The sequence below is a fragment of the Manis pentadactyla genome, chromosome 3, assembly GCF_030020395.1.
Source record: "Manis pentadactyla isolate mManPen7 chromosome 3, mManPen7.hap1, whole genome shotgun sequence".
Classification (NCBI taxonomy): Eukaryota; Metazoa; Chordata; class Mammalia; order Pholidota; family Manidae; genus Manis; species Manis pentadactyla.
Window position 1 is genome coordinate 111208152 of NC_080021.1, and position 142240 is coordinate 111350391.

The following is a 142240-nucleotide window of genomic DNA, read 5'->3' on the forward strand; positions in this document are numbered from 1 at the left end:
TTGCTATATACTTTCCTCTTAAGACTGCTTTTGCTGTGTCCCACAGAAGTTGGGGCTTAGTGTTGTTGTTGTCATTTGTTTCCATATATTGCTGGATCTCCATTTTGATTTGGTCATTGATCCATTGATTATTTAGGAGCGTGTTGTTAAGCCTCCATGTGTTTGTGAGCCTCTTTGCTTTCTTTGTACAGTTTATTTCTAGTTTTATGCCTTTGTGGTCTGAAAAGTTGGTTGGTAGGATTTCAATCTTTTGGAATTTTCTGAGGCTCTTTTTGTGGCCTAGTATGTGGTCTATTCTAGAGAATGTTCCATGTGCACTTGAGAAGAATGTATATCCTGTTGCTTTTGGATGTAGAGTTCTATAGATGTCTATTAGGTCCATCTGCTCTACTGTATTGTTCAGTGCTTCCGTGTCCTTACTTATTTTCTGCCCAGTTGATCTATCCTTTTGGGTGAGTGGTGTGTTGAAGACTCCTAGAATGAATGCATTGCAGTCTATATCCCCCTTTAGTTCTGTTAGTATTTGTTTCACATATGCTGGTGCTCCTGTGTTGGGTGCATATATATTTAGAATGGTTATATCCTCTTGTTTGACTGAGCCCTTTATCATTATGTAGTGTCCTTCTTTATCTCTTGTTACTTTCTTAGTTTTGAAGTCTATTTTGTGTGATATTAGTACTGCAACCCCTGCTTTCTTCTCACTGTTGTTTGCTTGAAATATGTTTTTCCATCCCTTGACTTTTAGTCTGTACATGTCTTTGGGTTTGAGGTGAGTTTCTTGTAAGCAGCATATAGATGGGTCTTGCTTTTTTATCCATTCTGTTACTCTGTGTCTTTTGATTGGTGCATTCAATCCATTAACATTTAGGGTGACTATTGAAAGATATGTACTTATTGCCATTGCAGGCTTTAAATTTGTGGTTACCAAAGGTTCAAGGTTAGCCTCTTTAGTATCTTACTGCCTAACTTAGCTCACTTATTGAGCTTTTATATACACTGTCTGGAGATTCTTTTCTTCTCTCCCTTCTTGTTCCTCCTCCTCGATTCTTCATATGTTGGGTGTTTTGTGCTGTGCTCTTTCTAGGAGTGCTCCCATCCAGAGCAGTCCCTGTAAGATGTTCTGTAGAGGTGGTTTGTGGAAAGCAAATTCCCTCAGCTTTTGTTTGTCTGGGAATTGTTTAATCCCACTGTCATATTTGAATGATAGTCGTGCTGGATACAGTATCCTTGGTTCAAGGCCCTTCTGTTTCATTGTATTAAATATATCATGCCATTCTCTTCTGGCCTGTAGGGTTTCTGTTGAGAAATCTGACGTTAGCCTGATGGGTTTCCCTTTATAGGTGACCTTTTTCTCTCTAGCTGCCTTTAACACTCTTTCCTTGTCCTTGATCTTTGCCATTTTAATTATTATGTGTCTTGGTGTTGCCCTTCTTGGATCCTTTCTGTTGGGGGTTCTGTGTATTTCCGTGGTCTGTTTGATTACTTCCTCCCCCAGTGTGGGGAAGTTTTCAGCAATTATTTCTTCTAAGATACTTTCCATCTCTTTTCCTCTCTCTTCTTCTTCTGGGACCCCTATAATACAGATATTGTTCCTTTTGGATTGGTCACACAGTTCTCTTAATATTGTTTCATTCCTGGAGATCCTTTTGTCTCTCTCTATGTCAGCTTCTATGCGTTCCTGTTCTCTGATTTCAATTCCATCAATGGCCTCTTGCATTCTATCCATTCTGCTTATAAACCCTTCCAGAGTTTGTTTCATTTCTGCGATCTCCTTTCTGGCATCTGTGATCTCCTTCCGGACTTCATCCCATTTCTCTTGCGTATTTCTCTGCATCTCTGTCAGCATGTTTATGATTCTTATTTTGAACTCTTTTTCAGGGAGACTGGTTAGGTCTGTCTCCTTCTCTGGTGTTGTCTCTGTGATCTTTGTCTGCCTGTAGCTTTGCCTTTTCATGGTGATAGGAATAGTCTGCAGAACTGGGACGAGTGGCGGCTGGAAGGACTTCCTTTCTTGTTGGTTTGTGGCCCTCCTCTCCTGGGAGAACAGCGACCTCTAGTGGCTTGTGCTGTGCAGCTGCGCGCAGACAGGGTGTCTGCTTCCTGCCCGGCTGCTATGGAGTTAATCTCCGCTGTTGCTGTGGGCGTGGCCTGGCTCGGGCAGCTACTCCAAAATGGTGGAGTCGCGTTGGAGCAGGAGCTGCTGGGAGGCTATTTATCTCCGTAAGGGGCCTCCGTGCTCCCTGCAGCCCAGGGGTTAGGGTGCCCAGAGATCCCGGATTCCCTACCTCTGGATTAAGTGACCCGCCCTGCCCCTTTAAGACTTCCAAAAAGCACCCGCCAAAACAAAACAACGCCCACCAAAAAAAAAAAGAAAAAAGAAAGTTTTTAATTAAAAAAAAAAAAAGTTTTTAATTAAAAAAAAAAAAAAGGTGGTCATTCGTTTTTCTTTATTCTCTGGTGCCAGTCTCAGGCCTCTGCTCACCGGTCTTTCTGCCCTGTTTCCCTAGTATTGGGGTCCCTATCCCTTTAAGACTTCCAAAAAGCGCTCGCCAAAACAGAACAGCAAAAAAGCAAAAAAAAAATGATCGCGCGCTTTTCTTATGTCCTCTGTCGCCCAGCCTCCAGTGCCTGCTCACTGTTCTTGCTGCCCTGTTTTCCTAGTATCGAGCGCCCTGCACTCTGGCCCGGATGGCTGGGGCTGGGTGTTCGGCAGTCCTGGGCTCCGTCTGCCTCCCGCTCTGCCTGCTCTTCTCCCGCTGGGAGCTGGGGGGAGGGGCGCTCGGCTCCCGCGGGGCCGGGGCTTGTATCTTACCCCCTTCGGGCGGCGCTGGGTTCTCTCAGGTGCGGATGTGGTCTGGATATTGTCCTGTGTCCTCTGGTCTTTATTCTAGGAAGGGTTGTCTTTGTTATATTTTCATAGATATATGTTGTTTTGGGAGGAGATTTCCGCTGCTCTACTCACGCCGCCATCTTCCGCCCCTGAATTGAAAGTGAAAAATGTTGAAAAAATTTTTTAAAGAAAGTGATTTTAGATTGTAGGCCTCTTGAAACAAGAGACTATATTTATATTTCTTGTGACCTTTCCAACACACCTGACTTGTCCCCAGAACACTTGGCATCATAGCAGATGCTCAAGAGTGTTTATGGCATGTTAATTCACTTACTATTTAAAATTTATTGGATATATATTTCTACACTTGGCATCATTGACCTTTACAATTATAACTCCTGAATGAAAACATTAAGTAAACAGGTTAGAAGAATCAACTAATTTTAGAACTGGGCTTTATCTGCAGGTGACTTCTACTGTGAAAAATAATGGCTTTGATCAGTAGATGAATGGATAAAGAAGATGTGGACATATACACAATGAGATACTATTCAGCCATAAGAAACAAATCCTACCATTTGCAACAACATGGATGGAGCTGGAGGACATCATGCTTAGTCAAATAACCCAGGAGGAGAAAGACGAATGCCAAATGATTTCCCTCATTTGTGGAGTATAACAACGAAGCAAAACTGAAGGAACAAAACAGCATCAGATTCACAGACTCCAAGAAGGGACTAGCGGTTACCAAAGGGGAGGGGTGGGGGAGGGTGGATGGGGAGGGAGGGAGAAGGAGATTGAGGGGTATTATATTTGCCACACATAGTGTTGGGGGGATAATGAGGAAGGCAGTGTTGCACAGAGAAGGCAAATAGTGACTCTGTGGCATCTTACTACACTGATAGACAGTGACTGCAATGGGGTATGGGGTGGATTCGATAATATGGGTGAATGTAATAACCACATTGCTTTTCATGTGAAACCTTCATAAGAGTGTATATCAGTAATACCTTAATAAAAAAATAATAAAATAATGGCTTGGTACAAGGAACAGATTCTTTTACTTTCTTTTTCCTTTTGGAAATGACTGGCTGCTTGAATTTTGAGCTCTGATGTCTCCCTATATTCCATCTATGGCCACCAATGGTCAGACTGACAGATAGTTCCCAGCTAGAATAAGTCTCCCCTCCTCTGATATTTTCACTTGCTCCTATTATAGCTCAAGCATACTGCATTGTAACAGTTTGTTTACATATCTGTATCTCACACCAGTTTGAGCTCTTTGGGTTCAGGCACTCTGTTTTATGCCCTCAGAGTCTAGCAGAGTGACTGTCATATAAGATCTCCAGGGCCTGTAATGACAGGAGTTTAAAAACAGTTAAATAAGAACAGAAAGACCTGCACAGATATCATCAAAGAGACAAACAGCATCTGCACATCATATGTACTTACAGTATAATTGAAGGATGTGTCAGCAAGCACAGCATACTGGCGATACAATGTGTGCCTTGTAAACATCTCATCCTTAAGGGCATGGAAGCTGAAATAAAAGAAACAGTGGAATTAAAATGCTTAAGAATCATAGGACAAAGCAAGCCAGTATTATGTTTCTGTGATTAGGAGCTAGAAATTTCAGTGTAAGAGAAAAGAGATGCAAGTAAAAAACTGAAAATATTGGTATGAACTTATTGTTCCTTTCACTTCTAAAATGACATACCTCCTATCAGGCCCAGACTGTGGTTTTAAAAACATTTTCCCTAGAAAAGACTGGGGCATTTTTCAGAAATGGCTGTTTCTAGGTCTAAGGCATAAATGTCCAAGTTGAGCCAAGACATTTTATTTTTAGGAGAGTCATAAAAGATTATGTCAAAAGAACACAGCAGTCAACTCTGAAGGGCTCCCACTGACTTAAGATTGTAGAAATTAAGCATCAAAATTAATGATGACAATGTTTTGAAACAGAACAAATATATTAAAAATTTGGGAAATTCCAGCCTACCCAGATTACAAATGATGCTAAAATTAGGAGATTCAACTATCAGGTAAGCAAGCTCTGGAGAGAACGTCAAGAGTATGCTGGACAACCTTTGGCAAACAACTAGGAAGAAAGAAAAACATCAAAATCATAGTATTCAGTCAGATAGAAGGCTCTCAGAAGAGATTAGATGTGAGACTCATGGATCAAAATCTCAGTGAGGTGCCATGACAAAGCTACTAGGATGACTGAAAGACAGACAATAGCAAATGTCAGAAAGGATATAGAGAAATTAGAGCCTGTATTCACTGTTAGTGAATTGTAAAATGGTGCGGCCACTTTGGAAAACAATTTGACAGTGTCACACACACACACTCACATGGCCAAATCCAGAATGTGGAACATTCTACATAGCAAATGAGAAAATCAATGGCTTGGAAAGAATGGGGAGGTAAGTAAGACCATTATAGAAAAAAAAGATTTGAGGCACATACCCCCAAATGCATGAGATAATCAAGATATTTGAATATGATTGGGTCATTAAATAATACTAAAGAATTTATATGGATAATTTTAGTAGGTGTGATAATGGCATACCAGGTATGTAAAAGAGAACATATTTTTATCAATTAAATAAAAACTCCTAGTGATTTCCCATTTCAGAGCAAAGCTCCAAATCTACTTCACTGGTCTCTTAAACCACTCTCCCCTCCTCACTCCATCCCAGCCCCCAGGCTTCCTCACTGTCCTTGAAAACACAAGCCAGCTTCCACCCTAGGGCCTTTGCACATGGTGTTCATTCTGCCTGGAATGCTCTTCTAGATAATCACACCACTTTGTCCCTCATTCATTCAGGTATCTGCTCTACTACCACTTGGCTAGAAAGGTCTTTCTTCCCTGACCACCATCTCTAAACTAGCAACTCCTGCCCAGTCTGCAGAGGCACAATGTGTCATCTAATATGACATATTGCATCATATAATATGTCATGACCCCACATATTATACATTTACTTGTTAACTGTGTTTCCTCCCAATAAAAGGTAAGTTCCACGAGGGCAGGGACTTGATGCATTTTGTTTACTGTTCTATCTCCAGTTTCTAGAAAAATGACATAGTAACCTAATGGGCTGCTTTTGAGAGTGTAAACTGTTACAACCTTGCTGGAGAACAATCTAGGATGCATACTGTGACATTTTTCACATAATGGAATTTACTAGAGGAAGACGTTTGCTTGAGAAAGAATCTATTTCCAAATAACTATAAGTGATCTTTTGGGGAGTAGGCTGGCTGAACTGGGAAGAGTACAGTGGCAACCACTGATCTTTTAATTGCCTTCATAGTTTTGCCTTTTCTAAAAATGTCACATAATTGGAATCATACAGTATAGAGCCTTTTCAGATTGGCCTCTTTCACTTAGTAATATGCATGTAAATTTCCACCATGTCTTTTCATGGCTTGATAGCTCATGTCTTTTTAGTGCTAAATAATATTCCATTGTCTGGATGCACCACAGTTTATCCTTCTGCCTTCTGAAGGACAACTTGGTTGCATCGGTTTTGGCAATCATGAATAATGCTGCTACAAACCTCCGTGTCTGCTTGGCTTTTGATTCCAGCTCCCTCACTTTCCACCCTGGGCGACGGCCTCGGAGCACCATTGGCTGGGCACTCCGAACCTCCTGCGTCAGCCCCTCACCTGCCCACGCCCTCGCCCCGAGAAGCCTTGATGAGAGGGAGGGACAAAACTCCAGGAAAACACCACATGCCCAAAATGTCAGACTTACTTTGATTTGGCTTTGGCATTTCTTGTAAAATTTGAATTTCATTGCAGATGAAAATTTAAGTTTTGTGGGTATTCTCATGGGGCAATGAGCTACATAGAGGATTTTTACATTATCAACAAGCTATCAAATGTTGAATTCTCTCTCTCTCTCTTTTTTTTTACACTATACCCTGACCTGGACTGAAAACAAAGATGCAGGTCTAAACATGTCAGGAGTGAAACTGAAGAGCCAGGCGAGGGCAGGTGTACCGGGACAACCACTGCAGCCCTCTGACGGGACAAGAGACGGAATGAATCTCAGAGTGAGCCTGAGCCTCACACACCCTGTCTTCATCCTCCGTCGTTGGCAATCTCACTGCCGTGGGAGCTGAGTGCTACCCAACGAGCCGGGAGAGCAGTGGAGGCCGGCAGCAGCGTCCGTGCCTCTTCTAGATCCGTTCATTCCAGACTAGTGCGGACGCCGCGAGTAGGCTGCCTCTGACTTGGGAAGCACGGGGGGCGAAGGTGAGTCCCGCAGCCCCAGGAGCTCACCTGGTGGGACGGGGAGGCTCAGGTGGGTGTCGGCGGACCAGTGCCTGGGTTTGGAGTGGGAATGGCTACATCCCTGTGGCATCAGCCAGGTGGCAATCTCTTCCCAAGCTGCTGTGTCACACCTGCACAACTCTTGTGCCCAGGAAATGTTGACAATGACGTCAGCAGCTCTACTAGGTGGGCCACGCCGAGGGAAAGGACTAGCCCGCTCTTGCCAGCGCTGCTTAAGTTCAATATTTCTGGAAACAGAGCACACTCAGCAGAGATGGAAAAGCAGCTGAGAGATGAAGCTCTGAATTGGACTGAGACTGAATATAAATCATGAGTTGGCTCAGAAATCACTGGGGTTGCTGTACTTCCTCGAACAGCTAAAGTGAAGTTTGTCCTCTACTCAACTGAAATGACTGCTCCTGATCTAAGATCTGTTACAGTGAAATGAAATGACCACTTTAGCACACCCACGTCTGCACTGTATGATTAGTCTCCATACCACAGCAGGATGCAGTCCGCGGCACCCACACTCTATGTTGTTGTGTGTGTCACCCTGAATTAACACTTGGTGAGGCAACCAAGACAAAGAGACAATGTATTATGTCCCAACATTGTGTCCCAGTTAGTCCGCCAAAGAGAAAACACAGAAAGTATGTACAGATATTTCCTGCTGTCCTAAATATGTAAATAAAGTCTGCAGAGACCAGTGAATATAATTGTCAACACCTTGACTAACAGCAAATCAACCTGAAGTCAAATTGAGACATTGTTGTAAATGGTCACTGAAGGACAGGATGAATCCCATAGGGACAGACACAAGGTACATCTTAAGGATGAAAGTGAACTGCACAGAAAAACCTAAGGGAAATACATTCCACTCAGTTTCAGAGATAGTCCAAAATCCACGGGCAGGGAAATGAAATTAAGCACATGATGAAGCTTCCTTTGTCCTCAGTCTCTTGTGTCACTTGATTCTATATTCTACCCTTGCAGTAACTGTGTGAGGTAGTTAGGGTTGGTATAAACATGCATATTTTTCAGAGCACAGATGTGCAACCCAAGCAGAAGCACAAAGCAGAACATTTTACCACAAGGAGGAGATCTTTCACTCACCATCGCGTGGTGTTTGTGGTACCATGTGGATTCTCAGTGTGCCCCTTGGGATTAGTTCGGTGTCATATATACAGCAATGTACAGAATTTCATACACACACAAACATGCAATGTACAGTGTATCCTGAGGAAATGCTGTGCAAATGTAGGGCATTGTCACTTTGTCAAGTTATGTGTGAGCCTCAAGCCTGACCTATAAAATCAGACCAATATTGGATCCATCCTGTCTTGAATGATCCTTGACTACGAAAAAGTCTTGCAAAGGAGCTTCTAAAAGGTGATAAAGAACAGAACATTATATAAGGAAATAACAATTTTTAACATTAACCTGTTAAGACAAGGAAAAAATAGGCATTTCCTCTGCTTGGCATAGCTGTTAGCTTTTTCAGAATTGCAGTGTTGCATTCTCCATTTCTGTTTTTTTTTTTTTGGAAGAAAAGGGAGGGGTTTTATTCTCAAGCATCTAAGGATTTATAAACATGGGTGTTTTGTTTTTAAAAGGGACAGGGTGATACTGGTGGCCTGAGAAGGGGCTGAGTCATTCTCCATTTTTAAAAAGATGAAGATAACATAGGGAAGAGAAATTAAAGTGATCATGTAAGTGAAAAACAGACCTGACAGATTAAGGGGTTAGAGCTATTTTGTCTGGAAAAGGCTAGAAGACCTAGTATTTAAAGCAATTTTACAAAGAAGATATAGACCAGTTAGATATTATCAAATGCAAATGAGCAGGGAAATGTTTTAATAGCTTTATGGAGGAAGATGACCATTGTAGGTTTGCTAAATCAAGTATCAAGAGAGTCTGTCCTGTTGATCCTTGAAAGTTGAAGCACTGAGATAGGGAGTCTTGAAATTACTTTTCAAGAAAGTCTTGAATTTTTTTTTCTCTGAAGTGACTTTGCCAACTCTTCTATTTTAGGCTAATTATTTTGCATTTCTTGTTAAAAGTGTATGAGGCCATTTTATATCAATTAAAATGTACAGAAAAGTGCAATTAATATGTACAGAAAAATTCATCCTTTACTCCCAATTTCCTTTAAAATATGATTAGTCACATTTTTATAAATAGAATTTGTGTATATCACACTGTACCTTTTCCTGAGAATAAAGAATTTCTTATCCCAGGTTTTGCCTATATGTTCTAATTCCTTCTTAAATCTGTAATAAATTTATAGATGGTTAAATACTGTATTAGCTATAAATTATGAATAATTATAAATCATTAATACCAGTACCTTTTTGTCTTCTTTTTCTCATCCTCTAGCTCAGCCTTTAATATTTCTATTTGCTTCTCCAAAACATGTTTGTCTTTAGTCTTTTAATAGAAAATAAATAAAAAAGTTAATAACATGAACAGTACACCCTGTTTCTCCACAAATCTGAAAGGCTATTCCTATTAAATAGCATGCATACACCAACTACTATCAAAAATTATTTGACGGAACAGTGAGTTATAGTTACTTGCAAATCCCCATGAACTGGAAGAAGTTAAGATCCCATGCTTCCATTTCCTGTAAATGATTCACCTTAAGGCAGCCAGCTCTAGACAATATCATGAAGCAACCAAAATGTACCTTTATCACCCCTCTCCCTACCAGGTATCCCTTTTTTTTACATCTTGTTTTACCTATCTTAATGTGGCCTCTCCAGCTCTTCATCATAATCAGCAGTTTTCCCCAGTTACTCTATTTCCTCTTTTTATCAGAACTGTTCTCAGGAAAGGATCTGATCAAATCAATTATATCAGAGTTTTATGTCATATCTCAGTATTGTTTATAGTTCACAAGGGGACAAAGTTTTAGCAAAAGGAACAAATCTCTAACAGTGGAATTTTAGGCATGTCATGGAGCTTTAGGTGCATCAGTAATGTGCCTCAGAATCATACTATAGAGGCAAAACAGGTCCTCTGTCTCTTAATCAAACTGATTCTCAGTGCAGCTTTCAAAGTCACTCCTACTTTCTAATAATAGCCAGAATTAATATAAACAATAATTAGGCTAATAATAATGGTAATATTAGTCATTATTATACCTTATCCACTGGTAGTTCCACCTTCTTTTCTTTATGTACCATAACTGGTGTTATATCTCTAGCCTGGCAAGAAAACAAACCATGGTAAATATAACATTTCAAATCAATGCATAAAGATGTGGTATACCTGCAGCTTAGAGAAAGGCAACTGAGGCTTAATATATGCCAGCCATAGTCCCACAGGAGTCTTCTCTGCCTTATCTAATTTATAAAGCTCGATGTTTATACATTGCATCTGTAAATGGGCAATTACCATCCATTAAAACCAATTTTCCCACTACTTTTTTGCTTATAATGCATTACTCTTTAGTTACTGGTCAAATTTTACTATTTTAGTTAAAAAAAATAAAGTGGGCAGTTATCATCCAGTAAAGTCACAAGCTTTAAAAATTTTTATTTTAAATGATAATTAAGATGAGTTTTCTATATCTCTCTGATGATGATGAGAGCAGATGGCAGTGGGAAATATATACTGGATATAAAAATCTACTTGGCGAGCTATCCCTAAATTCCTATATCATAGACAGAAAAAGGTGCTCCTTATTACCACTGTTACCCTCTCTAGTGACACAAACAGCCTTGATCTGTTCCCCGTATTAGTGGGTGGGCTCTGCCAAGGAGGGTATTGGAGCCAGGTCTGGGAGCAGGAGTTAGAGTTCTGAAGAATAAAGTAACAGCAACTGAGACCTCCCCCGAGCAGTGGCGGTGAGGTCTTGGAAGTGAGACAGAGAGAACCAGCAGGCAAGACCAAAGGCTGGAGGTGCCAGTGTGCGGTGAAGCTGCGGGTGACCAGTGCCTGGGGTGGTGTCCAATCTTCAATCTGAAAAGGCATCTTAGTGATATAAACTGTCCCTGTCGCTTATTATCTTCAACCTCCTTGAACTTACATATACAAAGGTGTTGTGCGAGTGGGTGGTTTTAGTAGAAATCACAGAATTGAATTGAATTTAGTGTCTAAACAAAACTGGGATTGCATGCAGAGTGCAGTGAGACTCAGGAACTGCCTTAGTTCAGTGGAAGAAGGGCTCAGACATAGCAGCCAGCACTAGGAGATGCCACGGGCATCTGCAGAAACCCTCAGACACAGTTTAGGCTGCTGCAAAGCATAGAATGTGGGTTTGAGGCAATTTTATGCATATCTGAAGGGGCAGAGAGAACATAGCTGACATCAGCTGCCACATATAAAAATAACAAACTTGTCATTTTGTTGTTATATTGTTACATTTGTTATATTGTTATTTTATTGTTAATAAAATCTATAATTTGAGAGCTTACTCTGTCAGACACTTCATATATATTACTATTTATTTCTATTTTTCTACTTATTGATCCTCTTTCATATTACTTTAGATTTTTAATGATAATGCAGGCATACCTTTTAAAAATAAATGGCAAATAGTATACAGGAACATAAAACTCACTTTCCAGAAGCTAAGGGTTTTTGTCTTGCTTAGTTTTTCTCATCGTTATCATTATAAACAAATAATAGCCATTATTGATTTGGGCTCCTCACAAACAAAACTTAGGAATTCAGAGCATTCATATTACCTTCCTCTTTCCCTCTCTCTCATATGCCCAATTTTTTATTTGCAAATGTTTAGCTCTTATCATGGTTGCTTTTATTATGATTTCAATATGTAAACTTTTATATCTTGATTTATTAACTCCCTGCTATGAGAAATGAGAAATTTTAGGTTTTTTTTTTCAACACGTTTGACTCCCACAACCTGACAATTTTTGGAAAGAATTCCATTTTTGCATTGTTGATATCTGTAGGATTGTTCCCTAACTGTAATTAAGTCCTCCATGCTTTACCTACACCATTTTTTATCTGCATAATTCTAAACACTGAAATCTAGTAAACAGCATTTACAATATGTTTATGTACATATTATCTACCACAGGAGCACACAGTGTAACTGGACCGTAGGAAAGGAAATGTAAACCTGATACTAATGCCACTGAAAGGAATCTCTTCAAACTTAATTCAATGTTTCAGTTTTTCTCTATCTTTCCTCACTTCTGAGTCATATTTAATTTCTCCTTTTCCTTGTGTCCCTATCATCCCTTGTATTGGATTCCTCTTATGTTTGGTTAGAGTATTTCCCAATCAATTTTTTTTTCAGACAGGTTCTGTGAATGATAAACTCTGAGTTTTTACATATTCAAAATATCTTTATTTTTCTTACATATCAATAGGGACTTCAGCTGGATATAAGAATTAGGGTTCAAACTCTTTTTTTTTTCTTTTGAAAACTTTGCTGTATTTTCTTGTAGAAACTAATGGTGCTAATGAGAAAATTAATATGTTTCCTTTTTTTGTTCCATTGTAGACAAACTTGGGTTGTTTTTTTCCTCTTAATTGTTAGACCTAAAATCGCACCAGGTTGTACCAACTCTTTTCATCACTCTAAGACACATATTTCCTGTTTCACTCAGCATTCTATCATCTTTGAAATGGAGATGTCTTACAACTGGTGTGTGTCATAATTTCATTGGTAGCAGTTTTCCCTTGCTACGGGTACATAAATAATGGATGGTCTTACAACCTGTGGCATCTGAGATCTGATAAAATACAGTAGATATTTTGCTCTTCTTTTTAATCCTGCTTAGCACTTAGTAGGTTTTTCCATCTCAATATGAATGGTTTTTCCTGTTAGCTCATGGAAATTTTCTTTTATTATTGTCTTACTTTTATTCCATATGTTTTGCTTTTTGAAAACTCTGTTAGGAAGGTATGAGACCTTTTTGATCTATCCTCCATATTTTAACTTCTCTAAAAAATTTCTGTTAGTCAGTAGCAGACTCACAGACTCCACGAAGGGACTAGTGGTTACCAAAGGGGAACAGGGTGGAGACGCTGGGGAGGGAGGGAGGGAGAAGGAGACTAAAGGGCATTATGATTAGCACACATAATGTAGCGGGGGCACAGGGAGGGCAGTGTAGTGCAGAGAAGACAAGTAATGACTCTATAGCATCTTACTACACTGACGGACAGTGACTGTAATGGGTATGTGGTGGGCACTTGATAATAGGGGGGAATGGAGTAACCACAATGTTGCTCATGTGAAACCTTCATAAGATTGTATATCAATGATACCTTAATTAATTTTGCACTATGTTCTAAGAGACATTTTTCACTTTATCTTCCAGAGTGTTCAATAGGTCTTCAGTGGTGTCAATTTTATTATTCAGTCTGCCTGTTGCTGGTTTTTTGGTTGGTAGTGTTACTTCCAAAAAATTGTTCTTTTCCTCAGACTATTCCTTTTTCATAGCAGCCTGTGTTTGTTTAATGGATAAAGGTTTCTCTCGAGTGTTCTCTAGAATATATTTATTTTAAAAATGTCTGTTCCCTGAATTAACTATTTTCTTTAGGGCCAACACTTTGTTCTTTTATTCACTAAATATTTGCTGAATTCCTGCTATGTGACAGGAAACATTCTATGCACTGGAGATACAGTAGAAAACAAAACAGGGCTGAAGAAGGGGGGACATATTTGAGAGGAATTATGAAAAAGGCAGAATTTAGGGTACTTTCTGAGTGAAGAGATAATTGCCTATAATTTCTTACTTCAGCAACTGGATGATGAATTGTCCTGTTCACTAAGATAAGTAAAAACAATAGGATTAGGGACAATTTTGTATGCTAGTTTTCTTTTTTTTTAATGAGGAAGAATTTGATAAATTCAGATTCAGACCTTCTGAGACTGAAGTACCCATGGCATATTCACATGAAGACATACAACAGGCAACTGGGACAAAGGCCTGGAATTTGGAAATGGGGTTGATCCTAAAGATGCAGTTTAGAGTAATCAGTGTATTAGTTGAAGCTGACAACTTGGATGAAGTCATGCATGAAATGTATAGAAATAGAAAAGCAGAAGGTCAGGGATGGAAGCCTGTGTCCAGATGTGACTGACCTCACTGATGCAAGGAGCCTCAGGATTCACCCAGCCCTGAACCTGGACCCTAAACCAGTGCTCTTGCCTTAGTTCTTCAAACTCTAACTTCAACTCTATCTGTCCCCATAGTCCTAGAGAGCCCTTTAATGGTCCTAGAACTACCCAAATAATTGTTCCCTGAGTTGTCTATATAGTATCTCAAACTTCCTAGAGGAAACCACCTACCACCCCAATATTGTGACTCAGTTTTCCTAAGTCCCATGTAACAGGAAGCTAGTCAAAAACAAAACCTAAGGCATAATAACAGCAATTTAACAAAAATAATGAAAAGTCTTTATTATCATTAACCTTCCTTGGGTTCAAAAAATGAGGATCACCAAAGTGACGAGGCATGCCCTTTTCAGACATCTTACACCTATTTGTTCACAGACAAGGAGCATAGTACACTTGAGCCACCTCTCTGCCCAGACACAGGGAGTATAGAGTGATTCACAGCCATCTGGCTAACAGCAGAAGGACCCTGCCCCAAGCTTTGGGCACTTGCCCCTATGCTAATGGGCAAAAACCCAAATTGAAAAAATTAATCCACAGAAAGTTAAGAAAACAAATTGGTGAAACAAAACAAATTTCCATGTAGAAAGACATTTCTATTGATTTATTTCCCTATCTCAAAGTCATATCAGTAATTTAGTTTATAAAAATAAACACTGGGTTTAAATTCATGTACAGTAATATCAGTTCCAATTTTCAAAGCTCCCTTCCTGGCTCTCATATAATGTTCAACTCTCAATAACTAGAGATAAGACTGTGCTGAAGCATATCTCCTATAAAGCAAATAATTATTCAATCTCTCCAAAGGACAATAATCTTACAATAAGGAAGATAGCTTCTCTTTTCATTAAAAAAGGAAAAAAAGCATTGCCACATGTAGACTAGAGTGTTTGCTCTCTGGTTTGAGCTGAATTTTCAACTTTGCTACAGCATGTATATTGAATCCTGGGTCTGTCCACATTAAACTGTCATTTTGTTTTGTCAGCTGTTGACATTTTACTTTCTCTGGAATACACATGCTGGTCTTTATATGGCTACTTCATTGACAGGTGCAAACATCGGACTGTTAAACAATAGATAGAGGTGAAGATGAATGGTAATATTAATATAAAAATGGATAACTTCCTAAGTGGGAAACTGTACAATAAATAATTATAAAGATAATAAAAACTTATGATTAGAAATAATTAATTATAAATATTTCTTTTGCATTTGTATATATACTTATAACTAAAATTTCACAAAATTAAGAAATATGGTTCATTTATAATAGGTTATGATTCTTAACATTATTTCCCATTTTTGAGCACTCAGAACATGTTTAAAAAGCCAACATTTAATAAACATAATTAACCATATTCCTTATCATATCCCTTTTCTTCTTGTCTTGTCAGTGAGAGTCAATGCTTTCCTTTATTCCTCCTATTTCCACAAACATTCCTCTTCTGAAACTTTGGCCATTCTTTCTGGGTTTAATGGCTCCTTGCCTCTCCTTTAAACCATTAAACATATTACTATCAAAACAATCATTCGGACTCACCATGAAGGAAGATAATCATCTGTCCCTAAAATTTCATTAATCTTTGTTTTCTTTGTTTTTATTGAAGCATCATTGATATACAATCTTATATTGGTTTCAAATGTACAGCACAGTGGTTCAACAGCTACCCCTCTAGTGCAGTTATTATCTATTGACATAGAAAGATGTTACAAAATCATTGATTATATTCTCCATGCTGTACTACCATCCCCATAAACAACTATATTGTGATTGTGAATTATTGTGCCCCTTTATCTCCTTCAACCTCTCTCTCATCTGACCCCAACCACTCCTCCTTTGTAACCACTAGTCATTTCTCAGTGTCTGAGTCTACTGCTGTTTTGTTCTTTCTGTTTTGCTTTGTTTTATATTCTACAAATAAGTGAAATCATATGGTATCTCCACCTGGCTTATTTCACTGAGCATAATACCCTCTAGATCCATCCATGTTTTTGCAAAGGACAAAGTTTCTTTTCTTTTTAAGGCTGAATAATATTCCATTGTGAATATGTACCACATCTTCTTTATCCAGTCATCTGTTGATGGACCCTTAGGTTGCTTCCATATCTTGGCTATTGTAAATAGTGCGGTGATAAGCATAGGGGTGCATATATATTTTCAAATCAGGGATTTTGTTTCCTTCCAGTAAATTCCTAGAAGTGGGATTACTAGATCAAATGGTATTTCTATTTTTAGTTTTTTGAGGAACCTCCATACTGCTTTTCACAGCAGTTGCACCAATTTACATTCCCACCAACAGTGGAGGAAGGTTTCCATTTCTCTGCATCCTTGCCAACATATGTTATTTCTTCTTTTGGATAGTGGCCATTCTAACTAGTGTGAAATGATATCTCACTGTGGTTTTAATTTGCATCTCCCTGATGATTAGCAATGTGGAGCATCAGTTTCATTAATCTTAACTTTCATATTAACATTCTTTTTATTTTCACCTTCTAAGCAAACAACTATTTTTAATCACCAGCAATGTGCTAGTGGGTGGTTGGTTGGGAAGAGGAGGGCAGGTGAAGAGAAGAAAACCTGCCTGGGTGCTTGCAATTTGGAGAGAAGAGACCAGAGAATCAAGAACATTAAGAATAAAATATGAAACCGTATGCAATCAAGTACTAATCATTGTGTAGGCCAAAAGCCAAAATGAAACATTTGTCTACATACACTATTAGTGATTTTTCTTCTAACAAAATTAATAAGCTAGAGTATTCTTTCAAAAATAGAGTAAGACTCCTCATCTTATGTGCCCCAAGGATGCCACTCTATGTCTGTCAAAAGGGTCTGAAACATCTTGACTGACAATTGGACTATGAAGCCCTACTGAATCCAGGCTGATGCAGGCTATGTGAAAATCTCAAGCATGTCTTCTCAAAGGCTCCAAAGGCTATAAAAGCCTATGTGGGCTTGGCCTCTTCACCTGGTTCCAAATCATCCTAGACTTTATGCTCACTGCAGGAAGTTAGGTATGTGGAAGCAGAATACATGTTGTCTATTAAAATATCCAATCTAAAGAATTTGTAATCAAAATTCTTCCATCATGGAAATGTCTCTATTAAAGATGATGAAGCCATTGTTTATAAGAGCAAAAGCATAGAAACAGTATCTCAGAAAGGCACTAGTAAATTGACAGAAATTGATTAAGTAAATAGTGCTACTTCTATGACATGAAATATTGTATATAACTGATTATATATATTCAGTGACATTGAATAATCTTCCCTGTGTCTTGTGTGGGCAAATTTGTATCAAGATTTATCTGAAAGGATGGTCACAAGATGTTTTCAATAATTATTCCTGGGTGGCAGGATTCTTTTTTACTTTTTTTGACATTTCTTTATTGAGCAAGTTATTATTTATATAATAAGTATGAATCCATTTTATTAAAAAAAAATCAGACTTCTGGCTCCCACATAGGATGCAAAAAAAAAAATGCCACTCCCACAGTAACAACAATAAAATCACAAATTTTCTTGAATCTGTCAGAAAACTGAGGTCATAACCAGGTAGCTGGAATTCCAAAGAGGAGTGGGACGCATGGAGAGATGGGACTCATGAACAGTCTCATCTACAGCAGAAGCAGTGCCATGCCAGTTGCAATACAAGTACTGAAGAGCAAGTATGCGTTAGCAAAGCAGTCTAAAGAAGCTGGGGCACATAGAGAGGGGAGTTCACCCTCATTCGTAGCTTTCTTTCTTCTCTCCTACTGATGCTCATGAGGAAAACTAAGGGCAGGGCAGAGACATGTTGATGGTGCAGGCTTGAGGAGGGAATCAGCTGCTGCTCGGAGAAAATCACCTTCCTTGGGCCCTTCTATCCTAGGAGGTAAGTCTTAAGCCCTCAAGAGGGAGGAATGCTGCCAAGTTTCTCACCAATTAGACTCGAGAAAGGTATCAGTGGAGAAGTACTAGGCACCAAGCCCCACCTTTTTTCTCCCAGGGCTTTCCTTCCTGCTGGGAAGGGCAGCAAAGCCTCTTGCTTATAGGACATAGGTGAAGATATGACAGGGGAAAAAGAAAAGAAAAGGAAGCCCTCTGAGTGAGGGGGTCAGTAATTGTTTTAGGCCTTAGAGTCTGAATGATACCAAGCAGAGGTTTCCCACTACTGCAAGAGGGACAGGGAACTCCTGCCCAAGGTCATCTTCAGATACAAGGTGGAGGTAGACTGCCGCAGGGAGGAAGGACAGAAGTCCTGAGAAAGCCCACCTCTGAGACCCAGGCACACAGCAATTCCCAAAGACAGAGTCTTTAGATTAGATTAGATTAGATTAGATTAGGGATTAGAACAACAGACAACCCTTTCTGCCCTCATTTATGAAGTAACAAGCAATAGCACTCTACCACTCAGCAGGGATGGGAGCAACAGGCCAGATTCAAAGATGACTCGAATCTTGGAACTATCAGATGGAGACTTTAAAATAGCTATGATTAAAATATTAAAGAATCAAGGAGAAAAGGTGAACAACATGGATGATAAACAATAGGTAGGAAATTTCAGCAGAGAGAAAATACAAAAACAAGTCAAATTTAAATACTAGAAATGAAAAAGACAATTATACCAAGGATGAAGAATTTTTTTGATTGACACATCAGTAGACTCAATACAGCTGAGGAAAACATTAGTGAATTTGAAGTTAGGTCAAAAGAAATCCTCAAACTGAAACACAAGAGGAAAAATAAATTCAAAATTAATTAGCAGAATATTCAAGAGTTATAGGACAATATCAAAGAGTCCAACATATGGGCAATTGGAGTTTCAAAAGCAGGAGGAAAGAGAATGGAGCAAAAGAAATAATTAAAGATATGGTCATTATCTGTGGTTAATAAAAGATACCATAAGTGGTTAATGAAAGATTTCAAAGCACAAATTCAAGAAGCTCAATCAGGAGAGAAAGAGAAAGAGGGAGTAGGGGATGGAGGCAGAGAAAGATACACACAAAAAAAATACCCAAAGACACCTTGTAGTCTAACTGTTGAAAAGCAAAGATAAACTTTTTAAAGGCATTCCAAAATGGAAGACAACTTACAGAGAAACAAAGTTAAAATTTACAGTAGATATTTCCTCAGAAACTATGCAAGATGAAAGACAGTGGCCTAGAATTGTCAAAGTACTGAAACTGTCAACCAGCCTTCTAAATGCAGAAAAAAATCTGTCAAAATAGAAGCCAAAATAAATATTTTTTTTCAGAAAAAAAAAAGCTGACAGAATTCATTGCAAGCAGACCTAACTATAAGAAATGGAATATGTATTTTTTTTCTTATATTCAAGAGAAGAATGGATCCCACACTGAGATTGATGAGGAGATCTTCAAGCTATTTTCAAGATTTTTAAAAGCCCAAATAGAAGTATACCTGATTGCCTAACAAAGTTGCACAGGCTAACAAAATTTAAGAACTCTTTGGATTTGGTTGGCATTAAATCAATTCAGTGAGATATCACTGGTTATCTATCTAAGGCTGATCAGATATGCAGGTTAAGAGTAATATGTGATAGATGAATAAGCAAGGGAAACAACTTCAGTAAGTTCAGAGTTTTTTTGATGAACGAGCAGAGAGTATAATGAGGAAAACAAAACAAAGGAGGTATTAAATGAAGAAAAGTTTAAGTATCACCTTCCATGAAATTATATTCCTTAGGAAAAAAGAAAATTGACCTGTGTTGTAAACTTGCCCCAGGGTTAGAGGAGAAAGCTAGGCCTGGGGAAACCAGTCCTGTAGAGATCAGGGCTGCAGAAACTGACAAGTTGGTAGAGACAGATCCAAGGAGGATGGCCAGCAGCCCAACGCCAGTGTCCAGTGGGGTGGAGCTACCTCAGGCTTGACTCTGGTGAGCATCCATACTGCAGCAGTTCTGTGACAGTTCTGTGATAGACTTCAGGACACCAAGCAGAAGAACTGGTATATGCAATGATGGCAGTTAGGATGAGGGACAGCATGCCAACCGTTCAGTTTTCTAGGGCTAAGACCCACTTCTGGGCAGTGTCAGGACTCCGGTCAAATGACCTGGTGGTCACAACTGGCCTCAACTCCCCATGGAAACTCAAGAGAAATCCACAGTGGAAACCCAGGCAAATGGAATAATACCATACAGTGAGAGACAGGATGGCTGCTCCAGGCTCCTGAATGTCAAGGACAACAATTCTTCTGTTACCACCAAGGTAGCATGTGGAGAGGACTTAGCATCTGCCCCATGGCTAAGAGTGTCTAGGGAAGAACAGAAATCAATACAAATCTCAAATTTATCTTTCCCTGATTTCCACAGCAGTATCTCAGGTCCTTAGTTAAGTAAACCTAAAATATCATAAAGTCTACAAATAAAATGTTATAAATTGTTCCCTCCAAGAATAAATCATAAGACAAAGCATAAAAGCCTTCAAGTGATTCTTATCAAATAACACTTTTTGTTTGTCCAATAAATATTGCATATTATGTTCAGTAAATATTTCCATTTCTAAATAAACTTTAAGTGTTTACTTTATCATCAAACTACTCAGAATAAAATAATGTAGAAAGAAAAAGCCACTTTTCAGTTGAATTTTAAATATATTATTCATATTGTTGACTTTGGTCTCTGAGAGCAAAATCTAAAAATGAATTAATTTTAGTGGTTAGTAAAATTTTTTATTAAAAAAACAATTACACGTATGATTTCAATGATCTCTACATTTTAAAATTATTTGTATTACAAGACAGGGAGCCGATATGATAAGGAATTTTTTTGTATCAACGTAATCTATCAAAATACAGTAAATATCCTTTGAGAGCCTCTGAGGACCATGCACATGTCCAGGATCATCCTGTCTCTGTATTACTCAGCCACCCAGTGCAGTCAGAACGATAAGCAAATAGTTCTCTGCAGAACTATTAACTGCCTGCTGTATTAAGCCAAGCCAAAGGAAAAAGGAATGGAATAATGAAACACTGAACAGATTGTATTATTTTTTTCTGTGATGGAGCTTATTTTCAACTTTATGTGCAATTTAATTAAATAAAAGGGTTGTTCTTGTAAGAGAGCAATGGTAAATTTCAGAAAGAAAGATTTGTCCTTCACCCACCTGGTCTATAGTACTATATATCTATATATCTATCATAATCAGTCTATATCCTATAGTGATTTTTTAAATTACCAGCTTGCAGGGTGACTATGGTTATAATCACATAATTATTGCAAAAATATTTTTCCTAAGAATTCTTGAATGTTAAAAGAATCATGTTCTAGAGTTTTTATTGAAGTGTTTTACGCTGTACAAATCACTTTGTATTGAATGAACTTCAAGAATGGGAACATGATTGACTTTGTCCCATGTCCCATTTCCCACACACCAGGGTCCTGATGCTTTCTGCAGACCTAAGCACATACCATATGTTCCGTCAGCATAGACCAGGTTACCCCGTGGAAGCTTAGAAGTCTTCCAGGGAAGCATTTACTGGGTTCAACCTTAATTAACTAATTACCCTGGAGGAGGAGGGGCCCCTGGGCATGCAATTTAACTTTAACCTTGTTATGGGAAACCTTAGTATTTGAAATGTTTCATAGATATCAAAAAATAAACTTGACACAAAAACACTGTACAAATAGAAATTTGATATTGTGAAATCTTTCATAAATAGAAATCAGATGGCAATGTTCATATCGTGCTTTTCAGGCTGGCTAAACAGCCAGTTTATCACTGTGTACTCCACTGTGTGAAGCACGTGTGCTGTTCCCACCGAATGACACAGATTTCAAAAAATAAGTATGATTAATTAGATAAGCTAAATGACTGATGTAGAAAGTTCCTGCAGCAAGCTCCCTGTTTGGTCATTTAAACATGGTCCGTATTATAAAACCTTTCAAAGAGCATTTTTAAGAAGTCTAGCTACCTCAGTATAATAACATGTTTAAAAGAGAGAAGTAGAAAAATTAAAACCAGTGTGCCTAATACATCAGGTTAAGCTACAGTGAGGAACATGCCACATGGGAAGGGTGACATTTATAATAAAAAACAAGGCAGCATTTATAATAATAAGGTTATTAGGAATAGCAAAAGTGTATTGATAGTAATAATGATGAACTAAAAAAATATATTTCACTTTAAAATTAAGTCGATTAAAAATAAAAGCACCAGCTTATGTCATATTCTATTCTGACCCGTCCAGTTTTACTTATTGTTACATATTAACTTCAGAATCTCTCCAGCTGACCAAACGGACTGTTAAGCTTTGGCAACACCAAGACTCTGAGAAAATCCTATTGAAATGACACGTTCTCAGAGTCCCTGTCTGCTTTTGTCTCTCGAGTTCCTGGTGCACTTTTTGTGGATGAGAACAAGGAGTATTTCTGCCCCTCATGGCTTTGACTTGGGAAGCTCACTCTCGAGCTATAAATTGAGGCCACTGGGTTTCTAATCTGCAATTCCAGGATTTAGTTATGCTCTTGGGCTGCTGTGGGGACTGGGTCAGCACCCCCTACTGCTCTGATCTTGGTCCCAGTGGGTGACCCTGTTCTGCAACCCTCCTGACCACCGCCTCAGAGCCTCAGACCACAGACCTCTGCCACAGGACCTGATTTCCTGGCATCTGACAGAGACTTCTGGAACAGGACACTTCCTGGGCTGCAGGCTCACTAAGTCCAAGGTTTGGACTAGAGCCCCTCACCCAGAATGGCTGCTTTTCCCATCCAGGTCAGTAGGCAGCATTGCATACTCAGCCCAAGGGGCTGATTTTTTGTTTTGCTATTTTATTTTTTTAGTGGGGGAAAAAAAATACTTCCCAAGACCTGGATTCTAAAAACCTTACTTCCAGTACCTAGGCACTGGTCAGTCTTGCACCAAATTTCCACCCAAATGTCTTTTCCTCCTTGGGAAATTCCACCGGTTTCCAGTTGTCTATACTTTGAAACTTTCTGCAAAGTGGAAATGGTTTTAGAGAATGCTTTTCCTCAACTCCTGGGGACTGACTACCATCAGTGTAACTAACCCCCAGCCCCTTTCTACCTGCTTCTTACCCCTCTCCTCTGCTGGGTATGGGCAGTGAGCCACTTACGTGGTTGGCTGGCCTGGGAAACCTATTCCTTTCCCCACCCCCATTTACAGCAAGGATGACACAGGGAGCCTGATTCTGTGTGGCTCCCTCATGCCCCATGTGTTAGGGTGGCAGATTCTGCCCCCTGTGGGAGAAGAAGGAAGAACATGGGACACATTGCAATGACAAGAGTACAGGAAATCAAAGCATGCAAGTGGAGAGACACTTCTAACCAAGTGCTCTACAATGACTACACGTGTCACCAACTGGCTTGTAAGCTTTGACTAGCTACACTGAAAATTCACAGTGCCTACAGGATAGATCAATTTGTTTGGGAAAAAAACAACTAGTCCCATAGCTAAAACAGAAGAAAGTTCCCTGTAGGATCATTATAAAGGGAGACCCTGTATAACGCAGCGAGCAGCACCTTGGCCATGTCTGCACAGTGAGCCAATGTTGAGTTGAACATCACAGAACTACTTCTTAAAGTGTCCTTTTATTAGAGTAGTAGTACCGCCGTAGGTCCAGAAAAAGCAATTCTGATTATTTGGGGGGAAGGTGGATGTGGAGAGTAACAGCATGTAATTCACTCTTGCATGTCTCTGATAGTATGAGTTAGTCCAGTAGTTGATTTATAATATTATGAGCAAATAGACTGGAAGGACCTGCATGTCCTTCTGGAGATCTTTAGTAACTTCTGATTGATGGTGGGCAGTAATGGGTTAGAGATTATACACCTAGAAAGGGCTTGGAATGAGGCTTCTCTATCTTGCTAATTTAATAGAGCCCCACTAAGGTTGGATGACTAAGCTGGTGATAATGGGGACATCCTCTTGGGCAAGCGAAGGGACCTAGCAAGGACACAGGAACAGAGGACAGCTGGCAGAGCCCCTGTGCACAGGTATCCAGCGGGAGAGGGGAAGCGGGCCTATGAGCCTGTGGGCCTTGCTGATGTTGGCCATGAGGGCCACTGCCTTTGCAACAGTGCTAACAGAGCAGCAGCTCCTGTGCAGACAAAGATGTCATAGGGGTGGGCTTAATTCTTACCACAGGGCCCTCTTCCTTTGAAGGCTGCTTTGGAGTCTTCACTTTTTTGGTCTTAGTGGGCAGTAAACTGATGGAGGAAGAATATGGCTTCAAAATGGGTCCACTCTGGGGTGGAATCCTTGGCTGTGAGAGCCACGGGGACAAGGCCACTTCTTTCGCTTTCTCTAGTCTCGGGCTCTGGAGTGCAGGAAGAACCAGTGTTTTTTTTTTAATTTTAATTTTAATTTTAATTTTTTATATATATATATTTTTTTTTCGGGGAGGGGTGGGTGGGTGGAAGAGGTGAAGGGAATAAAGAGGCACAAAATCTCAATCATAATATACATTAGTCACAGGATGAAAGTATAGCAAGAGAATATAGTCAATAAGCTATAACCAGTCTTTCTATGTTGACAGACAATAACTATGCTAGTTGGGGTGAGCTTTTGATAATGTAGATCAAATGTCAAATCACTGTGTTGTGTACTTGAAACCAATATAGTATTGTATATCAATTATATTTCAATAAAAAATGCTGTGAGTAATGCTGTATAGCTTAGTTTCATAATCTTAGTAACATTAGGGCCCAGAAGTTACTCTTATCAGGCGTAGGCAAGAGAAAGCAGTCATCATCAAAGAGGAATTCATCAGCTGAGAACTGTCATGCACCAGAACTATCCATCATCTGATTCTATTCCCCTGTAGTTAATTTCTTTTGTGATTGTGAGAGAAATTTTTATTCAGAACTTGTAAGAAGGCAGGGTGACCCCTTCTTACATAGTTAGAAATTCCTGGAAAATGTTTCAATTTAGCAGATCTTACTTTTTCTTATAGTTTTATAATAAGCATATGTGTGTTACATAATACATTACAACAATAAGTGTTTAAAACAAATCGTTGCCTACTATGTAGCAGGGTACAGTAACTTTGAGTTGCCATGTGTTCTAGTTAAATCAACACTGTTATGAGTCCAGGAGGTCTGCTCAAACCAAAATGGCCATGGGTGAATCCCTCCCAAACTGAAAACCTCAAAGGGAATTGGGCTAGAGGGTAAGTTGCAGGTTCAAGTCACTATAGGGTGGATCTTCTTTTTTTTTTTTTAATTTAAAATTTTTATTTTGGTATCATTAATCTACAATTACATGAGGAACATTATGTTTACTAGGCTGCGCCTTTCACCAAGTCCCTCCCAACATACCCCTTCACAGTCACTGTCCATCTGCGTAGTAAGATGCTGTAAAATCACTACTTGTCTTCTCTGTGTTGCACAGCCTTCCCCGTGCCCCCCACGCACTATACATGCTACTGGTAATGCCCTCTTTCTTTTTCCCCGCACTTATCCCTCCCTTCCCACCCATCCTCCCCAGTCCCTTTCCCTTTGGTAACTATTAGTCCATTCTTGGGTTCTGTGATTCTGCTGCTCTTTTGTTCCTTCAGTTTTCCTTTGTTCTTTTTTTTTTTTTTGCATCTCTCATATTTATTGATCAAATGGTTGTTAACAACAATAAAATTCTGTATAGGGGAGTCAATGCTCAATGCACAATCATTAATCCACCCCAAGCCTAATTCTTGTCAGTCTCCAATCTTCTGAAGCACAACGAACAAGTTCTTACATGGAGAACAAATTCTTACATAGCGAATAAGTTCTTACATGGTGAACAGCACAAGGGCAGTCATTACAGAAACTTTTGGTTTTGATCACGCATTATGAACTATAAACAATCAGGTCAAATATGAATACTCATTTGGTTTTTATACTTGATTTATATGTGGATACCACATTTCTCTCTTTATTATTATTATTTTTAATAAAATGCTGAAGTGGTAGGTAGATGCAAGATAAAGGTAGAAAACATAGTTTAGTGTTGTAAGAGAGCAAATGTAGATGATCAGGTGTGTGCCTGTAGACTATGTGTTAATCCAAGCTAGACAAGGGCAATAAAACATCCACGGATGCATAAGATTTCTCTCAAAACAGGGGGGGTGAGGTTCTAAGCCTCACCTCTGTTGATCCCCAATTTCTCACCTGATGGCCCCCCTGCGACTGTGCCTGTTTTCGGTTGTTCCTCCCTTGAGGAATCTTACCCATCTCTGGCTAACCAGTCATCTTCTGGGGCCATACAGGGAAATGTAAAGTTGGTAAGTAACAGAGAAGCCATATTGTTTGAAAAGGTTAGCTTTTTACTTCTTTGGATATTTATGCCCTGTGGCTTCTATGCCCAGCATTTGTCTTGAGGTATCTTTACCACTTGGAGGAATTATGATACTCGGTAAATTCGATATGAGGCACAAATTCTATTTAAGGGTTGTAATTAGGAAGGAAGAAGAAAAGCTATAGAAGTAGCAGATGGAAGAAAACATGGGAAGATTGATTATTTCTTTGACATATCTTCTTGTAGAGTAACTTAAGCATGTATAGGTTTTAAACTACTAATTAAATTGTGCACACACATTAACATAATAGGAATACAGTTACATAACCAAAGCAGGTCTATAATTACCAGCCATCTCCAGTGAAACCAAGAAAACCAGTTAGGCACCCTAGGCATTTGTGAAAATTTATCTATGATATGATGGATATTGTCCAACTGTACTTTAACAGTCTGAGAGAAATCAGACAAATTAAAACAACCCATTCCTGGGAACTGTTCACATCCCATATGTTCTTTTAACAGTAGATAGTCTGTAGTTGTAAGATTTTGGAGCGCTACAACTTGCACTTCTCCTAATTCTTGGTTGAGTTCCAACAGTATAGATACAGTCAAATTTGTTGTTTTACTGTATGCACAGGCCAGTTTAGATATCTCCTTCTTCATTCCCATGGCAAGTCCAGGAACCGGTGGGATAAATGCAGCTACAGCTGTAGCAGTGCGTGGATCTTTGTTGAGGTTTTTTGATGATCATCTTCTGGTATGAGTCTTCCAGAGAGTGCTGATGTTGGAAGTTCTTCTTCATATCGTATCTTAGTTCATTTTCTGGGTAGCCAAATTAGGCTTTGATCCTCTGTATAAACACAAACAGACCCTTTGACCACACTTTGATATGCCCTTTATACCATTGTGTAGAACTCATGGGAGGTCACCACACAGGAACTGCTTTTTTTTTTTTAAGAGAAAGGAATATTATCAGAAAAATGTACCTCCATAGCCGATCATCTGACACCCTTTAAGTGATCAAAATTAAGGATATTTAAAGCATGCATTAATCATTGATTTACAGATAGTTTTATCCTATCAGGGAGTAATCCCCCTTTTCTTTCTTTCTTTCTTTTTTTTTTTGTTATCATTAATCTACACTTACATGAAGAATATTATGTTTACTAGGCTCTCCCCTATAACAGGTCTCCCCTATAAACCCCTTTACAGTCACTGTCCATCAGCATAGCAAAATGTTGTAGAATCACTACTTGTCTTCTCTGTGTTGTACAGCCCTCCCCTTTCTCCCACCCCCCCATGTGTGCTAATCTTAATACTCCCCTTCTTCTCCCACCCCCCTTATCCCTCCCTACACACCCATCCTCCCCAGTCCCTTTCCCTTTGGTACCTGTTAGTTCATTCTTGGGTTCTGTGATTCCGCTGCTGTTATGTTCCTTCAGTTTTTCCTTTGTTCTTATACTCCACATATGAGTGAAGTCATTTGGTACTTGTCTTTCTCTGCCTGGCTGATTTCACTGAGCACAATAGCCTCTAGCTCCATCCATGTTGTTGCGAATGGTAGGATCTGTTTTTTTCTTGTGACTGAGTAATATTCCAATGTGTATATGTACCACATCTTCTTTATCCATTCATCTACTAATGGACATTTAGGTTGCTTCCATATCTTGGCTATTGTAAATAGTGCAGCGATAAACATGGGGGTGCATCTGTCTTTTTCAAACTTGAGTGCTGCATTCTTAGAGTAAATTCCTAGGAGTGGAATTCCTGGGTCAAATGGTATTTCTATTTTGAACATTCTGAGGAACCTCCATACTGCTTTCCACAATGGTTGAACTAATTTACATTCCCACCAGCAGTGTAGGAGGGTTCCCTTTTCTCCACAACCTCGCCAGCATTTGTTGCTGTTTGTCTTTTCGATGATGGCGATCCTTATTGGTGTGAGGTGATATCTCATTGTGGTTTTAATTTGCATTTCTCTCATGATTAGCGATGTGGAGCATCTTTTCATGTGCCTGTTGGCCATCTGGATTTCTTCTTTAGAGAACTGTCTATTTAGTTCCTCTGCCCATTTTTTAATTGGATTATTTGCTTTTTGTTTGTTGAGGTAAGTGAGCTCTTTATATATTTTGGATGTCAATCCTTTATCGGATCTGTCATTTATGAATATATTCTCCCATACTGTAGGATACCTTTTTGTTCTATTTGCTGTACAGAACCTTTTTTTTTTTGTAGATAATTATTTTTTATTGAAGGGTAGTTGACACACAGTATTACATTACATTAGTTTCAGGTGTACAACCCAGTGATTCAACATTTATATACATGATAATTCTAGGTACCAGCTATCACCATACCAAGTTGTTACAATATTTTGAATATATTCCTTATGCTATACATTACATCCCGGTTACGTATTTAGTTTACAATTGGAAGTGTGTACTTTTTTGTTGTTGTTGTGAGGGCATCTCTCATATTTATTGACCAAATGGTTGTTAACAATAAAATTCTGTATAGGGGAGTCAATGCTCAATGCACAATCATTAATCCACCCCAAGCCTAATTTTCATCAGTCTCCAATCTTCTGAAGCATAATGAACAAGTTCTTACATGGAGAACAAATTCTTACATAGTGAATAAGTTACATGGTGAACAGTACAAGGGCAGTCATCACAGAAGCTTTCGGTTTTGCTCATGCATTATGAACTATAAACAGTCAGTTCAAATATGAATACTCATTTGATTTTTATACTTGATTTATACGTGCACACCACATTTCTCTCTTTATTATTATTATTTTTAATAAAATGCTGAAGTGGTAGGTAGATACAAGATACAGGTAGAAAACATAGTTTAGTGTTGTAAGAGAGCAAATGTAGATGATCAGGTGTGTGCCTGTAGACTATGTGTTAATCCAACCTACACAAGGGCAATAAAACATCCACATATGCATAAGATTTCTCTCAGAACAGGGGGGGTGAGGTTCTAAGCCTCACCTCTGTTGATTCCCAATTTCTCACCTGATGCCCCCCTGCAACTGTGCCTGTCTTAGGTTGTTCCTCCCTTGAGGAATCTTTCCCGTCTCTGGCTAACCAGTCATCTTCCAGGGCCAATCAGGGAAATGTAAAGTTGGTAAGTGAGAGAGAAGCCTTATTGTTTGAAAAGGTTAGCTTTTCACTTCTTTGGATATTTATGCCCTGTGGCTTCTATGCCCAGCATTTGTCTTGAGGTATCTTTACCACTTGGAAGAATTATGATACTCGGTTAATTTGATATGAGACACGAATTCTATTTAAGGGTTGTAATTAGGAAGGAAGAAGGAAAGCTATAGAAGTAGCAGATGGAAGAAAACATGGGAAGATTGATTATTTCTTTGACATATCTTCTTGTAGAGTAACTTAAGCATGTATAGGTTTTAAACTACTAATTAAATTGTGCACACACATTAATATAATAGGAGTATAGTTACATAACCAAAGCATATCTGTAATTACCAGCCATCTCCAGTGAAACCAAGAAAACCAGTTAGGCACCTTAGGCATTTGTGAAAACTTATCTATGATATGGTGGATATTGTCCAACTGAGCTTGAACAGTCTGAGAGAAATCAGACAAATTAAAACAACCCATTCCTGGGGACTGTTTGCATCCCATATGTTCTTTTAACAGTAAATAGTCTGTAGTTGTAAGATTTTGGAACGCTACAATTTGCACTTCTCCTAATTCTTGTTTGAGTTACAACAGCATAGATCCAGTCAAATTTGTTGTTCCACTGTATGCACAGGCCAGTTTAGATATCTCCTTCTTCATTCCAATGGCAAGTCCAGGAACTGGTGGTATGAGTGCATCTACAGCTGTAGCAGTGCGTGGATCTTTGTTGGGGTTTTTTGATGATCATCTTCTGGCATGAGACTTCCAGAGAGTGCTGATGTTGGAAGTTCTTTTTCATATCGTATCTTAGTTCATTTTCGGGGTAGCCCAATTAGGCTTTGATCCTCTGTATAAACACAAACAGACCCTTTGCCTACACTTTTATAAGCCCTTTATACCCTTGTGTAGGAATCATTGGAGGTCCCCACACAGAAACTGTCTTTTTTTTTTTTTTGGTATCATTAATCTACACTTACATGACGAATATTATGTTTACTAGGCTCTCCCCTATACCAGGTCCCCCCTATAAACCCCTTTACAGTCACTGTCCATCAGCATAGCAAATGTTGTAGAATCACTACTTGCCTTCTCTGTGTTGTACAGCCCTCCCCTTTCTCCCACCCCCCCATGTGTGCTAATCTTAATACCCCCGTTTTTCTCCCCACCCCTTATCCCTCCCTACCCACCCATCCTCCCCAGTCCCTTTCCCTTTGGTACCTGTTAGTCCATTCTTGAGTTCTGTGATTCTGCTGCTGTTTTGTTCCTTCAGTTTTTCCTTTGTTCTTATATTCCACAGATGAGTGAAATCATTTGGTATTTCTCTTTCTTCACTTGGCTTGTTTCACTGAGCATAGTACCCTCCAGCTCCATCCATGTTGCTGCAAATGGTAAGATTTGCCCTTTTCTTATGGCTGAGTAGTATTCCATTGTGCATATGTACCACATCTTCTTTATCCATTCATCTATCGATGGACATTTAGGTTGCTTCCAATTCTTGGCTATTGTAAATAGTGCTGCGATAAACATAGGGGTGTATCTGTCTTTCTCAAACTTGATTGCTGTGTTCTTAGGGTAAATTCCTAGGAGTGCAATTCCTGGGTCAAATGGTAAGTCTGTTTTGAGCATTTTGACGTACCTCCATACTGCTTTCCACAATGGTTGAACTAACTTACATTCCCACCAGCAGTGTAGGAGGGTTCCCCTTTCTCCACAGCCTCGCCAACATTTGTTGTTGTTTGTCTTTTGGATGGCAGCCATCCTTACTGGTGTGAGGTGATACCTCATTGTAGTTTTAATTTGCATTTCTCTGGTAATTAGCGATGTGGAGCATCTTTTCATGTGTCTGTTGGCCATCTGTATTTCTGTTTTGGAGAACTGTCTGTTCAGTTCCTCTGCCCATTTTTTAATTGGGTTATTTGTTTTTTGTTTGTTGAGGCATGTGAGCTCTTTATATATTCTGGACGTCAAGCCTTTATTGGATCTGTCATTTTCAAATATATTCTCCCATACTGTAGGGTTCTTTTTTGTTCTATTGATGGTGTCTTTTGCTGTACAGAAGCTTTTCAGCTTAATATAGTCCCACTTGTTCATTTTTGCTGTTGTTTTCCTTGCCCGGGGAGATATGTTCAAGAAGAGGTCACTCATGTTTATGTCTAAGAGGTTTTTGCCTATGTTTTCTTCCAAGAGTTTAATGGTTTCATGACTTACATTCAGGTCTTTGATCCATTTTGAGTTTACTTTTGTATATGGGGTTAGACAATGGTCCAGTTTCATTCTCCTACATGTAGCTGTCCAGTTTTGCAGCACCATCTGTTGAAGAGACTGTCATTTCGCCATTGTATGTCCATGGCTTCTTTATCAAATATTAATTGACCATATATGTCTGGGTTAATGTCTGGATTCTCTAGTCTGTTCCATTGGTCTGTGGCTCTGCTCTTGTGCCAGTACCAAATTGTCTTGATTACTGTGGCATTATAGTAGAGCTTGAAGTTGGGGAGTGAGATCCCCCCTACTTTATTCTTCTTTCTCAGGATTGCTTTGGCTATTCAGGGTTTTTGGTGTTTCCATATGAATTTTTTAATTATTTGTTCCAGTTCATTGAAGAATGTTGCTGGTAGTTTCATAGGGATTGCATCAAATCTGTATATTGCTTTGGGCAGGATGGCCATTTTGACGATATTAATTCTTCCTAGCCATGAGCATGGGATGAGTTTCCATCTGTTAGTGTCCCCTTTAATTTCTCTTAAGAGTGACTTGTAGTTTTCAGAGTATAAGTCTTTCACTTCTTTGGTTAGGTTTATTCCTAGGTATTTAGGTATTTTTTGTTTTTATGCAATTGTGAATGGAGTTGTTTTCCTGATTTCTCTTTCTGTTGGTTCATTGTTAATGTATAGGAAAGCCACAGATTTCTGTGTGTTGATTTTGTATCCTGCAACTTTGCTGTATTTCGATATGAGTTCTAGTAGTTTTGGGGTGGAGTCTTTAGGGTTTCTTATGTACAGTATCATGTCATCTGCAAATAGTGACAGTTTAACTTCTTCTTTACCAATCTGGATTCCTTGCATTTTTTTGTTTTGTCTGATTGCCGTGGCTAGGACCTCCAGTATTATGTTAAATAACAGTGGGGAGAGTGGGCATCCCTGTCTAGTTCCCGATCTCAGAGGAAATGCTTTCAGCTTCTTGCTGTTCAATATAATGTTGGCTGTGTGTTTATCAAAGATGGCCTTTATTATGTTGAGGTACTTGCCCTCTATTCCCATTTTGCTGAGAGTTTTTAACATGAATGGATGTTGAACTTTGTCAAATGCTTTTTCAGCATCTGTGGAGATGATCATGTTGTTTTTGTCTTTCTTTTTGTTGATGTGGTGGATGATGTTGATGGACTTTCGAATGTTGTACCATCCTTGCATCCCTGGGATGAATCCCACTTGGTCATGGTGTATGATCCTTTTGATGTATTTTTGAATTCGGTTTGCTAATATTTTGTTGAGTATTTTTGCATCTACGTTCATCAGGGATATTGGTCTGTAGTTTTCTTTTTTGGTGGGGTCTTTGCCTGGTTTTTGTATTAGTGTGATGTTAGCTTCATAGAATGAGTTTGGGAGTATCCCCTTCTCCTCTATTTTTTGGAAAACTTTAAGGAGAATGGGTATTATATTTTCCCTGTATGTCTGATAAAATTCCGAGGTAAATCCATCTGGCCCAGGGGTTTTGTTCTTTGGTAGTTTTTTGATTACCGCTTCAATTTCGTTGCTGGTAATTGGTCTGTTTAGATTTTCTGTTTCTTTCTGGGTCAGTCTTGGAAGGTTGTACTTTTCTAGGAAGTTGTCCATTTCTCCTAGGTTTCCCAGCTTGTTAGCATATAGGTTTTCATAGTATTCTCTAATAATTCTTTGTATTTCTGTGGGGTCCGTTGTGATTTTTCCTTTCTCGTTTCTGATACTGTTGATTTGTGTTGACTCTCTTTTCCTCTTAATAAGTCTAGCTAGAGGCTTATCTATTTTTTTAATTTTCTCGAAGAACCATCTCTTGGTTTCATTGATTTTTGCTATTGTTTTATTCTTCTCAATTTTATTTATTTCTTCTCTGATCTTTATTATGTCCCTCCTTCTGCTGACCTTAGGCCTCATTTGTTCTTCTTTTTCCAATTTCAATAATTGTGACATTAGACCATTCATTTGGGATTGTTCTTCCTTTTTTAAATATGCTTGGATTGCTATATACTTTCCTCTTAATTCTGCTTTTGCTGTGTCCCACAGAAGTTGGGGCTTAGTGTTGTTGTTGTCATTTGTTTCCATATATTGCTGGATCTCCATTTTGATTTGGTCATTGATCCACTGATTATTTAGGAGCGTGTTGTTAAGCCTCCATGTGTTTGTGAGCCTCTTTGCATTCTTTGTACAGTTTATTTCTAGTTTTATGCCTTTGTGGTCTGAAAAGTTGGTTGGTAGGATTTCAATCTTTTGGAATTTTCTGAGGCTCTTTTTGTGGCCTAGTATGTGGTCTATTCTGGAGAATGTTCCATGTGCACTTGAGAAGAATGTATATCCTGTTGCGTTTGGATGTAGAGTTCTATAGATGTCTATTAGGTCCATCTGCTCTACTGTGTTGCTCAGTGCTTCCGTGTTCTTACTTATTTTCTGCCCTGTGGATCTGTCCTTTGGGGTGAGTGGTGTGTTGAAGTCTCCTAGAATGAATGCATTGCAGTCTATTTCCCCCTTTAGTTCTGTTAGTATTTGTTTCACATATGCTGGTGCTCCTGTGTTGGGTGCATATATATTTATAATGGTTATATCTTCTTGTTTGACTGAGCCCTTTATCATTATGTAATGTCCTCCTTTATCTCTGGTTACTTTCTTAGTTTTGAAGTCTATTTTGTCTGATATTAGTACTGCAACCCCTGCTTTCTTCTCGCTATTGTTTGCCTGAAATATGTTTTTCCACCCCTTGACTTTTAGTCTGTACATGTCTTTGGGTTTGAGGTGAGTTTCTTGTAAACAGCATATAGACGGGTCTTGATTTTTTATCCATTCTATTACTCCGTGTCTTTTGATAGGGACATTCAGTTCATTTACACTTAGGGTGATTATTGAAAAGTATGTAGTTATTGCCATTGCAGGCTTTAGATTCGTGGTTACCAAAGGTTCAAGGTTAGCTTCTTTAGTATCTTAGTGTCTAACTTAATTCACTTATTGAGCTGTTATAAACACTGTCTGGTGATTCTTTATTTCTCTCCCTTCTTATTCCTTCTCCTCCATTCTTTATATGTTGGATGTTTTATTCTGTGCTCTTTTGTGTTTCCTTTGACTGCTTTTGTGGGTAGTTGATTTTATTTTTTGCCTTTAGTTAGTATTTGGTTGGTCTGCTTTCTTTGCTGTGATTTTATTTTCTCTGGTGACATCTGTTTAGTCTTAGGAGTGCTCCCATCTAGAGCAGTCCCTCTAAAATACCCTGTAGAGGTGGTTTGTGGGAGGCAAATTCCCTCAACTTTTGCTTGTCTGGGAATTGTTTAATCCCTCCTTCATATCTAAGTGATAGTCGTGCTGGATACAGAATTCTTGGTTCAAGGCCCTTCTGTTTCATTGCATTAAATATGCATTTCATTGTATTTCATGCCATTCTCTTCTGGCCTGTAAGATTTTTGTTGAGAAGTCTGATGATAGCCAGATGGTTTTCCTTTGTAGGTGACCTTTTTCCTCTCTCTAGCTGCCTTTAAAACTCTGTCCTTGTCCTTAATATTTGCCATTTTAATTATTATGTGTCTTTTTGTCCTCCTTGGGTCCTTTCTTTTGGGAGTTCTGTGTACTTCTGTAGTCTGATCGATTATTTCCTCTCCCAGTTTGGGGAAGTTTTCAGGAATTATTTCTTCAAAGACACTTTCTATCCCTTTTTCTCTCTCTTCTTCTTCTGGTACCCCTATAATGCGGATATTGTTCCTTTTGCATTGGTCACACAGTTCTCTTAGTATTGTTTCATTCCTTGAGATCCTTTTAGCTCTGTCTGTGTCAGCTTCTATGCGTTCCTGTTCTCTGATTTCTATTCCATCAATGGCCTCTTTCTTCTTATCCATTCTGCTTATAAATTCTTCCAGAGATTGTTTCATTTCTGTAATCTGCCTCTGGATGTCATCCCTTAGTTCTTGTATATTTCTCTGCAGCTCTGTCAGCATGGTTATGACCTTTATTTTAATTGTTTTTCAGGAAGACTGGTTAGGTCTATCTTCTTTTCAGGAGTTGACTCTGTCATTTTGGTCTGTATCAAATTCTTCTGCCTTTTCATAGTGATAGAGGTAGTTGTGCAGAGCTGGCATGTGTGTTGGCTGGGAGAATGTCCCTTATTGCTGGTTTGTGGCCTTCCTCTCCTGGGAGAACAGCAACCTCTAGCGGCTTGTGCTGGGTAGCTGTGCACAGACAGGGCTTCTGATTCTTGCCCGGCCACTGTGGAGTTAAGCTCCATGGTTACTATGGGTGTAGCCAGCCTCAGTCTGCTGCTCCAATATGGTGGAGCCGCATTGGAGGGGAAACAGGCGGGAGGGGCTTCCCAGGGGGTTAGGGCACCCAGAGTTCCCTGGGATTCCCAGCTGCTAGACTAAGTGTCTCGGTACTCTTCCGTCCAGCTGTGGGGTCCCTGTCCCTTTAAGACTTCCAAAAAGCACTCGCGTTTCTTTGTCCCAGGGCCGCCAGCTGCGGGGACCCGCTCACAGGTCTTACTGTCCTGTTTCCCTAGTATCCAGCACCCCGAGCACTGTGTGTCTGTACTCCGGTTCGGATGGCTGGGGCTGGGTGTTCAGTAGTCCTGGGCTCCCTCTCCCTCCCTGCTCCGTTTCCTCTCCTCCCCCTGGGAGCTGGGGTGAGGGGCGCTCAGGTCCCGCTGGGCCACAGCTTGTATCTTATTCCCTCTGTGTGGTGCTGGGTTCTCACAGGTGTGGATGTAGTCTGGTTGGAAAAGAAGGGACATGAAATCAACAGTCCAAGCAGGTTTATTGCTAAACCTGAGAGGGACCCCTCTGTTCTGGTGAACAGAACAAAGAAGGTGTCTCTTACAGGCTAAGAGGCTTTTTATGGCCAGGTTTTTGGCAGGCTTTTGAGGGGAGGAGTCGGGGAAAAGGTGGGCTGTGGCTTGCTGACGTGTCCTCTGGAGGATGCTTTTAGCCTAAGTAAATTGAAACCTAGGTCTCTTGGAGCTGGCAGGTGGGCTTATTCAAAAAGACAGTACTCCTGTCCTGGCTCTATCACTGAATGCTTGTGTCCTTGCAAAATTCATATGTTGAAGCCTTAGCTCCCAATGTGATGGTATTAGGAGGTGTGACCTTTGAGGGGTAATTAGATTTAGATTAGGTCCCTAGCTAGTTAGGTTAGCTAGCTCTCTGTTGCTCACTCTCCCTCTTCCTCCCTCCTCCTCTTTCCTCCCCTCTTCACAGGCAGGGCTGTGGGAGCACCCAGGGAGAAGGTGGCAATCCACAATCCAGGAGGTCGGCTCTCTGCAGATACCCAAATGGCTGGCTTCTTGATCTTGAACTTCCAGCCTCCAGAACTCTGATAAATAAATGTCTGTTGTTGAATCCACTGGGTATGGTATTTTATTACACCCACTGAGCAGACTATGACAAGGTCCAATATTTCAATCTTTCCTTTTGGGGAGTTTTTGGTATCAAGTCTGAGAACTCTTGGCCTAGTCATAGATCCCAAAGATTTTCTCTTATGTTTTCTTCTGAAAGTTTATGGTTTTACATTTTACATTTAAGTCTATAGTCTAGTCTGAGTTGTATAAACTCTGAAGTTTACATGTGGTTCATTTTTGGGGGCAAATATCATATGATCACTTATATGTGGAATCTAAAATATTCTGAATTTATAATAGATACAGAGAACAGGTTGGTGGTTGCCAAAGGTGGGAGGTGGGGGGTAGGCAAAAAGGGTGAAGGTGGTCACAGGTACAACCTCCAGTTAGAAGATAAATGTCCTGGGAATACAATATACAGCTTGATGACTATAGTTAACAATACTCTCTTGTATATTTGAAAGTTGCTAAGAGAATAAATCTTAAAGTTCTCATCACAAGAAAAAAAATTGTAAGTATGTGAAGAGATGGATGTTAACAAAACTTGTGATCATTTTGCAATATATACATGCATCAGATCATTTTGTTGTGCACTTAAAATTGATACAGTGTTATATGGCAATAATATCTCAGTTATAAAAAGGTGAATGAAAGCCACTAAGCATAGGAATCACAGGAAAATAAAAGATTATTTCACATGTACCTCTTAAAGCCCATCTAAGGACATAATCGGTCTATATTTCATTGTTTACCTTATTAGCCATGCCTTTTGCATACCAGCTTTTGACTTTTAAAATTAGGCTTTTAATAGGCCATAAAATAAACAGTATTGGAAAACAGTAATAGAAGAGCATGGGAAATTAAAAACCTAAAGAAAGTTTTTAATTTTTACAAAATGGCTCTGCTCAATAATTCTCCCACTCCTCCATCTAGGTGCAATCGTCAGTCCAGAAGTCCCCATTTCTGGAGAAAGCACTATGGCTAGAAACAGCAGGACCACAGAGCCGCAAAACCAGCCTCCTTCTGAGTGACTGACAGAATGCCCCTGGAGGGTAGGACGCACCAAACAGCGACCTTGACAGGCCCAAAGCATGCCATGGGAACTTTGGTCACAAGAAGAACCTGGGGCACACTCTTTCTACTGAACACTTGAACCCCCAAACTAGTTCAGAGCATGCTGAAGACTTGGCTGCCGTGAGGTTTGTGATGCAAGACCTTGCTGCTTGGCAACAAGCGTGGTGCTCAGCAAAACTGCTAAACAACAACGTAAAACTTGATTGGTTCCCCTGTGGGCAACATAATAACACCGGTTAAACACGTACAGTTCAAATAAAGAGGCAAAGTAATTTGAAAACTATGGGGCCTGTTCATGGTGTAGGCACAGACTCACTGATTAAGTAGTTCCATTTCTTCTTGAGTACTGCTAACAAACTCACATTTACTTCCCACTCTATAAAAACACTTTCAATTTTAATGGCAACGTGCACATTTAGCTCTTTGTTTTCAGAAGCAACTCCTGGACTTTGGAGAAATGACAGAAGAGGCTGTGGGTGGGACAGATGAAATTGACCAAGTATACTCAAATAATGGAGAAAATTTTTATTTGCCAGATACTTAAAAGTGGAGGGCAGAGGGTTCCAAATAATATATTTGCATGGTTTCTGTGAACAGTGAACCATAATTTTTTTCGTCGCCTGCATTCCCAAGTTGGTTTCATAGAAGGCTTTATTGTAGTCCCCAGCATTGTTTTGCATTAATTTCTATGACAAGGAACCCAAAACACATGGTGCTGAGAGTAACAAAACAGAGTTAGGGAAACAGTCATGACTTGGCACAAAGTGTGACAAGCTGTAAAAAAGGGCATGTTTCAATATCTGAAGTGGTGTTGATTTCCTATGAACAACCTTTTCTCTTCTAAACAGTATCATATTCTTTTCAAGCACATTTAGAACGCAAGTCAAGCTGTGTTTTATTTTTTATTATAATAAACACAGTCAGTTTACTGTAACAAAGACATACTAGTGGCGATCAGTTGAAAGCCCAAGTGTAGCACCATAAGCCGGGCAGGGGGTGAGGTGGCGGGGCCTGGGGGTGGGCAGTCAACTGATAAAAGACCAGCCGTCTGGAAAGTTCCCTTAAAAGAACATAAAAAGGCAGTGTTTTCTTATGAGACTAACACAGAATGCCAAAATATCTAGCTGGGCTCTTTTTTTGTTGTCCCTTATGGCAATTTGTAGCTAAAAATAACAAATCCTTCAAAAATATTGGGCTCTCATATGTTTTTTTTTAATCTCCATAATAAAAACCAAAGATGTTACACACTACTTTAAAATGCAGTACTATTCCTTACATAAAATTCCTCCACATAATAAGTATATTTATTATGTAGTATGCTACTCAAACTATATTCTTAAAAATGATCATTTAAAAATATTTATTATGCATACATTTAGATTCTTGATAAAGATGAAATGAAGAGTTCACAGTAAACAGTTACAAATAAAGTTTACAAAACTTTCTTGATTAAATTGAATTTCTGCATTCAAATATATTAGGAAATAATATAAATAACCTTACCATATCTTGAACTAATGATTTTTCCAAATCAAGTTCATATAATAATCTTTCCCTACCACCAGTTAGCTGAAAGAGAGGAATATTACATTTTGATTACAAATAAGAACAGAATATCTGAAATTCTTCCTCAGTAGAATTTAGTGAAACATATTTTGAATCTAAATATGAGAAAAAGGGATCCAAGTATGCTTAAAGGAAAAACTAAGCATCTATAGATTATCATGTAATAATAGCATTATTACATTTTTAGTATATAAGGAAGCAAAATACAGAAAATGCCAAGTTTTTACAATCTTCCTTTACTCCATCCCCCCAAAATGTGAAAGCAATTACCAATCTGCCAAAAAGCACAATTTGACTTCACTGTTGATATGAACCATTTCTCTTATACTTTTGGTTTTTGTGCTATATTATATGATTGTCAAACTATATTCATACTAACTGAAAGTAGTCATCCAAAGCATATACTGCGGGGCCATTATACTCATAAGACTTGCCTCAGTATTTTAAATGATGCCCCTTTGTGTGTGTATTATACACTGATAAAAGTCAAACCTTGGTTTTGACATCTATGCAGTTCAATTAATTCATTATTTAATAAACATGAATGGAACACCTTTTAGATGCCAGACATTTTGTTTAGCTACAGAGGTATACAAAGGAGGTAGAACAGATCCTTTCTCCTGGAGCATCTACAGAACAGTAGGAGAACAAGGTGAAAAAATGATTATAATATGTAAAGAAAAGTGTTAATAAATAAAATCTTTAGGTAGCCAAAAAGCGTAAAAATCCACATAATTATAAGATATGCCTGCCATACATGGAGCTAACAGGAGAAGTGCCATTTGACAGGGGTCTTGAAGGATATGCAGAAGTTCAACAAGTTGGAGGAGAAAGGCACAGCAAACAGCAAACAAAATAGTGAAGCAACCACAGAAAAGCATGGAGTAATGGAGGAAATGGTAGAAGTCTGGTATTATGGGACCCAGGGCGCATGCAGACAGGAATGGCAGGAAATCAAAAGAGAAAGAGATTCAGAGAGATACCAAGAGGGGTCTTGCTCACCACAATTAGGAGTGGAAGGCAGAATGATGCAATGAAGAGATAAGAGTCTGTTCAAGTCAAAGCTCTGCTCATTACTAGCTATGTGGGTAAATTAATTCTATGCTTAAAGGTTTCATTTTCTTGTCTGTAAAGTTAGGGTAATAAACCTACTTCAAAGAGCACTTCTGAAAAGAATTTGAGACAGCGAACGTGAAAGTCTTTGTCTATTCCTGGCATATGAAAATGACCCAGTACATTCTTGGGTAACTGGATTTTATACCGAAGGCAGTGGGAAACCACTGAAGGCTTTAGCACATAAGATCAGAGTGTTAGGTAACTACAGCTGCAGCGTGGAAGCTAACTTTGCAAAGGGGTACAGTGGAGACAGAAAAAGGAAGTAAAACTATGATGAGGGCCTCAACTAAGTCTGTCAATGTTGTTGCAGAGAAAAGGGATTTGAGATGAATTTTGGAAGAAAAATCTACAGACCCGGTGACCAACTAGATACAAGGCATGAAGGAGAGAGTACAGAATGACTCTCAATTTGTCATTTGCTCCTCTGGAGAGATGGCATGTCATTAATTTAAATGAGGAACACAGCATAGTCCAGATTCAGTCAGTAATGAGTTCAAGTTTTGACAATGGGTTTGATGAATATATAAAGCACTTTTTCAGTAAATACTTTTGAGGGCTGATAACTAAGACTATAAGGATAAAAAAGACATAGTTCCTGACCTGAAGGGAGCAGATAGTCCCAGGTATGTGGAAGCATAGAGGGAGGCCCTAATTACCTTAAAGGATGAAAGAGGCTGTCAAAGTAGTCCTCCCAACACATGGAGCATTGAAACTGAGGATGTGGACAGAGTTGAAATTATGGATGTGGTATTGAGGGAAAACCTGAAGCAGGAGGGAGAGTTAGGAAGTCATGGGTAAACAGGTGAACCATGATGGGAGTGACTGAGGGCAGACAGACAGACAGCAAAGATGACCACGGTTGACACAGTTTCCTTGAAGAGCATTCAAGGGGAAGATGGAGGAGGAGAACCCACTGACACATATTGCTTAGGACACTAATCAGAAGGAAGTGCCAGTGCAGGAGGCACCTGTGACGTGGCCCATAGTCCTCTGACCTACAGCAGAAAATTCAGCAAGGAAAATATTGGAAAATACTGAAGTCAATATGGGGATCTCACTGGGACTTTATTAACAGGGAAAACTTGCAGTGGGGGGAGTGACAAGCAATACACATCTCTTTGAAATGACATTTGAAGAATGATAAATGGCAATGGCTTGGGGGAATGATGGCTAGACTTTGTAGGCTAGAGAGAAAATTTGAAAGAGAAAGAGGCTGATGAAGAGAAGTCACAAGAAGCGGAGGAAGGAGAGGTGGTCTGGCTAATTGGTGGAAGGATGCAGAGGGTGAAGAAGAATGTCCTCTTCTGATGAAAAGTTTAGGTAAGGGTGGGTGACCTGAGTGACAGAATGAGGAAGAGAGTGCAGAGGGGAAAAAACAATCCACGTGTGCACCCTGTTCTCTGTGAATAAGGAACTGAGAAAAGTAGCGAAGGTTTCCCAAGACCTAGTGGGGAGTAAGAGAGTGCACTGCCAGGCAGGGGACAGGTGCGGCTTCTCTGGGTTACAAGACCACACTCCTGCCCTGTCATGAAAGGCTGCCTCCTAAAGCTCAGGGCAGTCCCCGCAGGGTGGAGAGCAGTGGGGACTGGCTGGCTGGGAGCCTCAGAAGGCGAGGCGGTGGGTGGCCAAAGGTGTGCACGCGGAGTAGCAGGTTTAGAGAAAGTAAAGGAAAGAGCAATGGAAAGAAAGGACGATTTTGTGTCTAGTCATCATTCCTTGGTCTGAAAAGAAGTGTTACCATGTTTCCAATGGGTGTCAATGACTAGCAACCCCCAGGCCATTAGTCCCCACCCTTCCTGCCTCCTGGGGTCGCTCTTCAATTATGTCTTCTCTATGTTGTATGTTTATCTTCTTTTTCTTCTTTCCATTGACATCGTTTAAAAATACTCCAGTTTCATCTTTAAAAAATTCCCCCCTCAACCCCATGTCCCTCCCACTACTCTGGGACCCTCCCTGACCATCCACAGCCAGACCTGTAGAGAGGTCTGTACTCACTGCCTCCACTTCTCCCTTCTGAACCACTTTCACTTTCCAGTAAAATGACTCTCATTAGTATTGCACCTGATGGGTCCATGCAATCAACCTCCAAATAACAGGGAGACGTGTGGATGCAAAAGTAAGAGCATTTATTGGGTAGCCAGCATGCTGGGATCTCACACTCGCAGGTGGAGACCCCAAAGTACAAGTTCATTCTTCTTTTATACATAGGAATGGGGTCGTGTGTAGAGTGGGCCGTGCGCAGAGCAGAACGGGCAGTGCGCAGACCTGGCCATGCACAGACCGGGCCCAGATATGACCTGACCCTCACCACAACCAACCTGCTCACCAACCACCTGGACCGGTTCCCTCCAGGTGGAGCGACACTCCCGACCGCCGGGTGGGCGAGTCGTCCACCTTCCACTGGCTGGGCGCATCTGGCCAGTCCTGGCAACTGTGTTGGCCAAATCCCTGCAACTCCTGCAACCTCCCCCAGATGTGACCCGTCTCTCACAAAATAAAGTCACCTACAAAATGGAGCAGCATTAGTCAGGACTCTTCGCACCAACCATTCTGTCGCCCAAGCTACTTGTCCAGTCTCCCCTTTTTGGCCGTTAGCACAAAGGCCTCTGGTTTAGCATTTGGCCCCAAATGATTCCTTCCTCCTGAGACTCTCACTGGGCTGCTGTGGGATCTACTCTCCTGCCCCTCCCTCTGCCCTCAGGCTGTGCTCATTTTCATTGGAATGCTATCAGTCTTAACTTCCCTCTCTCTGGTATCTCTCCTGCCTTCAGCTTTATCAGAGACACAGCCTTTGCTGCCTAACCATCTGCTGAATGCATTCTTCACACCTTCCCTAGTGTCACTGTCCTCTTGCTTCAGGATTCTCTGCTTTCCCTGGTTTATCCAAGTAACCTGGCTCCGGAATTTTCTTCATCTCACTCCTTCTCTTTCAGTGACCCAAATCCATTCCTGCCCCAGTGTTCAAGGCTCCACAAGGCACTCAGAAGGCAATTCAAAGCCCTTGGCATTGGGACGTGCCCTGCTTCTTGCCACCACTCTATCTCAGGTACCCATCACTACAGCAAACCACAGGCACTGTCCTTCCCTGTGCTTCTGACTCCTGCTTTCCATGTGCCTTTCCTTGCTACTCTAACCTCTCTTCCAGGAGTCAGTTCAGTGACCTTCCTCCAGACTTCCCTGATCCCTTACAGTCTGTGCTGGGTGCACCCCGTGTGCCCCATGGCAGTCTCTTCCGCTCAGCAGGCTGAGGCTGTTCTCACCCAGGCCTGAACCTCTGCCTTCTGGTCTGTCTTCTTCCCAGAAGGAAATTCATGTTATGGCCACAGCTGGAATACGGATGATTGGAATTTAAACATTAAAGCATATTGAATCCCATATTGACAGTGTGTAGTCCATGGCCAGAGGTCAGGCCATCCAAATTCAGTCTATTTTCAACTTGTTTTAAGTGCATCCAGGGCTTTAAAAAGGCACATGTGGCCTCTCCAGAGGCTTTTTTCATTCTTCCATGTCCTGCTTACCCCTTCCCCACACCTGGACTTTCCCCTCCTTCTGCCCCACCACCAGTTTTCACAACATAGACTTCCCAGATTTCTACCTCATAGCCTAGCCATACTGAACCAACAATTCCACAAACATACCTCATGCTTTATGCATCCACGCTCTGTACCCAACTGGTCCAGCCTCTTACCCACCTGGAAAAGTCTGCTTGAGTGAAGAGTATGAGACAGGTGTGGAACTATTCAAGAAGTCTTTCTTAGAACCTTCTAGGTAAAGCCAGGCATCTCTCTCTATGTGCACATACTTCGATTACAGTCAAATCAAAGCACATACACAGAGTGTGTACCTTACACACTGCCCAGGAGTTTTTGTACTTTCGTCTCGATTTGATCTTCTTCACAGCTGGGCCAACTCTGCATGTGTGTGTGTGTGTGTGTGTGTGTGTGTGTGTGTAATTTTTGTATCTCAGCAGTAGTGCAGTGTCTGGTACTAAAAGGCATCTAATAAACATTACTGAATTAATTGACTTAGTGAAGGATATTGGAAACAAACAGTGAATATCTGCTGTCATTTGTTCAACTTCTCCTGATCTGCTGTCTAGTTGACAAAGCACTTTGACATGCACTATATCATTCTGTTCTCACAGTAAGCCCCTGAGACACAGGAAGGAGGAGGATGAGGAGCTGTCCCATGGGGCTATAATGGCAGAAATGCAACAGGAGCCCAGGCCTCTAGATTCTTTCTGCTGCATACCAAATTGTGGCTATATTCAGTGTCTGTGTGGAGGTCCAGTGCCTATAAAGAAAAAAAGAAAAGAGATTAAAAAATAAATCAGACTATGGGTCTTCCATATTTGTCTAGAGTAGAGCTGCAAAATAAATCATAGATCTCATTTTGAATTTTACAGTAGCCTTGTTAAAAAAGGTAAAAGAAACAAGTAAAATTGATTTTAATAATGTATTTCATTTATCCAAATATATATACAAAATATTATCATTTCAATGTGTAACAGTCAGTATTAAAAGTCATTAATGGGTTATTTCATATTTCTTACACTAAGTCTTTGAAATCCAGTGTGTATTTTTCACTTATAACATATCTTAATTTGGGGGCTAAAATTTCATTGGAAATACTAGATCTGTATTTAGATTTCTTAAAATGTACAGATGAAAAGTAGATTCACATACCCAAGTTATTCAAAATAGACATCAAGGTCTTCTAATAGCAGAAACAAGTTATCAGTTTTTAAATTACAAAAATTAAAATAAAGTATAATTAAAATTCATTTCCTCAGCTGCACTGGACACAATTCAAGTGTTTGGTAGCCACATGTGGCTGTGGCTACCATCAGGCAGAGTAGCACTGAATTGAAATATTTAAACCCACATGGTGTAGAATTAGTCTCTCAGGGGGCATGTTTCTTTCTAACTGGTGGCTTAATGGTGAGATCTTTTGCTTTAATCTTTTGTACTCACAGACAATAGTAAGCTTACAAAACTCATCTCTATCAGTCAGAGTACAGACTGAACAACTTTAGAAGCATTAAAATAATCTGGGATGGTTACCTTGTAGGTTATTAATTAGAACTAGAAAGCAGGAATTTCATTTTCAACCTTCAAGCTTGTTGCCAAGAAGGTTAAACTTGGCTGTTCAAGACACTGTTGTCTTTCTGTGAGAGCGGAATTTGTACTGTCCCCATAGGGTGAGGCCCAAGGAAACGCATCCCTCCGTGAAAACCTGTGATGGATTCAGTTATCGTAGGAAACATTTCCACAGAAAACACTCTGACCCAGCAGGGTCACTATGCCTTTAAAAAATAGTCTTGAAAGTAATTTTATTTAAAACCTAAGAATACCCGGGTCTGCACAATTAGGCTCAAATCTGAACCTCACTCAACTCAGACCATGTGGCAGTTGAGCGCTGGAAGTGTTGCTGGTGTGCCTTGAGGAATGAAGGTTTACTGTTATCTAATTTTTATTCATTTCCATTTAAAAATTGAGACTCGATTCAGTTAGTGGAAAGCATTTATATCTGTTTGGGATAATTCGAGGATATCAATCCACTCTGTCATCTGTAAATTTTATGAACTCTAAACACATCCTCATTCTGTGAGTCACTCAGAGTATTTTGAAGTGTGCCAGACACTGTACTGAGCCCTGGAAATATCCCAGAGACTGAGGTCGCAGTCTGGGCCCTGCTGGAGCTCACGGTATGCGGGGAGGCTCGCCATCATGAAAGCGTTTTGAGGCCCACAGCTGCAGCAGTACACAGAGCTAAGAAACCACAGGGCAGAGCGCCTGACAGTGTGGAGGGCAGGAACCATAGCTCCTCCTGCGTCAGATACTTGGTAATCTTAATCTTTGTGATACTAAAAGAATTCTCTATTCCAAATACTGATTTCCTGGATAACATGAGCCCAGGCCATTCACAAATGAACAGGAACCAACATCTGCTCTGAAAATAAGATTGTTTATTCATAATAGCATAATTTTTCCACAAGCACATCTTTGGACGCCATCTTTTCAACTCCTTACAATCAACAGCATAGACACAGTTATCCCAGACAAAGAAGTATTTCTACACTAATTCATTTTCAAGATGGAATCTTTATTCATTACCAGAGACCCTATCCAAATATAGATTAAATATAGAAATCGACTTTACATCATAAGACAAGTGGGAGGCAGTGTTGTTTCACCAATTGTGCTGAAGTTTTGATTTAAAAGTCATTCATTGATGTAAAAAAGTTACAGTACCTTTTGAATAGTTTTATGATCCTTTTTTGCCATCTCTTTCAGACTTATAATTTCATTTTCTGTAAACAAAAGGAGAGAGAGGCCAACCATGAAATTACAAGCTTATGCCCCTGTATTCAAATTGCCTGCTTCAGGGCAGGCTGTACACTGCTGGCAGGCATGGTGGACTCCAGTCCTGGCAGGACTGTGACCTTCACAACTGCCCTTGACATTCACAGCCTTCTTCCTGCTGTTCAGACGCCTGGTCAGATAGGGATTAAGAACTAAGTTCAAGATCCAAGTGTGGCTGAGGGCTGAAGGCTTTTCATCAATACTAGCAGTGACATTTTCACTGTTAGTCACAGCCAATACAAAGTGCTTTAGCAGGTGGCACTGGATGACTTAGTAAGAACTACCAAAACCTGGAAAGCATTGTCATAGCACATCACAGGAGTAACAGAACTGCACTGGCAGGGCTTGATTTTATCTTCAAGGGATGGTGTAATATATCTGATTTGATCAATGTTTGGCTAAAAATTTTTTATTGCTTACTCATTGTTTTTCATACAGCAGATGAAGGTCAACATATAGTTAACACAAATACAAAGATAACAGTAAGCAAAAAATAGTGTAAGGCACTTTAACTTTGGTGACTTAAATGCAACTTGTACCAAGCTATAAAAGGGGTATAAAGTAAAAGAGCAAAAATGTGTACTTTAAATTTGTATAAAATTGAAGATAGTTAAGTTGTAAGTCATAGTATATTTTTCTGAAGGGCTAACTGTTTCTCCACAAAGCATACCCCAATATGTGTGCTTAAGTATTTAAATGTTGTTAAATGTTGATAAATTTTAGATAATCAATTACACGTATGAAACAGAATCAGTAAAATTTTACGTTTATAATATTTCTAAGTGAGATAGAGCACTGATTAGCACATTTTCCAAAGGCCAATCTTTGGTTTTAAAAGAAACACTTGAGTTAAAGTGACTTGGCCCAGGAGTATAACTCAAGTATATTTTCTATTCCATAGAAGGAATGTCATCTTCAATGAAAATAAAAGACGGCTATTGAATTTATCTTTTAAGTTAAATAACTAAACAAACGAATGTTTGGAAAAGACAAATGTAGCTCCGAATTTTATGAAGGGCCCAATGTACAGAGTTTTTCTCAAAAAAAGACTGTAAAATGTTACCTAAGACTGAATTTTCTTTTAGATTGAGTTGTATTTCTTCTTCGAGTTTTGAAATGACTTGAAGCAGTCTCTCATTTTCCATTTTGTACTCCAAATTTTCTCTTTCTGGGGTTGCTTTTAGAGGGCTGATCTCTTTGGCAAAAGAGTCCTGAAAGATGGGGAATTCCATATTTCTAAGCAGGGAGTTGAGGATTTAAATATGAAACACGAGACAATGCAGATACAGAAGAGCTATCATATAATTTTCTGAATTCTATTACACACTTATAATATGAATAGTAAAAAGGAAGGAGATTAAATGGAGCTTGCTGGAAGAAAGGCTGCAGTACATTCTGTACAAAGACCACAGCGCATGGGGACATTTTATTGACAAGAATAATGCATATCATACTGTGTTTGTGCCCTCACCATTCAGGTCAATTCATCATGGCGGCTGTGTCTGGGGAGGCGGTTGGGGCCCCTCTGCCCACACTTCCCTCTGTGTCTGAAGTGCTGTCCGCCAGCCTGTAACTAGGCAGGCTGGAGAGACCAGGACGGGCAGCACCAGGGGGTGGCAAAGTGCATGGCTAAGGAGGGGGGCTTGTTGCCTTTGTGGCATTTCCCAATGTCAGCGCTGCCAGTGTCATGAGGAGCACATCACATGTCAAAGTGGTGACGTTTTCAGGCTGGGAGCCGCATGGAGCCCATCAGGCACACGGATATCCACACAGTTGGTTTTCTGCTTGGTGGAGGAGCCACCCAGAGGCAATTCATATTCTGAACATTAACATGGCTTTGCATGCCTGTCACACTGGGGCTGTGCAGGCGTTTAATGCTATTGAAGACTTCGGTTTAAATCTCTATGCAAACAGTGATTACCTTGTAAGAAGGTTTCAGGATAACTTACAACAAAAGACTTTAAAGTTATAGTTTTAGTAAAGCAAACTCATTTACATTTTTATTATGTGTGTCTTTTGTTTAAATCTTGCCATGTCCATTATGGAAGAGGCTTTTTCTTGCACATAGAAGCTTATTGGAAAAGCTACTCTTCTTTTCTTTTTCTTCTAGTCTGTTTCGCAGCTATTGAAAGCATCTGAATATACTTGCTTATAGCTGTCTAGATTTTACTGCCACACACTTAAAAAAAAAATTAAGATGTAATGGATTGGGAAAGCTGGTGCAGAACTTTGTACTTCATGTTGGTAAATGTTAAATGATTATGCAATCTCAAAATATTAAGGAGTATGTTTAAAAGTCCTTCTACTATACTAAAAGAGAGAGAAGGTTCTATATGTCTTGCTTCAAAATTAATATGGACAACAGAAATGGTTTTGAACTTGAAGTAATCCTCAGCTGAATTACAACCTATTCTTTTTGTACTAAAACCATGACTGCAAATACACAAGAACAAGCTCTCCCTTTCAAAACACAATAATTCCTCCCACTATACCAGTTTCCTTTTGGTGTTGTATTTTTATTCAACTTCAGAGATTTTTCTGGAAGTAAATTATTTAAATGTTTTTCTCTGTGATCATAATGGTTCAAAAGAAAAATAAGCAGCTACAATGTTTGTAGTACATTAATGAACCCTTAAAAAACAAGTGACTTGATAATGAAATTAGTTATATCAGAGTTAATTTTTTAAATAATGTTAAATTTTGCACTAAATTCAATACAAATCTTCACTATTTTGATTCACCATTCCATTTAAATTATTTGAGCCCAATTCATTCTTAATTAATGAAAACTAACAAATCTAATAGTAGTAACAACAACACAGTCTTAACAAAAGAAGAATCCCAGTCATTAATATCTTGTCCCATACGGTTCAATTTGAGACCATCACAGAATAGACTAAAAGGGCTTTTTTAAAAGGGCAAACAATATTTGCCTTACTAGGCTTAAGCATTACATTGCCTAACAGTGGCAAAATATGAACATCCACAGTGGGTTATGTGAGCACCTGTTATCATGAACTAAACAAGAATGATTTGAATTAATCAGACGGAGTGGCAGCAGCTAATACCTAAATGTGTTTTCTAAAAATTTCCTGTAAAAGCAGGAAACAAGGAAAACATTCAACTGGAAGGTTTTCCTTCATACCCCTCAGCAGCCCCCGTTTTGGGGAGGTTAATCTTTAGCTCTGTCCCCACCATCTGTCAGCTGCAGGAACTGCAGCTAATTAACTATTCAGACTCCCACAGCAATGAGGACACTCATTAGCAAAATGAACAATGGGATAGTTCTGGGCTGCTACGGTCATCTGTTACACTCTGAGTGGCAGGTTTTGTGGTGGTGTTCTTTCTACCATCTGCCCACATCACTAGTTTTGGCTTACTTAAGCCATGAGATTTCTTTAAAATAAACTGCTCTCATAAACCAACACTAAAAAGGTTGGACATCCTTAAAAGGCGGTGAACTAGATGTAACTATTTAAAGCAACATTATAGTCAGGGAGAGATTGTGTGTGATCCATGATCATTATGGAGTTTTAAATTCATATAGGAACTTGCTAATTTAAAGTCATTCTATCAGGTGAAAACCAGGACTTCAGGTTGTGGCTTATGGGCTATTTCTCTGGTGAGCATTCACAAGATGTGCAGAATCACTGTTCTCAGCTTTCAGAATCCCAAATAGATCTCGAAAGAATCACTTCTGAAGAATGAGTATTCTAGAGCCTTTCTACTCAAAGTGTGGTCCACAAACCGGGAGCCCCAGCATTTCCTGGGAGCTTACCGGAAACGCAGAATCTCCAGCTGCAGCTCAGGCCCACTGTCAGAATCTGTATCTTAACAAGAGCTGCAGGTGACCTGTCTGCAAAATAAGGTCTGAAAAGTATGGCTTAGAGCACTGCATGTGTCCGTTCAGCAGTCTCCTTTCTACTGTTGGCATCTCAATTCTGCAGGCTCCGTATACAGTACTTGGACATCTCAATTTTCTCCCGGGAGTGGAGTAGGGTTCAGATGCATGCCCATGCTGCATGACAGTCATGGAGAAGAGCAGGTGTTTTCCCAATGAGTGACAACCAGGAAAGTAGCACACTGGGGCAGTGCAGCCCTGCAGAGCTGCTACTCTTGAATGGCAGCTGTTTCAGAGCCGTCAGCAACAAGAAGTTATGTTCACCTATGGAGGGTTGCATGGATGATGGCTGCACAGCTCATCCATATTGGGGTAAGAAAGAAAAATGAAAAGTCTTTCCCAAATGACAACTCCAATTGCAATTGAAACAATACGTAGTGAGCAGGTGCCAACATATACCTCCTTGAGCAATTCTCAAGAGGATTTATCAACAAAAAGCATGACAGCCCTACGACTAGAGTGGTATGCAGTTAAGTCGCAGTGGTTTCCTACAAAATGAAACCTGAAAAGACACTCAGCTTTTGAATGAAGTTGCTCTCAGGAAAATTCAACATTATGAATGTTTGGAACCAAGACAGATGGGGTTTCTGTAACTTGAAAAACTTCCTTTTCTGATTTTCACTTTGTTATAAATATAATTTAAACTAGTTGTTTATTAAACTTCCCCTTTCCTATCACATCCTTGGTAGATTTCTCTCAAAAACAGTCCTGGAGAGATATTATGACTACTTATTAACTATCAAGCTATTCATGTAATTTCACAACCAGTAAGAATAAACCACAGTGTTTCCCTATTGTTTATTTGATTTGTTTATTTCAATTTTTTTCAAGTTATTTCCAAGGCTACTTTGCAATTTTCGAATTGTTTCGCCAAATTCTGTTTTCCAAATCTGATTTCAGACAGTTGGTGTCTCGAGCTTTTTTACAACCACTAGAGGGAGCAGTTGTATAAGACGAAATTTCAAATAAACATGCTCCATTATCTAGAAATTAAGTGGCATGGAGTTTTAGGAAAGCTTGTTCACAGATTTAAAAAAGTAGTTTGCTTAAGTTTATTTTACATAACAAAGGATCTGCTTTTGCCATATTAATGTCCGCGTAACTGCTCTTCATTGCCCTGAGTCCTGGCAGGAGAGCAGGGATATAGGTTCTGTCAGGGTGCTAAGAAGCTGGGAGAAATGTACACGCCTAGGTATACAGGAATACCTCATTTCCTCAAATCTGAGGGTGTTTACAGAAATTCTGATGTGGTCCCCTTTGGGACAAGTTACAGTGGAATAAGTAGGGTGTTCGGGTGCCATCCTGAGCCAGAGTAGGGGGCAGCCTCCCATTTTCTGTAGACCTCACAAAACCACCACCCAGCCCCATCATTTCTGCAGGACATCCAGACAGTTTACAAGTTTCAAACACTTGGAGGCATAAACATTACAAAAAAGGTCTCGTGTTTTAGACTAAATAGCTGGATTACTAAACTGAGATGTTCTCAATAGCCCAGAGGTCTGTTCAGTGCATTTCATGGAACATAAACGATGGTTATAAGGACTTGAATATTTGCCCATAATGATAACTAGAATGCATATATTTGTCCTTCTTCAAAGAACTCAAAGCAATTCAGTCAATATAACCGGTGTCCTTCTCATAACTCTCTTGGCTAGGTGGGCATCACTTTCCATTTCACAAATGGAAATAAATGGATCAAAACTGCCTTGCCAATCTCTGCTGGATGTCTTTGGCCAAGGCAGGATTATAAGTTAAAAAGATCGGTTTTTTAGCCTTTTTTATTAAATTACTTTCTCCAAAAGATAAGAGTAGATGAGGACCCAGGAAAAGGTTAAACAAAAATAAATGCAAAACCTGGATGTACCGCCTCCTCCAAGGCAGTCAGAACATCTAAAAAAAATTCAATACTCAATTTTATTAGATCTATACTGATAACACTTAATACTACATTACTTAGAAGATATTTAGGGTTTTTTTTTAAAGAACATAAAGAATTCCAATAGATTACACAAAGCAAGTACTCCACCAGTTAGCTAGTAAACCAAGTACTTTTGAACTGGCACAAGTTCAATTCCTTATCTCTTCTAACCTTGGAGTTTTAAGCAAGAATATTAGTGTGGGATTTTGAAAAATGGTAGATTGCACATAAAGAGGCTGGCAACTCACGAGTTTCTTCTTAGTGTTAACGTTCTGATGTACAACTTCTCAGACTCTTCCTGTACATATATATGCATGTGTCAATACTTAAGTGTGTGTGTGTGTGTGTATATATATGTGTGTGTGTATTAATATATTAGTATATTGTAATAATACAATCTATACTATATGTATACAGTTGACCCTTGAACAAAGTGGGGCTTAAGATTACCAACACTCCCCATCCTAACTTCCTACCTCATGCAGTCAAAAATCCAAGTATAACTTTTGACTCCCCAAAACTGACTTAACAGCCTGCTGTTATCTGGAGCCTTACCAATAACATAACAGTTGATTCACACTTATTTTGTATGTTATATATATTATATACAGTATTCTTTTTTTTTCATTATTCTTTTTTTAATTTTATTTTGGTATCATTAATCTACAATTACATGAAGGACATTATGTTTACTAGGCTCCCCCATTCACCAAGTCCCCCCCACATCCCCGTTCACAGTCACTGTCCATCAATATAGTAAGATGCTGTAAAATCACTACTTGTCTTCTCTGTGTTGCACAGCCCTCCCTGTGCCCCCCCCCACATTATACATGTTAATTGTAATGCCCCCTTTCTTTTTTTCCCTCCCTTCCCACCCGTCCTCCCCAGTCCCTTTCCTTTTGGTTACTATTAGTCCATTCTTGGGTTCTGTGCTTCTGCTGCTGTTTTGTTCCTTCAGTTTTCTTTTGTTCTTATACTCCACAGATGAGTGAGATCATTTGATACTTGTCTTTCTCCACCTGGCTTATTTCACTGAGCATAATACCCTCTAGCTCCATCCATGTTGTTGCGAATGGTAGGATTTGTTTTTTTCTTATGGCTGAGTAATATTCCATTGTGTATATGTACCACATCTTCTTTATCCATTCATCTACTGATGGACATTTAGGTTGCTTCCATATCTTGGCTATTGTAAATAGTGCAGCAATAAACATAGGGGTGCATCTGTCTTTTTCAAACTGGAGTGCTGCATTCTTGGGGTAAATTCCTAGAAGTGGAATTACTGGGTCATATGGTATTTCAATTTTGAGCATTTTGAGGAACCTCCATACTGCTTTCCACAATGGTTGAACTAATTTACATTCCCACCAGCAGTGTAGGAGGGTTCCCCTTTCTTCACAACCTCACCAACATTTGTTGTTGTTTGTCTTTTGGATGGTGGCGATCGTTACTGGTGTGAGGTGATATCTCATTGTGGTTTTAATTTGCATTTCTCTGATGACAAGTGATGTGGAGCATCTTTTCATGTGTCTGTTGGCCACTGAATTTCTTCTTCAGAGAACTGTCTATTCAGGTCCTCTGCCCATTTTTTAATTGGGTTATTTGCTTTTTGTTTGTTGAGGTGTGTGAGCTCTTTATATATTTTGGATGTCAACCCTTTATCGGATCTGTCATTCACAAATATATTCTCCCATATTGTAGGATACCTTTTTGTTCTATTGATGGTGTCCTTTGCTGTACAGAAGATTTTCAGCTTGATATAGTCCCATTTGTTCATTTTTGCATTTGTTTCCCTTGCCCGGGGGAGATATGTTCAAGAAGAGGTCACTCATGTTTATGTCTAAGAGATTTTTGCCTATGTTTTTTTCTAAGAGTTTTATGGTTTCATGACTTACATTCAACTCTTTGATCCATTTCAAATTTACTTTTGTGTATGGGGTTAGACAGTGATCCAGTTTCATTCTCTTACATGTCGCTGTTCAGTTTTGCCAGCACCATCTGTTGAAGAGACTGTCATTTCCCCATTGTATGTCCATGGCCCCTTTATCGAATATTAGTTGACCATATATGTTTGGGTTAATGTTTGGAGTCTCTATTCTGTTCCATTGGTCTGTGGCTCTGTTCTTGTGCCAGTACCAAATTGTCTTGATTACTATGGCTTTGTAGTAGAGCTGGAAGTTGGGGAGTGAGATCCCCCCCACTTTATTCTTCCTTCTCAGGATTGCTTTAGCTATTCAGGGTCTTTGGTGTTTCCATATGAATTTTTGAACTATTTGTTCCAGTGCATTGAAAAAAGCTGTTGGGAATTTGATAGGGATTGCATCGAATCTGTATATTGCTTTGGGCAGGATGGCCATTTTGACGATATTAATTCTTCCTAGCCAAGAGCATGGGGTGAGTTTCCATTTTTTAGTGACCTCTTTAATTTCTCTTAAGGGTGTCTTATAGTTTTCAGGGTATAGGTATTTCACTTCCTTGGTTAGGTTTATTCCTAGGTATTTTATTGTTTTTGATGCTATTGTGAATGGAATTGTCTTCCTGATTTCTCTTTCTATTAGTTTATTGTTAGTGTATAGGAAAGCCACAGATTTCTGTGTGTTAATTTTGTATCCTGCAAATTTGCTGAATTCCAATATTAGCTCTAGTAGTTTTGGAGTGGAGTCTTTAGGGTTTTTTATGTACAATATCATGTCATCTGCAAATAGTGACAGTTTAACTTCTTCTTTACCAATCTGGATTCCTTGTATTTCTTTGTTTTGTCTAATTGCCGTGGCTAGCACCTCCTGTAGAATAACAGTGGGGATAGTGGGCATTCCTGTCTTGTTCCCGATTGCAGAGGAAAAGCTTTCAGCTTCTCGCTGTTCAGTATGATGTTGGCTGTGGGTTTATCATAGATGGCCTTTATTATGTTGAGGTACTTGCCCTCTATACCCATTTTGTTGAGAGTTTTTAACATGAATGGATGTTGAATTTTATCGAATGTTTTTTCAGCATCTATGGAGATGATTATGTGGTTTTTGTCTTTCTTTTTGTTGATGTGGTGGATGATGTTGATGGATGTTCTAATGTTGTACCATCCTTGCACACCTGGGATAAATCCCACTTGGTCATGGTGTATGATCCTCTTGATGTATTTTTGAATTCGGTTTGCCAATATTTTGTTGAGTATTTTTGCATCTACGTTCATCAGGGATATTGGTCTGTAATTTTCTTTTTTGGTGGGGTCTTTGCCTGGTTTTGGTATTAGGGTGATGTTGGCTTCACAGAATGAGTTTAGGAGTATTCCCTCCTCTTCTATTTTTTGGAAAACTTTAAGGAGAATGGGTGTTATGTCTTCTCTGTATGTCTGATAAAATTCTGAGGTAAATCCATCTGGCCCGGGCGTTTTGTTCTTGGGTAGTTTTTTAATTACCGATACGGTTTCTTTGCTGGTAATTGGTCTGTTTAGATTTTCTGTTTCTTTCTGGGTCAGTCTTGGAACGTTGTATTTTTCTAGGAAGTTGTCTATTTCTCCTAGGTTTCCCAGCTTGTTAGCATATAGGTTTTCATAGTACTCTCTAATAATTCTTTGTATTTCTGTGGGGTTCGTCGTGATTTTTCCTTTCTCATTTCTGATTCTGTTGACTTGTGTTGACTCTCTTTTCCTCTTAATAAGTCTGGCTAGAGGCTTATCTATTTTGTTTATTTTCTTGAAGAACCAGCTCTTGGTTTCATTGATTTTTGCTATTGTTTTATTCTTCTCAATTTTATTTATTTCTTCTCTGATCTTTATTATGTCCCTCCTTCTGCTGACCTTAGGCCTCATTTGTTCTTATTTTTCTAATTTCAATAATTGTGACATTAGACCATTCATCTGGGATTGTTCTTCCTTCTTTAAATATGCCTGGATTGCTATATACTTTCCTCTTAAGACTGCTTTTGCTGTATCCCACAGTAGTTGGGGCTTAGTGTTGTTGTTGTCGTTTGTTTCCATATATTGCTGGATCTCCATTTTGATTTGGTCATTGATCCATTGATTATTTAGGAGCGTGTTGTTAAGCCTCCATGTGTTTGTGAGCCTTTTTGCTTTCTTTGTACAATTAATTTCTAGTTTTATACCTTTGTGGTCTGAAAAGTTGGTTGGTAGGATTTCAATCTTTTTTAATTTACTGAGGCTCTTTTTGTGGCCCAGTATGTGGTCTATTCTGGAGAATGTTCCATGTGTACTTGAGAAGAATGTATATCCTGTTGCTTTTGGGTGTAGAGTTCTGTAGATGTCTGTTAGGTCCATCTGTTCTAGTTTGTTGTTCAGTGCCTCTGTGTCCTTACTTATTTTCTGTCTGGTGGATCTGTCCTTTGGAGTGAGTGGTGTGTTGAAGTCCCCCAAAATGAATGCATTGCATTCTATTTCCTCCTTTAATTCTGTTAGTATTTGTTTCAGATATGTTGGTGCTCCTGTATTGGTTGCATATATATTTATAATGGTTTTATCTTGTTGGATGACCCCTTTTTCATTATATAATGTCTTTCTTTATCTCTTGTGACTTTCTTTGTTTTGAAGTCTATTTTGTCTGATACTAGTACTGCAACACCTGCTTTTTTCTCCTTGTTGTTGCATGAAATATCTTTTTCCATCCCTTGACTTTAAGTCTGTGCATGTCTTTGGGTTTGAGGTGAGTCTCTTGTAAGCAGCATATAGATGGGTCTTGCTTTTTTATCCATTCTATTACTCTGTGTCTTTTGATTGGTACATTCAGTCCATTTACATTTAGGGTGATTATTGAAAGGTATGTACTTATTGCCATTGCAGGCTTTAAGTTTGTGGTTACCAAAGGTTCAGGGTTATCTTCTTTACTATCTTACTGTCTAACTTAACTCGCTTATTAAGCTATTATAAACACGGTCTGATGATTCTTTATTTCTCTCCCTTCTTATTCCTTCTCCTCCTTCTTCATATGTTGGGTGTTTTGTTCTGTGCTCTTTTTAGGAGTGGTCCCATCTAGAGTAGTCCCTGTAAGATGCCCTGTAGAGGTGGTTTGTGGGAGGCAAATTCCCTAAATTTTTGCTTGTCTGGGAATTGTTTAATCCCTCCTTCATATTTAAATGATAATCGTGCTGGATACAGTATTCTTGGTTCGAAGCCCTTCTGTTTCATTGCATTAAGTATATCATGCCATTCTCTTCTGGCCTGTAGGGTTTCTGTTGAGAACTCTGATGATAGCCTGATGGGTTTTCCTTTGTAGGTGACCTTTTTTTTCTCTCTGGCTGCCTTTAATACTTTGTCCTTGTCTTTGATCTTTGCCATTTTAATTGTTATGTGTCTTGGTGTTGCCCTCCTTGGATCCCTTGTCATGGGAGTTCTGTGTACCTCTGTGGTCTGAGAGGCCATTTCCTCCCTTAGTTTGGGAAGTTTTCAGCAATTATTTCTTCAAAGACACTTTCTATCCCTTTTTCTCTCTCTTCTTCTTCTGGTACCCCTTTAATGTGGATATTGTTCCATTTGATTGGTCACACAGTTCTCTTAAGATTCTTTCATTCCTGGAGATCCTTTTATCTCTCTCTGCATCAGCTTCTCTGCATTCCTGTTCTCTGTTTTCTAGTCCATTAATGGTCTCTTGCATCTCGTCCATTCTGTTTTGAAGTCCTTCCAGAGCTTGTTTTATTTCTGTACTCTCCCTCCTTAGTTCTTGCATATTTCTCTGCAAGTCCATCAGCATGGTTATGACTTTTGTTTTGAATTCTTTTTCAGGAAGACTGGTTAAATCTATCTCCCCAGGTTCCTTCTCAGGGGAAGATGTAGAAGATGTTGAAGCTGTCTGGGTTAGTCTTGTCTGGATCAAATTTTTTTGCCTTTTCATGTTGATAGGTGCAGTGGAGTGCTATTGACGCGTCTATCAGCTGGGAGAGACAAGCCTCTTTCCACTTGGCCCCTGGCCTTTCTTTACTGGGACAACTGTGACCCCCCTAGTGGCTTATGTTGGGCAATTGCGTGTAGACTGGGTCTTTGTATCTTGCCAGGTCGGTATGGAGGAAGCTCCCTTGCTGAGGGCGTGGCCAGCCTCAGGCTGCTGCTCTGCTATGACGGGGCCCTGGAGGGGTAATGGACGGGGGGCTGTTTGGCTGTTTACCTCTGTGAGGGGTCTCAGAGCTGTTGCCCAAGGGGTTAGTGTGCCTGGAGTTCCCTGGAATTTCCAGCTGCTGAACTGTGACCTAGGATGCTTCCGTCCAGCTGTGGGGTCCCTGTCCCTTTAAGACTTTCAAAAAGCACTTGCTTTTCTTTGTCACAGGGGCGCCGGCTTCAGGAACCACTCACAGTTCCTACTGTCCTGCTTCCCTAGTTTCCAGCACCCCACGCATGCACTGTGTCTGCACTCTGGTGCGGATGGCTGGGGCTGGGTGTTTAGCAGTCCTGGGCTCCCTCTCCCTCCCCACTCTGACTCCTCTCCTCCTGCCAGGAGCTGGGGTGAGGGGCCTCGGGTCCCGCCAGGCTGCGGCTTGTATCTTACCCCTTTCACCAGGCACTGGGTTCTCACAGGTGTGGATGTAGTCTGGCTGTTGTCCTGTGTCTTCTGGTCTCTCTTTTAGGATTAGTTGTATTTGTTATATTTTCAAAAATATATATGTTTTTGGGAGGAGATTCCCACTGTCCTACTCACGCTGCCATCTTGGCTCCGCCTCCTAGATACAGTATTCTTACAATAAAATAAGCTAGAAAGAAAATGCTTTTCCAAATTGTCACAAACCTTCAAAACATTTCCCAGTGTATTTATTGGAAAAAAACCCCACATGTAAAAAAAACCCTCACACTTCAAAACTGTGTTGTTAAAGAGCCAACTGTATAGATATAAACTACAACTTTTAATTCTTACCATAGAGCATAAGGTTCCACTTCCTTCTGTGGGCTTTGAATTCAGTGGGACCTTGGTTTACTAGCCACCTTTACCACTTCTAGCTGTGTGCCTGGGGGAAGGTACTTAACCACCCGGTCTCCGCTTCCTTGTCTGTACACCAAGCTGGGAGAGGAGCAGAGGTGCCACTCATGAGGCACCTGGTGCTGCCCGATGACATTCAGTAGATTGTTAGTCCTCTGGCCTCCGTTAGCCTCTCCTACTCACGCAGCAATCAGCTTCATGCTCTTAAAGCCTAATACTCAAAAGCCCTCTACGTCTCTGCACTGGTGTTGGACCAGCAGTTTGAAGCTAACTTGAAATGTAAATGAACTTGCCACACTTGCCAGAGCCTTCCCAATTCTCCTGGACAGGAGTGTAGACTCTCTTTTCGGCTCCCTCTCTCCCATTAGTCCTTTGTCTAAGCAGTAAACCAGTTCCTGGCTCCCTTAGCAAGCCAAAGGGTGGAGGAGGGGACAGCCCTCTGAGATTTTCTTTCCTGACATTTCTACTTACAGGTCAGACTTCCAAAACGGCCTCTGGGAAGCTTCTGACTTGGGAAGATTGCTTTGTGCCTTTCAAACTATCTGGACTGCAAAAAGTGGGGGAGAGTTTGAGAATTAAAACAAAAATATATTAATGTGCTCTTCTAGAGTGGGAATGTTCTTGCAGTGGGAGATGCATTATTTACATTATAAATAAAAATTGAGAACAATCAGATTGCTCCTATTTATAACCATTATGGGTTTTCCAGAGTATGCCATTGAGCAAGCTAGGGTTGGACTGGCTTATGCTGGGGACAGATGTCCAAGATACATCACATGTATTTCCTTTATTCCTAACCCAAGCTTTTAGATACTTACAACTTTATGTATACATATTAAAATTAATTATTCTTTGCTTTGAAACTTACAAGTTTTTGAGATCCAGATTCCTCACATTGGTCTAGTTCTTCCCATAATTCCTTAATAATTTCTCCTCTCTCCTTCAGTTTTCTTAGCAAAATATTTATTTTGACAGAAGCTGAGTCTTGTGGAGAAGTCTTCTCTTCTTCCACCTCAAAGAAATGCTATGGGAAACAACAGCATTAAAAATCAGTCACTAAGCTAGCACCACCAGAAACCATTTCATGTTCCAGCTAAGCCATTGTCTCATAAGTAATTTTATTTTCGTAACTTGTACATAATTTAAAAAAAAATTAAGGTGTCATTGATATACAATCTTATGAAGGTTTCACATGAGCAACATTGTGGTTTCAACATTCACCCATATTATCAAGTTCCTGCCTCCCCCACTCCATTGCAATCCCTGTCCATCAGCATAGAAGATGCTATAGTCATTACTTGTCTTCTCATACTATACTGCCTTACCTGTGACCTACCTATATTGTGAGTGCTAATTATAAGGCCTGTTGCTCCCCTTCTCCCTCCCTCCCCATCCACCCTCCCTAACCACTTTTCTTTGGTAACCGCTAGTCCCTTCTTGGAGTCTGTGAGTCTGCTGCTGTTTGTCCCTTCAGTTTTGCTTTGTTGTTATACTCCACAAATAAGGGAAATTATTTGGTACTTGTCTTTCTCCACCTGACTTATTTCACTGAGCATATTTCCCTGGCTTATTTCCCTCTAGCAACATCCATGTTGTTGCAAATGATAGGATTTGTTTTCTTTTTATGGCTGAATAATATTCTATTGTGTGTATGTACCACATCTTCGTTATCCGTTCATTTACTAATAAACACAGGTTGCTTCCATATCTTGGCTATTGTAAAAAATGCTGTGATAAACATAGGGTTGCATATGTCTTATTTCCCTGCGTAAGTCAGGGATCTTGTTTTCTTTGGGTAAATTCCTAGGAGTGGAATTCCTGGGTCAATGGTATATCGCGTTCGCTTCTTGTGGCGGTGACGACAGTGATACGTACACAGACCTGGTTCACTTCAGTTCTTTATTGTTGCTCAGAAGGTCGGGAGAAGGTGAGTGAGAAGAAGCAACAGCCGGAGGGAGGGAGTGAGAGGAAGAATGAGAGGAGAGAGAGAGAGACCTTCTCTTTCCTGCTTATGCCTTATATAAAGGAAGCTGGCCTATGGTGATCAAGATCATGCGTGACCTTTAAGCTGATTGGTAGCATGCCTTCTGCATGAGTTGAGCACGAGCGTGGAAGCATGGGGCAAGCCTATAGGAGCAACTTCCTTATGCTAATGCCACCAAACCAGGAAGGGTGGTGCCCAGGAAGCGGGCGCCATCTTAGGGCATTGGTCAGCTACAGTGGAAGGGCGGTGTTCAGCCATAGTGGGACTCAGCCTCGGCCATAGGCCGGCCCCTACATCTCCCCCTTTTTTGTTTTTTAACACAATGAGGCTCGGGGACCATGCCTGTCTTAGGTTGTCAGGGAGGTGCAGCATCCTTACCCGTCATAGGGCAACAGACAGCTAAGGTCTGCGCCCTGTCTTAGGTTGGTATGCGTACCTCCTGATCTTACCCGTCTTTGACTACTGGTCCAACATATTGAGCCACACCCTAGGGGAGATGTCTTCCTCTATAGCTGCCATGGAGCCATCTGCACTTCCCGATGTTGCCGTTGCATGGACTCTTCTCCCAAGTAGGAGAAGATCTACAAGGATCTTATACCCATATACTACAAGGATCATATACTACAAGGAGTAATATACCCATAATACCCATGCCTGACCAGGCTTTGGTGGCATTTAGCACGGCTTCAGCAAACTGAGCTACAGACAGTGCCTCTACCTTTTGGGAACTAACATTCAATATTTCTAGCCATAGCTGAGTGGTGAGCACGTCAAACTCACTGGACCAATTGGTGGATAACATCTTGCCTAATTCCCTGGACAGATTGGCAGCTTTAGAGAGGCTATGAAAAGGAATGCCAGTAACACATAGAGCTGTCAAAGGGCAGATATGGGAGAGAAAAAGGCGGGAAAGGTATGTGCAGTTTCAGTCACCGGGAGTGGTAGAGGCCAAGCCTTCACCAGACCCCATAGTTCTCTGGGTTCCGCTATCGCCTGCTGAAGGATCAGTAGCAGGATCAGCATCAGTGGGGTCGGCATCTCGCACTTCCGGTTCTGGTCTTGCCACTCTCCGTGTCAGGCGTTCAGGCACCCAGATGGGATTGTTTCGGTCCTGTGGGAAAACACAAACAGAGCCTTGGTTCCAGATTAACACTGGATCCGGGCCTTTCCATGATCCTTCCAATACATCCTTCCACATAACTGCTGGCATGTCTTTAGGCCTGGAACGGCGATTATGCCGCTCTGCTGCACTGTGGCCATCTTTGTCCAATGTCAAAAATTTTTAAATGAATAATATGATGTTAAGTTTGTCTCTGGGGGATCTGAAGTCTGCCCCTATTCCCCCTTTTTGTTTATAGAGAGCATTTTTAAGGGTCAGGTTGGTGCGCTCTGCCACGCCTTGCCCTTGAGGGTTGTAGGGAATACCTGTGGTATGGGTGATATCCATTACCCTTAAAAATCTAAGAAAGGATTGGGATGTATATGCTGGTCCATTATCAGTTTTTACATGCTTGGGCTTTCCCCAGGCCAAAAACGCCTGAAGGCAGTGAGTTATGACATCTCTAGTTTTTTCCCCTGTATGGCGAGAGGCGAAAATGATGCCTGAGCAGGTGTCAACAGACACATGAATATATCTCATCTTGCCAAACTCTGGAATATGAGTGACATCCATTTGCCAAATGTGATTGGGTAGTAGTCTCTTTGGATTGACTCCCTCTGAAACGGTGGGTAAGAGTGTAACACACCATTTACAACTTACTACTATGGCTCTAGCTTGGTCTCTAGTAATATTATATTTTAAGCGAAGGGTGTTTGAATTCACATGAAATTGTTTGTGAAATTGTGTGGCTTGTTCTACATGGTCAAATATCACTGAGATGTTAGACTCACGGGTCAGGGCATCGGCACGTCTGTTTCCCTCAGCAATGGATCCTGGGAGGGAAGTGTGGGCTCTTATATGTCCAATAAAGAAAGGTGTTGATCGATCCCAGATCAGTTGTTGTAGCTTTCTAAAAATACTGGCAATGGGGGAAGACTGGCTAATATAACTTACATTCTCTAAGATGGACACAGCATTCACTACATACTGACTATCTGCTAAAAGGTTAAAAGGTTCCTGTGAGAAAAGTGTAAAGGCTTGTGCTACAGCCAACAGCTCTGTTTGTTGGGCTGAAGTGGTTGGAAAACTGAACGTCCAAGATTGGTCACCAGTGACCACAGTCCCGATGCCATTCTTTGACCCATCAGTGAACACCACCTTAGCCTTGGGTATGGGATTATCTCTTGTGTTTTTAGGAAAGATGACGGGATTAGAGAGGCAGAACTGTAGCCAAGGATGTTTTGGGTAGTGGTTGTCAAAGGAAGCATTGGTGATGGTGTAAGCAACAGCCCATGCATCACAGCATGCAGTAAGACATTCAATCTGCTCAGCAGTATAAGGTGTTATTATTATGTTTGGGGGAATCCCAAATGTTTTTATAGCTGTCCTGATTCCCTTGATGATCAAATCAGCTATACTCTGAGGATACCATCTTAATGTTTTTCCTGGAAAGTGGGCCAGATATACCCAGAGAATTGGCCCTTCCTGCCAAAGTACCCCTGTTGGGCTATTATTACTGGGTATCACTATAAGGAATAGCAATTTGCCATAGTCTATTCTATCTACCTGGGCAAGCTGCAAGCGGGATTGGACTAGGCTCAAGGCTTCCTTGGCTTGCTTACTGAGAGAGCGTGGAGATGATAAATCAGAATCGCCCTTCAGTGTCTCATATAATGGACTGAGCTATTCATCTGTAAGCTTTAGGAATGGCCTAACCCAATTTATATCTCCAAGGAGTTTTTGAAAATCATTGAGGGTGCTTAGATGATCTGTTCTTATGATCACTTTTAATGGTCTAACAATAGTATCTTCCAATTTTATTCCTAAATACTGTTTGGTACAAGTTACCTGTACCTTTTCTGGTGCTAGTTCTAAGCCCCATTGTTTAAAATGTTCTTGCAAGAAGCAGAGGCCTTCTTCTACTACACTGTTCCTTTCATGACATAAGAGAATATCATCCATATAATGATAGATAATCACTTCAGGGAACCTTTTTCTAACTTCTGCCAGGGCCTTATGTACAAACAATTGGCACATAGTAGGGCTATTCGCCATGCCTTGTGGCAACACCTTCCATTCATACCGCTCATCTGGGTGACCATGATTGACGGCTGGTACCGTGAAGGCGAACCTTTTACAATCCTCAGGATGAAGAGGGATGGAAAAGAAGCAATCTTTGATATCTATTACAATGGTCTTCCAATCTTTTGGCAGGGCCATAGGCAATGGTAAACCTAATTGTACTGATCCCATGAGAATCATCTGTTTATTTACAGCTCCTAGATCATGCAGCAATCTCCATTTTTCTGATTTCTTTCTTATGACAAATATGGGTGTATTCCATGGGGAAGTAGAACTTTGAAGATGCCCTGCGGCAATTTGCTCTTGCACTAATGTGTGGGCTCCTTCCCTTTTCTCTTTAATAAGGGGCCACTGAGGAACCCACACGGGCTCCTCTGATTGCCATTGTATTTTTAGTTCTTGTCTGTCCTCAATGGCCCCGAGGAAAAACCCAGTCCTGGGCCTCCAATCCTACTGGGTACCACTCCTGAGAGCAGGATGGGTGTCTCTCTGCCAGTCAAGTTTTTTCCTATGCCTCCGGTCCCTGTATGGCCCTGCTTCCTCATAATGGACTTTGCCTGATTACTATAGAAGGTTTCTGTTTTTAGTTTAAGATTCATCTGGGTCAGTATGTCTCTTCCCCAGAGAGACACCGGTATGCTCAGCACATAAGGTTGAACTACTCCCTCATGCCCTTCCGGATCTTTCCAGGGGAGTGTGGCAGCACTACATAATGGGGCTTGAGCTATGCCCAGCCCTCTTAGAGTCTGAGCAGCTCGGTTTAGAGGCCAATCTTTAGGCCACTCAGCTTCCCTTATAATGCTGCGATCTGCCCCTGTGTCTAATAGTCCTAAGAAGTTCCTATCTCTAATCTTCAGGACAAGCATAGGCCTGTCTCCCAGCTCCATTGTGAAACAGGTCAGAGGGCCCCCAGATGATCCAAATCCTCATTGACCTCTTTTCATGTTTTTATGTCCATATTGTCTATGCTTACTAGGAAGCATAAGAATTTGAGCAATGCGGTCTCCAGAATTGATGGCTGTAATGCCTCTTGGGGAGGAGACCATAATCTTTACTACTCCCTCATAATCTGGGTCAGTAACTCCTGGGTGTACTATCAATCCTGCTTTGGTTGTGGAACTCCGGCCCAATAGGAGTCCCACTGTATCCTTAGGTAATGGACCTTTAAAATCTGACTCTACTAACTGGACCCCCATCTCGGGTGTCAATACGAGTCTGGTGGTGGCACGGATGTCCACTCCTGCGCTCCCTGTGGTGGCTCTCCTTGGTTCTTCAACTCCAAGCTGGATCCTTGATCTGTCAGATGAAAATGTGTCCTGGGAATTTGTTGGATCACCCCATACATTTGAGGGCCCTGAGGTGTGGGGCCCGGCCTCCCGTTTTTTGTCTGCTGCGGAGGTAGTGGGCGTCCGTCCACATCTACTACTGATCTGCACTCTCTTGCCCAATGGTTTCCTTTTCTACATCTGGGACATAATCTCCGTTGTGGTTTGATGTTGGTCACACTGGCTCCTCCTCTGCCTAATTTCGGGCAATCTCACTTTAAATGACCCATCTGCTTGCAATGGAAGCATGCCCCGGGAGGGGTACCCCTGCTACACGCCTGTTGCAGTCCTTGAGTTATGGCTGTGGCTATCACTTGTCCTTGCACTACACTATCATTGATGTCTCGGCAAACTTTGAGGTACACATTTAAATCTTTATTTTTCCAAGGCCTGATAGCTTCTTTACACCATTTATTTGCTTGCTCATAGGCTAACTGTTTTACTAGGGGCATGGCTGTGTCAGCATCTCCAAATATACGGCCTGCGGTTTGCATCAGTCTCGCCAAGAAATCTGCGTAAGGCTCATTTGATCCTTGGAGTACTCTGGATAGTTGACCCTGTAAATCACCAGAGCCCTGGAGTGTTTTCCAGGCCTTGACAGCTGCTGTAGCTATTTGCATATACACTGCAGGCGGGTAATTTATCTGATTATGCTGTCCTAAGTAAGGTCCTGTGCCCATCAGCATCTCTAGGTTCCACTGATTGTTCCCTGCGGCAGCGTTGCGCCATGCAGTGTCTTGTGAAAGCTCTGCCCACGCAGTTTTGAATAGCAGGTACTGACCTCCAGTAAGGCATGCTCTGGCTACATTAGCCCAATCATCTGGTGTTAGATTCTGAGTGGCTAATGACTCCACTATGGCCACAGTGAACGCTGCTTGCACTCCATAGGTGGTGGCAGCTTCCTTTAGGCTTTTTACAAGCTTAAAATCTAGGGCTTGATGGTATCTTTGCTGGGTGTTTGGATCTTCTATTACTGGGAAGGCTGCATTCCCCTCCATGGTTAGCCATTCCCTCCATCTATTCTTGCCCAATTGTTCTTGGCACCCCTGGCCACCACAATATGAGTAACTCTGGTAATGGGGTGGCTCTGCTCTATAGGTTGGAGAGCAAAATGGATGATTTGGGGCGGTTGGCACAATCTCTTCTACCTTACTGCTCTTATTGGGGAGAGGGGCCGAACTAGTCTCTCCTTCCTCTCTGCTTATTCTCAGTTGGCTCAGTGAGGGGTACAATGTGGGCCGATGTCCTCTCTGAGCAGCCCTAGCCTCTAACTCTTCTCCTGATAATTCTTGGTCCTCTTCCTCATCAGATGACCCCCCCTGTGTAGATCCTCTTTCAGATGCTCTCGCAGAGGCTCTTTCTTCTTTCACTTCCTCAAGAACCTCCTCTCCTTCCCTTATGGCCTCTTTACAACTAGGTTTATTCTCCTTTAGGCAGCTCCTAACCAGCCCCCATATGGGGAGCGTCCCAGCCGGGAGCGGCTTCCTGCAATCTGCGTTGCGCAGATCCTCGCCTAACTTTTCCCACACAGGGGTAGTGATTCTTCCTGCATCTAGGAACCACGGAGCATGCTTCTCTACCATGTGGAGGAAAGCCCTTGCGGTTTTTGTTTTTAATGATGTTCCGTTGGCCCTCAGGAGTGCTCTCAAAGGCTCTTCTGCTCTCAGTCTAGACCCTTCAGACCCCATGTTAATAGTGAAGAGATTAAGATATACTCCTGATGTCTATAGGTAGGGGGTACTCTTATCACTAATTTACATTCATCGCTATACCGCGAACTTTCCTTGCTTCGTCGCTATCCCACGAACTTTCACTGGCACCCTTACTTCATCTAACATACTTAGCAACAACAAACACAATAATAAGCACAAGGATGAACAAGACGAACAGACAGAATAGAAATCCCCACCTCCGCTGCTTACTTTCATTTTGCTTGTTGATCCACTCAACCTCCTCTTTCGAGTTGCCCTCCCAAACGATCCTTCCCAATGGAGTCCACTGGTACTGCTTCAGGGTAAGAAGCTCTATGGCATCCGCATCCGCCAGTTTCTCCTCTGGGTGGTTGGAGAAAAATTCCCGGGTTTCGGCTCCAGATATCGCGTTCGCTCCTTGTGGTGGTGATGACAGTGATACGTACACAGACCTGGTTCACTTCAGTTCTTTATTGTTGCTCGGAAGGTCGGGAGAAGGTGAGTGAGAAGAAGCAACAGCCGGAGGGGGCGAGTGAGAGGAAGAATGAGAAGAGAGAGAGAGACCTTCTCTTTCCTGCTTATGACTTATATAAAGGAAGTTGGCCTATGGTGATCAAGATCATGCGTGACCTTTAAGCTGATTGGTAGCATGCCTTCTGCATGAGTTGAGCACGAGCACGGAAGCATGGGGCAAGCCTATAGGAGCAACTTCCTTATGCTAATGCCACCAAACCAGGAAGGGTGGTGCCCAGGAAGTGGGCGCCATCTTAGGGCGTTGGTCAGCTACAGTGGAAGGGCAGTGTTCAGCTATAGTGGGACTCAGCCTCGGCCATAGGCCAGCCCCTACAATGGTAGTTCTATTTTGAGTTTTTTGAGGAACCTCCATATTGCTTTCCCACAATGGTTGAACTAATTTACATTCCCACCAACAGTGTAGGAGGGTTCCTCTTTCTCTGCATCCTCACCAGCATTTGTTGTTCCTTGTCTTTTGGATGTTGGCCATCCTAACTACTGTGAGATGATATCTCATTGTGGTTTTAATTTGCATTTCCCTGATGATTAGTGATGTGGAGCATCTTTTCATGTGTCTGTTGGCCATCTGTATTTCTTCTTTGGAGAAGTGTCTGTTCAGATCCTCTGCCCATTTTTTAATTGGGTTATTTTTTTTTGGGTGTCGAGGCATGTAAGCTTTTTATGTATTTTGGATGTTAACCCCTTATCAGATAAGTCATTAACAAATATATTCTCCCATACTGTAGGATGCCTTTCTGTTCTACTCATGGTGTCCTTTGCTATAGAAGCTTTTTAGTTTGATGTAGTCCCATTTATTTATTTTTGCTTTTGTTTTCCTTGCCCAAGGAGATGTGTTCAGGAAAAAGCTGCTCAAGTTTATAGTCGAGAGATTTTTTCCTGTGTTTTCTTCTAAGAGTTTTATGGTTTTATGACTTAAATTCAGGTCTTCGATGCATTTTGAGTTTACTTTTACATATGGAGTTAGACAATCCAGTTTCATTCTCTTACATGTAGGTGTCTAAGTTTGCCAACACCAGTTGTTGAAGAGGTTGTCATTTCCCCATGTATATCCATGATTCCTTTATCATATATTAATTGGCCATATATGAACTTGCACATAATTTTTATTAAATAACTATATTTATAGTGGATGACATGCTAAAGTATCATGGAATATAAGTGCAATTATCCTATAAAACACAAAGCATGATGTATTTTAACTGCATAAGCTATGCAAATAGTAATGGTAAACCTTAATAGTAAATTCACATCATGATTTTGAGGGTCTTACTTCATTCCTCTAGAAAGGAAGATAGCCAAAATTTGAATATGTAAAAAAGGAAGTAAATGACTATTCCTTCAATGGTTTGGGATAGAGGTGTGGAAGAAGTACCATTTCTTTTTTATTTTTCCATAGAAAAGGTTTGCTGACCTTTAATCTAGACAGGCTATATGCTTCATATGAAAAATTAGGAAACAGAGACCAGAGCAGAGAAGAATACATTAAAATAAATTTTTTTTCATGCAAAGCTGTGGATAACAAACCATTAGGCATATGAAAATAATCTTCAGGGTCTATGTGCATAACTATTCTGAAATGATATAATTCTAACACATCATTCCCTCCTCTCTGCCTGAAAAAAAAAGATGGCTATGTTTTTGCTTTACTTAAAAAAATATAATAAACTGCTTTTGGTAATCCTAATAAATAAGAGATTAAATGAAAAAAAATCCACCCTCAAGTTGGTTATAGTACTAGTTGACACCATATGTCATATATGGCAGGGTCCCTACTTTAGCCCATCTGCCCTTATAGCATGAGGTTTTCCTACCTTATGAGCAGTTTACAAAAATGTAATTACTGGCAGTTGCATTGCATTTGTTCTATAGAAATGCTATCATTTATATGATCATTTAAAAAAACTTTTCCATTATACTGAATCTTTATTCATTAATCTATGTCTGTGGGGAGCGGGCTGATGCCCCTTCTCCCACTTGCTGATGTGGCAGGAATGGAGAACTAAGAACATCCTGTTTACGCATTCCATGAGCAACTGAAGGAGCCCTGCTGTGCCTACCTTTGCCCGGCTACTGCTGACGTCAATACTGTGCTTGATTGTCTATTGGATAATGCTGTTTCCTGGACTAGTGTGCTTTCTTTGCTGTATAAATACTCTGGACTCTAATAAAGCTTTGCTGGCGATGCACAGGAATGTCAGCCCTCCCAGTTCTTTCTGTCTTTGTTTTCTTCGTCCCTCTTCTGTACTTCAGGACCTGCTCTACTCGGCGCAGCCAGACCGCGTCATATGTCCACATTTCTGATTTTTTCTTGGCATAGATTCCTAGAGGTAGAATGCCTGGCCAAAGCATATGAATGTTTTAATGGTCTTGATTCATTTTATAAATTTCCTTTCCAAAGGATTGTCCAATTTATATTCTACTTTGAGGATATGGATATTTATCTCACTACATTCCCTAACCACTGTATATTGTCTGTCTTTTCTATGACAATATGTATAGTATTTTATATTGTTTTAACCAGCATGTTTTCATCACCAATGAAAGTGAATTTTTATAATATTAGCTATTTATGTTTTATATTCTGAAAATGTTTGATTCTTATTATATTCCCTTTTACTGAGAACTCAAAATACTTTCAGAACTTCCCTTGATTTTTTTTATTAATCCATTTTATTGATTAGTTTTACTATTTTCATTTGTTAGTGTAGAAGTACCATTTCTGGACAGCCTGTTTTAAATATCTCTATTTGCAGTCATTACTCTGGAGAATTGTATCACAAAACCAAAACAGGTAAGAAATGCTTAAAAAAATGGATGTGGTTTTACTTACTTCCAGCATATAGAAATCTTACTTTCAACCCTACTATGCAAAATCACGTTGTCCATTTTGGACTCCTTTGAGAATTACAGAAGAATTATTTTATTTTTATTATCCATTCATTGTTAATATATTTGAGCACATGAACTTACAAGAAATATAGAAATATAGAAAAACCAAGTCATATCTACTAATATACTTAACATATTTCAAAGAGTTAGATATACCAAACAAAAATTGTTCTAATATTATATGATGAATAACAGTAGACTGAAAAGACTAACATTATATCTCAGTAGAATTAAGAGTCACGCTAGGAACAGAGTGTAGGAACATAGTCTACATAACACTAGTGAAAAAAGCAGCATAGGAATATGTAGTAGAATTAAAGGGTGAAAATAGAAGAATCCTATGACAGTATCAGCTTTTTAAATTGGGCTTTAAAGAACACTGTTGATTATGTGGAAGTATTCTTCACATCTCTTCTTATCTTTGCCTACAGCTCAAGTGCTCTGATGTGGCCCACACTCATCCCCATAGTGCCCTGGGTGGCACTGGGCAATCTCAAAAAGACAGGTCCAAACAGAATTCACCAAAGAGAGTTCACTTTCTGTATCCCTTTATTAACAGCGGCACAAGCCAGAAAACCATTTTCTGTCATTTTAAGCCTTTTCTGCTCCCTAACTCTCCAGTTCTGTTCAGTCCACCCCTTGCTCTCTCCCAAACTTCCCTGTTCCATGGCCATCGGAATCCTTGCTTCGTTCACCTGGACTGTTTTAATAGTCTCTTGACTCGCCTCCCTGCCTCTCCTTTTGACTCCTCCAAACAATCTCCACTCTGTGGCCAAAACGGTCTTTCTAAAACGCACCTTGGCCCCACTCCCTTAGCATGACATACAAAATTGCCTCCTTCATGATGTGCTCCAGCTACTTGGCCACTCGCTAGTCTCCTCTCCCCTTTCCCAATCCAGCCTGTGTCTTTTGTCAGTAGTGATACTCAAAACCACCTTGGTTCCACCAGGCTCTGCCCTCACACTTGGAGTTCCTAGCCCAGCAGACAAGCTCCAACCTGTCAATCTAGAATGACTTTAAAGTAGGACTGCAGGCCAGGTCTGTCACTTAGTAGCTTTGTGAGCTTGCACAAGCTTCTTAAATGCCCCGTGCCTCAGTTTTATCATCCGTAATATGGGATTAATAATAATACCTGAACTGTCATGAGACTTATATAAGATAGTGCAGGTAAACAATTTTGAATGGTGTCTACAACACAATCAGCTCCCTGTAAGTACTGTGTCTTAGCCGTTATTAATTGTTGTTACTGTTTGTCTTTTAAACCCAGATGCCACCTGCTCTGGGAAGCTTTAGCTCCTCCTCTCCTCTCCATCAGGCTTTCACTGCTGTTTTTTTCCTATATCTTGTCAGCACTCTTCTTGGCTCACTTTGTTTATTATTTATTTGCTCACTATTTTTTTTTGTTCTGAAATAGATAGATTTATTTTGCTCTTAAAAACACCAAAACAAAGCTGCTTCTGACCAGTTACCCAAATTGTCTCCTTTGAAATATGCCACAAACCACCCTGGGAGCTCATTTAAAATCCTGCTAGGACCTGCCCTGAGATGCTGCACAGACTCCTCAGTGTTCTAGCCAGCCTGCCTTTAGGGTGGGCTCGGTCTCTCTGGACTTCAGTGTACAGAGGGTCATGATTCTTTGGAAGAACAAAAAGTTTTAATTTTGACACTTCATAAAATAATTGGATGGCCCAAATACATGGTAATCATCTCCAGGAATGTTTCTGATGTTTTACTAGTGTTTACTGAATGTGCTGGACACAGAGGAGATGAGCAGAAAGCAGTTTTTTTTCTTTACCACTCCTTCCAATCTGGTTTCCCTTGTGTTTCTCACCTCTTAGAACTTTCTGGAAAGTGTCATGATTTGTTTGTTTAAGTGAGATAACAAACAAAATAGGTACAGGAAAGATAGGGAGAAAGCAAAAGCCCAAACAAACCCTCCCCTCACCCCCGAATCCCAGTCCAGCCCACTCTTGCTACTTTTGCCCAGCAAAGCTCCTGTCTTCCCTCAGCAGCGGCCTCCCTTAGACTTGGCAGCCTGCAGTGGAGGATGGGGGTTGAACCTGGATTTCTTTTCTAATAACCAGAGATTTGGTCAAACACCCATCTAGATGTTTTTGTGAAAGCATTTTTTAGGTAAGATTAATTTTTAATCAATAGGCTTTGAATAAAGCAGATTACCCTCCATAATGTGGATGGACATCATCCAAATGGTTGAAGGCCTTCGAGAAAGACTTGAGGTCCTTGGAGGAAGAGGGAATTCTGTCCACAGACTATTTACCCGCTCAGACAGTGACATCAACTCTTCCCTGGGTCTCTAGTCTTGCTTGCTTACCTTGTAGATTTCAGACTTGCCAGCCCCCACAATCATTCCTTAAAATCCATCTCTTTCTCTCTCTCTCTCTCTCTCTCTCTCTGCGCACCACATCCTACTGGTTCTGTTTCTCTGGAGAATCTTGACTAATAAATTATCCACATCTAAAGACCATAAATTCACAGCAACACCTCCAATTCCAGTCCAACATCACAGCATTTATGGCCATCTTCTTTCCATAGTATCACCCCTTTTCTGACAGTAATAAAACTAGGTCGCATGATGCTCGATGCACCAATGTATTTGCTCAGTGTGCCCTTGCTGTAACCCACCTCCGGACCACATCGTGCCACTGAGAGCTCTGCTCTGATGCAGGGAATGGGGAGGGCAAGGAGGCAGGAGCATGTCTTTGGTCTTTTAATTCACAATGACAAAAAGATTTATTTTGAATTTAAATGCTATTGATCTTGACAGTAAACATTTGTATTTTAACTTTTCCTTTGGCATTTGAAAGTTAGATGGGGTTAATATTCAAATATCTGGGGCACAATTGTTGGCTTTTTATTATTAAAATAATTTATGATGTTATTTGATCTTATAGGCAATACCTGTGACAGACAATATTAGACAACAGAGCTGGACATAATCTGGGGTGAGAAATAGACTAGGATATAAATTCTTGGTACCCAGAAGTCTGAGGATACCCAGAGAAGCAGTGGTGGGTGTTGGGGGCTGCATTACGAAGGTGGGAGCAGGGCTTTCCTCTCTCCCAACCCTCGACACACACCTAGTTTATTATCAGCTAAATGGTTAAATTCAACATGGTAAGAGAAAAAGAAAAATCCTGGGAATGTTGTTTCCTTCCATGTGGAGTGGCATCCTCTTCCACTCTCATTTATCTGATTATGACCTTGGAAGAAGAAGCTTGGTCACGTGTTGGCCATCCCCTTCCTTTTCCCTTTCTCTCTGGGGCAAGTGCTACAGGAAGAGACCCACCCAGCCCAGTGCTGCCTGTGATGGGAGGTAAGTCTGCCAGATCTTGGGTTTAGCACTAGGTGGCCTGTTTTATCAGTGAAACAGATACTATCCATCTGCTGACTCCCTGACTTTATTTTTCAACTGGTCCAAATCTGGGTGGGGAAGAGGATATTATTTATTGAGTCACATAAAGACTCCAATAATATTTATCTTTCAAGGTTGCAAATCTAAGCATGATGTGAAAACTGCTTAGAATTCTACAGTGATTCTTTGATGTTTCTGAGATAAATACCAGTTCCTTAGCTTCTCTTGCCTGTATCACCTCTCACCACTTTCTCCAGCCCTCTTATCTTGCAGCCTTACCAAATGACTTACAGCTCGCTGGCTTCCTTTCACCTTAATGCCTCTTTGCTGTCATCCGGGCCACTTCCCTGTCTTCCTCCCATCTTTCTCCAGCTTGCCAAATAGTCATCATCTTTTAAGGCTTAGTTCAGAAATCACCTCCTCTTGAAAATCTTCCTTAACTATTCTCCCAAAACCCCAGATGAGTCAGGCACTCATCAGGTGCAGACCTCTTTTACGGACCATAACTGCTGAATTTACCTCTCATGAATGCTAAATTTATGAACAACTTGAGTTCAAGGACTGCTTTTGTCTCTGCTACAAAAATCAGACGATGGATGGAGGAAGCAACAATTGAGTGAAAGAACAAGCAGTTAAAACCCTCAGCATCACATATTGCCTTTGTTCTTGGAAGTTTTCCCTAGGAACTCATAATTTATTTCCAGGACCATGGTGTAGGTAGAGTTCTTTTGGCACCTTTCTTGGTTATATTCAGCCTCTTATTCAACAAACACTTGTCTAATACCTATTACATGCCAATCCCTCTGTTGGGAGCAGAGTACAAAGATGGATACAGCTCAGTCTCTGGTCCCTAGGAACAAAAAGTCTAAAGACCAAGCCATAAAAGAGTAACTGTGCTACAATTCAGTGTGTCAGTTATCCAGGAGAGCAAGAGCATCCCAGCAAGAAGGAACGTTATGTGAAAATTCCAGGGAGGTGACCGACTAATCAGTTGAGGTATGCAGAGGGAGGCAGGTGACTACCAGTGGCTCAGTATTGGACAGTGAAGTTTCCATCAAGAAGCAAAGAGAGATAAGAGTGGAGAAATCTAAGGTCTTTCTGGGACCTGCTAATTAATGGCTTAGATGTCACCAGACTGGCTTAGAATAGATGCTGAAGGGTTTTTAATAGGGGCAGGAAGTGACTGGATTTGTGATTGAAAGACTACGCACTCTGCTGGGTAGACAAGGACATCAGGAAACTAAATGGGATAAGGAGGCAACACCTGCAGGCGAGGCAAGCCATGTTGACTGCCAGGGCTATTCACTGGCAAGATAATGAAGATGGATTTAGGAGGTTAAAAAACTGGCAGGGTTTGAAGGCTCACTGAAAATGAGGGTGTATTTATTCCCTGTGCTGTGTCACAGTTTTACTTAGTGGCTTACAATGCATGTGTATTATCTCAGTTTCTGTGGGCCAGGAGTTCAGAAATGGCTGAGATGGGCTGAAATCAGTGTGTGGTTTGGGCCTATGGTCTCCTCAGAGGATCGACTGGAAAAGGATCCTCTTCGTCACTCATGCAGGTTGTTGGAAGGATTCATGTCCTTGTGGTGTAGGACTGAGCTTGTCAGCCAGAAGCTGCCTTAGCTCCAGAGGCTGCTTGCAGTTCTTTGTCCCCAGATGTTGGGACTCCACAACATGACCTTTTGCTCACTGCAAGCCAACAAAGGAGAGGGAGACTGTAAGACAGGATCTATACTCTTTCTTAACGAAATCATTGTGGCACCTTTGTTAGATTCTATTGGGTAGAAGCAAGTCCAGGTTCTGCCCACACTCAAGGAGACAAGGTACGTGATCACACAGGGAGTGAAGTCCTGGAGGAGGGTCTGTTAGGTCAGCACAGGGAGTGAATCCCAGCTTCCAGCAGGGGGGAGGAGCTGGACTGTGGCACCAACTGCTAAGACCAGGAAACTCAGGAGAAAGGGCAGAGTTAAGGCGAAAGATGTTTTGTAAAGTCTGGGTCGTGGTGAGTTTGGGGTGACTTATTTTGAAACTTTTTTCTTTTATAAACTTCAGTTTTTTGCCATTTCATCCACCCATTTTTCTTTCTCACCCTCTTTGCAACATAAAGCCTGATCCAGGCCATTAACAATGCTCTGGGGAAGGAATTCCTCACAATCCAAGGAGATTCACCCTGTCCTTGGCAGAAGCCCATCTTGATTTCATAAGTCAGAATCCAGAAAATTTAATCCCCTTCAAATACCAAAATGTTGGTATTTTATTGCATACTACTGTTTTAGGACTTAAAAAAAAATCTGAAGTAACAGTCATTTAACACCTGAGTAGTAATTTGGATGGCTCTTCTACACCTCTGCAGGCCTTGAAAGGCAGAGGAAAACACAATAGACAAAGGAAGGTTTCAACTGTAAGAAGAAAGGCTTAACACCGTTCAAAGACTTTCCAAAGCAATTTTACCACATTACTGTTTTAACAAACACATTTTTAACATGACAGCCTTGAAATAGATTTGGGTGATTCTGCATCAGACCTTCATCTATATTTGAGAAAGTACAGAAGAGGACAAACCTGGAATGCTTTCCTTGAAATAAATGCTATACTGCTTGCTGTCCATATAAAGGTTTTGGTCCTGCAGAATGAACTGAGAGGGTTGTCGGTAAAGATCTCTTTAAACTTACTGAAGGGGAGATGTGGTTATCTGATGAAGATGTCCTGGGAAAAGTGAACTGATAACAATTTGCCATTTGCCTGATTAATGACAATCAGAAAAAGATTTCTTGGAAGTTATAAAACTGTGTACAGAAATTTTCTCTGGCTTATTGATGATACAAATCACACTTTGTTTTTAAAGATCACACTTTTTTATGAGGTTTTTTTTTAGAGCATTTTTACATTTATAATAAAATTGAGAGGAAGGTACAGAGAGTTCCCATATGCCCTCTGCCCCCACACATGTATAGCCTACCCTATAAAATTGCTTGTTTTTTTAAAAGATCTGATGAAATAATCGTGTTTTCACAATTACATTTTCTTCTGTCTTGTATGGTTTGTTATTTTCTGAGCAATACTTATTTTATCTGCTAGTAGTTTTTATTTGTATGCATATATATTTGTTTACATTTATATGGCATTTTGTTTTTATTTGTTTTATATATGTTCATAAAATTTGTATTTGAGATAGTATACATTTAGTTCACTACTTAAAAATGTCTATGAGTTATCAGATGGTAGGGACAGAAGGTATGGGCGTAGGAATTGGAAGAAGGTGGCCAAAAGGTATAAACTTCCAGTTACAAGATAAATAAGTATCAGGGAAGTAACGTATAGCACAGTGACTACAGGTAACATTGCTAGATGGATATTTGAAAGTTGCTGAGGGAGTAGATCCCAGAAGTTCTAATCACAAATAAAAAATAATTTTTTTGTGACTATGAGGAGATGGATGCTAACTAAATTTATTGTGGTAATCATTTCACAATATATGTAAATCAACTCGTTATGTGATACACCTTTCACTTATACTGAGCTAAATGTCTACTGTATCACAGTAAAACTGAAAAAAAATCTACAAATCCTGAATTTATTAAAATAAATGTGAGTAGCAGTAGCACTGTTTCTATTTTATGAAAAATAAATATAAAAAATACACAGCCAGAGGCCAGATTTGGGCCACTGCCTATACTAAAGTAAGTAGTGGTAACTTTTCTTTCTGTTGCTAGGACTTTGAGTTTCCTCAGAGTCCCCACGGAGACACTCCTAGTAGTTCTGTTACCTATTCAAAAAATATAAGTAACAGTGTATTTTATTTTTTCATCAAAATAAATTGATATACAATATTGAATGGTTTCAAGTGTAAAACAGAGTGCTTTGACAATTATATACATTATGAGATGCTCACCACAGTAAGTGTAGTTGACATCTGTCAACATACAAAGTTATTACAATATTATAGGCTATATTCTCTGTGCTGTACTTTCATCCCCATAATTAATTTTATTTATTTACTTATTTATTACTGATATACAATCTTATATTAGTTTCAAATATACAACACACTGGTTCAACAGTTATCCACATTATTAAATCTTCACCCCCACTAATACAGCTACTATCTGTCAACATAGGAAGATGTTATAGAATCACTGGCTATATTCGCCATGCTATACTACCATCCCCATAACCAACTTACAATTGAGATTTTTGTGCCCCTTTAACTGCCTTCCCCTACCCATTCACCCAGCCCCTCCCTCCCCCATCGCTACCGCCAGTCCCTTCTCAGTGTCTGAGTCTACTGCTGTTTTGTTCATCCTATTTTGCTTTGTATTTATATTCCACAAATAAGTGAAATTATATGGCATTTGTCTTTCTCTGCTTGGCTTATCTCACTGAGCATAATACCCTCTAGATGCATCCATGTTGCTGCAAATGGCAGGATTTCTATTATTTTAATGGCTGAATAATATTCCATTATGTCTATGTACTACCTCTTCTGTACCCATTCATCTACTGATGGACACTTAGGTTGCTTCCATATCTTGGCTATTGTAATTAGTGCTGCAATAAACACTGGCGTGCATATATTTTTTTTAATCAAGGATTTTATTTTCTTCAGGTAAATTCCTAAAAGTGGAATTGCTGGGTGGAATGTTATTTCTATTTTTAGTTTTTCAAGGAACCTCCATACTGTTTTTCACAGTGGCTGCACCAATTGACATTCCCACCAACAATGTAGGAGGGTTCCCTTTTCTCCACATCCTCGTCAACGCTTGTTATTTCTTGTCTTTTGGATAGTGGTCATTCTAACTGGTGGGAGGTGATATCTCATTGTGGTTTTGATTTGTATGTCCCTCATGATTAGCAATGTGGAGCATCTTTTCATGTGACTGTAGGCCATCTGTATTTCTTGTTTGGTAAAATGTCTGTTCAGGCTCTCCACCCATTTTTCAGTCGGGTTATTTGTTTTTTGGCATTGAGGCATATGAGCTCTTTATATATTTTGGATGTTAATTTCTCACTGGATAAATTATTTATGAATACATTCTCCCATAATGTAGGTCAAGTTTTTGTTCTGCTGATGGTGTCCTTTCCTGTACAGAAGCTTTTTAAGTTGATGTAGTGCACTTGTTCATTTTTTTTTTTGGTATCATTAATGTACAATTATATGAGCAACATTATGGTTACTAGACTATTATCTAGTACCCCTATTATCAAGTTCCCACCACATACCGCATTACAGTCACTATCCATCAGCGTAGTAAGATGCTATAAAATCACTACTTGTCTTCTCTGTGTTGTACTGCCTTCCCTGTGCCCCCCCAACATTATGTGTGCTAATCATAATGCCCTTTAAACCCCTTATCCTTCCATTCCCACCCATCCGCCCCAGTCCCTTTCCCTTTGGTAATTGCTAGTCCATTCTTGGGTTCTGTGAGTCTGCTGCTGTTTCATTCCTTCAGTTTTTTCTTTGTTCTTATACTCCACAGAGGAGCAAAAGCATTTGATATTTGTCTTTCTCTGCCTGGCTTATTTCACTGAGCATAATACCCTCTAGCTCCATCCATGTTGTTGCAAATGGTAGGATTTGTTTTCTTCTTATGGCTGAATAATATTCCATGGCATATAGGTACCACTTTTTCTTTATCCATTCATCTACTGATGGACACTTAGGTTGCTCCCATTTCTTGGTTATTGTAAATAGTGCTGCAATAAACATAACGGGGGCGGGGTGCATATGTCTTTTTCAAACTGGGCTCCTGTATTCTTAGGGTAAATTCCTAGGAGTGAAATTCCTGGGTCAAATGGTATTTTTATTTTTGTTTTTTTGAGGAACCTCCATACACTTGTTCATTTTTTATTTTGTTTCTCTTGCCCAAGGAGATGTGTCCAGGAAAAAATTGCTCATACTTATGCTCAAGAAATTTTTGCCTATGTTTTCTTCTAAGAGTTTTATGGTTTCATGTCTCACATTCAGGTCTTTGATCCATTTTGAGTTTACTTTTCTCTCTGAAGTTAGGCAGTAATCTAATTTTATTCTCTTACATGTATCTGTCCAGTTTTCCCAACAAGTTGTTGAAGAGGCTGTCTTTTCCTGATTGTATATTCATGGCTCCCTTATCATATATTAATTGACCATATATGTGTGGGTTTATATCTGGACTCTCTATTCTGTTCCACTGATTTATGGGTCTGCTCTTGTGTCAGTACCACATTGTTTTGATTACTGTAGCTTTGTCATATAGCTTGAAATCAAGGAGTGTAATACCCTCATCTTTGTTATTTCTCAGGATCGTTTTGGCTAATTGGGGTCTTTTGTGGTTCCATATGAATTTTAGAACTATATGTTCTAGTTCATTGAAAAATTCTATTGAAATTTTGAAAGGTATTGCATTGAATCTGTAAATTGCTTTGGGCAGGATGGTCATTTTGACAATATTAATTCTTCATATCCATGAGTATGGGATAGATTTCCACTTATTTGTGTCTTCTTTAATTTCTTTCAAGAGTGTCTTATAGTTTTCAGAGGATAGGTGTTTCACTTTCTTGGTTAGGTTTATTCCTAGGTATTTTATTCTTTTTGATTAAATTGTAAATGGAATAATTTTCCTGATTTCTCTTTCTGCTAGTTCACTGTTAGCATATAGGAACACAACAGATTTCTGTGTATTAACTTGTATCCTGCAACTTGCTTAATTCAGTTATTAGTGTAAGATAAATTCTAGCTGAAATAAGCAGGCAAAGAGAGGCAACAGAGGGCCAGGTAATTTATTTAAATACCACCCCCGGGTGATGTTCTCGCGGCCTGGGTACTACAAGCCGGAGAAGTCACGCCCAGTTAGGGAGGTGGGGCGCTTATAAGGGATTAGGAGAGGGAGGAGTGGGCAAGCTATCCTAAGGGGTATTGAGAGGTATGATTGGCTAAAGGTGACATAACAGTCAACTAGAAACTTTTTTCCTTCAAAGAGGGAGGAGGCTGACATCCGGGTCTTGGCACATCAGGATGGAATTCAGGAAGAGCTGTCCCCTTTCCATATATGGCACGGACTTTGGGGTCTGGTCTGTTCTCCCCCTATGGCACCTCTCTGTTCTGTTTGCATGTCCTTGTTTTTCCTTTCTCCAGCCTAACAATTAGCTCTAATAGTTTTTTGGTGGAATCTTTAAGATTTCTATGTACATCATGTCATCTGCAAATAATGACAGTTTAACTTCCTCCTTTCCAATATAGATGTCTTTTTATCTCTGTGGTTTCTGATTGCTGTGGCTAGGACCTCCAGTACTATGTTGAATGAAAGTAGTGAGAGTGAACATCTGTGTTTCTGATCTTAGAGGAAAAATGTTCAGCTTTTCACCATTAAGTATGATGTTAGCTATGGGCTTGTCATATATGGCCATTATTATGCTCAGGTACATACTCTCTATACCCATTTTTTTAAGAGTTTTTATCATGAATGGATGCTGAACTTCTTTGTCAAATGCTTTTTCAGCATTTATTGGATGATCATGTGGTTTCTATCCTTCTTTTTGTTAGTGTGGTGTATGATGTTCATTGACTTATGAATGTCATACTAACCTTACATCCCTAAATAAATCCCACTTGGTCATGATAAATGATCCTTTTGATGTATTTTTGAATTTCGTTTGCTCTATTTTGTTGAAGATTTTTGTAACTATGTTCATCAGGATTTTCTTGTAATTTTCTTTTTTGTGGTGTCTTGTCTAGTTTTGGTATTAAAGTGATGCTCACTTCATAGAATGAGTTTGAAGTATTCCTTCCTCTTTTACTTTTTGGAATACTTTAAGAAGGATGGGCATTAGCTCTTCTTTAAATGTTTGGTAGAATTAAGCTGTGAAGCCATCTGGTCCTGGACTTTTGTTTTTTGGGAGTTTTTTGATTACCAATTCAATCTGGTTGCTGGTAATTGGTCTGTTGAGATTTTCTGTTTCTTCCTGGATCAGTCTTGGGGGCTTGTATTTTTCTACGAATTTGTCCATTTTTTGTAGGTTGTCCAGTTCATTGGCATATAATTTTTCATAGTATTCTGTAATAATTCTTTGTATTTTTGTGGTATCCATTGTGACTATTCCTTCTTTTCTGATTTTGTTTATTTGCAAACTTTTTTTTTCTTTATAATAGTTCATCTATTTTGTTAATTTTCTCAAAGAACCATTTCCTAGTTTCATTAATTTTTTCTATTGTTTTATTCTTCTCTATATTATTTATTTCTGCTCTGATTTTTATTATATCCCTCCCTCTGCTGACTTTGGGTTTCATTTGTTCTTCTTTTTCTAGTTTCTTAATTGTGAGTTTGGACTGTTTATTTGGGGATTGTTCTTGTTTCTTGAGGTAGGCCTGTATTGCTATTTACTTCCCTCTTAGAATGGCCATTGTGACATCCCACAAATATAGGATTATTGTATGTTTGTTTCCATTTATTTCCATGTATTGCTTGATATCTGTTTAATTTGGTCATTGATCCATTGATTATTTAGAAGCATGTTGTTTAGCCTCCATGTGTTTTGTAGGCTTTTTTGTTTTCTTTGTGTTATTTATTTCTAGTTTCATACCATTGTGGTCTGAGAAGTTGCTTGACACCATTTCAGGCTTTTTAAATTTCTTGAGGTTCTTTTTGTGGCCTAGTTATGTGATCTCCTCTGGAGAATGTTCCATGCCCACTTAAGCAAAATGTGTATCCTGCTGCTTCTGGGTTGAATGTTCTGTAGCTATCTGTTAAGTCCTTCTAGTCTATTGTATTGCTCAGTGCCTCTGTTTCCTTATTTATTTTCTGTCTGGTTGATCTATTGATGTGAGTGGTGTGTTAAAGTCTCCTAAAATGAATATGTTGCAGTCTATTTCCTCCTTTAATTCTGTTAGTATTTGTTTTACATATTTAGGTGCTCCTATGTTGGATGCATAGAAATTTTAATGGGTATATCCTCCTGTTGGACTAGCGCCTCTATCATTATGTAATGTCCTTCTTTGTCTCTTGTTATTATCTTTGTTTTGAACTGTATTTTTTCTGATAGAAGTACTGCCATTCCTGCTTTTTTCTCCATTGTTTGCATGAACTATCTTCCTCAATCACTTCACTTTTAGTCTGTGTATGCATTTGCATCTGAAATGAGTCTCCTGTAGGCAGCATATAGATGGGTCTTGTTTCTTTATCCATTCTCCCACTTCATGTCTTTTGATTGGTGCATTAACCATTTACATTTAAGGTAATTATTGATAGGAATGTATTTATTGCCATTTTACTAATTGTTTTGTTTGTTTTTATAGCTCCTCTCTGTTCCTTTATTCCCCTCCTATGTTTTTCTCTTGTTATTTGATTATTTTCTTTAGTGTTGTGGTTGGATTTCTCTTTTTTAATTTTTTGTGTCTATTATAGGCTTTAGGTTTGTGGTTATCAAAGCTATCAAGGATAGCTTTTTGACTATATAACAGTGTGTATTACGTTGCTGATTGCTTTATTTCAAACACAATCTAAAAGTACTTTTTTTATTCTTCCTTACCCACACTTTATGTATAGATATGCTAATCTGCTGTTTTTGTGTATCTCTTGATTGATTTTGTGTATAGTTGGTTTTGGTACTTTTGTTTTAATTTTGTACTTGCTTGGTAATTAATTCGTCTACTACCTTTACTGTAGGTTTAATTTTCACTGGTGAAAACTATTTAGCCTTAGGATCATTTCCATCTACCGCAGTTCCTTTAACATATCCTGTAATGCTGGTTTCGTTGTTATAAATTCCTTGAGCCTTCATTTATCTGAAATTGTTTCATCCCTGCTTCAAATTTAAATGATAATCTTGCTGGGTAGAGAATTCTTGGTTGAAGGTCTTTCTGTTTCAGTACATTAAACATTTCATGCTGCTGCCTGTAAAGTTTCTGCTGAGAATTCTGTTGATAGGCTGACGAGGTTTCCCTTATAAGTATCTTTTTTCTCTCTCTGGCTGCTTTAAATACTCTCTCCTTATCTTTATTCTTTGTCATTTTAATTATTATATGTCTTGGTGTTGTCTTCCTGGGGTTCCTTTTGTTAGGGGCTCTCTGTGCTTCCATGACCTGAGTGTCTATTTCCTTCCCTAGATGGGGGAAGTTTTCAACTATTATTTCCTCAAAGAGACTTTCTATCCTGTTGTCTCTCTCTTCTCCTTCTGGTACCCCTATTATGTGAATATTGTTTTGTTTGGATTGGTCACACAGCTCTTATCACTCTTTAATTCCTAGAGATCCTTTTTTTCTCTCTGTTCTTCAGCTTTGTTGTGTCCCTGCTCTAATTTCCATCTCACTGACTGTTTCCTTTACTTGCAGCAATCTATTATTCATTCCCTCCATTGTATGTTTCATTACAGTTATTGTATTCTTCAGCTCTTGTATCTCTTTGTTGAAGTCCTCCCTGAGATCTTTAATACATCTCTGCAGATCAGTGAGCATATTTATGACTTTTACTTTGAAATCTTTATCAAGAAGGTTGGTGATCTCTTGGTTCATTTAGCCCTCTTTCTGTTGTCTTATCCTGTAGTTTTCTTTGGAACATATTTCTCTGCCTCCTCATTTTGTTAGGCTGTCTATGTTTCTTCCTTTGTATTAGCAGGGTCTGCTATGCTTCCTGTTCTAGAGAGTAATGGATTTATGAAGGCATCCTATGGTACCCAAAAGCTCATGACTCTTTCCTCTTCAGTGCCTGGTTCTCCTTTGCTGTGGAGCCCCAGATGCTGTTGGTGGGCAATAGGCAGGGTCACCTTTCTGTCTGTGGTTTACCTCAGTCTGCTGTGCCCAGTAGTTTGCCTCAGCCAGCCCTTTGTGATCAGAGCAGTGGCACTTCTGCTGTGGTCTTTTGGGGCAGAGCTGTCCTCTGCCTGCCCTGCAGTGATGGTGGAGCTGCTGGGTTAGTGAGGTGGGCGGGCAGTCACACTAGCAAGTTGCACAATGGCAGGGTGCACAGGTTCTTGGCAAGTCTCCCAGTTGTGGAGTGTGTGGGTACTCAGCAGTGGCACACTGGAAGATTGTACAGATGCACAGAGGCAGTGAGTAGCATGGTGGGGGGCTGTGTCTGCAGTGAGGCAGCTAGTCGCACTGTGGTGGTGCACAGTTGCTACAGGGAGTTGTGCAGTGATTCCTAGCAGAAGTAAGGTGTGCAGCAACCAGCCCAGCTGCTGCAGGGAGTTGTGCAGTGATCCCTAGCAGAAGTAAGGGGTGCAGCAACCAGCCCATGGGGAGGAAAGAGTTCCTAGTGCTGGCTCCTGCAGGCACTTCCCCATTTGGGCTGAAACAGGGCTGTGAAAGCAGAGAGGGTCTTCTTCTGATGGCCAGGCAGCAAAGTCTGATGCTGCTGAGCCAGGTGGGCTGGCATGTCAGCAGTGTACAAGTAAGTGACTCAGGGCTGAGCTACCAGCAAAGCAGATGGAGCACCTGGGGCTCCCAAGAGCTCCCAACCTGTTAGGCCAAGGGAGGGCTGGGGAGATATCATCCAACTGCCCTTTCTTCTGCAGAGATAGCTCTGTCCAACCCTCACTCCTCTGGCACCCGTCCCACTGCTACCAAGTCTTCCAAACTGCTGCCTCTATGATGGGTCTCAGTAGGACCAGTGGAGTGTGCCTGTCCTCAGCCTCCCAAAGTGTTCCAACTGTCCCTGGTGTACAGTCCCATTAATCACCAGAACCCAATGCAATGTGGCCTGTGTTCCCAGAGCAGATCTCCAGGGCCAGGTATGAAGAATACCTGGGCACCTATCCCCTCCCTGCTCAGTTCCTCTTCCTCCTGCCTGAGGGCTGGAATGGGGGAAGGGCCTGAGTCCCATTTAATCACGGCTCTGCCACTTTACTCTTTTCTGTGTGGTCTTCTCTTCTTCCCCAGGTATAGACGGTGTGTTCTGCAGTCTTCAGTTCACTTTTAGGTTTAGTTGTATTTGCTGTAGTTGCTTGCTTGGTGTGTGTATGGGAGGAGGTCTCTGTCTTGCCTTCAGGCTACTCTGCCATCTTGACCCTCTCCCTTCAAGTTCTAGTTACCCCACAAGTTATTAAGGTGCTAACAAACTAGAGGACATTTAAGAGGGTGAGCAGGATGCTGAGGGGTCTGGAATTAGGACAAGTTAAAGAGTTAGTGGCAAGGCCAGAGAGGATAAGTTGCAAATATCAGCTTTTTCTCCAAATATCTAAGTGAGAACATGCAGAAGAGTTTGTTCCATTCACCTTTCCTTTTGGGTGGCAATTATAGTCACATCAAAAAGGGAGGTACTGGGATAAAAACTTAGATAAAAAGTATGTGATTTTCTGTAATTCATTTGAATTTAACCTTTCTGTCTTTCTATAGAAAAACAGTAAACATGTTGTTGCAAGGAAGCATTTATCACAGTGCCTGGGCCATAAGAGATATTCACTGGGTGGTAACTGCTTTCACCATCATTAATTATCTGCCTTAGGAAAAGGACGGAGTTTCCCCCAGCAATGCCATTCATGTTTCTGCAAATAATGCTCCACCACCACCACCACCTAAGACGAAGGAATAACTGGAGCCGTAGGCAATGTTAGGTCCAAACAGATCAGTTCTATGCCAGATGGTGGAGGCAAAGCTCATCCAGCACTCTCTCTACACATCTGTGTCCTTTTCTCAATTTAGACATCTCTCCATCCCCCTCTTCTCCAAACTTCCCCTAACAGTCAGTTCCCTAAGGGTCCTCTGTCTATCCCAGATTTTTCTCACTGTAAAAAGAACCCCCCTAATCCAAAATCTTACAACTACAGACTATTTACTGTTAAAAGAACATATGGGATGTGAACAGTCCCCAGGAATGGGTTGTTTTAATTTGTCTGATTTCTCTCAGACTGTTCAAGTTCAGTTGGACAATATCCACCATATCATAGATAAGTTTTCACAAATGACTAAGGTGCCTAACTGGTTTTCTTGGTTTCACTGGAGATGGCTGGTAATTATAGGTATGCTTTGGTTAGGTAACTATACTCCTATTATGTTAATGTGTGTGTGCAATTTAATTAGTAGTTTAAAATCTATACATGCTGAAGTTACTCCACAAGAAGATATGTCAAAGAAATAATCAATCTTCCCATGTTTTCTTCTGCCTGCTACTTCTATAGCTTTTCTTCTTCCTTCCTAATTACAACCCCTAAATAGAATTCGTGCCTCATATCGAATTTACCAAGTATCATAATTCTTACAAGTGGTAAAGATACCTCAAGACAAATGCTGGGCATAGAAGCCACAGGGCATAAATATGCAAAGAAGTAAAAAGCTAACCTTTTCAAACAATAAGGCTTCTCTCTCACTTACCAACTTTACATTTCCCTGATTGGCCCCGGAAGATGACTGGTTAGCCAGAGACAGGTAAGATTCCTCAAGGGAGGAACAACCTAAGACAGGCACAGTCACAGGGGGGTCATCAGGTGAGAAATTGGGGATCAACAGAGGTGAGGCTTAGAACCTCACCCCCTCTGTTCTGAGAGAAATCTTCTGCATCCGTGGATGTTTTATTGCCCTTGTCTAGCTTGGATTAACACATAGTCTACAGGCACACACCTGATCATCTACATTTGCTCTCTTACAACACTAAACTATGTTTTCTACCTTTATCTTGTATCTACCTACCACTTCAGCATTTTATTAAAAATAATAATAATAAAGAGAGAAATGTGGTATCCACATATAAATCAAGTATAAAAATCAAATGAGTATTCATATTTGAACTGACTGTTTATAGTTCATAATGCATGAGCAAAACTGAAAGTTTCTGTGATGACTGCCCTTGTACTGTTCACCATATAACTTATTCACTATGTAAGAATTTGTTCTCCATGTAAGAACCTGTTTGTTATGCTTCAGAAGATTGGAGACTGACGAAAATTAGGCTTGGGGTGGATTAATGATTGTGCATTGAGCATTGACTCACCTATACAGAATTTCATTGTTGTTAACAACCATTTAGTCAATGAATATGAGAGATGCCCTCACAAAAAGAAAAAAAAAAAAGTACACACTTCTGATTGTAAAATAAATAAGTAACCGGGATGTAATGTATAGCATAAGGAACATAGTCAAAATATTGTAACAACTTGGTATGGTGATAGCTGGTACCTAGAATTATCATGTATATAAATGATGAATCACTGTGTTGTACACCTGAAACTAATGTAATACTGTGTGTCAACTACCCTTCAATAAAAAATAATTATCTAAATAAAAAAATGTTTAAAAAAGAACCCCCCTAAGAAGGTAATAACTTCATTCATTAGCCTTCAGTTGGTAAATAAGTTGTTGTTTTGATTTGAGGGAATGAAATTCTGATGTTATATTTTGAGCACTCTGGGGGTGTGGGTGCCCCTAATACTTTTGAACAATGGGAAATGTTTTCCTCCCTTACTACATCACCCAAAAGGACCTCTTGTACATGAAGAGCCCTGCAAGAACACATGAGCATTCATTCTGTAAATATTTATAAGACCTACCAGGCACAATTCTGGGCTAGTCACAAATTACCTGATGTATAAGAAAATCCTCAACATCCAGTGTACGTGGAGAGTAGAATACAGCTACCACATCTCTCTAAAATCCTCTTTAAGAGATGGGAGACCATGATCTAAAAAAGCATTCTAGTAAGGCACAGGAAGTGAGCATATTCCAAACTGAAAAACAAAACCAAGTGATCTTCCACATCAAAGGGTCTGAACTGAGGATCACTTCCACCAGGCTGTTAGCCTTCACCTGAACTTCACTGTGCTGCTTCTCTGTAAACAACCATGTCTTAAGCTAATTCAGATTCTTCAGTTTTACAAAATTCACAGGATTCTCTTCTCTTCCAGAAACTACATCTATCAGATGGAACATGAAGCTGGTTTATTGACTTTCCTGGTGCATTAGTGCCAAAGGACTGTGCCCCACCCCATTTCTACTCCCTCCTTAGACTATGTACTCTAGCACTTGACAAGGCAAGGCAACAACCAGTCCCTCCCCACTCAGGGATGAGGGCAGGATCTCTCTCACCTAGGCCTCTGTAAAAGGACCTAATTAATCGAGGCAACTCTGTGCTGGGAATATATAACAACCCAGCCTCAGGAGTTAGGTCCTCTCTGTTTCATCCATTCTAGCCTGAATTTTCTTAATCTTCTCTGGTTCCCTGTTCCCCATTTGGCTTGTGTATACCTAACATCCACTTTACTTCTCTCTGGCTTCATTAACCCTTTTTTGACCTACTTTTCTGGTGCAGTTTTAGCCGTTTCCCCCAGATATATAGTCTATATTAACTTTCTTGCCCTATGAACAGAGATTATAGGTTAATTACATTTTACTTTAGCCCAGCTCAAAGGACTAACTGGTCTGACACTCTTTCCATCCATCTGCTCCACCAAGGATATATTCAATAAACTATTCCAAACAAAAAGCCATTATTATACTTAGCAGAGAATTACTGCTGAGAGTCTCAGATATAGTAATAATGAAAGAATGATCACTATCCTGATTATTATTTAATATTATTCCACAACTTTTGTCCAGTGTAAAAGAGAGATAGATATACCATTGAGAAATTAAGCATGAATATGGTCATTTTCAGTTACTGTGAATATACTTAGAAAACACAAATGAAGTTAGGAAGGAAGTAGATTAGCTGTTGCCAGAGGTTTGGAGTTGGGGAGGAAAAAGGAGAAAGGAAAAATGGGGAGTGACTACTAATGGTACAATCTTTCTTTTCAGGATGATGAAAATGTTCTAAAATTAGATTATGGTGATGGTTACACAACTCTGTAAATAGTCTGTAAACCACTGAACTATGTACTTCAAACGGGTGAATTTTATGACATGTGAATTGTCTCAGTAAAACTGCTAAAAAAATTCAAGTTTCTATATATACCAAAATAGACTCTTAACCTATGATAAAAGAGATTTCATTTTCCTAAAGACATAAAATATAATACTTACAAAAAACATAGTTGTATGAAAAAGTACAGCCTATACGAAATTATAAAACTTTATAATTATACGAAATATAAAATATATGTGAATCCAGAAATATCCTTGGATAAAAAGACTGAATATTATACATGATATATTTTTCTTTCACAATTCAGGAATAATTTTCCAACCAGTTCAATTTTAATAAAAATGCCAGGGAGGACTTTTTAGAGTAACACTAAGCAAAATTTTTTCAAGTTTATTTGGAAGCAAATAAATAAGTAAATTAAAAAGCAATTTTTGAGAAAACAAAGAAATAATGAAAAAGACTTACATTTACCAGTTATATAATAATACTAAATATATTTTAAAAAGGCAATGGAGAGTCACAACACTGCAGAGGTAATTTTAATTTAGAGCCACAAAATAGCACAGATAGCCTTGAAATAAACTTAATTTTGATATGAGTGTTTAATTAATTAAATAAGGAGACCATTAGACTTCAAGGTGGTTCTGATGCCTTACTGGCCTCTGCAAGCAAATTCAAACTTGTAAATGCCTTGAGATTAAGAAGTCAAAACCTAGGGACAATGGATCACAAACAGCCAATGAGGCTTTCCCAAATAAGGCAAACACGTAAGCTATGGCCAATCAAATAGTGGCCTTGCTTTGCTTCCATCTCTTCTCTGTATAAGTTTTCCCCCAGCTCCTGTCATTGGAGCCCTCCTAACCACTTTTGCCTTGGCACTGACTGATTCAAATCGATTTGTGCTCAAATAAACTCTTAAAAGTTTTTAATATGCCTCAGTTTATCTTTTTACATGAGGAAACATCACAGATCAGTGGAAAAGGGAAAGTCATTCAACGAATGATGTTGGAAAAATTGCTCATTAATTTGAAAGGTGGTGACAGTCTCCCTGACTCTTCCAAGGGTTTTTATAAGCAAAATCCCTTTATTAAATCCCTGTTGAAATACCTAGAGTAGTTTGTTTTCTTATCTGAATCTGAGCTGATAGCTATATAAGATAATAGATAAATAAGGTGCAAGTTTTAGAAAAATATTTTCTTTTACCTACAAATGAGGTACTAATATCACACAAGAAATTGTTTTAAAAGTTAAGCAGATATAAAAACTTGCTCCATAGCTGAAAAGTATTCATCTGCATCCTTAACTGGTCTGAAGAGGGCAGCAGAGAGTCATTTACACATAATCAAAAGTAACCTCTGAACCAAAAGCACTCTGGTTGTTTTTTCAACGACCTTCTGTTTTTACTTATGACTAAGTCTTAACAAACTGGGTGGCCAGGATTAGCAAGGCAGTTCTGAGGTCATGGATCAAAGCTATGCCAAGAAGCAAAAGCGAAGATTCAAATAATTGTTTTGTATCATTAAAACAATTATTTAATTAGATAAACCAACTAACCAATTAATGTACAGTTGGCTAAGCACATTTAACCAGTACATGATTATGAAATACTTTAGAATGTAAAGCATTTAATTGTTTCAGGGCTTTCTACTTCTAGAAGTACAAAAGGTATATATAAAGAGTGACAATCACTTATTCTGCCATACTTTTTGAGCATCAGTACACCAGAAATCATTGGAGACAAAAAGGATTATGAAAGCATGTTCAAAAAAGTCATGGAAGCCTGACTTACTCTCCCACTGCAAACAACAAAATTCTGAGTAAGACAAGGAAGTGCTTTTATAAGCTGACAAAGTGAGGAATACTTAGGCCAAAATTAAGTGAATGCAGAAATCCAGAGATAATGCTGGAACACTGAAGCTGGCCTTCACTCCAGGGCTTTGTGAAACCAGGTAAATCTGAACTTCAGTTTATACCTCTTTACAGGGCACAGAGAACAGAAATCACCTAGGGCCCTACAAAGTGGAGATTCTAAATAATAGAAAACCACTCCATTAAGGTTGAGACACCAAAGAGTCACCCTTTCAGCGTAAGAACAAACTAGAAGTAACCACCTGGAACCCTGCACTGACTCTCACCCCACTAAAAGTGAAATTGCTCCCTGTCTGGAAACTTGGCTTTAAGAACAGGGGAGGGAAAAAAATCTCTTCTGAGTTTCACAGGCACTACAGACCTGACAAACTCTCTCTTGAGTCTATCTGACCTTCTATCTATCCAACTATGTGCTCACGAATGAAACTGGATTACTTTGTTACTTGCTCAGGCGTTCTGGACACCAGATTGGAATTTTCCAGTGTCTGCAAAGTTCTATCTGACCATAAGGTGTCAAAATGACCATAAGGTGTCATTTTGGTAAATTTAATGTGAGAGTGAACAGTGTTAGGCCTGATCCCTTTTCAGTGACCTGAAAACTGAGGAAATACATCTTCAAAGCTAAAAACACAGACTGACAACCCATGGTGAGACCCACTCCGCGCATGCCCAGAACACAGTTGGCCTTGGCCCGCGGCAGCACTGAAAACCCACCTTGTATATTCCTTTGATAACAGCTATGGCATCGGCCAACTGCTGATTGTAGCATTTTCTTAAGTTATCCTCATTCTGTAAACCGAAAGAAAAGACAGTGAGCACCATAGTATTTCCAAATAGGATTCTCTCATCTACGAGGGAGGGACTCAGTATACAACTGTCATTCGAATCATCACAATCTTGTGAAAACTTCCATTTATAATCATTTCTCCTACACTAGAGCTATTATAGCACATTTAATCTTACTTATATTTAACCAAAAGCAATGGACAGCTCACATGGATAAAATAATACAAATAACTTGAGCATTCTATTTCACCATACATATCAAAGTCTTTTGAGAATCTTCCTATGACTGCTAATAGTGGTAAAATCTAGTTGGTAATTACACTTATTGTAGTGAGCATTTTGTAATGTTTTTAATTGTTGAATGTTATACACCTGAAACCAATATAACATTGTATATCAACTATAATAAGAAATAATAATTTAAAAAGTAGTAAAATCTATTTGTAATTCTTATTGTCTTCTGGTCTTTGTATTTTCTGAATGTGATATGCTCATGAAAAGGAATTGAGAGCCATTATCCATAAACTAGTCATTTTCAGATGAATCAAATCACTTGGTCACGTCTGTTTAGGATAACAATGAAAGACAGTACACTAAAAAAAATAACATCTTGATTCTTATATCAATTCTGATTCCAGCATGGAGCATGAACAACGAATAGGCTTTAGAGTCAGACAGAAGTAGATCTCAGTATTATTCTACACTTTTTATATGAACTTAACCAAGTTATTTAACTCATTTCCTTATGTGTAAATCAGGGACAATAGGATTTCCATTTTAGGATTGTTGAGGGACTTAACTAGGAAATGCATTTAAAAGGCTTAGAATGGTGTGGTCAACAAAAGATGTTATTCTTCTTTTTTTTATAGCCAAGAGATAGCAGTGTTGTCTGTTCTTAATAACAGACACTTAGGCTGATGAAACCACAGATTTTAGGACATCCCTCAAAGCCACCAAGTTTTCATGTCTTTGGCTCCTATAGAGCTATTAAAGCACAAATAAGATTACATAAAATTGTAGATAAGAACCAGATCTCAAGCATCAAACTGTCTGGCCTGGAGCATACACTCTGCTGTTTTTTTAAACTGGTGACCTCAAGGAAGTTAATTACCCTTTCTGTGCCTTGGTTTCCTGTCTGGGAAAGAAGGATAATAACTGTACCTACTTCATGAGTCTATGTGAGGCTTAGATGAGCTCAGCAACAGAGTACTTACTGAGGTCCCTAACACAGAGTAAAGCTCTGTGTGTTAGCTATTATATGAGACACAACACATGCGAATTAAATTGCCCTCGTAAGTTGCCAAATTCAAAACTGCAAACTGCAGTATTTGTACATCTAAGCCCAGGATCAATCCACATACAAAACAAAGGAGAAAACTTTTTACCTGTTAGTAATGTTTTTCGATGGTTAGGATCCGGTCATGAAGAACAGTGAAGAGATTGAAAGACTCCTCTTTCAGACGGTCCTTAAACTTCGACTGAAGCAATTGTTTGAGGAACCCAAAATCCACCTGAAGAGACTTAACAATCTAAAAATGGAAAAACATACATTATGGTAGAGAGAAAGGGCCTCTGTTTAGATTCCAGCTCATGGCCTGGTTCTGGGCATATGGCCTGGGTCTCTGGTCGGGGGCCTGCCCTGCCTTTCATACAGTGCAGGAGGGAACTCCAGGGAATCTGTTAGACTAACATATGCTCACAGGGTGAGGGAGAGGAGGGTCCTAGCAGATTCTTCTCGTAGAGGATAAAATACCTGGCCTGACAACAACTCTTTGTCATGCCTCAAAAAGTATAGTTTTCAAGATGGGTGAGAGTTAACATTTGTTGTGAATTTACCAGCTAGGGTCTTAAATACATAACCAGCGTGTTGACTAAGAATCCTTTGCAATCATCAAAATAAAATGTGTTCTTGCTTCCCAAAGTCTACTTAAAATATATTCATTATATAATATTCCCCTATTATTGGAAGGAATGGATGCATTCCTTTGGGATCAGAAAGTCCTACCATCACTCAACATATAGCCCCAAAGTGGCATTTAGAATATGACTACTCTGAGTCAAACACTTCCAACTTTATGCACAGCTAAGACATCTCCAACTCCAAGCCAAGGGCAGTAGGTGGCAGCTGCCTGTCTTTAAGGAAAAGAATGTAATTCACTCTTGAGAGAATTATGACTGACTCACACTCTTTTTTCTTCATACTGTATTTTCAATTCATAAGGATGCTATGTTGGGAATTTTCTTTTTCTTTTTCTTTTTCTTTTAGAGCAAGTCTTAAGGAACTCCTTCAATTCCAGGAGCAAGCAGAGGTGACTTTGCCTTTAAGAAACTTGTTCTGAAGAAGAGAGTTGCAGGAATCCTGGTTTAGTCAAAAGAACTCCTGCAATATCTAGGGCTCCCATAGATCACTAAAAAATCCAGATAAAATAGGAACAAAACACAACCAACAACCTGAAGACACTGGAGAATAAACAAAAGCAGGAAGATCCTAGGGGGAGATTCAAAAGTTGAAAAAAGGAACTAATGTAGACTGAGATCCCTTTTTAGCCTGTGACAGCCATGTTCAGTGGCTTCACAAAGTAGCTAAACCTCAAACAGAAATCCATGGCCTTTATGATCTCAATAATGAAAGGACAGAGCAATCATAGTTGCTGGACAGTGTTTGTGTGTGGGTTGTCAAAATAAAAGAAACAAAGAAGGGGACCACAAAATCTGTGTATAAACTCTGAGCAAACGTCTGACTTATTCTTCAAACACACATACATGGCACTGACAGCAAGTGGCCCAACTGAAGATAAAATAATTAAACTGAGATTAGAGCTGCCAACCAAAAGACATAGTTTACAGCTTGAATCCAGACAAGTTCATTGTGTCCTAAAACAAAAACATCAATAGTCTTTGGGGGAATATATATCAGAATCCAGAACACAACATCCACAATATCTCAGATATAATCCAAATTATCTGATGTACAAAAAGCCAGGAAACCAGTATCCATTACACGTGTTCTTCCTTACCAAGAGACTTTCTTGGGGCAGAAACATGCCTATCTAAAATACTTCCCTAGAACCCCTTGCAGTGAAAGTGGTCATGTGATACAGTCAAAGTCAATGATAAATAAGCTGGGGTTTCTGGGGAAAGCCTCTGCCTTCCTAAAATAGCCTCCACTACCCCCTCTACTTCTCTGGTATTCTCCTTCCTCAATGACATGCAGATGGAGGTTGGAAGTGAACAATACAAAAAGCAAAATCCACGCACTAATAATGGAGGTTTGAAAAGATAAACTGAACCTGGTACACAAGTGATAGCAGAGAGCTGCTGCCCTAACTCCAGACTAACTCCAGACTCCTTATTGGATTAAGCCAATGCAGTTGTGTTTTCTAAACACAGTGTTATATGCCATCCTAATTGATATCAATATCCAACTCAAGGAATTAGAAACACTGAGTAAACCCAAAGACAGAAGAAATTAATAAAGGCAAGAAATCCATGAACTAGGAAATAAAGATATGACAGAATTAATAAATCCAAAAGTTGGGTCTCTGGAAAAAAATTAATGAAATAGATAACATTACCAAGATTTATCAAGGAAAAAAAAGAGGTTTGTAGACAATATTAAAAATTTAAGAGAAATATAACTACAGATACACATTAAGATTTAAAAATAATAAGAGAAGACAATAATCAACATTACACTAATAATTTGAAGATTTAGCAAAATAAATACTTTGTAGAAAATAAAACATCAAAACTTCCCCAAGAAGATTTAAGAAAACCTTAATGTATCTATAACAAAACAAAAATGGAAGTAAAAATAAGCACAGATAATTTTCGATGCAAGTTCCAATAAACATCAAAGAAATATTTAATTCCATCCACATGCCAACTATTCCAGAGAATAGGCCAGAGAACACTTCTCAACTCATTTTATGAAGTTACTGTAACCTTGGTGTACTGTAACTCCGGGGGGCAAACTCCCTGGGCAAAATTCCTTTAAAACTGAAATCAGGAGGAGGGGCGGAAGATGGCGGCGTGAGTAGAGCAGCGGAAATCTCCTCTCAAAACCACATATATCTATGAAAATATAACAAAGACAACTCTTCCTAAAATAGAGACCAGAGGACACAGGACAACATCCAGACCACATCCGCACCTGAGAGAACCCAGCGCCTCGCGAAGGGGGTAAGATACAAGCCCCGGCCCCGCGGGAGCCGAGTGCCCCTCCCCCCAGCTCCCGGCGGGAGAAGAATAGGCAGAGCGGGAGGGAGACGGACCACAGGGCTGCCGAACACCCAGCCCCCGCCATCCGGGCCAGAGTGCAGGGCCCTCGATACTGGAAAAACAGGGCAGCAAGAATAGTGAGCGGGCACTGGAGGCTGGGCGCCGGAGGACATAAGAAAAGCGCACGACCATTTTTTTTTTTGCTTTCTTGCTGTTTTGTTTTGGCTAGCGCTTTTTGGAAGTCTTAAAGGGATAGGGACCCCAATACTAGGGAAACAGGGCAGAAAGACTGGTGAGCAGAGGCCGGAGGCTGGCACCGGAGAATAAAGAAAAACGAACGACCACCTTTTTTTTTTTTTTTTTTAATTAAAAACTTTTTTTTTTTAATTTAAAAATTTTTTTCTTTTTTTTTTTCTTGGTGGTCGTTGTTTTGTTTTGGCGGGTGCTTTTTGGAAGACTTAAAGGGGCAGGGTGGGTCACTTAATCCAGAGGTAGGGAATCCGGGGATCTCTGGGCACCCTAACCCCTGGGCTGCAGGGAGCAGGGAGGCCCCTTACTGAGATAAATAGCCTCCCAGCAGCTCCTGCTGCAATGCGACTCCACCATTTTGGAGTAGCTGCCCGAGCCAGGCCACGCCCACAGCAACAGCGGAGATTAACTCCATAGCAACCGGGCAGGAAGCAGAAACCCTGTCTGCACACAGCTGCACAGCACAAGCCACTAGAGGTCGCTGTTCTCCCAGGAGAGGAGGGCCACAAACCAACAAGAAAGGAAGTCCTTCCAGCCGTCACTCGTCCCAGTTCTGCAGACTATTCCTATCACCATGAAAAGGCAAAGCTACAGGCAGACAAAGATCACAGAGACAACACCAGAGAAGGAGACAGACCTAACCAGTCTTCCTGACAAAGAATTCAAAATAAGAATCATAAACATGCTGACAGAGATGCAGAGAAATACGCAAGAGAAATGGGATGAAGTCCGGAAGGAGATCACAGATGCCAGAAAGGAGATCGCAGAAATGAAACAAACTCTGGAAGGGTTTATAAGCAGAATGGATAGAATGCAAGAGGCCATTGATGGAATTGAAATCAGAGAACAGGAACGCATAGAAGCTGACATAGAGAAAGACAAAAGGATCTCCAGGAATGAAACAATATTAAGAGAACTGTGTGACCAATCCAAAAGCAACAATATCCATATTATAGGGGTCCCAGAAGAAGAAGAGAGAGGAAAAGAGATGGAAAGTATCTTAGAAGAAATAATTGCTGAAAACTTCCCCACACTGGGGGAGGAAGTAATCGAACAGACCACGGAAATACACAGAACCCCCAACAGAAAGGATCCAAGAAGGACAACACCAAGACACATAATAATTAAAATGGCAAAGATCAAGGACAAGGAAAGAGTGTTAAAGGCAGCTAGAGAGAAAAAGGTCACCTATAAAGGGAAACCCATCAGGCTAACGTCAGATTTCTCAACAGAAACCCTACAGGCCAGAAGAGAATGGCATGATATATTTAATACAATGAAACAGAAGGGCCTTGAACCAAGGATACTGTATCCAGCACGACTATCATTCAAATATGACGGTGGGATTAAACAATTCCCAGACAAACAAAAGCTGAGGGAATTTGCTTTCCACAAACCACCTCTACAGAACATCTTACAGGGACTGCTCTGGATGGGAGCACTCCTAGAAAGAGCACAGCACAAAACACCCAACATATGAAGAATCGAGGAGGAGGAACAAGAAGGGAGAGAAGAAAAGAATCTCCAGACAGTGTATATAACAGCTCAATAAGTGAGCTAAGTTAGGCAGTAAGATACTAAAGAGGCTAACCTTGAACCTTTGGTAACCACGAATTTAAAGCCTGCAATGGCAATAAGTACATATCTTTCCATAGTCACCCTAAATGTTAATGGGTTGAATGCACCAATCAAAAGACACAGAGTAACAGAATGGATAAAAAAGCAAGACCCATCTATATGCTGCTTACAAGAAACTCACCTCAAACCCAAAGACATGTACAGACTAAAAGTCAAGGGATGGAAAAACATATTTCAAGCAAACAACAGTGAGAAGAAAGCAGGGGTTGCAGTACTAATATCAGACAAAATAGACTTCAAAACAAAGAAAGTAACAAGAGATAAAGAAGGACACTACATAATGATAAAGGGCTCAGTCAAACAAGAGGATATAACCATTCTAAATATATATGCACCCAACACAGGAGCACCAGCATATGTGAAACAAATACTAACAGAACTAAAGGGGGATATAGACTGCAATGCATTCATTCTAGGAGTCTTCAACACACCACTCACCCCAAAGGACAGATCAACTGGGCAGAAAATAAGTAAGGACACGGAAGCACTGTACAACACAGTAGAGCAGATGGACCTAATAGACATCTATAGAACTCTACATCCAAAAGCAACAGGATATATACATTCTTCTCAAGTGCACATGGAACATTCTCCAGAATAGACCACATACTAGGCCACAAAAAGAGCCTCAGAAAATTCCAAAAGATTGAAATCCTACCAACCAACTTTTCAGACCACAAAGGCATAAAACTAGAAATAAACTGTACAAAGAAAGCAAAGAGGCTCACAAACACATGGAGGCTTAACAACACGCTCCTAAATAATCAATGGATCAATGACCAAATCAAAATGGAGATCCAGCAATATATGGAAACAAATGACAACAACAACACTAAGCCCCAACTTCTGTGGGACACAGCAAAAGGAGTCTTAAGAGGAAAGTATATAGCAATCCAAGCATATTTAAAAAAGGAAGAGCAATCCCAAATGAATGGTCTAATGTCACAATTATCGAAATTCGAAAAAGAAGAACAGATGAGGCCTAAGGTCAGCAGAAGGAGGGACATAATAAAGATCAGAGAAGAAATAAATAAAATTGAGAAGAATAAAACAATAGCAAAAATCAATGAAACCAAGAGCTGGTTCTTCGAGAAAATAAACAAAATAGATAAGCCCCTAGCCAGATTTATTAAGAAGAAAAGAGAGTCAACACAAATCAACAGTATCAGAAACGAGAAAGGAAAAATCACGACGGACCCCACGGAAATGCAAAGAATTATTGGAGAATACTATGAAAACCTATATGCTAACAAGCTGGGAAACCTAGGAGAAATGGACAACTTCCTAGAAAAATACAACCTTCCAAGATTGACCCAGGAAGAAACAGAAAATCTAAACAGACCAATTACCAGCAACGAAATTGAAGCGGTAATCAAAAAACTACCAAAGAACAAAACCCCCCGGCCAGATGGATTTACCTCGGAATTTTATCAGACATACAGGGAAGACATAATACCCATTCTCCTTAAAGTTTTCCAAAAAATAGAGGAGGAGGGGATACTCCCAAACTCATTCTATGAAGCTAACATCACCCTAATACCAAAACCAGGCAAAGACCCCACCAAAAAAGAAAACTACAGACCAATATCCCTGATGAACGTAGATGCAAAAAACTCAACAAAATATTAGCAAACTGAATTCAAAAATACATCAAAAGGATCATACACCATGACCAAGTGGGATTCATCCCAGGGATGCAAGGATGGTACAACATTCTAAAGTCCATCAACATCATCCACCACATCAACAAAAAGAAAGACAAAAACCACATGATCATCTCCATAGATGCTGAAAAAGCATTTGACAAAGTTCAACATCCATTCATGTTAAAAACTCTCAGCAAAATGGGAATAGTGGGCAAGTACCTCAACATAATAAAGGCCATCTATGATAAACCCACAGCCAACATTATATTGAACAGCGAGAAGCTGAAAGCATTTCCTCTGAGATCGGGAACTAGACAGGGATGCCCACTCTCTCCACTGTTATTTAACATAGTACTGGAGGTCCTAGCCATGGCAATCAGACAAAATAAAGAAATACAAGGAATCCAGATCGGTAAAGAAGAAGTTAAACTGTCACTATTTTCAGATGACATGATATTGTACATAAAAAACCCTAAAGACTCCACCCCAAAACTGCTAGAACTGATATCGGAATACAGCAAAGTTGCAGGATACAAAATCAACACACAGAAATCTGTGGCTTTCCTATACATTAACAATGAACCAACAGAAAGAGAAATCAGGAAAACAACTCCATTCACAATTGCATCAAAAAAAATAAAATACCTAGGAATAAACCTAACCAAAGAAGTGAAAGACTTATACTCTGAAAACTACAAGTCACTCTTAAGAGAAATTAAAGGGGACACTAACAGATGGAAACTCATCCCATGCTCATGGCTAGGAAGAATTAATATCGTCAAAATGGCCATCCTGCCCAAAGCAATATACAGATTTGATGCAATCCCTATGAAACTACCAGCAACATTCTTCAATGAACTGGAACAAATAATTCAAAAATTCATATGGAAACACCAAAAACCCCGAATAGCCAAAGCAATCCTGAGAAAAAAGAATAAAGTAGGGGGGATCTCACTCCCCAACTTCAAGCTCTACTATAAAGCCATAGTAATCAAGACAATTTGGTACTGGCACAAGAGCAGAGCCACAGATCAATGGAACAGACTAGAGAATCCAGACATTAACCCAGACATATATGGTCAATTAATATTTGATAAAGGAGCCATGGACATACAATGGCGAAATGACAGTCTCTTCAACAGGTGGTGCTGGCAAAACTGGACAGCTACATGTAGGAGAATGAAACTGGACCATTGTCTAACCCCATATACAAAAGTAAACTCAAAATGGATCAAAGACCTGAATGTAAGTCATGAAACCATTAAACTCTTGGAAGAAAACATAGGCAAAAACCTCTTAGACATAAACATGAGTGACCTCTTCTTGAACATATCTCCCCGGGCAAGGAAAACAACAGCAAAAATGAGTAAGTGGGACTACATTAAGCTGAAAAGCTTCTGTACAGCAAAAGACACCATCAATAGAACAAGAAGGATCCCTACAGTATGGGAGAATATATTTGAAAATGACACATCCGATAAAGGCTTGACGTCCAGAATATATAAGGAGCTCACACGCCTCAACAAACAAAAAACAAATAACCCAATTAAAAAATGGGCAGAGGAACTGAACAGACAGTTCTCCAAAAAAGAAATACAGATGGCCAACAGACACATGAAAAGATGCTCCACATCGCTAATTATCAGAGAAATGCAAATTAAAACTACAATGAGGTATCACCTCACACCAGTAAGGATGGCTGCCATCCAAAAGACAAACAACAACAAATGTTGGCGAGGCTGTGGAGAAAGGGGAACCCTCCTACACTGCTGGTGGGAATGTAAGTTAGTTCAACCATTGTGGAAAGCAGTATGGAGGTACATCAAAATGCTCAAAACAGACTTACCATTTGACCCAGGAATTCCACTCCTAGGAATTTACCCTAAGAACACAGCAATCAAGTTTGAGAAAGACAGATACACCCCTATGTTTATCGCAGCACTATTTACAATAGCCAAGAATTGGAAGCAACCTAAATGTCCATCAATAGATGAATGGATAAAGAAGATGTGGTACATATACACAATGGAATACTACTCAGTCATAAGAAAAGGGCAAATCCAATCATTTGCAGCAACATGGATGGAGCTGGAGGGTATTATGCTCAGTGAAACAAGCCAAGCGGAGAAAGAGAAATATCAAATGATTTCACTTATCTGTGGAATATAAGAACAAAGGGAAAACTGAAGGAACAAAACAGCAGCAGAATCACAGAACTCAAGAATGGACTAACAGGTACCAAAGGGAAAGGGACTGGGGAGGATGGGTGGGTAGGGAGGGATAAGGAGGGGGAGAAGTAGGGGGGTATTAAGATTAACATGCATGGGGGGGTAGGAGAAAAGGGAGGGCTGTACAACACAGAGAAGGCAAGTAGTGATTCTACAACATTTTGCTATGCTGATGGACAGTGACTGTAAAGGGGTTTATAGGGGGGACCTGGTATAGGGGAGAGCCTAGTAAACATAATATCCGTCATGTAAGTGTAGATTAATGATACCAAAAAAAAAAAAAAAGGCAGTTCCTGTGTGGTGACCTCCAATGAGTTCTACACAAGGGTATAAAGGGCACATAAAAGTGTAGGCAAAGGGTCTGTTTGCGTCTATACAGAGGATCAAAGCCTAATTGGGCCACCCCGAAAATGAACTAAGATATGATATGAAAAAGAACTTCCAATATCAGCACTCTCTGGAAGACTCATGCCAGAAGATGATCATCAAAAAACCCCAACAAAGATCCACGCACTGCTACAGCTGTCGATGCACTCATCCCACCCGTTCCTGGACTTGCCATGGGAATGAGGAAGGAGATATCTAAGCTGGCCTGTGCATACAGTAAAACAACAAATTTGACTGCATCTATACTGTTGGAACTCAACCAAGAATTTGGAGAAGTGCAAATTGTAGCGCTCCAAACTCTTACAACTACAGACTATTTACTGTTAAAAGAACATATGGCATGTGAACAGTCCCCAGGAATGGGTTGTTTTAATTTGTCTGATTTCTCTCAGACTGTTCAAGTTCAGTTGGACAATATCCACCATATCATAGATAAGTTTTCACAAATGCCTAAGGTGCCTTAATGGTTTTCTTGGTTTCACTGGAGATGGCTGGTTATTACAGGTATGCTTTGGTTATGTAACTATACTCCTATTATGTTAATGTGTGTGCGCAATTTAATTAGTAGTTTAAAACCTATACATGCTGAAGTTACTCTACAAGAAGATATGTCAAAGAAATAATCAATCTTTCCATGTTTTCTTCCGCCTGCTACTTCTATAGCTTTTCTTCTTCCTAATTACAACTCCTAAATAGAATCCATGCCTCATATCAAATTTACCGAGTATCATAAATCTTCCAAGTGGTAATGATCCCTCAAGACAAATGCTGGGCATAGAAGCCACAGGGCATAAATATGCAAAGAAGTAAAAAGCTAACCTTTTCAAACAATAAGGCTTCTCTCTCACTTACCAACTTTACATTTCCCTGTATGGCCCCGGAAGATGACTGGTTAGCCAGAGACGGGTAAGATTCCTCAAGGGAGGAACAACCTAAGACAGGCACAGTCGCAGGGGGGTCATCAGGTGAGAAATTGGGGATCAACAGAGGTGAGGCTTAGAACCTCACCCCCCCTGTTCTGAGAGAAATCTTCTGCATACGTGGATGTTTTATTGCCCTTGTCTAGCTTGGATTAACACATAGTCTACAGGCACACACCTGATCATCTACATTTGCTCTCTTACAACACTAAACTATGTTTTCTACCTTTATCTTGTATCTACCTACCACTTCAGCATTTTATTAAAAATAATAATAATAAAGAGAGAAATGTGGTATCCACATATAAATCAAGTATAAAAACCAAATGAGTATTCATATTTGAACTGACTGTTTAGAGTTCATAATGCATGAGCAAAACCGAAAGTTTCTGTGATGACTGCCCTTGTACTGTTCACTATGTAACTTATTCATTATGTAAGAATTTGTTCTCCATGTAAGAACTTGTTTGTTATGCCTCAGAAGATTGGAGACTGACGAAAATCAGGCTTGGGGTGGAGTAATGATTGTGCATTGAGCATTGACTCCCCTATACAAAATTTTATTGTCGTTAACAACCATTTGATCAATAAATATGAGAGGATATTGTAACAGCTTGGTAGGGTGATAGCTGGAACCTAGAATTATGTATATAAATGTTTTATCACTGTGTTGTACACTTGAAACTAATGTAATGTAATACTGTGCGTCAACTACCCTTCAATAAAAAATAATTATTTAAAAAAAAAAAAAAAAACTGAAATCAGCCAAAGGGAGAAATAAAGTGGGAGAAACCCATTTCTTTCTTACAAGCAGTCGTCCATTCCTGCTCTGTGTCTTTTGTGACTCGGCTGGAGAAGAAGAAGGGACCCCTCCCAACCTCTCCTGTCCAGAAATGCCCTCACTGGCCCTTGTAAATATCTACTGATATGGAGATGAACTACATCTCTCCACCCCTTGGGGACACCTATTAATATGGAGATGCACTAAGGCCAGGCAAGAGATTCTGGAAATATTGCAATTTTACCCACATATACTAACAATAGTATAAGCAGAAACAAAAATTATAAGACAATGCTGCTTACGAACATAGATGGCAAACAATCTTTGGTAAAATACCACCAAATAATGCAGAAATTCAAAAAGAAATATTGTGGTCCTGTGGATTCACTCTGGCTACACTATTCAAAAATCAAATTTCACCACATGATCAGATGAAGGAGAAAAAACCAGATGACTCAATAGACCCATGAAAAGCATTCAAATTCAGTCATTCATGATGTTTTTCTGAAAAATGCCTATCATTAATTAGAAATAGAGGAAATATCCTTAATGTGATTAAGCATACAGTATCAGAACTTGGCTCAGCTATACTAAATAATCCAAATAACAGAAGCATAAATGAAAAATAAGCTTTTTTCTCTGCCACTCAAAATCTACATTGGCAGTCAGTGGTGGAAATGACCTAAGAGCTTTCTATCTTATTATTCTGCTGTATATACTGCTTCAAAATTATGGTGCAAATGGTGCCACCCATGTTCTAGGCACAGAAGGAAAGAAAGGAAGGAAAGAAAGACAGGAGGAAGAGAGGGAGGAGAAAGTAAAGTGGCAGACAGTGCATGTGAGCCATGACTTTAAAGACTTCCCCAAAGCTGCCACATAACACTTCCATCTAAATTCTAGTGATCAGAAATTGGTCGTTTGAACATACCTAACTGCAAAGGAATTAAGTTTTAAAACTTTTCTGAAGGCATAAAAGAAGACAGTCAATTAGGAAGTATGTAGGAAAAGAGACACCCTCAAAAGTTACTAGTGCGGGTGTAAATTGGCACGATCCCTATGCTGGGCCATTTGGCAATATCCTTCAGAATGACTAATGCATACATCCTCTGACTCAGAAATTCCACTTTTAAGAATTTACACCACAGATTTACTGGCATAAGAGTATGTACAGAATTATTAATCTCATAAAAGATTTGAAAGGACCAAACTGTCCATCAGTAGGACAGCTAAATAAATGATGCACATTTTGTGACACTATATACCTGTGAAACAGATGAAGATCTGTACCAATATGCAGTGACTTTCAAGTTATATTGTTAAGTGAAAAAGTGACAGTTTTGTTGGTTAGGGATTTTAATAACTCTTGATATCTGATGTGTATGAAATGTCCTGTTTCTTTATAATCAAAAAAGATCCAAAGGAAATATGTCAAGATTTGGCAAAGCTGTATAGCGGGTAACAGAGTTACTCATTATGTTGTTCTCGCTATTCCTCTACATGCCAAAAATACCTTATAGTTTTTAAAAACTATCATAAATAGAAAATGTTCAAAGAATTCCAAAAAGAGCAACAAAACACCAAACAAGTTAGCATGTATAAGCATGACATAAATTATGAGTATTGGTTTAATTAATATATTAAAAAAAGAACAACTGTCATCCATTCAATTTGTAAAAGATGCTAATATTTAAAAGTTCCTTCTCATTTCAATTGTCAAGGAAAGGGACATACAGGCAAATAATACTTAAAATTTATGAGAGGTTTCCAGATAAATCCAGATTTACCTGCACAAGCTTTTGTGTAGATGAACTCAATTCTTTTAGTGGCAAAATTTCACTGGAATCCATTTGAGTAGCATGGTCTGTGCTGAAAAAGCTGACCTTCAAATCATCTGAAATGTTAAGTCTGAAAAGAAATGATTAGATGTGTTTTATAGAATAGGTATTTCCTTTAAAATGTGTTATTGCACATATTTTTGTGTAGATAACATTATATTTTAAAGGTTCAAAGGGATTGGTGAAGTGAGGAAACTGAATTTTTTCTGCTCATGATTTGGGTTTTTCACTAAGACTCGGCTGGATTATCAGATTCTCTGGACTGTGGCATACTGCTCCAGTGATACTCATCTTATTTCCATTTTCTGAGATACGATCAATTTACAAGCCTCCTTTTAATATCCGACCTACCGTTTTACCTGCATTACTACTTGAAGCTATTAAAAATTATGCACGGGTGTGTCAAGCACAAATATTTTAAAGTAGCAGTTCTCAAAGTGTGGTCTGAGGACCTCCTGGGTTCTAGGGCCCTCTTTCAGGGTATCCAAGAAGTCAGAATTATTTAAAAAATAATACTAAGGTTTCATCTGACTCCTCCACAATCATTGTCTCATAAGTGTTCAGTGGAGTTTTCCAGAAGCTGTACAGGTTATGTGACTGCATTCCATGAATACAGAAGCAGATATGAGAATTCAGCGACCATCTCTTAACCCAGGCATTGAAAAGATTTACAAAAATGTAAAACAATGATCTATTCTCATTAAAGTTTTTGTTTTTGTTCTGAAAAATACAGTTAATTTTTCATTAAAATGTAATTTGTATTAACACCAAATTGGTTAATATAAACCAAAGCATTGGTTTATCACCATTTTAAATGAATTAGCATATTTAAATTTCTCCTTTAAAATTTCTAGTATTAAAATATATAAATATATAAATTTAAATGAATACCCATAACGTAAAGGTCTTTGAGGTCCCCGGTTATTTCTAAGACTATCAGGAGGTCCCACGGGCTTCCACGTTGGGGCCCCAGAAACACAATGAAAAGACTGAGAATGTGTGCCTGTGGCAGACAGGGAATAGCTGCCACCCCCCAAAAACACTTGAGAATTCTTCTTTAAGTTAATCACATCATTGGTCTGTATTTGATTTCCAAAGTCTATTCCTGAAAAATCTGAGTAGGTGAGGAGCAAACATTTATAAAATCTTCCTGTAGACATTTAGTGACAGATATCTCCAACAACAAAATAAAAAAAGGTCACTTTCTGGATGTACTCTATCAATTTGATCAAACTTATCACAGTGATCATTTTCTCAAATGTTGCTAAAAAAAAGAAAGCCATGAAAGCCCAAACAGAATTATACAACTTTTCAGGTTAGGCTCCAAAACTGGAGTAGTCTGTGCTTGGGTCCTTCCACATCTGCTGACAATTGGGGCGGAACCTGAAGAGGGGCAGCCCATGCAACACCCACTCCTTTTACTTGCTGGGGGAGACCCAGATTTCTCTCCCACAGAATTCAGGGCAGGGTGATCGTATTCCCAATGCCAAGGGTAACAGTTTGGTCCCAGCCCATCATAGTGATCCCAATCTTCTGGGCAGATGGTTAAGGGGTGGTGTGGAACTTGGTTCTGGTGAGCGAGACATCAGGGAAGATCTGTTGGGGGCTTGTGGGAAAACTTGCACACTCCTACACAGGGGCACTGCGGGAGGGGTTTCCTCTGGGACTCTGGGCATTGCCATGTATGGAAGTGACAAACTGGTGACCCAAGAGGGGCCAGCCAGAGGGCAAAGCCAGTACACAGATAATGAGCTCTTAGGAAGATGGAAATAATTCTGACTGATGACTTTGCTTAGCCACTGACTTCAAGGTCTGAAACCTGTCATACCTCTCTGGCCTTCCTGCAATGTCATATAATAAAAGTACCAGTGGGTGAGAGCCCACTGTAGCTAAAGCATCCTAACTGCTATTCTAGTTGTATGATGTTATGTAAAATACATAATCTTTCTGTGCCTTAGTTTCCTTTTATTGAAAAAGCAATGTCTATTTCAGAGTTATTGTCAGGACTAGTGTGTTAATACTCAGAAGTACTCTGAATGATATATGTCACATATAAGCCCTCAAAACGTGTTATGGTGTTGGTTGTGGTTGTTACCACTTTCACTGCTATGTTTTGAAGAATCATAATTTTTTCACCATATCTGGAGACAAACACAGAAACAAGGGGACATAGGAATTTTAACAAACAGACTTTGCTGAATTCCTCTCTGTCTACCACCTCTGTTCATATTGTAACGCTAGCCCTCTTCCTGGAGTAGTTCCTCCTCCTAAATTATTTTTATGCAGTTAAGTGGGGAGAAGGTCAAGGTTTCTTTCTGAGTCTTTTGGGTCTTGATTGTCTTTAGCTCTGACATAATCTGCATGCCAAAGTAGCACATCTTTGGGTGCCCTACACTCGGCCCCTGTGCTTCTACACCTAAGAACTCCCTCTTGAGATTACTGCTCCCTGTTGCAGTCACTTTATGACCTGCTGGGTTGGAGGTCTTAGTTCCCAAGGGGAGAATGCTTCCACCCAGAAATATAACAATGGTTCCATTGGATTACCTGGGATTTAGTTGAGCTGATACCTGGCCACTTGTGGTCTTACACCACTGAACCAAAAGCAGAGCAAGGGGTCATTCTACCAGCTGAAGTGAGAGATTCTGATTACCAATGGCAAGAGGGCTGTTGGGAGTCAGAGGAGACTATGCCCAGCACCCAGAGGATTCTATGGGGTTCCTCTTAGCATTTCTATGATGAAGGGGGGCAGAATTTGCTACCCCAAAACATGCCTCTTTAGCATAAGAATTACCTTAAACCCATTATTTTTAAGAAATAGCAGACACAGATGAAGCTCTGCAAACTGAGTCTAAATTGCTCTTTTGTTAAGGGACCTTTCAAATTATATGGGAAATCTTGATTTGTAAGGGTGTCTCCCTCTCTATACCAGGAAGAAGAGGATACCTAAATCTCTAGAAACTCTTCTTAACAGAGCAGGCCTGGATTTAAAGCTGCCTGACAACCCCATGAACCTTTACTGTGCTTTGACTGAAAACTTCTGGTAACTGGCCTCCCCCAACCCCAACATCTTTTATCCTTAGCTGGAGATGGTATTTAAGCTGTTGGCTGAGGCCATTTTGGGGAGTTACTCAGTTTTCCTGGGTCTCCCAGGTCCATAGGAGGTATACATGCTATTAAACTGTTTGCTTTTCTTCTGTAATCTGTCTTTTATTACAGGGGTGGTCTCAGCCAAGAATCTAGAGGGAAAATTACTTTCCCCCACTACAGTGCCCAAAAGTAAAGATTAATGAAAAAATTATAGCAACCAAAAAAGGGAGGACTGTTGAGAACTGGGGACCTTCGGGAATGAAGATTTGCATCTCCCAGCTAGGTAGAGAACTCAGCGCAGCCTGCCTGCATCTTTCAGCAAGTTTCTTGGCCACTGGACTGGCCATTCTCGGGGACCATCTGCATCGGAAAGTTTCTCTGCTACCAGCTGCATCTGCTCGCAAGGGGTCTGAATCTCAACCTTGGGTGGGGGTGGAGGAGCAGGTCTTCTAAACACTTAGTTCCTTTCTTGTTTACTCTCCTTCTGCCCTTGGGGTCACAGCTACATTCTGTGTTTGCTTTACAATACTGCTTAGAGTCCTCTTTCACCACCTTTGCCATTTTCTACAAGTTAAAAATCCTTGTTAATATTTAATAAGGAACAAAGAATATTCCCTGTTCAAATACTGGTGAGGTTTCTGCCTCCTCTTTGGACCCTGAGTGCTACATCAATATAGCTGCCTAAACTTAACCTATTTCTTTATATTCTAGAATGCTGCACATTTAACATCACTCAGAGATTCATCCTTCCCTCTCCCCAGTACCAAGTGGTTCCTTTTTACTGTATAATTTCATTTTTTATTAAGCTTGAACATGCATGTTTTTCCTTTCCTATTTTAAGCAAAAAATCTATTGCAGATGGTAGGTTTATGGAATGTGGGTAATTAATATTACAAATATATAATGTTATATGTCAACTATGTCTTGATAAAGTTTGAAAAAATAAAACTGCAAAAAAGATCCCCAATGTACATATTTTCAGGATATGATTTAAAAACTTGGAATAATATTTTCAGTTATTCCTTCGAGTGACATAATATTATAATACATACAATATTTTCAAATCAAGTTCAAAAACATTATAGCTACCTCCTCCGGAGTGTCTAAAATAATATTAGTGCCTCATTATTGAGTGCTTAGCTTCTTGTGATTTGTTAAAATATATGCATTAACACACACATCTTCCCCTCAGGTTTTCCTCCCAATAATCTCCTATAGAGAGAGATTAATATTCTTGCATTGAAGATGTGGAAACTGAGGTTCAAAAAGTAAATAACTCATCTGAAATCATAAGACTGGAGTGAATTCCTATTCTCCATTCCTAGTGAGAACAGGCCTATGGCTCTAAGGTCCCTTGAGTCCTAACTTTTTGTATGGCTGATTCAGAAAGATCTGGCTCATTCAGAATCTAAACGAAATGTGGAAGTCCATTCTTCAGTTTCCCATCAAACTCCAAATGTCTAATTTTAGATGACAACCCCGCTGCCTAGAATGGAAACCTACATCACAACAAATCAGCTAAATGGCTCCTACACAGTCCTTATTTACAGTCTCAGCAATCTGGCTTTGAATAATAGCTTGGTTGTTACGCCTAAAATACTGCCTTGGAAAGATAACAATTATGGTTTTTTAATAAACGAGATACAAAATTAACATGTTAATTTATTATAGAAAACAGACTGATGAGTATTTATTAATAGACAGCAATGTCACTTCTCACTGAATCCTAAAATAGGCCATCCTAACAAATGCTCATTAATGAATTAGTCAAAGAAAATGGTATTAGTTATATGGAACTTTATCCATGGTATACTGCTCCATTTTAAGTAAGCAAAACTTTGCTTCCCTCTTTTCCTCTGCAAAGAACACACAAGTTTCATGTGCCCCCCCAGTGTACTTCGTGCAGTCACTTCCTAAAGGGATCTGACCAGGATTCTAATCTTTGTGCCAGTTCCTCCCAAGTTTATACAGCCAGCCTGGACCTCTCTTCTGAACTTCAGACTTGAAGGGTAGCACAATGTGCACCCCAAGATGTGCCTCTTTGGCATAAAGATTATTTTGAGAACTGCAAACACAGGAGAAGCTCTGAAAACAGAGTAGACAGTTACTCTATTCTAAGAGAAATTACATTTATAAAGGAAATCTTTTGTGTCTCCATCTCTGTACCAGGACTAGAAGGATTACCATGAATCACAGGAGTATCTTATCAGTGGAGAAAACACCTCAGGGAGGTTGAACCAATCACTAAAAGCCAATGACTTAATCAATCTTGCCTACATGAAGAAGCCTCAGTGAAAACCCCTGACTTATGGGGTTCACAGAGAGCACATCCATGTGCCAGGAGGGTGGCACAACCCAAACTCCATAGGGACAGAGGCTCTGGATCCTTCCAGACCTTGCCCTACATATGTCTTCTTCTGGCTGTTCATTCATATCCTTTATTATTCCTTATAACAAACTGACAACCTAGTAAGTAAATCAGTTTCCTGAGTTTTGTAAGCTGTTCTAGCAAAGTAACTGAACCTGAGGAGGGGGGTCATAGGAACCTCCAATTTACAGCAGTTGTCGGCAGCACAGGTGACTAGCTAGACTTGTGATTGGCCTCTGAAGGGGAAAGGGGGGGCAGTCTTGAAGGACTGTGCCCTTAGCCTTGGACTCTGACAGTATCTCCAGGAAGATAGGGTCAGAATTGAGTTAAACTGTAATACACTCTGTCAGCCTTCTGAACATTGAAGACTTACTTGGTGATATTGGCAAAACACATCTGACCACATTAAAAATCAAAGCCAAAGTCCTTACAGTGATCTAGGCCCCACATCTGGCACCTGCCCCACCCCTCTGACCTCATCTCCACTGCTCCCCCTACCCATGGCTGCAGCCACACTGGCCTCCTTGCTGGTCCTGGGACATCCAGACCCACTCGTTTCCACTTCCTTCTCTGCTTGGATCACTTTGTCCCCTGATATACCAGACTGGCTCCCCCTGGAGCCTTTGCCCTAACGGCATCTCAGAGCAGCTTTCCTTGAGGGCAGTATCTAAAAGTATAACCCCTCCCCACTCCACACATAATTTCCTCTGCTGCCTCCCTGCTGCATTTCTTCCTTAGCACTTACCACTAACCAACTTATTTATTATATAGTTTGGCTGTTTATCATTGGTTTCCTAACTAGAATGTAAACTCTACCAAGGCTGGGATTTTGTCAGTTTGTAAACTGCTGCCTTTCCAGTGCCTAACTCAGCCCTTAATCCCAGGAATACTGCAGTCAGTACCAGCTTCACCCACTCATACCAGACAGTCCCCCTTAGCACTGTGGGGGAAGAGAAATGAACATGGGCACCAGTGGCCTCTTTTTTCTGGCATCAGGCATTAACTGGGCACCTGGCACCATCAGTCCATCCACTGAACCCAGCCTGTTTTTTTGGAGAGGTACCCACCGTGGAATGCCAAGGAATCCAGGGCAGGAAGTCATTCCTATCAGTAAACAACCAGAACAGGTTAGGCATTGTGCCCATGCAGCTTACCGTGCACTACTGCAGACATGTGCCTTCCACGACCACCAATCAGCTAGGTCGGGTATGTCCCCGTCCATGTTAGCACAATGCCCACTTAGTACAGCTGAGCTGGGGAAGCTGACTGGCTATACGGATGCACTGGGTCAGTCCCGCCACTGGGCTAATTGTGGAGGCCTATCTTTGCACTCTCCAGCTGCCTCAGTGAGCACCCTTTGCCTCTAAGTCAGCCCATTTGGCACCCTAAGGACCCTGCCTTAAGGAACTGTAAGTGCTCCCATGGAAGCTCACCTGGTGCAGGCCATTTACCCATTTTAGAAGACTTTTGGAAAGAAAAATACATTTTTCCAGAAACATCAGCTCTATGTTATCCAAATAAATGAAACGAGGGTAGAGGGGGCAAAGGATTATGATGGAGGTAAATGTAAAAAAGTTCATGAGATAACAATTCCACTGGCAAACACTTACACGGTACCATGGCAGAGTATGCTTGGCACGCCTCTAGCCTCTAAACACATTACCTAGGCTAACAGACTTGCTGTTCACCGTGAACTATGAAGTAGTCCCTATTCACCATCGGGGAAGTTTTCCCAGTGAGGTAACCCACGCACAGAGAAGTTAGGTAACTTGCCCAACTCGGGCGCCCTAACCGCGTCGTCACACCTGGAATCCGTGCTCTTAGCATACGCCAATACATTTAGGAAATCAAAACACAGCCCCGTGGCGTAGAGCGCGGAGCCCAGGGAGCTGGACGGCGGCGCCGCTCGGGTAACCTGGGGGTTGCACTGGTATCGGTCAGGAGCGGACCCGAGGCTCTCGATCTTCCGGCACTCCTCTGTCTCGGGTGTGTCGGCCCCGCTCTCCATGGGAGCTGAGAGGTGGCGGTTGGGCTTTGCGTCTCCTGCGCAGCTGCGGGCTGGAGCGCACTGGAGTCCAGAACCCGGCGTCCGTTGCCATGGTGACTTCCGGGCAACAGGCCGAGAGCGGGAATGCGGGCGGGGGAGCGACAAGGCGGGGGCGCTCCTGAGGCCTGCAAGGCCAGCCTGCGTCCGGGCCTCCCAAGGCACTCTCTTCACTGGACGCTGCGGCCCGACCGCTGGTGACTTGTCCCCAGGAAAGCTGGACCCCTGTAGATAACCCTGCGCATCCCACCGTGCCCCCAGCTCTTCTCCTAAGACTGAGCTCAGCCTCCCGCGAGGCTCGCGCTCTTGAGAGGCGTGCATTCCGAATCTTCTACATCAACACCGTTCTCTATGGGACGAGAGTGGATTCGCAGCCTTCTGCCCTATGCTAATGCCCCCCAGGAAGGATGAAAAACAGTGCACCCCTCTAAAACAACTCTTGTGACATTATGAGCCTGGGGTCCCCAGAGCAGTACCATAATAAGGAAGCTGGAGGCTTGAGGAATTGCCCACACCTGCCACTTGACCACATACTAGGCATTCGTGGACAAAAAAGTGTCTTTGCAGAAATTAAACAGGTCAACAGTCCTTTCTAATAAAAGGTCAGAGCCGAGGTGTTAGGTTTTTAAGCTATACGGTATTCATTTTTACTGTTTCTACTATAATGAGAAATTCCTTAGTATTGAAACTGTTGCTCATCCTATATCATGTATTATGCATCACTCACTGATACGGATGGGTGACTGTATCTTATTGCCTGGTCTAGGTATACTACATTCCCATATCAATATGTTGCCTACAGGAAAACAAAATATTTTCTTCTCTCCCTTGTAATAACTATGTGGAAGTATTGGGAAGGAAAATTTTCTTCTACCCTTAAAGTTTCTTTTGACTGAGGTAAGAATGAAATTGACATGAGATAGATTAACAGAAACAAATAAAATTTAATTACATACATAAAGGGAATCCACATAAACACAAGAGATTCCAAAGACAGTCAGGCTATCTGAGGTATTTTTGTCACAGTAAACTAAGGAGAAGGGGGTAGGGGTCTGAGACTTCAAAGGGAAGGAGAGCAATTCACAGGAAGATGAAAAAGAGTAAAAGTTTGGTAAACACAGGTTTGCTGGGCCATCCAGAAACAGTGGGACACAGGGAGGACTGATCCAACAGGCCTCCCTAGGCTCCTCCCTGTCTCCCATACCTCGTTCTACTGTACTGTCATTATCCATGGTAAAGCTCTCTTCCGAGAAGGGTCCTCTATCTAAATTCTCTTAGGTGGTTAGCGGGAGGCAAAAAATAAAATAAAATAATGCGAAAGAGACATATTTCAGGGCAGCAAATTTTGCTCCCTTACAGAAGATACATTGATTTTGGAAGCCTAAAATAGAAAAGGGAAATCACTGTAGCATTGAAAGGTCGTATCTCCCCGCGACCCTCTTTACCCAGAATGACTCAGGAGACACGGGCCCACGCAAGATATTTTATAATCTAAAAGAGAAAGTGGCTGCCCCAGACGGGGGTGGGGAGAGAGGGAGCAGCAGAGAGAGCAGTGGTACAGAAAGAGCAGAGAGAGACGGAGAGAGAGCAGGGGGACAGAGAGAGAGAGAGAGAGGGCGAGAGAGCGCAGCAGAGAGACAGAGAGAGACAGAGACAGACAGAGGGCAGCAGAGACACAGACAGAGACAGAGAGAGACAGAGAGAGGGAGGGCAGCAGCGTAGTGCCTTTTATTGTGGCGGATCCGTTGGGCCTGTTGCTTTGGGGGAGGGTCGGGATGTTTAGAGATAAGGCGGGGTAAGCCCCAGGCAGGCCCAGGCATAATTCTCACCGGCTTATGTGCTTGGGACCATGGGGCAAAAGGAGGATAAATTATATATTCTTACATTCCTCCCTTTTCTGTTTTATAAGTGGTAGAGGATTTGGGAAGGGGTGAACGTTAGTCTTCAGTAACTGCTTCCTGCTGATTAGGGGCGATGAAGTTCAGTTTTGTATGATGGGGGGCGGTCCTCAGATGAGCCCTTGGTCTGCAGTGGTGATGGCATTTTCCAGGTTCAATAAGGATCATCGTCTTTGGAGAGGGTTTGGTAATCCTGTAATATAAGCTGATTAAGGTTTGGTTAGAAATTTTTTGCATTTGGGCTGATTGCTATATTTACACAGGGTGGCTGAATTAATAGCATTTTTTGGGACATATGTGTAGGCAGCAAAGCAAACTGTAGGGCAAAGGGAATCCTTGATGGTGCAATCTTTTGGACAGTCTGAAAGAGAAGAAAGGGCTGGTGTTGGGAAGGTCTGGTGAGAGAGTAAGTGTTGAGACAAGGGTTAATAATCCTGAGGCATGATGCATGGCGGTTGTAAGGGAGGTCTTAGGACTCTATGCTGGCAGAAACTTCTTCAGTGATGGGTGGAAGTGGAGATGAGCAGTGCGAAATGCGGAGAGTAAGAGGTCCCATCAGGGTGGAGGAGTAGGAACCTGTGGGAGATTTGGGGGGAGGGGAATAAGCTGAGACAAACGGCTTAAGGTGGGAGTTGTGTATCCAATGGAGAAGACTCTGGAGTTTAACTGCAGTTGGCGTGGAAAGGATTACTGTGTATGGTCCTTGCCATTTGGGAGTTAGGGATGGTGTTGCTTGGTGTTTGGAATGGCCATAGTTTGGAGAAGTTTTTTCCTGTCTATGGTAATGGACTTGTAGCTCGGGGAGAGCTGCTCCCAGGTATGGGACCTGAGCGGCAGGCTGCTGAACTTTGGAGGGTGAAACTCGATAGCTGTGTTCTGAGAGAAAGTTTAAAAGGAGAACAGTATCCTGTTGAGAGGTTTGTAGGGAGGGACTGCACGGGAGATGATCATCTACATATTGAAGGAGGGTGGAGCTCGAGAGAGTGAGGGATTTGAGGTCTTGTGCTAGAGCCTGTCTGAAAAGGTGGGGACTATCTCTAAAGGCTTGGGGAAGGACTTAAGTGTTCTTTAATACTAAAAATTAACTTAACATAAGGAATTTCCTGCCTTGATTTCTTTCTGGGATACTGGCGTCTTGGTCTGGGAGCATATCAAAAAAAGCTGCCTGCTCAGCTCCCAAGGTGGGCTGAGGTATTGTCTATTTGCTAAAGAATCCTGCCTTTTACTATGCCATCTACAGCTGGGTCTGCATGCTAGGTTAGTTGCTCAGTTTGCAAAATAACCTCGTCAGATCTGAAGGAGGAAAGACAGCACACAGGCCTGGGTCTTTTAGTATGCTAAAGTGAATCTTATACACGATTACAAATGATTAGCACAATAAAACGTGCTACTCTTCTTTATCTGGGGAACATTAACTGATCTCACTGAAGAATGTTCAACAGTTTTAGTAGGGGGGGAGTTCCTAGCATGTAGTTACTTTGCTCTGCCTGCAAATATCCTGCCTTGCTTTCTCCACAGGTTCTCACCTTATTCTAAAGCCTATGGCCCCTGTCTCATTCCCCCCTCTACAGATGGAGACCCTAGCTGCTGCTAGGGAAAGGGGACGACGACCGCTCTGGCTGCTTCATGCTGAGAGGGGGGTGCAGTAAAGCGTGCAGCTAGGTCTCCATCACTGGTCAGTTGAGAGGGCTTCAGAAGGTTGGCACTTCAATTCTGGGTTTCATTTCTATTATTATTTGCAGTTTTGTGGCTTTTAGGCAAGATAGAACAAATTGTTATTAGGTTAAGTAGCAACATCTGGAGCTGGATTTTCCATTCTGGAAGGACAAACTTGACAAGATTAAGAATGCATGGCTGAATATGAGAACTAGAAATATGAAGAGTCTAACTGAGAATCATAGCCAGGTATCATGGGGAAACTAGAATGTTGGATCGAGTTTACATCTCAGTGACTAGTATTAGGATTTAGTACAGATGAGACAGCATTATTGAAACAATACTTTTCTCTAAAATCACCCTCATTTTTATTAGAAGTATCCAGATTAAGAAAGTAATTAACAGTTGGCTTGATTATTTGCATAAGTGCAGCAAGAAGAGTAATTGATTACATGGGATCTTTTAAATGTGCTTTGCTGGAACTTTTTGCAAGGAATTTCAGACTGAACTTTTAAGGGCTTCTTGAGGCCAGAAAACCAAGCCATCAGCTTGTGCCTGCAGTACCTGTAGATTTGGGTGAATTCCTCTCTTCCTGAGGTTCCTGCACTTGCCAGGAAGTGATCCTTACTCACCTGGTCAGGCTGCTGGGAACTCTGTAAGCAAGGTACTAGGCCAGTTCTTCTAAGGGGCTTTGTTGGCTTTATAAAGTCAATCTTAGTTCTTTAAAGCTGTCTGTTCATATCTGAGTTTACACATGTGTCTCTCAGGTATGACGTTCCAGTCAAAGCCTTGGTAATATAACCAGTGTTTTTAATTAGTCCTCTTACAAGGAAAGCAGATTCTTATTGAACTTATGCAAATAAACATACTGCCATGAAATTTAAAAATAGTCACTGAGAGTTTTTAAATTCTGAAGGGATCAAGTAGAGAGAAAGATAAAGTTTCAATTCTGCTTATAAAGTCAGTCATTTACTAAACTCTTGTCAGCTTAAGAGAAAAAGCTTGAAACACTTTATCAACAACATTTGAAACAAAAAGCCACAAAATTATCTTCCTTAGTTTACTTAATCCTATGTAACTAATACCTGTTCTGCTGAAATCTAGTTTTTTACTAGTTTAGGAGTAATAAAACAGTGAGTATAGATGAAAAAAGACTTACAAATGACAATGGTTAAAGATCTGATGAGAGCTTATTGTAAGACAGTTGTCATAAGGAAATTTGGATCTTTCTGTGTAACAAAACATTCAGTAACAAAGTTTAGCATCATTCTCTGTGACAGTGCTTTCTAGGTAATTAAGCAGGTAAATAAGCTAAATTAGTCAAATATTTTCTCCAATGAGAAAAAATTCCTCTGACATGTTCCAGGGGCCCTCTGGAAAATATCAGAGTGAACTAGAGGTAAAAAGCACTTTTTTGCATTTGATTTTGGGAAGTTGTTAAAAGTTTTAAGGCACTTGCTTAAATAGTTACTCACATTAGACAAAGCTACACTTCACTTTAAGCATTTTTCTTTGAAAGATTTAACAGACACTGTTGGGAGCCACACAAAGGCAACAAGATGGCCACTGAAACAACAAGACGACCACAGTTCATGAAGTTCCTGCTTCACTTCCTGGAGCTTAGCCGCAAGCCCGCGCGCGCCAACAAAGAAGACCCGCGCGCGCCAAGAGATACTCTTCTCCCCCTCCTTCCCCATTATCATATACCAATCAGAATGTAACTCGCTGCGCCATCCCTGCTATGCAGCCAATCCCCTGCTTACAAGTATCCTATGGCCCACTCTGCCCCTGAACACTGGTGTATATCTACCCCCGTCTTACAATAAAATTTGAAGGCTTGATCAGAATACTGTCTTGCCTTCGCTCTTCTCTCGCCCCCATTTTCTTCCAGGTCAGATCCCCTTCGTCTCCACAAATAACTAGGTCCCGCTGGACGGGACAAGTGGCGCCCAACGTGGGGCTCGAAGTGCGGATCTTTCGCAGGCGGACCCCCGAGAAAGAGATCGTCTGCAGACCCCTTACTAATGAAATAATAGGAGACGCCTTTCGCCGCTCACGGAAGCCGTCGTCCCTGGTGAGTACCGGCCGCCTTACAAGAAAATGGGAACTAAATTAAGTAAAGAAGCGGTCTTCATAGGAGACCTAAAAAGTTCACTTAGGGAGAGAGGAGTTCGAGTTAAAAAGAAAGACTTGGTAAAGTTTTTTATTTTTGTTGATGAAGTCTGTCCGTGGTTTATCATTAATGGCCCCGAAATTCATCCTAAAAAATGGCAGAAAGTAGGTAGAGATTTAAATGATTATCTTATCAAAAACGGCCCTGACTCTGTTCCTGTTTCAGTATTTTCCTATTGGGGTCTTATCAGAGATATTGTTGAAAATACTGACCCTGATAAACGCCAACTCTTGTCAGTGGCAGAATATTGCCTCCGCCCCCTATCTCGGGCGGCCTCAAAATCGTCTCTTTCGAGTGATCCCCCTGCCCCAAAATCAGCTAAATCCCCCTCCCCTAGCCCGACACCATCTTTGCTCGGTGCCCTCCATGATACCCCTCCCAAATGTTGCATTTATCCGCCTCTCCCTCGAGATTCGGACTTTGTCGATACACAAAAGGTTTTTCCAGTCGTGACTAAGAGCCAAAATGGCGAGCCTTTAGATCCGAGAGACGCGGCTGAACTAGAAGACGAAGCGGCCAAGTATCACAACCCAGATTGGCCCCTTGCCGCCCCGTCGCTTAACCCCCCTTCTTACACACCCCCAGTTTTGAAAAGAGCCTCTTACACTCCCTCTATTCAGCCTCCCAATGTTTGCGCCCCGGCCTTTTTGCCCCCGTCGGCCCCTCCGCTACCCCCTCCGGCTCCCGGTCCTGTTGGCCCCCCTACCAGCACTGAAGACCTAATAGCACAGATAGTAGAACAAAGAATAACTTGCCATCTCCAAAAATTAGTTGTCTCCCAACCAGTTCGTCCCGCATTATATTCGCAAAGGGGCCTCGCTAAGAAACCGCTTACAGCCACAAAACCTAAAAAACAACCTAAAAAACTGCTCTTTCCTGTTCTTACCCGGGCCTCCGCCCGCTCTGGCCCCACCTCCACAACACATAGCCCGGAGGAGGGCGATCTTGAAAGCGACGGCGAAGACGCCCCTGCTGCTCAGGAAATAGAAAGTGAGGGAGAGGAGCAGGCTGAGCCAGAGCCGGCCGAGCCTGCCGATGGCCCTAGAGAATTTCACAAAATCCATTTCAAAAGCTTAAAAGAGCTGAACGCGGCCATCAAAGCTTATGGCCCCAATGCCCCTTTTACCCTTTCTGTTCTTGATTCGCTGTCTCGAGGAGGACATTTACTCCCAGGTGAATGGCTGCGTATAGTCCAGGCTGTGCTTACCCGTGGTCAGTTTTTAACTTGGAAGGCAGATTTTGCTGACCGCTGTCAGACCATCGCTGCTGCCAATGTAAAAGACCCTCATTCCCCAACAGCGTCCTGGACTTTTGATAAGCTTACAGGACAGGGCAGATATATCTCTGAAACCAGGCAGCAGCGCCTTCCCCTTGGTCTTTTATCTCAAGTGAAAGATGCCGCTTTGGGCGCTTGGATATCACTCCCTGCTTCCGGGACTGCTAACACTCCTCTAACTAAGATCACTCAAAGCTCGCAAGAAGACTATAGCGAATTTGTTAGCAGACTGTTAGAGGCCGCCGAAAGGACCCTTGGTTCCGCGGCTGCCAATGATAAGATTGTAAAACAGCTAGCCTATGAAAACGCCAATTCGGCATGTCGAGCCGTCCTCCGCGGTAAGACTCGAGACAAAACTCTTGATGAAATGCTGAGAATGTGTAGAGATGTTGATCCTTTTACATCCAAAGTCCAAGCCCTTTTAGCTGTAGGTGCCGCTGTTCAAACTCCCCCGGCTTCTTATCCTCCTTCCTTCCCCAGGGGCGCACCGCCTATGCGTAACTGCTTTAAATGTGGACAGCCAGGCCATTTCGCTCGCCAATGCCCTACCATAGCTCCTCCTCCTAGAGTTGGGTCAGTCCCCGGTATTTGCCCTCGCTGCCATAAGGGGCGGCACTGGGCCAAAGAGTGCCGTAACAATCCAACAAATCCTTTTTACAGTACCACAAATCCTTTCACCCCCCCTTTTCAGGGAAACGGGCTGAGGGGCCAGCCCCGGGCCCCCCAGCCAATTCCATTTCAGCCGGCCTCGGGGAACAGCCTAGCTGTAGCACTCCCGCCCTCTATCGGGCCACACCCGGGAGTGCAGGACTTGACCTCTGTGCCTCCTCCTCAACAATATTAACGCCTGAAGAGGGAATTACAATTATTTCCACAGGAATTTATGGCCCACCTCCCAAAGATACTTATTTTCTAATTTTAGGGCGAGCTTCCACCACAATAAACGGCCTTATTGTCCATCCTTCCTTAGTTGACAATGACTATACTGGAGAAATAAAAATTCTTGCTAGTGCCCCCCAGTGCCCTGTCAGCATTATGAAAGGTCAGCGTCTTGCGCAGGCGCTCCCCCTCCCTTTAAGTACATCTCACCCTGCTATTCATAAGCAGCGAGGCTCCTCTACCCCAGGTTCTTCAGACTTATATTGGATCCAAGCTATTACTAAAGAACGCCCCACTCTTAAACTTAAGATCCAAGGAAAAGTATTTGAAGGAATTTTAGATTCGGGGGCCGACTCTACGGTCATATCTCAGGCTTCATGGCCCTCCAGCTGGCCCTTACACGCTTCCTTAACCCATCTACAAGGAATTGGGCAGTCAAGAAACACCTTACAGAGCTCACAGTTATTAAACTGGGAAGATGAAGAAGGAAATACCGGATTCATTCAACCCTTCGTAGTTCCTGGGTTGCCGGTAAATCTTTGGGGAAGAGATATCCTTTCTCAAATGAAGGTCATCATGTGTAGCCCTAATGAAGTTGTAACACAGCAGATGCTTTCACAGGGTTACCTCCCTGGTCAGGGGTTGGGCAAACTAAAACAGGGAGATCCCAACCCGATACTGGCCACGCCTAAGATAGACCGCTCAGGTTTAGGGTTTGAAAAACATTTTTCGTAAGGGCCGTTGCTCCTCCTGCACTCCAGGCAGACAAGATTACTTGGAAAAGTGATGTTCCTGTCTGGATCGATCAATGGCCCCTTACCACTACAAAATTAAATGCAGCCATAGAGTTAGTGCAGGAACAGCTGGCTGCTGGACATATTGAACCCTCTACATCCCCTTGGAACACCCCAATCTTTGTAATCCAAAAGAAATCAGGCAAGTGGAGGCTCCTACAAGACCTCAGGGCGGTTAATAAGACTATGGTCTCTATGGGCGCATTACAACCGGGAATTCCCTCTCCAATAGCCATCCCTAAAGGGTATGTCAAATTAGTAATTGATCTAAAAGACTGCTTTTTCTCCATACCTTTGCATCCTGATGATTGCAAACGTTTTGCCTTTAGTATACCCATTACCAATTGTGTAGGGCCTTCTCCCCGGTTTCAGTGGAGAGTTCTCCCACAAGGAATGGCCAACAGCCCCACTCTTTGCCAAAAGTTTGTAGCCCAGACTATAGACCCCTTTAGGTTGCTCTTCCCCACTTTGTATATTATCCATTATATGGATGATATTCTTCTTGCCGGTCCTGACCAGCAACAGCTCTATGCGGCCAGTCAACAGCTAGTCACTGCCCTCCGAGATCGAGGACTACAAATTTCCCCAGAAAAAGTCCAGGTCCACCCCCCCCAACTTTTTTTAGGCTTTGAATTATTTTCTAATAAAATCCTCACTCAGAAAATTCAGTTAAAGAGAAGCTCCTTAAACACTCTTAATGATTTTCAGCGTCTGCTAGGAGACATCAACTGGCTCAGGCCTTATTTAAAGCTAACCACCGGAGAGTTAAAGCCCTTGTTTGATGTCTTACGTGGAGACCCTGATCCTTCCTCCCCCCGCTCGCTTTCATCAGAAGCACAAAGGGCATTAACCATTGTAGAGCAGGCTATTTCTGAACAGACCATTAGCTACTTCTCTCCACATCTAAGTTTGTGGCTGCTCATTTTCCCTACCCCCTTCTCCCCTACAGGAGTCCTTTGGCAAAACCATCCACTATTTTGGGTTCATTTGCCAGCCTCCCCCCCTAGAGTCTTAGCTACCTATCCTCAATTAGTTGCTGCCCTCTTACGTTTGGGCCGAGAGGCAGCTCTCAAGTTGTTTGGGAGAGACCCTGAAGTTATAACCCTCCCATACAATACATCTCAATTACAATGGCTTATTCAACATGATGATGATTGGGCAATTAGCTGCACCTCCTTCCATGGGACAATAGATAATCATTACCCTGCAGACAGATTAGTCCAGTTCCTTCAAAAGACCCCGGTTGTCTTTCCCAAAAGGACTAAAACCACGCCAATTGCTGGGGCCGTAATGGTGTTCTCTGATGGGTCCTCCTCCGGTATAGCCGCTTTCAGTATTAATGGGCAAGTTACTCGAATACAGACAGACCTCTCTTCTGCACAACTTGTTGAACTAACTGCAATAATCAAAGTTTTTGAGCTTTTAATAGATGCCCCCTTTAACCTTTACACTGACAGTGCCTATGTAGCAACCTCTGTTCCCCTATTAGAGACAGTGCCTTACATACGTCCCTCTACAAATGCTTCCCCCCTATTCGCAAAATTGCAAAAATTAATTCTAAACCGCGATGCCCCTTTTTTCATCGGGCACATACGCGCTCACACTGGCCTTCCAGGGCCGCTTGCCAAAGGCAATGACAGAGTTGATCTGGCGACTCAATTAGTAGCCTCTGTCACGTCAGACTCACCCTTGGCTGCAGCCCAACGAGCTCATGAACTACATCATCTCAATGCTCACACTCTTAGACTCAAATTTTCAATCACCCGAGAACAGGCCCGCCAAATAGTTCGGCAATGTCAAGGATGTCTAACTCTCCTCCCAGAGCCTCATAACGGAATCAACCCCCGGGGGTTAGTTCCAGGAGAGATATGGCAAATGGATGTCACTCATTACCCTCCCTTTGGTAAATTAAAATATATCCATGTGTCTATTGACACATGTAGTGGTTTCCTATGTGCATCCTTGCAAACGGGAGAGGCAACTAAAAATGTCATTACCCATGTTCTCTCATGCCTGGCATATCTACCACCACCTAAAATCTTAAAAACTGACAATGGGCCTGGATACACCAGCTCTAGCTTTAAACAGTTCTGTGCGCAGTTAAGTATTAAGCACATAACAGGAATCCCCTATAATCCCCAAGGCCAAGGCATTGTTGAAAGAGCCCACTTAACCCTTAAAAACATGTTATTCAAACTTCAGTCGGGGGGAGAAGTACTCTATCCGAAAACAGGTAATGCAAAGACACTCCTAAATCATGCATTGTTTGTTCTTAATTTCCTTACTTATGACTCCGCGGGTAAAACCGCTGCTGATCGCCTTTGGCATCCCTCCACGGCAGATAATTATGCACAGGCTATGTGGAGAGATCCGATGACCAACACATGGCACGGGCCTGACCCTGTGCTCATATGGGGGAAAGGACATGCTTGCATATATGATGCCAAGGCACAAAATGCCCGATGGCTCCCAGACAGACTCATTAAACTTCTAGACACAAATAAAAGCAAAACCAATGCTAATCCCAGTCCAGGGCATGTTAACCCCTGAGAAGCCTTCCCTTTCTGTTTATTTCAGAAGGCAAGAAGTGGATCCACGCATCTCATGTGAAACCTGTTGTGGAGAGCCCAATCTACCAAGAATCCTCTCCGGCTTAAGATCAGCAGAACGCCCCTAAGATGATCACCTTCGAACTGTGCGCCATTGTACTAGTACTGTGTTCCATTCCCCCAGGCAGAAGTTCCAGCCCACAGCAGCTTCACAACTTGACCTGGGTAGTGAGTAGTGGGGTGGGGAACGTAGTTTGGAGTGTGTCAACAACAGCACCCCCCTATTCCTGGTGGCCAGACCTGTACCCCGACCTGTGCAAATTAGCAATAGGTGCTCCAGCCAATTGGGATTTAGAAGAGCACAGAGACTTCCAACAGCCCCCCTCCTCCCCCTCACCCCCTGGGAGACTAGGATTAGACCCTTGGGGAGGATGCGGAGAGCTTGGCAGGAGGAGCAGGTTAAAGACCCTCACCTTCTACGTTTGCCCTGGCTACCATCGCAGCCAAGCCCTTGGCTATAAGTGTGGAGGAAAAGCGGACTTTTTCTGTGCAAGCTGGGGTTGTGAGACCTCAGGTGACACCTACTGGCAGCCCTCCTCCTCATGGGACCTTATTAAGGTCACCGCTAATTACACCCACTCAAAAACAAAAAACCAAGGGAACCCAAATTGGGGCAACGATGACACGTGCAAGACATGGTGTCACCCGTTGCGTGTCCAGTTCACCGATCATGGGAAAAAGAGTCCCCTTTGGCAAACAGGGGCCACATGGGGACTAAGACTGTACAAAGAACGTTATGACGATGGAGTCTTGCTTACGATCAAGCTTATAGTAGAGCCTCTTCCGGCTGTCCCAGTAGGGCCCAACACTGTCTTGCGAGACCAGCCGCGTCTCCCAGCCCCACCCGCGCCAACCCTAGCCCCACCTGCAGACGCTGCCACCCCTTCCTTCGCCTCCGCTCTTAACCGACCCACCTTCCTTCCTAGCACCGGACAGCGCCTTCTCAACCTCCTTGAAGGAGCTTTCCGAGTTCTAAATACCACCAACCCAAATTCTACCAAATCCTGTTGGTTATGCTTTTCCTCTTCACCTCCTTACTATGAAGGACTAGGATTGTTGGGCAATTTTAACAATACGACCAGCCACGAAGCCTGTGGCTGGGGCACGCAAAAGTTAACCCTGACTGAAGTAACTGGGAAAGCTACATGTTTAGGAACAATTCCCTCAACCCATAAGAGTCTGTGTAATCACACCATACCCATAGTTACCTCGAGTGAAAACAGATATCTAGTCCCTCCCCGTCAAGGATGGTGGGCTTGTAACACTGGACTAACACCGTGTGTTTCCACCTCTGTTTTCAATTCCTCCCATGATTTCTGTGTTATGGTTCAGTTAGTGCCGAGACTTATATATCATGATGATCCCTCATTTGTCACTGAGTTCGACCCTAAAAATAGGTACAAGAGAGAATTAGTCTCGTTGACCCTAGCCACATTAGTGGGAGTAGGAATTGCAGCAGGAGTAGGAACAGGGACAGCTGCCATCATCCAGGGGAACCAAAACTATGAAGGGCTGAGAACCGCCATTGACGACGATCTAAAAACCATAGAACAATCTATTACCAAACTTGAAGAATCTCTGACTTCCCTTTCTGAGGTCGTCTTGCAGAATAGACGGGGGCTAGATCTACTGCTCCTAAAAGATGGAGGACTGTGTGCAGCTTTAAGAGAAGAATGCTGTTTTTATGCAGACCACTCCGGAATAATAAGAGATTCAATGTCCAAGCTTAGAGAAAGGCTAGACCAGAGGAAGAGAGAGCGAGAAGCTAGCCAAGGCCCCTTTGAGTCCTGGTTCACTAAGTCCCCATGGCTCACAACTCTGATCCCCACCATCCTTGGACCCTTAGCAGGACTCCTCCTTTTAGTGTCTTTTGGCCCTTGGGCTTTAAGAAAACTAACAGCCTTTATTCGAGAGCAGGTTGACCAGCTCGTCAAGCCAGCAGTTGCTGTTCATTATCACAGACTTACAGCCTGTGATGAAGGATCCGACACCGAACCAACCAATGCTCCCGGCCTCCAGTTCTCAACTTTACAGGCGCCTCAACCATGGTACCATCGATTCTGGCACCGTAATTAATGTGGCCCATATGCTGGTCGGCCAGAACCAAGCATACCCCTAACTGTGAGGGTATGGGCATCGAGATGAGTGCGAGACAAAGTACCGCAAGGGAGGGTTCTTCCTAGAACCTCTCTGGTCCTCCCTGAGAATATGCCTGGTTTGCATAGAGGTTGGTATCCATATGTACATAAAGCCTTAAAATCAGCTAGCAATTTGGCTTTCAGCTCTGCCTCTCCTCCCTAAAAGATACCGAGAGCATATAGGTAGACATTCGCAAGATGTTACCTTACTGGAGGAGCCAGGCCTCTATTCCCTCACTCGATTAAGGCCCACCTTTCTGAAATAAATAGAAAGGGAGGAGATGTTGGGAGCCACACAAAGGCAACAAGATGGCCACTGAAACAACAAGACGACCACAGTTCATGAAGTTCCTGCTTCACTTCCTGGAGCTTAGCCGCAAGCCCGCGCGCGCCAACAAAGAAGACCCGCGCGCGCCAAGAGATACTCTTCTCCCCCTCCTTCCCCATTATCATATACCAATCAGAATGTAACTCGCTGCGCCATCCCTGCTATGCAGCCAATCCCCTGCTTACAAGTATCCTATGGCCCACTCTGCCCCTGAACACTGGTGTATATCTACCCCCGTCTTACAATAAAATTTGAAGGCTTGATCAGAATACTGTCTTGCCTTCGCTCTTCTCTCGCCCCCATTTTCTTCCAGGTCAGATCCCCTTCGTCTCCACAAATAACTAGGTCCCGCTGGACGGGACAAGACACTATCAACTTAAATGACTTTAGGAAAACTTAGGTAGCTGATAACCATAAGGACATGTCTATTCAGTTCAATTTAAATTAGCATTAATGCTTAATATCTTCTATTAGAATTTTTTGGAAGTTTTAGAATGCCCAATTTTTATTAATACCATCCGGAGGTAGAAAAATATTTTTCATTTACACACTTAGACACAAACATACAGATTGAGATGTAATGATACAGTGAGAGGACAGACAGGGCTGGCGTGAGCCAGGAGGGGACAAGAGAGCCCGTAGTAGTCTATCGTCTAGGACTTTTATAGGCAGTTGAGGATATTTAGGACCGTGAAAAAAGCTTAGGGGTGTGGACTTTAAGACAAGTAAGTAGGTGTTTAGGATTGCAGGGGAGACAGAGAGAGAGCTTGGTTCAGAGGTAGGAGAAAGCCTGGATATATGGGATCTCTTTCCATTTGCCCATACGGTCACAGAAGTTGTATAAGTCGCGGAGAATTTTAGGATCTAAAGAGCCATTTGGGGGCCATTTCGACTGATTGTCCAAGGGATATTGTGGCCAGATCTCATTACAATAGCGAGCAGGTTTGAGGTCTGGAGTGAGGTGGAGGGGCTTTACATTATTGAGTAAGCACCTAAGCGGTGAACCTGCGAGAATGGAGGGGCCAGATCCCATGCTGAGAATGAGACCGTTCAGAAGTCGCTGAGGCATCCCTGAGCGATTGAGAAGGTCGCAGAGAAGCCCAGGCACAGTTAGGGGGTCGTCACCACCTCTAACTGTGGGGTGGAGGCGAAAACGCCAGAGAGGCTCGGTACCTGGTACCAGGAGTTTTCGAGTTGAGTAGATACGTAGATAAAGGGAGACCGGGCCTCAGTGGATGAGGATTCTCACCATGGGGAGGCAGAGAAGGGTCAACTATGGGGATCAACCGTGACTCTGAAAGTTGTGGTTGGGGGTGCCCCTGTCCCAGAGGAGCCCTTGGGGGTGCCGGACACTCAACGGTCACTTCCCAGATTCCAAAGGGACATTTAAGTCGACCATGAAGGGGAGACTCACCAAATTGAAGGCCGGTGTTGGGCGAGAAGACGAGTGACGGAGGAAATGGACGGTGAGCCCGTGGAGGAGGATTGGGCAGTGAGGGTTCCCAGAGCAGCTGAGGTTCCCGGAGGAAGAGCAAAGCCAACAGGAGAACCTCATCCGAAGTCACGGCACCAATGAAAGGGTATCTCTCTGCGACCCTCCTTACCCAGAACGACTCAGGAGACACGGGCCCACGCAAGAGATTTTATTATCTAAAAGAGAAAGTGGCTGCCCCAGAGGGGGGTGGGGAGAGAGGGAGAGAGAAAGAGGGAGGGAGCAGCAGAGAGAGCAGGGGGACAGAAAGAGCAGAGAGCAGAGAGAGAGGGAGAGAGAGCAGGGGGACAGAGAGACAGAGAGAGGGCAGCAGAGACACAGACAGAGACAGAGAGAGGGAAGGCAGCAGTGAGACAGACAGAGACAGAGACAGAGAGAGGGAGGGCAGCAGCGTGGTGCCTTTTATTGTGGCGGATCCGCTGGGCCTGTTGCTTTGGGGGAGGGTCGGGATGTTTAGAGATAAGGCGGGGTAAGCCCCAGGCAGGCCCAGGCATAATTCTCACCAGTTTATGTGCTTGGGACCATGGGGCAAAAGAGGGATAAATTATATATTCTTACAAGCATTATCTTACATTTAAAGACAAAGATGAAAAACCTTAAATGCCAAACAACATTCATAGCCAATACCAAATCAATCTTCTGTAAGTATTCATTTTGCTTGGCTAAGATGAACAGAGGAGAAAAAGAGTTACTTTCACTTTATGGAGTTTTATTTTCGAAATTTAACTTCTAAGTCTGCTCAGGAAAATTTTATTATATAATTAAAAAGTATTTTAGAAGAAAGAAATGTACAGATCTATTATAATCATTTGATGTGACTTTTGCCATAATGCATATAAAATGTTAAAAATAAAGAGTAAAATTCCAAGTTAAAATAAAGTACCTGATCCGTTGGGAACCAGACCAAGATAGTGCAAAGACTGTGGTAAGTTGTTGGTTATTTCACGATGCAATGCTAAATCAGTATTTTGAAACTGGGGAGGAAGACCTCAGTAGATTTCATGTGTCATTGGTCATCTCTGTGCAGTGTCTGTTGACTGATGTGGAATACATAGTTACACCATCCCACCAAACACGAATTAAATAATACCTCTTTGTTTGAAACCTTGCTATGACATATCAAAGAGTTTTAGATTTCAGGGTCTAGGAGACCAGGTTATGATGATGATTGTTTCTGAACCCATTAACTGCATAACACTTCTTGGCAGTTACCTGCATTTATTTCCCAGGTGTTCTACCTTATAAAATTACTCATTTCAGAGCATATTCTCACCTATAACAGGGGTTGGCAATGTCAAAACATTCGTCATATTAAATCCAGGCCTTTTGTATCACATGTTGAATTTATAGATGGTCTTAAGTGGAAAGCTCATGGGCTCTGGGGTACACATTTTAAAAAAGGGGGAAAACTCGTTCTGAAACTTACTTGCTTTAGAACATTGGGCCGTTATTTAGTTATTTAATATCTCTGAGCCTCTTTTCTCACCAGTAAAAACTGGCTAAGACTTTTTCTCAGGATGGTTGGGAGTCACCTGTAAAGTATGCAGGACTTTGCAAGATGAAATACTAACCAGGCTTTCAAAAAGCATGTTCCTTCCTTCAAAACCACCACTAAAGAATGCAATGTTTAAAGCTTTCCATTTTTAAAAAAGTTGAATATTTCATAAGCTAAAATAATTTTTACTTGTTAAATGCATAAGACTCAAGGTACAATTAAAAAATTTGAAGGCTTCTCTGAAACATACCTGTGTATAAACATAATGTCTATTTATAAGAAAATATCACCTACCAATTATTAAAAGCGATAACATCTCAGATTAAACAGCATAAGGATTTGATTAAGAGTCAAGAGCTGACTCTAAACATAGTAATTCATATATTCCAGTTGGATATTATCAGTTCTATAGTCTAATAAAAGCCAAGAGGTTTCAGATTAGGTTTGTAATTTAAATTCTTTCTAGAGAGTCATCATATGTAAAGTGCCTATTTTTCTTTTATCACCAGCTGTAATCTGTGATTATGTGGTGCAGGCTCTGTTAGGTAAACTTGTTTTATGTCATGCTTCATCTGTAACCAAAGTTCTTAAATAAAGGGTTGGGAAAGGAAATAGCAAGGCCCCTAGCCAGGGCAATATTATGCTTCTAAATCCTCTATGAAAAAAACTCCTGAAACTAGATTATTTTGATATCTTAAATTTGCTGCAATAACATAACCTTCCCATTCTTGTAAAAATCCATCAATAGGTGTCAGTCACCTGGCTAAAGCTGAAGGCCAAGATGAGAAGCACGGAAGAAAGTTTGGGCAAGAACAATCTGGATATGGAATTTGGATCTTACTGCTAAATGTCCTTGGGCACTGCGGTGGAGGGTAGCCTTTAGTTGAAGCTATGTTTCAATCTTTAAAAAGGAGATTAGTAGTAATAATTTGAAGAAAATGGTAAAGCTCAGCCATCTGCAGAAGTGAATCCGCCTAAGGGAAGCTTTGTAAATTTGCTGCTGAGGGAAATCTGGGAAATCTCTAGGTCTGGTCAAGTGACCAGAGTGGATCTTCATGCCTGGAACATAATCTAGGAAATCTGTGACACATAACCTATGCTGCAGTGTATGGTGAGGTGGTTCAAGAAAGAAATATGAATGGAGAGTAATAAAAGGGCAATTACCTTATTTCATGCAATCTAAGATTTCATCCACAGATGTTAAAAATATGAATCTTACAGACAAATACCTTTCCTGGGGGCTCCATTTTATCAGATTATTGAGGTATTTACTCTCAGGAGAAGCAGAACATTCATCAGATTTTTCCATAACTTGGATAAATCACCCATATTGGACCACCTAGTTCTTTTTGTTCTTTTTTCCAGTGTTACAAGGCGGTTTGCTAATAAGTAATTCAAGTTCTCAGGTACGTAGATTCCCAAGAAAGACTAGATCTAGACAGCAAACATGCAGTTGTAGTTCATGCAAGTGTTCTCCTGTAGCCTGACCTAACTGAACTGATAATATACAGTACTTAATCCTCTTACATGAGGTCTGGACTCAGAAGCAAGGTGTTCCCCACAATGAACCACCTGGTCAGGCTTTGTCTGGACAGTCAACTTGGGTTTCCCATTAATTCCTGTGCCCGCAATATGAATATCTTTCATTGTTCTTCTGCTTCAAACTCTATCTCGAGATGTGATAACAAAAATTATTAGTTAGCAATCTTGAGAACTCATGGGGAATATTGGATGCAGGAGAATATAACAGTGAAGCTCAGGTTTGTTATTGTTATGTCTGGTTATTAACCTGGAAGTGCTTCGTATACACTAAGAGGTATTATAAGTGTTACATGGGCTATGTTATAATGTTTTAATACTGATTGTCTAAGTGCACAGCCCAGAGTGGCCCACACAGCATTGCTCAAATCAGGAAGCCCACCCTCCAGAAAAGACTGCTTCAAACTCTGATGTTAACTGTTCTAGACCAACAAGTCACACTGTGCCAGTTAACATACCACATGTCAGCAATGGGTTTTTATTGGTGAATAGTGGCCTATTGACTAGATTTTGGAAGTGGCCTTGCATTGGTAAATTTAAAATTCAATAAGTAGGTCAGCTAAAGTAGTTCAGAAATCCTCTCACCTTTGCACCTTTGCCTGGTGCCTATTAAAACAACCTGGATCTTGCTTCTGGAATGTTACCACATATACTTCAAAGGAATCATTCATGTCTGTTGATAATCAGAGTTCCTGAAAGGACAGAAAGGTGGGATTTGGGGGACCTCACTGAACAGGTGGCATAAACTATTTGGGGCCTGCTCACTAATGAGTTTTTTAAAACATAAATGTCTGAGACTTGCTTTCATTATAAACTGAGAGCAAGAGGTTACAGGGAGAGGGGCGGAAGATGGCGGCGTGAGTAGAGAAGCGGAAATCTCCTCCCAAAACAACATATATCTATGAAAATATAACAAAGACAACCCTTCCTAGAATAAAGACCAGAGGACACAGGACAATATCCAGACCACATCCGCACCTGAGAGAACTCAGCGCCTCGCGAAGGGGGTAAGATACAAGCCCCGGCCCCGCGGGAGCCGAGCGCCCCTCCCCCCAGCTCCCAGCGGGAGAAGAGCAGGCAGAGCGGGAGGGAGACGGAGCCCAGGACTGCCGAACACCCAGCCCCAGCCATCCGGGCCAGAGTGCAGGGCGCTCGATACTAGGAAAACAGGGCAGCAAGAACAGTGAGCGGGCACGGGAGGCTGGGCGCCAGAGGACATAAGAAAAGCGCGCGACCATTTTTTTTTTTTTTTTTTTTTGCTTTTTTGCTGTTTTGTTTTGGCGAGCGCTTTTTGGAAGTCTTAAAAGGACAGGGACCCCAATACTAGGGAAACAGGGCAGAAAGACCGGTGAGCAGAGGCCTGAGGCTGGCACCGGAGAATAAAGAAAAACGAACGACCACCTTTTTTTTTTTTAATTAAAAAAATTTTTTTTTTTTAATTAAAAAAATTTTTTTTCTTGTTTTTTTTTGTGGTCGTTTTGTTTTGGCGGGTGCTTTTTGGAAGTTTTAAAGGGGCAGGGCGGGTCACTTAATCCAGAGGTAGGGAATCCGGGATCTCTGGGCACCCTAAACCCTGGGCTGCAGGGAGCAGGGAGGCCCTTACAGAGATAAATAGCCTCCCAGCAGCTCCTGCTCCAACGCGACTCCACCATTTTGGAGTAGCTGCCCGAGCCAGGCCACGCCCACAGCAACAGCGGAGATTAACTCCATAGCAGCCCGGCAGGAAGCAGAAACCCTGTCTGCGCGCAGCTGCGCAGCACAAGCCACTAGAGGCCGCTGTTCTCCTAGGAGAGGAGGGCCACAAACCAACAAGAAAGGAAGTCCTTCCAGCCGTCCCTCGTCCCAGTTCTGCAGACTATTCCTATCACCATGAAAAGGCAAAGCTACAGGCAGACAAAGATCACAGAGACAACACCAGAGAAGGAGACAGACCTAACCAGTCTTCCTGACAAAGAATTCAAAATAAGAATCATAAACATGCTGACAGAGATGCAGAGAAATACGCAAGAAAAATGGGATGAAGTCCGGAAAGAGATCACAGATGCCAGAAAGGAGATCGCAGAAATGAAACAAACTCTGGAAGGGTTTATAAGCAGAATGGATAGAATGCAAGAGGCCATTGATGGAATTGAAATCAGAGAACAGGAACGCATAGAAGCTGACATAGAGAGAGACAAAAGGATCTCCAGGAATGGAACAATATTAAGAGAACTGTGTGACCAATCTAAAAGGAACAATATCCGTATTATAGGGGTCCCAGAAGAAGAAGAGAGAGGAAAAGAGATGGAAAGTATCTTAGAAGAAATAATTGCTGAAAACTTCCCCACACTGGGGGAGGAAGTAATCGAACAGACCACGGAAATACACAGAACCCCCAACAGAAAGGATCCAAGAAGGACAACACCAAGACACATAATAATTAAAATGGCAAAGATCAAGGACAAGGAAAGAGTGTTAAAGGCAGCTAGAGAGAAAAAGGTCACCTATAAAGGGAAACCCATCAGGCTAACGTCAGATTTCTCAACAGAAACCCTACAGGCCAGAAGAGAATGGCATGATATATTTAATACAATGAAACAGAAGGGCCTTGAACCAAGGATACTGTATCCAGCACGACTATCATTCAAATATGACGGTGGGATTAAACAATTCCCAGACAAACAAAAGCTGAGGGAATTTGCTTTCCACAAACCACCTCTACAGAACATCTTACAGGGACTGCTCTAGATGGGAGCACTCCTAGAAGGAGCACAGCACAAAACACCCAACATATGAAGAATCGAGGAGGAGGAACAAGAAGGGAGAGAAGAAAAGAATCTCCAGACAGTGTATATAACAGCTCAATAAGCGAGCTAAGTTAGGCAGTAAGATACTAAAGAGGCTAACTTTGAACCTTTGGTAACCACGAATTTAAAGCCTGCAATGGCAATAAGTACATATCTTTCAATAGTCACCCTAAATGTTAATGGGTTGAATGCACGAATCAAAAGACACAGAGTAACAGAATGGTTAAAAAAGCAAGACCCATCTATATGCTGCTTACAAGAAACTCACCTCAAACCCAAAGACATGTACAGACTAAAAGTCAAGTGATGGAAAAACATATTTCAAGCAAACAACAGTGAGAAGAAAGCAGGGGTTGCAGTACTAATATCAGACAAAATAGACTTCAAAACAAAGAAAGTAACAAGAGATAAAGAAGGACACTACATAATGATAAAGGACTCAGTCAAACAATAGGATATAACCATTCTAAATATGTATGCACCCAACACAGGAGCACCAGCATATGTGAAACAAATACTAACAGAACTAAAGGGGGATATAGACTGCAATGCATTCATTCTAGGAGACTTCAACACACCACTCACCCCAAAGGATAGATCCACTGGGCAGAAAATAAGTAAGGACACGGAAGCACTGAACAATACAGTAGAGCAGATGGACCTAATAGACATCTATAGAACTCTACATCCAAAAGCAGCGGGATATACATTCTTCTCAAGTGCACATGGAACATTCTCCAGAATAGACCACATACTAGGCCACAAAAAGAGCCTCAGAAAATTCCAAAAGATTGAAATCCTACCAACCAACTTTTCAGACCACAAAGGCATAAAACTAGAAATAAACTGTACAAAGAAAGCAAAGAGGCTCACAAACACATGGAGGCTTAACAACACGCTCCTAAATAATCAATGGATCAATGACCGAATCAAAATGGAGATCCAGCAATATATGGAAACAAATGACAACAACAACACTAAGCCCCAACTTCTGTGGGACACAGCAAAAGCAGTCTTAAGAGGAAAGTATATAGCAATCCAAGCATATTTAAAAAAGGAAGAGCAATCCCAAATGAATGGTCTAATGTCACAATTATCGAAATTCGAAAAAGAAGAACAGATGAGGCCTAAGGTCAGCAGAAGGAGGGACATAATAAAGATCAGAGAAGAAATAAATAAAATTGAGAAGAATAAAACAATAGCAAAAATCAATGAAACCAAGAGCTGGTTCTTCGAGAAAATAAACAAAATAGATAAGCCTCTAGCCAGACTTATTAAGAAGAAAAGAGAGTCAACACAAATCAACAGTATCAGAAATGAGAAAGGAAAAATCACGTTGGACCCCACGGAAATGCAAAGAATTATTGGAGAATACTATGAAAACCTATATGCTAACAAGCTGGGAAACTTAGGAGAAATGGACAACTTCCTAGAAAAATATAACCTTCCAAGATTGACCCAGGAAGAAACAGAAAATCTAAACAGACCAATTATCAGCAACGAAATTGAAGAGGTAATCAAAAAACTACCAAAGAACAAAACCCCCGGGCCAGATGGATTTACCTCGGAATTTTATCAGACATACAGGGAAGACATAATACCCATTCTCCTTAAAGTTTTCCAAAAAATAGAGGAGGAGGGGATACTCCCAAACTCATTCTATGAAGCTAACATCACCCTAATACCAAAACCAGGCAAAGACCCAACCAAAAAAGAAAACTACAGACCAATATCCCTGATGAACGTAGATGCAAAAATACTCAACAAAATATTAGCAAACCGAATTCAAAAATACATCAAAAGGATCATACACCATGACCAAGTGGGATTCATTTCAGGGATGCAAGGATGGTACAACATTCGAAAGTCCATCAACATCATCCACCACATCAACAGAAAGAAAGACAAAAACCACATGATCATCTCCATAGATGCTGAAAAAGCATTTGACAAAGTTCAACATCCATTCATGTTAAAAACTCTCAGCAAAATGGGAATAGAGGGCAAGTACCTCAACATAATAAAGGCCATCTATGATAAACCCACAGCCAACATTATACTGAACAGCGAGAAGCTGAAAGCATTTCCTCTGAGATCGGGAACTAGACATGGATGCCCACTCTCTCCACTGTTATTTAACATAGTACTGGAGGTCCTAGCCACGGCAATCAGACAAAATAAAGAAATACAAGGAATCCAGATTGGTAAAGAAGAAGTTAAACTGTCACTATTTGCAGATGACATGATACTGTACATAAAAAACCCTAAAGACTCCACCCCAAAACTACTAGAACTGATATCGGAATACAGCAAAGTTGCAGGATACAAAATCAACACACAGAAATCTGTGGCTTTCCTATATACTAACAATGAACCAACAGAAAGAGAAATCAGGAAAACAACTCCATTCACAATTGCATCAAAAAAAATAAAATACCTAGGAATAAACCTAACCAAAGAAGTGAAAGACTTATACTCTGAAAACTACAAGTCACTCTTAAGAGAAATTAAAGGGGACACTAACAGATGGAAACTCATCCCATGCTCGTGGCTAGGAAGAATTAATATCGTCAAAATGGCCATCCTGCCCAAAGCAATATACAGATTTGATGCAATCCCTATGAAACTACCAGCAACATTCTTCAATGAACTGGAACAAATAATTCAAAAATTCATAGGGAAACACCAAAGACCCCGAATAGCCAAAGCAATCCTGAGAAAGAAGAATAAAGTAGGGGGGATCTCACTCCCCAACTTCAAGCTCTACTATAAAGCCATAGTAATCAAGACAATTTGGTACTGGCACAAGAGCAGAGCCACAGACCAATGGAACAGACTAGAGAATCCAGACATTAACCCAGACATATATGGTCAATTAATATTTGATAAAGGAGCCATGGACATACAATGGCGAAATGACAGTCTCTTCAACAGGTGGTGCTGGCAAAACTGGACAGCTACATGTAGGAGAATGAAACTGGACCATTGTCTAACCCCATATACAAAAGTAAACTCAAAATGGATCAAAGACCTGAATGTAAGCCATGAAACCATTAAACCCTTGGAAGAAAACATAGGCAAAAACCTCTTAGACATAAACATGAGTGACCTCTTCTTGAACATATCTCCCCGGGCAAGGAAAACAACAGCAAAAATGAGTAAGTGGGACTATATTAAGCTGAAAAGCTTCTGTACAGCAAAAGACACCATCAATAGAACAAGAAGGATCCCTACAGTATGGGAGAATATATTTGAAAATGACACATCCGATAAAGGCTTGACGTCCAGAATATATAAGGAGCTCTCACGCCTCAACAAACAAAAAACAAATAACCCAATTAAAAAATGGGCAGAGGAACTGAACAGACAGTTCTCCAAAACAGAAATACAGATGGCCAACAGACACATGAAAAGATGCTCCACATCGCTAATTATCAGAGAAATGCAAATTAAAACTACAATGAGGTATCACCTCACACCAGTAAGGATGGCTGCCATCCAAAAGACAAACAACAACAAATGTTGGCGAGGCTGTGGAGAAAGGGGAACCCTCCTACACTGCTGGTGGGAATGTAAACTTGTTCAACCATTGTGGAAAGCTGTATGGAGGTATATGAAAATGCTCAAAACAGACTTACCATTTGACCCAGGAATTGCACTCCTAGGAATTTACCCTAAGATTGCAGCAATCAAGTATGAGAAAGATCAGTGCACCCCTATGTTTATCGCAGCACTATTTACAATAGCCAAGAATTGGAAGCAACCTAAATGTCCATCGATAGATGAATGGATAAAGAAGATGTGGTACATATACACAATGGAATACTACTCAGCCATAAGAAAAGGGCAAATCCAACCATTTGCAGCAACATGGATGGAGCTGGAGGGTATTTTGCTCAGTGAAACAAGACAAGCAGAGACAGAGAAATACCAAATGATTTCACTCATCTGTGGAATATAAGAACAAAGGAAAAACTGAAGGAACAAAACAGCAGCAGAATCACAGAACTCAAGAATGGACTAACAGGTACCAAAGGGAAAGGGACTGGGGAGGATGGGTGGGTAGGGAGGGATAAGGGGGGGAGAAGTAGGGGGGTATTAAGATTAACATGCATGGGGGGGTAGGAGAAAAGGGAGGGCTGTACAACACAGAGAAGGCAAGTAGTGATTCTACAACATTTTGCTATGCTGATGGACAGTGACTGTAAAGGGGTTTATAAGGGAGACCTGGTATAGGGGAGAGCCTAGTAAACATAATATTTGTCATGTAAGTGTAGATTAGTGATAGCAAAAAAAAAAAAGGGCAGTTCCTGTGTGGTAACCTCCAACGAGTTCTACACAAGGGTATAAAGGGCATATAAAAGTGTAGGCAAAGGATCTGTTTGTGTTTATACAGAGGATCAAAGCCTAATTGGGCTACCCCGAAAATGAACTAAGATACGATATGAAAAAGAACTTCCAACATCTGCACTCTCTGGAAGACTCATGCCAGAAGATGATCATCAAAAAACCCCAACAAAGATCCACGCACTGCTACAGCTGTAGATGCACTCATCCCACCAGTTCCTGGACTTGCCATGGGAATGAGGAAGGAGATACCTAAGCTGGCCTGTGCATACAGTAAAACAACAAAATTGGACTGGATCTATACTGTTGGAACTCAACCAAGAATTTGGAGAAGTGCAAATTGTAGCGCTCCAAAATCTTACAACTACAGACTATTTACTGTTAAAAGAACATATGGCATGTGAACAGTCCCCAGGAATGGGTTGTTTTAATTTGTCTGATTTCTCTCAGACTGTTCAAGTTCAGTTGGACAATATCCACCATATCATAGATAAGTTTTCACAAATGCCTAAGGTGCCTAACTGGTTTTCTTGGTTTCACTGCAGATGGCTGGTAATTACAGATATGCTTTGGTTATGTAACTATACTCCTATTATGTTAATGTGTGTGTGCAATTTAAGTAGTAGCTTAAAACCTATACATGCTGAAGTTACTCTACAAGAAGGTATATCAAAGAAATAATCAATCTTCCCATGTTTTCTTCCGCCTGCTACTTCTATAGCTTTTCTTCTTCCTTCCTAATTACAACCCTTAAATAGAATTCGTGCCTCATATCAAATTTACCGAGTATCATAATTCTTCCAAGTGGTAAAGATACCTCAAGACAAATGCTGGGCATAGAAGCCACAGGGCATAAATATGCAAAGAAGTAAAAAGCTAACTTTTTCAAACAATAAGGCTTCTCTCTCACTTACCAACTTCACATTTCCCTGTATGGCCCCGGAAGATGACTGGTTAGCCAGAGACGGGTAAGATTCCTCAAGGGAGGAACAACCTAAGACAGGCACAGTCGCAGGGGGGCCATCAGGTGAGAAATTGGGGTTCAACAGAGGTGAGGCTTAGAACCTCAACCCCCCGTTCTGAGAGAAATCTTCTGCATACGTGGATGTTTTATTGCCCTTGTGTAGGTTGGATTAACACATAGTCTACAGGCACACACCTGATCATCTACATTTGCTCTCTTACAACACTAAACTATGTTTTCTACCTTTATCTTGTATCTACCTACCACTTCAGCATTTTATTAAAAATAATAATAATAAAGAGAGAAATGTGGTATCCACATATAAATCAAGTATAAAAACCAAATGAATATTCATATTTGAACTGACTGTTTAGAGTTCATAATGCATGAGCAAAACCGAAAGTTTCTGTGATGACTGCCCTTGTACTGTTCACTATGTAACTTATTCATTATGTAAGAATTTGTTCTACATGTAAAAACTTGTTTGTTATGCCTCAGAAGATTGGAGACTGACAAAAATTAGGCTTGGGGTGGATTAATGATTGTGCATTGAGCATTGACTCCCCTATACAGAATTTTATTGTCATTAACAACCATTTGATCAATAAATATGAGAGATGCCCTCACAAAAAAAAAAAAAAAAAAAAGGACAGACTTCCAATGGTAAAATAAATTAGTAACCGGGATGTAATGTATAGCATAAGGAATATAGTCAAGATATTGTAACAGCCTGGTAGGGTGATAGCTGGAACCTAGAATTATGTATATAAATGTTCTACCACTGTGTTGTACACTTGAAACTCATGTAATGTAATACTGTGTGTCAACTACCCTTCAATAAAAAATAATTATTTAAAAAAAAAAACAAAAAAACTGAGAGGGAAACAGCTAACCTTTACTTTCATCAAACTTCTTTAAAGGAAAAAGCATCTATCCAAAGAAACCTAAGAATTGTGTGTGACCAAGTGTGGGGTAAATGGAGGTTTTCACCCAGAATTTCCACAATTTCCTGCCTAGTCTTAGCTCATTAACATACCAATGGATGTTTATCACAGCAGAGCCTCCTGGTGGA

At 40.8% G+C, this 142240-nt stretch overlaps 1 protein-coding gene across 1 annotated transcript; it reads right to left on the bottom strand.

Annotated features, from left to right (window-relative positions):
• Positions 1–4140: 4140 nt before the first annotated feature.
• On the bottom strand, positions 4141–113972 carry C3H10orf67 (chromosome 3 C10orf67 homolog). Its single transcript, XM_057499353.1, is given in 13 exon segments — positions 4141–4182; positions 4283–4370; positions 9316–9381; positions 9459–9538; positions 24303–24479; positions 39721–39786; positions 47154–47212; positions 48328–48475; positions 60863–61018; positions 93319–93393; positions 94776–94919; positions 107245–107365; positions 113905–113972. Coding segments are annotated over 13 exon segments (1290 nt in total).
• Between the last annotated feature and the right edge of the window lie 28268 nt (positions 113973–142240).